This window comes from Paroedura picta, chromosome 10 (assembly GCF_049243985.1).
Source record: "Paroedura picta isolate Pp20150507F chromosome 10, Ppicta_v3.0, whole genome shotgun sequence".
In the NCBI taxonomy this organism is placed as follows: Eukaryota; Metazoa; Chordata; class Lepidosauria; order Squamata; family Gekkonidae; genus Paroedura; species Paroedura picta.
The window spans coordinates 69,808,559-69,952,737 of record NC_135378.1 but is presented as its reverse complement, the minus strand read 5'-3'; the positions used below and the strand labels follow the sequence as shown (position 1 = coordinate 69,952,737).

At 44.4% G+C, this 144,179-nt stretch overlaps 1 long non-coding RNA gene across 2 annotated transcripts; it reads left to right on the top strand.

Annotated features, from left to right (window-relative positions):
* The first annotated feature begins 38,264 nt into the window (after positions 1–38,264).
* Positions 38,265–109,435, top strand: LOC143819907 (uncharacterized). 2 transcript variants are annotated; one of them, XR_013225144.1, is made up of 4 exons: positions 38,265–38,384; positions 85,404–85,516; positions 85,968–86,099; positions 108,871–109,435. It is a non-coding gene; the product is annotated as an uncharacterized LOC143819907 (long non-coding RNA). The 2 variants fall into 2 exon arrangements; XR_013225145.1 differs by lacking the exon at positions 38,265–38,384 and adding an exon at positions 38,508–38,552.
* The last annotated feature ends 34,744 nt before the right edge of the window (positions 109,436–144,179 follow it).

Below are 144,179 nucleotides of genomic sequence, written 5' to 3'. Positions count from 1 at the left end.
CAAAATGCCTGCTGCTTTTTTTGTTATTGTTGCCTTACAATGACCCCATAGGGGTTTCAAGGAAAGCAGCTGACAGAGATGGTTGCCAGCTATTGCCTGCTTCTGTGTAATGACCCCAGACTTCCTTGACAGTCTCCCATCCAAGTACTAATCAGGCCCAGCCCGGTTTAACTCTCAAAGTCTGATGAGATTAGACTATCCTGGGCTGTCCAGTTTAGGGACCTGCTGCCTACATCTCATTTAAAGCTCTAGCTCAGTGGTAGTCAAACTGCGGCCCTCCAGATGTCCATGGACTACAATTCCCAGGAGCCCTTGCCAGCATTCGCCAGCGAATGCTGGCAAGGGCTCCTGGGAATTGTAGTCCATGGACATCTGGAGGGCCGCAGTTTGACTACCCCTGCTCTAGCTAATGGAACAACCTTGCAGCATGTCCTAAATGCCTACAGAGACACTGCCATCCCCCACCTCTTTAGGGAACACAGTCCACAGGTGGGAGCCAATAGAGGAGAAAAAGGATGTGTTCTGGTAAAAGGGGGCAACTAGAAGCCCATAACTGGCACTTAGACCGCTGGGAGGATGCAGTCCTTGACATGGGTGGATCAGAGGCCGTGAAAGGCTTTAAAGATCATCCCCAGATTCTTGAAATGAACTTGTAAACTCGTATCACTATTTTCAAATAGGCCACGTTTATTCCAACTTGGGTGTAAACTGCACGGAGCTTTTATTCCAATCCCAGGTCGATTCAGCCCCTGCCGTCTACACAGAATGTGATTTCCGTTTGGATTTGGGTCGATTTAAATTTTCCTCCTGCAGCAAGAAGGATTGATCCGGAGTGACCCTACCTTTGTTGTGCGATATCTTAGAGTGCTTTTATCACTCAATATTTTTCAAATCCGAATTGGGAAAGAAAACTCTGTGGTAGAGAACCTCTGATAGGCCACACCTAGTCATATGACAAGCTTGCCTTAAAGGAGAAGTCCCTAATTTCTCTCAACTTCTGTCGGTCCTGGATTTTTTCTCCCATCTCTGCCTTTTTCGATCTCTCCCTCCCCCCTCCAAGAAAAGAAAGAGGCTCCCTGCTTGGCTCCTCTCCCCCCTCCCCTCAAGAAAAGAAAGAAAGAGGCTTGGCTCCCCCGCCCTTCTGAACTACCCTAACCACGTGGAGAACACTATCCTGTTTCAATGGGGGGGGGGGAAGAGGAAGACCCGAGTTTAAATCGATCTGAATTCAACAGGATTGACAATGGAATAAACAAAGTAAGTGCAGACTCTGCCCTGGCCTCTGGACCAGTGGATCCCAACCTTTCTGAGGTTGGGGACCGGCAGGGCATTGGGGCGCGGCCCGCGACCCGCGCCCGCACGAGCCACGTCCCCGCATCGGCCGCGCCCGCGGGCCACGCCCCCACATCGGCCGCGCCCGTGGGCCACGCCCCCGCATCGGCCCGCGAGCCGCGCCCGCACATTGTGCCGCGCCCGCATGGGCACGGTCCGGCCCCGATTCCCTCTCCCTGCCCTCCCGCAGTAAGAAGCTTCCCGGGCCGCAAGCTTGCGGCCGGGGAAGTTTTTTACTGCGGGGGGGGGCGGGGAGAGGGAGCCGCGGCCCGGCGCCATGGCCTTCGCGGCCCGGCACCGGGCCGCGGCCCGCAGGTTGGGGACCACTGCTCTGGACCATAACCAGGCAGCTGCATCCTGACTCAGCTGCAGTTTCTCAGTTGTCCTCAAGGACCACCCAGTGTATTGCAGCAATCAAACGGCAAGGTTACAAAAGCGTGGATTAGCATGACCAGGTCAATCTAACAGAGGGGGAAAGTGGGTGAACTAAATACTGCTCTTAGAATACATTCTTGGTCACCACAGCAACGTGCTTCTCAATGACCAAGCTGGGTGCAATGACCAAGCTCCCTCCCTCCAATAGACCTAGTCCTTGTGAAGTTTCAGCCTCCCTATACAGCATTATTTCCACCTTGTCTGGATTCGGATTTAGCTTGTTCTGTTTAGCCCCTTCGCTGTTGACGCTTGGCCAATGAATGTGGGTGTCCTTTGGAAATCAATGCCATCTAACCCCAATGCTCCATCTAAGCAGTCTTGTGACCAGCATTGCTCTTCAGAATCCCACTAACTCCCTCAAGGGTGCTTTCTGGCATCAGAAGGGTTGCAGGAATGGGGAAGAATATGAGAAAATGCCTTCTGTCTTATGTGCAGGATTAGTTGGACGCAGGTTTCTTTTCTCTGCGGCTTTGCATTTTTCAATGCCAGCACAGTGCCGTTCACCATGATTTATGGGGGCATCAGATGTCATAAGGGCATGGGTCTGCATTTGTATGCATCTTTCATTTTGACTTGCCACATGCTCATGTCTTGCAGTGCTCTTTTCCATTTGGCAAGGGGGCTAATGGGAAGGTAAGAATTTCTGATTTCATTCTTAGATGATCATTTGTAAATGATCCCAACTCCCTACCCCCTCTGGCTGCCTTGCTTGAACAAGTTGTGCCTCTTATGATTTCCCCACATATTTGTCCTGTCAGCTCTCCATGACGTAGCTTTTCTATTGTAGGCAGTTTAAATTCCCTTCCTCCCAACCCTTCAGCTGAGTTTCAGGTTAGGGAGCTTGAAGAGGTGTCTCTTTTGACAGCTGTTTTGACAGACAAAAAAAAAAATCCTGCACACTAGGGGAGTATTGCTTTTTGGCTGCTCCAAATTCACAGCTTGCTCATCTACCTCTTTCACAAATATCCCTGTGATATCTTGTTTGTTATGCCAGCTTCCTTGTGCTACACTATTCTCTTGAGCTTGACTGTCTACCTGTGTTCTGAATTGCGATAATTTCCATTGTATTTATTTATGGAATAGCTCATGGAAACAGCTGGAGAACCCAGCATGGATGGTTCTTCTCTTGGGTTTGTCCTCATATGCTTAAACTCCCATTTCTCAGCCTAAATCTGTGCAACTCACATAACATTTGAGGGCTTTGTGAGAAGGAAAAGTAGACGTGAGCTGCAGGAGTGAGTTCCCAAGGATAAGGTGCATACTTTTTGCGTTGTGGTTGCAGTGATCTGTGCTATTCACCTGACATTGTGAACAGATTACAGCTTCCCTCCATCTCAGTCTGGGATTGCAACTCAGTGGTGGAACACATGCAAAAAGTCTGTACCTCCAGTTTCAAAGGAGCTCAGTTGTTCAGAAAGACCCTCCAATGCTTGTCACCCTAGAAAGCTTTTGCCAGTCTGAGTACAGAGTCCCAAACTGGGTGAGCCAAGAGTCTGATTCAATATAAGACAGTATCATTTTATTTTTAACAATACTTTTAACAATACTAAATGTATTTATTATTACTAATTTATTTATTGGGTTTATAAACTGCCCCTCTTGGCACAGCTGTCTCCGGGCAGTGTATTTATGTTATGGTATGTGTGCAATGTAACCAGGGCCCAATCCGCACACATAGGATAATGTACTTTCAATGTGCTTTGGCAGCTGGATTTTCCTGTGCGGAACAGAAAAATCTACTTCTAAAGTGCATTGAAGGTGCATTATCTATTGTGTGCAGAATAGGCCCAGGATAGTCTGGCTAGATAAGGGACTTTGGATGTGGTTTGGTATTGCCCACTCCTGTATCATGACTCCTAGTGTTCATTGGTGGAACTCCATCCAAACCTTTTGAGATTTCCCAACAAAATACTAGCCAGGGTTGGTCTGGCTTAGTGTCAGAGATCTGACAGGAACAGACTTGCCTGGGCTGTCCAGGTCAGGATTAGCAGCAAATGACTACAGGTCACAGCCAAAAACGGCTTTCTTTAGTTTAATTTTGCCCTACTCTGGACCTTGCAGGAGGAATCTTTTGTTCTTTTTCTTTTCTATAGTTTGCTTGAGTTTTAGAGAGAACAGATTGTGTTGTTCAAGGCACCTCTCTATCTATTTTGTTCACTGAGGTATTTTGGAAAAATGTGGGGGTTTGTTTTTTGGGGGAGGGGGGGAATATGGTAGGCTACAAATAAAAATTTTAAAAACGCACTATAGGCTGAGAGATAAACATCTGAGAGAAAAATCCAAGCATTTTTAAGTACCTGTGCTGCTTTGCTTTCGAAGGAGATGATGTGCCTTGCCACGAGGTCATTAACTTGCAAAGGACTTGAGGGGCCTCACAATATGTTTGCTGTTGATAGAACAAGCTCAGTTCTCTGTGCAGGCCAATATTATTATTGGGATAGCTCCAACGAGGGCGACACTGAGCAGGGAAAATGCAAAATTAAAATACTTCATAATTTACAGAAAGACAGAAGAAGAAAGAAAGAACAGTCCTAAATATTGATATTCAAAGGTTGCGAGAATTTTCCTCACAGTAAGAAATATTGATGGAAAAAGGGATTTATTTTTAAAAGAGGAGCTCGCCCTCCAGGAAATAAATGGCAGGCAGCTTTGTTTGGGCAGCTTACAGATAATTGTACTTAATATTTTGCCTTCCTATAGCCTACATAGTAGAGCCTCTAGTGGTGCAGAGTGGTAAGGCAGCAGACATGCAGTGTGAAAGCTCTGCACATAAGGCTGGGAGTTCGATCTCAGCAGCTGGCACAACGTTGACTCAGCCTTCCATCTTTCCGAGGTCGGTAAAATGAGTAACCAGCTTGCTGGGGGGTAAACGGTAATGACTGGGAGGTACTGGCAAACCACCTTGTATTGAGTCTGCCAAGAAAATGCTAGAAGATGTCACCTCAAGAGTCAGACATGACCCGGTCCTTGCACAGGGGATACCTTTACCTTTAGCCTACATAGTGGCCCCAGAAAAATTTCTGAGAACAATTCTAGACAGCAGCCTACAGATTACTACCCAGGAACCTGCAGTTTTGTAAGGAAGAGTAAGGATATCTTTTCTCATCTTACTGAATTTCCCAGAATTCTTTGGGGAAACCTATGACAGTAAAACTGGCTGTCTTGTGCCATAGGGAAAGGAAGGGTATACATATTTAACTGAATAAACAAACCCTGTGTAAATGTATTGCTTTTACCTCTTTCCTTTGCCTTTCCCTTTCTGTGTCTGATGGAGAGAGCTTTGACTCTCAAAAGCTTGTACCTCAAAAATTTAGTGGCTCTTGAAGACATTACTGGGCTTGAATCTAGCTGTTCTACTGCTGACCAGCCTGGCTACCCCCTGAAGTTCTCTTCCCTCCATCACACAGATTTTCACCTTAATAAGAGACCCTCTTACTTCAAGGGTAGCCAAGTGAAGTTTGTTCTTTCCTTTTTCCAAGCGTTCTTTGAGTACAGACAATTCATCCCAGGAAGCTTAACATAGGTCTGCAGTGACATGATTCCTGAAAGGAAATGCATGTCAAAAGAGCCTCTTGTGGCGCAGAGTGGTAAGGCAGCCGTCTGAAAGCTTTGCCCATGAGGCTGGGAGTTCAATCCCAGCAGCCGGTTCCAGGTTGACTCAGCCTTCCATCCTTCCGAGGTCGGTAAAATGAGTACCCAGCTTACTTGCTGGGGGGTAAAACAGGAATGCCTGGGGAAGGCACTGGCAAGGCCACCCTGTATTGAGTCTGCCATGAAAACGCTGGAGGGCATCACTCCAAGGGTCAGACATGACTCGGTGCTTGCACAGGGGATACCTTTACCTTTAAGCTGTTATAAAAGGTGGCATCCCTCCTGGGGTGCCGTCTGGTCTGGGTTCTGGGGCTATCCTCCATCCAGCCCCCTGCCCCTCTCCAAAGACTTGCTGCGTTTATGGACAACAATAGACCTAAGATGTTTGAAATATTCAGCAGAGTTGTCCGAATAGATAATTTCTTATGCCTTTCCCAACAACTTCAAATTGCTGAGCAGTTTGACCTACACTGGAATGGCCTGTGTGCCTCTTCCGACATCCTATCCCTATTGACTGGGTTGCCACTCAGCCTTGGAATGTAGGCTAAGCTGAAGTGCATTGTGGGTTTCATTAGATCCAAACTCCCGGCCTCCTCATAAAGGGAAGTGCTGCAGACATGTGCAGATGGTTACTGGTGGGCTGTGAGCCTAGGTTTACTGTTAAACACTGAAGAAAGCCCGCTTGCCGTGTTGCCAGCCATGTCGCCCTGCGGAAGCTCAAGAGCCTGGGCCAGCCTTTTTCAACCTTTTTACCCTGGAGGTTTTGCTGAAATATTTTTCAGACTTTGAGGTACCAGGAAGTGATGTCAACTGGCCACACCTTGGAGAAGTGAGAAAAGCCTCAGCTGGCAAAGGTTTAAATGGCCAGGACCCCTCCTCTTCCCATTCCCTCCAGGCCCATCGTTGGCAGCTTTGGGAGGGGGTGGGTCAATCTGACCAAATAAGGAGAGTATTTTTTTAAATTAACATTTTTTAAAATTTTCTGTTCGCCAGAAACTGCAGGTGCAAGGCGGGAGGGCTTTCCCAGCTGCCATTTTGAAAAAGCTGGTACCATATGGTATCACAGTACTATGGTTGTGAAACCCTGGGCTGGGCTATTGCGGATTCAGCTATGAACAAAAACTGTCCAAGATGCTTTTTTTTTTTTTGCTATTAAGTCATTATTTGACTCATCATGACCTTGTTGGGTTTTCAACGCAAGAGACATTCCGAGGTGGTCCGCCATTGGCCGTATCTTTGTAGCAACCCTTTTCCTCAGTTCGGGTTGCCTATCTACAGGTAGCACCTGGAGATGCCCCACTATTGCAACTTCTCTACAGAAGGATAGCCTTTCTCCTGGAGAAAGTGGCTGTCTTGGGAGGTGGATTTTATGGCTGAGGCTCCTCTGCTCCCTAAATCCCACCCTCCTCAGATTTGACTCCCAAAATCTTCAGGTACTTCCCAGCCCAGAACTGGCAACTCTGTCCTTGCTGGTTTCCTATTCAAATAGTAACCAGGGAAGACCCTGCTTAGGTTCCAAGATCTGAAGACTGGGCTATTATTATTATTGTTATTATTATTATTAATTGCACTTGTTCCCCACCATTCAGCAAGCTGGCTCATGGTGTATTACAGACTAAAACCCCATAATACAATAAAACTCCCATTAAAAACCCAATTAAATTGACATTAACAATACACAAGCATGACAGTAAAAACAAGCACCCCCACACACACACTAGGGAATCTAAGTCAAGGCAAGACACTGCATTTATAGAAATGAACATAATTAACAGCATAGTGTAGCAAGAGCTTGGGAGATTTGGGTCTGTATTCCTACTCAGTCATGAAGCTCCAGGGACCCTATTGAGATTGGTCACCTTAAGCAGAGGGTATGCTTGGTGAAGAGACCTTGGCAAGCAACAGTCTGGGGTCTAGATTTTGCCAGTGGCACCAGTGATGCTGTGCATCTGGCTCTGCATCTGTTCTCATTGCCATGGCCCAATTAATTTTAATTCTACCTGTACACAAAGTGATCATTAAAAAGGAGCTATAAAACTCCAGGGTTCTTGCCTACAAAGTTAATGTACCTCATTATGACTGCTGTGAATGTCCCAGCACTCAGGAATGATGAACATTTGGACCTTCAATAAAATTAAAGTTGTGCGACTTGAGTCCCATGGAAATCATTGATTGAAGTGGGAAGTAGACCTGATAAACTTCATGATACCTTGGAGACATCACCCTTCTTACTTTTTCCATCTTTTGTGTTCTGATTCTACCATGCCCATGCATGCCGTATGGTATTGTAGCAGTCAGAGGACCAGGGTTGCCATGCAAAAATGGCATCTGATATAGAGTTTTTGCTCAAATACCACAGCATGCCCGTGTCACCGATGATGCAATGAAATCACTTCTGATGGACACCGGAAGTGATGTCATTGCATCATGAGTGACTACCTCTGGACACCAGAAGTAGAGTTACCAGCTGTGGTTGGGAAATTCCTGGAGATTTTGGAGGCGGAGCCTGGGGAGGGTGGGATTTGTGGAAGGGAGAGATTGCAGAGAGACATATGGAGTCCACCTTCCAAGGCAGCCATTTTCTCTAGGGGGACTGATCTCTGTTGGCTGGAGACCAGTTGTGATTTCTGGAGATCTCCAGCCACTGTCTGCAGGATGGCAGTCCTAACCAGAAGTGACTGTTGGCTCTGTGGGTTCAGAGACTGGGACACTGGGGGTTCATTTGAGCTCTTTATTGAGATCCCAGCTCTAAGGTACAGAGGACCAAAACTGAACTGAGAAACCCACACAAGGCCACAACTTATATACACAAAATGAACAAAAGGATCTATCTTCTCACCAGCATGCGCTATTCATCAGTTTCACTTTAAACTGACTGTATCCGGCATATGGGATCTGACTGTGCTCTGGCTAATCGCGTGCTCAAGATTACGATCCTGCCTCAGACTTCAAGATCAGTCTTTAGCAGGCCTACAGACACAACAGTGACCTTGTCCCATTGCTGCCAAGATCACTGTGACTCTGGCCTGGGCCTCTCCCTTGCTGCCGGTAAGTCCCCCACCCTACTCCTTGCTGGTTGCTGGGCTCACACAGCCTCATGGAAGTTAAAGCCATGTCAGCTGAATTAAAGCAATACCTTAACCACTAAAGCACTCTCCAGAAGCCCCCACTGGTTGCTCCCAAAAACCCTGTGGGATTTGCCATACCTAATATGATCTGTTTTGATTTGATTGCTTGCACTATGGTGGCTACCATGTGGCAATGTTCGTTGTATTGTTCCATCCCCTTTTGTTTACAGTAAGCTGGCAGCTATTTAGTCCAGGGAATCCTACACATCCCTCACATCCCCTGGTCAGTTACTTGACCCTTGGCTGAGCCCCCTACACTCCACACCTTTTGTAATCCGTGTTGCCTCGGGCCAGCGTGGTACCTGGGCTAACCTACCACCTTCTGCTAAGTGACCAACCCCCACCACTGACATGCTGACTATCTGCATCTCAAGACAAAGCATTACCTTGTGGGGGGGGAGTGGGGGCTGATAATCAAAAAGCAATATAGGACCTGAACAGAGGGCCCCAACCCAGTTCAAGCAAAGAGTGTGTTTGCTGACACACCAATGCGACCTAATAAAGAAGTCTGATTTTACAATTACAAGTCTTGTTAGAGTCTACAGGCAGCGATCCTCACAGCTGGATCCAGAATAAGTTACCAAGTTCTACCAGTTTCCCTTCCTGCTGCAGATCCCCCCCCCCCGGTCATTTCGTGGGGTTCCCTGTATCCCAGGAGTGCTCTTTTGTGGAACTCCATGGACTGTAGTGGAAAGAGGCAATGAGGAAAATTCAGTTCTACTACTGGAAAATTTTATGTGAATCCAGTACTGGCCAAAAGTTTCAGACATTGCTGGGCCTAATTGGGGTGGATAATGGAGAGCGCGTTGCCCTGTTCTATCTTCCACATAAAATTATAAATACCTCCTGAGCAGAAACTAAAGCATCACAAAATTATTGTCCCTAAGGGTTCCTTGTTTTGCTTTGTCCAGAAAGGAATGCCTTTTCTTTGCAGATAGGGAACCCCTGCCAAGAGAATCCGCCATGGATTTCTGCCCTGACAGATTCAGTCTTTCAGTATCCTTGCTATAAGACATTTATTTTGAAGGTGAGTGGAAAAAGGACTCCCTCTAAGCACAGACATTTGGGTTAGAGCCCCCTCCCCCCTTTAAAGAAATTACAGGCAATCCAAACTCTGTGCCAAAAACAGCAGGATTCTGCACTAGGTACATGTTATGCCAATTGCCCATCTCTCTACCATTCTTGGGACGTATTTTGCACAATTTATTCTGCTTCTGCAAGTGTCAGGGAAGGACAAGGAGCTATGCAGATGATAGAAGCCCCAACCTTATTCAGTTGCCCTCTATTCCTGAGATTTCATCTGGCATTGCCCCCAAACTTTAATCATATTTTATAGCCACGAGGGCTCAAATGAAATTTGGATTTCTCCATCCATAACCAAATTTATGAGCTTTTTCTGTGTTGCTTTGTAAATGTGGCAAACACACAGTACTGGATATGTTTCTTATCTAGTAATATAAAGACCACCCAGTTAAACCTTTAGATCAGCTTTTCTCAACTTGTTAACAGTTGAGAAACCCCTGAAACATTCTTCAGGCATTGAGAAATCCCAGACGTGGTGCAATTGTGAAAAATATGGCTGGGAAGCATAGCTGTCAGTACCCCCACCAAGGGTCCTTCCCCTTCCTACCCCTCCAGGTCCATCATAGGCTACTTTGGGAGGGGTGAATGGGTAAATATGACCCCATATGGACTTATTAACAGATAAATGTCTAACAAAATTTTAAAAACATATAAAACTTAACTGACTCCTACCCATTCGGGAAACCCATCCAGAGCTATCAAAAAACCCCAGGGTTTTATGAAACTCTGGTTGAGAAAGCCTGCTTTAGACTACTATGATTTAAAAAAAATAGACATGAAGAAAATCAATTCTCAAAAGCCTATGGATGAACATTTAATCTCCCTTGTCATCCCATCAGAAATCTCCAAATAGCCAGATGGACATATGAAACAAACAGGAATTTATTTTAAAATGTTATTTTTGTGACTTAAGGCCTAAAAAGGGATAACAGTATCTTCCCACAATATAAGAACAAAGGGTGGCCTTTGTAACTCAATGTACATATGTATAATGTTTATTTGTGATTATGCAAGAACTCTTAAAGCAATAATCACTAATAAAATTATATTGATATCCCTGGATTGCAAATTACAGTCTCATTTGCATTCCATAAGAGTGTGTACAAAAGGCTATGTTGTGTAATAAAAAAAAATCAAAAATGTGCAATTGGATTTTGTTTTCCATAAAGGCACTTAACTATGCATTATGAAATGTTTCCAATCATTAACATTTGGTGGGTGTGAATTAAAGACCTCACTGTAGAGTACTGGTTAGAATGCTAGAATCCAAGAGGCCCAGGTTCAAATTGCCAGCCTGCCAGATCTTTCTCCATTCAGCCCAACCTACCTCACAGGGTTGTTGTGAGGGTAAAATAGAGGGGAACGTGGTAAGCTACTTTTGTCTCCCATTGGGGATTTATATTATTAATTTTAAGACAAGCGTAGGGTAGCCAAGAGATCTGAGGAGTGTCTGGCAGCCAAAGCAAGGGATGTTCGGAGATGGTTTGCCATTTCCTGTGTCTGAATCATGATCCCTGGTGTTCCTTGGAGGAACTCCTCCCCAAATCCTTGGAGGTTTCCCATACAAATACTGGCCAGGATTGGCCCTGACTAGCTTCTGAGTTCTGATGGAATCAAGCTTGCCTGGACTATCTAGGTCTGGGCTCCCACTTGGGAGAAATTAAGTAAAGTGACCACTGCAGCTGAACCCATCATACCAATATGCTGGTTTCCTGATGGTCGGTAAAGGTGATATAGAATGAATACCGATCTTATTATTTGAATTTTTTTTAAATTTATTTTTTATGCTATGATCTAAAAATGTCAAGAGTTGTCAGGGTCTCATGAACCCATAAAGCTGCCTTATAGCGAACCGGATTATTGGGCCCTCAGGTTCTGCCTGGTCTACACTGAATAGTAGCAGCTTTCCAGGGTCTACATCCCCTCCTACTTGATCCTTCTTGGGTGACCTTAGGATAACTGTGCCACTCTCAGCCTAGCCTAATTCACAGGGGTGTTCTGGGGATGAAATGGAGAGAAGAATGTTTTAAACTGCTTTGGGTCCCCCTATCAATGAAAAGAAATAAATCAGTAGTCATAGGCATTATGCACTACACTCCTCAAGAAACCCCCAAGTGTATGAGCTAACTGGTTTGGCCTGAGATTTTTGACTGAGGTCCTGAACATGAGCACCAAAAACCAGGGTTTCAGAACCAAGATCTAAGATCTGGCAACTTTATTCAATACTATCTTGCTCATTGTTTGGATGGCATGTCAATATTTTTATTTATTTACCTGGAATTTTGGCGAGTTAGGATAAGAACCACTGGTTTCTTACTGCTTTTTTATATTTTAGCTTCTTGTTGTGTGAAACATTATTGTCAATTGTTCCATGATTCATGAGCTGCCTTGAAAATCTACAAAACTAAAACTCTATCCCCCAAAAAACCTAAATAATAAAAAGACTGCAGAAATACCTTTAAAGGGGAGGAAAACCATTGTGCCAAGAGCTTCATGAATTACTGTGTATGGGTGTGTGTGTGGGTGTGTGGCTTGTCCCTATATATTAAAACTCAATTCTGCACACCCATCCACTCCACCTTTTCATGAGAAATGATATAATTTCACCAGTAAAGTAATTGCTCTCTGGTATGCACCCCCAAGCCTTAAGCAATGATCTCGTTTCTCTGTCATCTGACTAGATTTCAGTTCCGGATGACCAGCTTCTATTTTCTATCCTATCAAGCTGGAGTTGCAGGCTTTTTTTCTTTTCCCTTTTTGGCTTCAGGATTGAATGCCATGGCTTCAGTCTTGTTAATGTAGTTGTCAAAATAACACGCTGGATTTGGCAATCGCTACAGAAAAATGGCCGATACTTTGGAAAACTATCACTCACAGTGGAATGCTACTATTCTGGGAATGGCACCCACTAGATTAAGGTTTAGGAGATAAATTGGGGGGGGGCATATCAACGAGGGATGTATGGATTCCCCCATCTCTCTCTCTCTCTCCCCTCTTGAAAATTCACTTTGTTGATTGGCCATTGAATTTTGAGCAGCTTCCTGTACAAGAGCCCAGGCAGTTCCTATCTCCCTAGTGTCCACAGAGCATATGGATACTTGGATTTCTTTGAAATAAAAACCCTCCCATGGACATATGCTTGCACTTTTCTCTTTGAAGATCTTTTCAGGGGATAGCTGTGTTAGTCTGTAGTAAAAGAGCTAGATTCGAGTCTATACATCACCAAGTTATGCACCTTCTAGAGGTGTCTGACAAAGGAAGCTCTGATTCTCAAAAAGCTCATGTCTCCAAAATCTTGTTAGTCTCTCAGGGCTGCTGGACACAAATCTAACCTTTCCCCTTATAACTCTGCAATGAAAATGGCCATATACTTAATTACTCTTTAAAAGTGGTTAGGCGCTACTAGATTATATAGTGTTGTTATAGTGTTGTTGCACAATGGCAATCAATGAATGCTTTTGAAAAAAGCCCAAGAAAAGCATCTCTTGGACCGTTTATGCACTGGGAACTTCACTGCTCCAGCTCCTGCGCAGTAGCACAAATGGGGGGCAGATGAGGTGCACCAGGCCAAATGCTCCCCTGTGTGGGTGCAGGAAGAGGTGGGGCAACCTGCCACGACTAAAACTCCAGCCTGTAGCACAGCATGAAACCTTCAGTGCATAAACAGTCTTGGTGTGTGTGTGTGACCACTGCAAAAGGCCCAAGGCAAGGAAAACAGACCTGTTGTGATCTAAGTTGATCCTGCATAGAGTAGGGGGTTGGACTAGATGGCCTGTATGGCACCTTCCAACTCTATGATTCTATGAATCTAAGACCTACAAAAATGTGCATCTTTTCATCCACAGTGTCCAGAGGCTCTTGGACTACGATATTCACAAAACAATAGCACCAAATTAGATTTGGGATAGGTCTCTGACAATCAGGAACAAACATGGAAACTGTTCAGGCAGACAATGATGTCAGGTCCGTGTTCCTCAAAAAAGCACATCTGTGAGGAAGCCAGGGGGGAAGGGGAACAACCTGTGTGGAAATGGCCGTAGATGAGGATTTTGCCTTTCTAGCATTACTCTACCATCCCAAATATACCTAAGGTTTTTTAAACCAAGGCCGCTAGCTGAGGAAATCAAGATTGATAACTGTTAGTCCTCCTACCAGCCAAAAGCCTCTCTTGAAACACTCTGATACTTTCATTCATTTAATGATCACAGGTTTTTATCTAGCCATGTGCTTCTCTCCAGGCCAAGCAGGGGGTTGCTTCTTCAGAGCTGAGCCAGTACTGTGCAATTTAAATCTCCAGAGGGAGGTTACTTGGCTCTCCCCCTTTAATTTTTTTATCCGGACCCTCAGGAGGCTACCATACAGGTTTTACAAAACAACATCAATCATGCCATTATTATTTTTCAAACCCCAGTCTGTTCTGAGATCTGTGCTAGGCAGACATATCGATTACAAAAAGAAACCAAATATCGTGCATGGAATTGTCCATTAATTGCCACTGAGCCAAAAACAAAACAAAGCAAAAAACATAAACATTAGGTAGAAAAGCAAACAAGAGATAAGTCAAATGGTTTCAGAGTTTTTGAGTACCCATATTTCAATGTTCATCCTTTAGTCCTAGTTAGGAGGTAAGTAATATCCTATATCCTATAATCATGCCTCTTCCCACTTGTCCACAAAGCTGGGCCCCATTCCTCTGGCATTCAAGGGGGAGGGGGGGATCTGTTTCATCTCCCTCTGAGGACTCTGATTCAATTCTTCTTTATCCAATCAGCTTTAGCCCTTTTATTTCTTGAAACCTTAGAGTCTGGACTAGAATCTTCATTTTGCTATTATTAAGACCTTGGCTAGGGGGTAGGGAGCTCATATCTATGCTCTGATGACATCCATGGAAGATTAGAATCATAGAATCATAGAGTTGGAAGGGGCCATACAGGCCATCTAGTCTAATATACTATAATGTGCTTTATATGAGACTGCCTTTAAAATGGTCCAAAAACTTCATCTTGTCTCAAATGCAACAGCCAAGCTATTGTCAAGTGCATGATATGGAGACCTCTGCTGACTGCCCACTTGTTTTCAGGCTGGTTCTTACCTGTGGAACTCTAAATGGCCTGGGGCTTCCCTTATTGTCCAGCCAGTTGGTCAAGATCTGCCTCTCTCTAGCACTGCAGGCGAGGGTGTCAACCAGAGACAGGGTCTTTTCAGTAGTGGCCCCTCACTTGTAGAATGCCTTTCCCCTTGAGGCTTGACCTGCATTGATTTCTTTTAAGTGCCAGGAAAAACATTTCTGTTCACCTAGGCTTTTAATTAAGGCATTGATTTTTTTTTCAGCACTATTTAGTTAAGGGGTTGATTTTTGAAGATGCTATTTAAACCTGGAAACTGATTTTATGCTGTTGGTGACCTGTTTTTATTACCTGTGTTTTTAATACTAAAATGGGACTTTTTAATGCTGGATTTTAATTCATCCCATTTAATGTTTTGTTTTTATTTATTTTTATTTTGTAAGCCACCTTCAGCAGGTATCTGGAGAGGCAGAATGAAAATGTTCTAAATAAATATTTACACACCAGGTGCATTTCTTCCTGCTGACAACTAACTTGAAAAGCATGTTTTTGCTACATTGTCCTACCCAGGAAGATTGTTTTAGGGTAGTCTATGATTATTAGCTGAGTGCAATTAAACATCCCCCCTCCTCTAATTACTTTATACAAGTTACCTGTTGGGGTAAGGTGTCAGTTCACCACACAAAGGTGAGTGGAAAGGGCAACTAGATATTCATTGAAGTTGTCTGATGTGATACATAATACCCTATTAGAGAGTCAGAGTAAAAAAAAAAATCTCTAATGGGATATTAGAATCATGTGAGTGAAATCCTGAAGAATCACATTTTTCTTCCCATTGTCTAAACCTGGAAGTTGATGGGAAAACATTAGTCAGTCTTTGTTGGTCTTTTGTTCAAATGTCATAGGTTAGATTTTAACGTGGCTTCAGATAAAACAGATTCCATCATGAACTGAGATCTAGCAGATTCCAGTGGGCAGCCGTGTTGGTCTGAAGCAGCAGAACGAGTTCAAGTCCAGTGGCTGGATCTCAGAACAAAGTTTGAGCAAAGTGACACCTTTGCAACCAACAAAATCTTATTCAAGATACAAGCTTTTGTGTGCAAGCACACATCTCCTGTGCAAACGAACTTCTTCTGGTATCTTGCTTAAAGGTAAAGGTATCCCCTGTGCAAGCACCAATTCATGCCTGACCCTTGGGGTGACGCCCTCTAGCGTTTTCATGGCAGACTCAATACGGGGTGGTTTGCCAGTGCCTTCCCCAGTCATTACCGTTTACCCCCCAGCAATATGGGTACTCATTTTACCAACCTTGGAAGGATGGAAGGCTGAGTCAACCTTGAACCTTCTAGATGTTGAGACGGAATTTCTTTTGCATTAATTTCATCCCATTGGATCTGGTCCGTCCCTCCGGGGCAAGAGAGAACAACTCTGCTCCATCCTCTATATGGCACCCTTTTATATACTTAAACTATTAACTATTAAATTTAATTTTCTGTTAAGTATCTTTTGCTCTCTGCATCCTGATCTACAGTGTACTAGTTAAAAGCTTGTGGCATTATTTCCTTCCAATGGTCCTGATATGAATTTCCGATGCCTTAATCCGTGCCTGATTAAGTTGCTTCTTAAAGGTCACTGTAAATAAAAGAAATGATTTTCCAAGGGAGGTCCAGGGAATCTTTAAAACGTAATCAGTGGAGGAAGAACTCTTATGACCTTATGAATGAAATATAGTGGCCACAAAGATCACATTGTATTCTGAGACCTATTTCTCCTGTGTCCTGATCTCTCTCACTGCCGTTTGCCCTAAATTCCCTGTTCCACCCGTTTTTTGAGGAATCAAAACCTACTAGATCTCAGAACCAGGTTTGAGTCCAGTGGCACCCTTAAGGCCAACAAAGTCAAGATATAAGCAAGAGACTCTTGTGGCGCAGAGTGGTAAGGCAGCAGACATGCAGTCTGAAAGCTCTGCCCATGAGGCTGGGAATTCAATCCTAGCAGCCGGCTCAAGGTTGACTCAGCCTAGATCTATCCTGAATGGAAATCTATGCCTAACCCCAAACTTCCTTGGCAACTTCCTCCAGTTCTCCATCTATGTGAAACTGCTTTCAGCTAAGGCTGAAATCAGACTCAACTCAGTCAAGGCAGAAACCTGACTGACTGTCTCCTCTGCATGCAGCTCTCCCAAGACTTTCTATGCTCAGCTGATGTTAGCCAATTAGATTGTTTGGAGCAGCCTGTTAGTCAAGGCTCTCTGTTCCTGTGAAGAATGAACCTTTCACAGTCCTTCACTGCCTCTGAAGTCACAGCAAAATGTTGTCTTACAAGATCGCACTACTACTGATTCAGAATAAAATAGGATACCAGAAGCATGAATGCTGGGAGAAGAGTTCTATAAATATGTTCCCACCCCCAAACTCACCTGGGGGTGTGAACGACGTTGCTGGGTGGGCAAGGGCCCAAAAGTGCAGCAAGGGAGCTGGTCGGCTGGCCAGGTAGATGCCTGATCGCTTAGCATGGAGGGAGGTGTTTTGGGGGTGTGGCTAGCAGTGGGACCTCCTTTTAAGGAAGTGGACCCAGCGCCAGATGGGGCTTTCTTCTCTGGATGTTGGGCCTTTCTTGGACTCTGTGGGTGGGCCTGCCGGTGGGGTTCTTTCCCCTTCCCAGATGGATGGTTGGCATGAGGGGATTGAGCTAAGGGGATTGATCCACCCCCTGCACTGTATTAACAAATGCAGTACTCATTGTATTAATAAATGCTGTGGCCTCATTTATTCCAAATGAAACATTGTGTTTGTACTTCTTTGAGCTCTGGATTTGCTTCTTCCCTTCCACAGCAATTATGCTCTGAAAATCCTTTCCTACTTTGCTTACAGTTCCTGCAAGCATCTGCCACTTATTAATAGCTGACCTCCCTCCCATTTGTGACTAAATCTGACATGGAGGAAACAAATATTAGATAAATGCTTTCCCCCTTTGTATGTATGAAGCTGCTGCAGTAAGAAGGCTGCCCCATCTGTCTTGGTATTGTCAGCTGGCATCAGCTTTCAGGCTCTGCAAAGCCTCATGAATCAGAGATAGCGAGAGATGCCCAAGGAGGACTGAACCTGGGACCTTCTGCTTCAAAGCAGGTGCATGGCCAGCAGCAGCTTGTGGGGTGGGTCTCAGGGAACATCCTGCCCCCACCCTGCAGAATCACTGGGAGGAACAGAGAGGTGTCACATACTACTAGACATTGCCAGGGCCCCATGGCTGCAGCATCATGCAGATGCTCAGCTATTGATGAGCTAGAACACTTTGACACCATCATCACATGCTCAGAGTTGCAGAAAAGGTTTGCAGCTGCCTGTTGGTCAGAAGCTGACTCAGAGCTGGGAGCTGGCTTATGTTCTCCCCCCTTAACAAAACAGCTCCACAGTGAAGTTGCACAGGGGCTCTCCCAGGAGCTCATTTCTTCCCCCCCCCTCCAGCCTGGGTGGAAACAGAAAGGGAGCTTCTGAGCTCACAGCCGCAAAAAAAAAGAGCTCATTTCTCTCCTGGTTCTGTAGCCAAAACCAATGTCTTGGGGTGGAGGGAAGGGAAATCACCCAGGCTTCTCATCAACACCCCCTGCCCCCCAGTTTTATTGAATCTTTGAAAGTTTAGGAGTCAGCAGTTTCCAAGGTGGAAGATCAGAATTTGACTCCCAGCTGATCAGCTAGGAGCCAGCTCCAGATGTCTCCCTCTCACTTTTAAACTTCCCTGGATTCACAGCAAAATTTTCCCAGCAGGGGGTCAGAAGGTGACTCCAAGCCAACCTCTTATGGCTGCAAAAAGGCGCAAGTCAATTGCAAACAGCCAAGCATCGTCAGCTTTGATTAACCAGCAGCCTGATCAGTAGAAAGTCTGCCACCCTGGCAGGTGTTTCAGTCATCCTAGACTCCACCAAGTAGCACTCAGGAATTGAATACAGTGCTGGGACACTCTTACTCACTGGACAGGATGTCACCCACCCTTCAGCAGTGCTCATGGCAGAGGCTGAGACATTCCCTGCATCCCTTTCTGCCAATCGCCATTGTGCATTGCTGATAATCCAGCACTGGAGCTCAAAGCAGATTCACCATGGCTTTCACTTGTTGGATTTGGGGCCGACGAAAGGAAAGGAGACTGTTAGGCAGAACAAACCATTCTTAAAATAATTCCACTTGATCTGGACACAAAACAAAGATGGGCAGCATGACAACAGAAGTGATTGGGATTCATCAGCTAAATTGCTGTGACTTCCCATAGATCACTGCTCCTGGTAATCAGAGCAGCAGATTCATTAAAAAAAAAAAAACCCGGAAAGCAATGTACTCATATGGGCAGATGTTGCCATCTGCCTGTTATGTTGACATGATGGTGTGAGACTCTCTTTTATTGATGCTGTCCAAGTGAATGAAGAGGAAACATACTGTTCATTAAAAGCAGGGGATGTGGTGCGTTTGTCTTCTGAAATGGAGGAGGGAAACATTAGGAATAATTAAAACTGTGCGCTAAGTATCATGGAGATTAATACATGGTAAGGTTCTCCATTTGGAAGCCAGCTAATCCAAATCAGAACAAAATCCCATCTGATATGTAAAATCTTTATTGTAACTAATCCAGGATGTAATTGTCAGGGGGAAGGAGGAGACAGAGAAATCGTTGCATTTTAGTGTTTTATTTTTTAAATGGTTGGAGCAATTTCTTAAGAGGTAGGCTATTAATACTTTATTCAACATTTTAAATGAATCAAGGAGAATGCAGGCCCTGATTCCACCTCCTAGAGCACGTCACCCACCAGTGTAAATGATCTTGTCTCCATCTCAAAGCCCACCTAGAAAGATCCAGCCAACATGTTTGCATTTATGGCAGAAGTAAACAAATATAATATTTTTCATTCTTCAGTTAACATTTTCAGCTGTCCGCCCAACTCAGCGTAGAATGCATGGCAAATGGAACATTATAACTCTGAATCACCCAATTTTTCAAATATTGCCCAATAATGCTTCATCTAAAGCCCTGGCATAATTTAAAGTAATCAAGCAGCTTCCAGCTGCCTCGTTTCATTCAGAATATTTTTCACACCGTCAGTTGCTTTCAGACTAATCCTAGATTGATAGTCGAGTTCAGTCATCTGACTGCAGGATTCAGAAGAATGATTTGCAGACTTTGGGAAAAAAATAATTCACACAGGCAGTTTTCAAAGCCCAGGGAGCACAATCCAATGAAAATTAGTCTCCACTAAAATTCCATCCAAATCAATGGGATTGGTTTTAAATGGGCGCCTTAGGGTTCATTGATTGCAGTGGGTGTGAGTCACAATAAGTCTCCATCACAAATCGGGCTGGATTGTACCCAGGGTGTTTCCATGGCGATTTGGAGCCAGAGCCTGTGGAGCTCAGGGGGAACACACTGGCTGGCTTCCAAATACAGTTGATTGTGCATTTGAAGAACTTCCAGAGAGGAGTTCTACGCATACAGCTTAGAAGGTCTCAACAATGCAGCCCTAACAGGATGAATCTATCTAGTCTGGTAAAATTGTTCAGCAACTAAAAAAAGTACAATACACCTCTTTATTATACAGGGCATAGAATTTTAGGATTAAAAAACGACATATAAAGGCACCATTAAAAACATAAGCCATAGTATACAGCAGCAAGATGAAGTTGCATGTCCACATGAGCTGCAGCTTTGGCTAAGCTCAAAATAAGATTTCTGGGGGGGTTGGCACTGGACAGCTCCAAGAAGGCTGCTAGGGATTGTCAGCCTTGACCAGTTTTCACAGCAGCCCTAAGAGGTCAATTAACTGGGAGATTCATCAACCCCTGATTGGGAAAATGGATGTACTAAAGAGGAAGTCATGGAAAGCAGGAATTGGACTGAATATTAATTTATTCTGAGCACTGATGCCAGCTTCCCCTTGATTTCGATGTACCCTGGCTTATTAGAAATACGGTTTGAAAAATGTAGACAACCACTAACACCAAGTTCTGGAAGGCATGTTGTTTGATGCGTCCCTCTTAAGACACACAAAAATGGAACCATGAAATTTGTATTGACTGAATCTTTGCATATTCACTTTTAAGTGGAAGGGAAGTATTCCGTTAAGACTCCCACGGTTAGTGTTTATTTCCATCCCTCGAATGTCTGTTCTCCGACACCTTCCTCAGAGGATTCCTCTCTATGGTCCTCCTCCTTTGTTCTTTCCTCCAGAGCCCCATGGATTTAGGCTGCACGTCTGCATGTATACGTCTCCTCAATTCCCCCATCAAAGTAGGAAAGGAAAGGCCACATACCCCCCTCCAGAGCTCTTGCAGACCCCCAGAGGTACATGGGCTCCTGGTTGGGAATACCTGATCTAGCGTGATCTCTCAAGGCACTAACAGGCCTTGAGTGGGTGGCACATTGCTACAGTGGGTGGCACTGTTGAACATCTGAGAGCCTGGGTTGGTTCGAAGCTGCTGTTCTGTAATATGTGAAAATTGACTGTTGGAACTTGGCTGCAGGCTGCACCAAACCTTTTGTTAAAGACTGTCCCTTAAGGAGTGTGTCAGAGTTCATTATAAGTCTGTAAAAGGTAATCCATTTAGCTAAATTGTGCAGGTGGTTGACATGTTGAATCCCATCTTCTTTTCCCATATGGCCCTGATCCGATGTATGGTTGTGAGTGCTCATTTTATCTTTTAGAACTGATGGTGTCCCATTCCATTCATTTGTGTTCTTTAGCCCTAGTTCTTAATAAAGTGGGACATCTATACTTCAGCATGAGCCTGGTAATGGTTCATCTGTTGAGCTGTACACTGATGGTGGCCCATAAGACCAAACACTTTTCTTCTTGTAGAATCGGTACAAATTGGTTGTGCTTCTGTGAGGCAACTTACGTGTTCCAATAACTGCAGTGACATGTCATTAACAGCAACAAGAGCTTTAATGAGGTGAATAAACTGGGATGCTTGATCTAATTGGGTTGGGAAAATAGTCAGCTAAATAGGAGGAATGCCCTGGTTCTATCATCTTCTTCCCAGAGCTCACCTAACAGAGTAGAGATCAGTGTCGGCCTTGAGCTTCCATCTGATAGCAGGACTCCAACTTCTTTACTGCTGTCAAGGAGCTCCAAACTGAACCCTGTGGGCCCAAAGGGCAGAAGGGGGCAAATAGCCAGATGCTTTGTAAATATATATCAATTTATTTAGGAGAAATTTAGAAATATTAATTTAGCAAATATATTAGGTACAGCACAACAGCACAGAAAATAATAACAGCTAGCTTTCCACCTAATACTTAAAGGCCAGCATTATGAGGCACATTCTTACTTCCTTGCCGTTGCAGACTATCCCTATGCCAACTGGGAAGAAAAGGCTATATCAATAAAGTTGTTGTTATTAACAATAATAAGAGTACACCATGACTAAACTGCCCCGTACTTGTGAGCCAAAGGCCACATATATATTATTTAAATCCTGCCAAGAAGAATTGATCCTATTGAAGAACTTCATTAGCAAACATTAAGTTGAAAAACAACCACTGATGAAAACTCACTTGAAAAGGGTTATAATCTGGAGGCTGTTTTGGTTGTTCAATTAAAAGTGATTAGACACGTTTAGTTACATTCATTGTGAAATTGTTTATTACAGCCTAGAATAGGTGCTTTTCTTTCTGTTATGTTATTAACAATAATAGGCATCCAATAATTTAAGCATTCCTCCTATACTACTGCAGCAATTCACAGATGTGGGCCTCTATCTTTCTTTGATCCCCAGGCCAGATATAGTGTCTGGCTTACCTGAGTCAGATGATGACTCTAAATCAATTAGAATCCTCTAGAAAATTACCTCATCCCTCTAAATCAGGGGTAGTCAAACTGCGGCCCTCCAGATGTCCGTGGACTACAATTCCCAGGAGCCCCTGCCAGCATTCGCTGGCAGGGGCTCCTGGGAATTGTAGTCCACGGACATCTGGAGGGCCGCAGTTTGACTACCCCTGCTCTAAATCTTCCCCTCCCATCCTGAGACACTAAATTTTTCATATAAATGATTATATCAGGCAAGACCTTGTCCTTGAATATGGTAAGAAAAACGGACACAGCCAGGCGGCAGTTAGAAAAATGGAACCAACTCCACATAGCACACATTAACCCTTGAGAGGGCGGATTGGGGTTGTTGCAGGGGCTAAGAGTAGAGGTCTCTAATCTGGAGAACCGGGTTCGATTCCTCAGTCCTCCACATGTAGCCAGCTGGGTGACTATAGGCCAGTCACAGTTCTCTCAGAACTCTCTAGCCAGTTTATTTATTTATTTATTTACTAGAAATATAGCCCATTGCAGTCTGAAATGCAATGGGCGCTAGCAGCCCCCAGGAAAGGCGATCCACGCCTTTCCCTGGGCTCGGAGAGTTGTTTAAAGCAGCAGGGCAGTTTTAAGAAGCTCTCCGAGCTCGGAGAGCTTTTTAAGGAGGCAGCACAGTTTTAAGAAGCTCTCCGTGCTCCGGGGAAGGCGATCCACGCCTTCCCCAGGGCTCGGAGAGCTTTTTAAGGAGGCAGCACAGTTTTTAGAAGCTCTCTGTGCTCCGGGGAAGGCGATCCACGCCTTCCCCGGGACGCGGAGAGCTTTTTAAGGCGGCAGGGCAGTTTTAAGAAGCTCTCCGTGCTCCGGGGAAGACGATCCACGCCTTCCCCGGGGCGCGGAGAGCTTTTTAAGGCGGCAGGGCAGTTTTAAGAAGCTCTCCGTGCTCCGGGGAAGACGATCCACGCCTTCCCCGGGGTGCGGAGAGCTTTTTAAGGCGGCAGGGCAGTTTTAAGAAGCTCTCCGTGCTCCGGGGAAGGCGATCCACGCCTTCCCCGGGGCGCGGAGAGCTTTTTAAGGCGGCAGGGCAGTTTTAAGAAGCTCTCCGTGCTCCGGAGAAGGCGATCCACGCCTTCCCCGGGGCGCGGAGAGCTTTTTAAGGCGGCAGGGCAGTTTTAAGAAGCTCTCCGTGCTCCGGAGAAGGCGATCCACGCCTTCCCCGGGGCGCGGAGAGCTTTTTAAGGCGGCAGGGCAGTTTTAAGAAGCTCTCCGTGCTCCGGAGAAGGCGATCCACACCTTCCCCGGGGCGCGGAGAGCTTTTTAAGGCGGCAGGGCAGTTTTAAGAAGCTCTCCGTGCTCCGGAGAAGGCGATCCACGCCTTCCCTGGGACGCGGAGAGCTTTTTAAGGCGGCAGGGCAGTTTTAAGAAGCTCTCCGAGCCCCGGGGAAGGCGATCCACGCCTTCCCTGGGGCTTGGGGAGTGTTTTAAGGGCCGGGGGCCAGGGACCCTACCTTTGCTCTCGGTGGCCAGCCAAGTAATGGCCGCCGTGGAGCAAAGGAAAGCTCTGGTGGGGGGTGGGGCGGAAAATGGCGGCTGTGGGCGGGGGAGGCTGCTGCCGGACCTGGGCGCTCCTCCACGGCAGCGGAGGAGCGCCCGGGTCCGGCAGAAGCCGGGAAATGGCGGCGGTGGGCGGGGGAGGCTTCTGCCGGACCTGGGCGCTCCTCCACGGCAGCGGAGGAGCGCCCGGGTCCGGCAGAAGCCGGGAAATGGCGGCGGTGGGTGGGGGAGGCTTCTGCCGGACCTGGGCGCTCCTCCACGGCAGCGGAGGAGCGCCCGGGTCCGGCAGAAGCCGGGAAATGGCGGCGGTGGGCGGGGGAGGCTTCTGCCGGACCTGGGCGCTCCTCCACGGCAGCGGAGGAGCGCCCGGGTCCGGCAGAAGCCGGGAAATGGCGGCTGTGGGCGGGGGAGGCTTCTGCCGGACCTGGGCGCTCCTCGACGGCAGCGGAGGAGCGCCCGGGTCCGGCAGAAGCCGGGAAATGGCGGCGGTGGGCGGGGGAGGCTTCTGCCGGACCTGGGCACTCCTCCACGGCAGCGGAGGAGCGCCCGGGTCCGGCAGAAGCCGGGAAATGGCGGCGGTGGGCGGGGGAGGCTTCTGCCGGACCTGGGCGCTCCTCCACGGCAGCGGAGGAGCGCCCGGGTCCGGCAGAAGCCGGGAAATGGCGGCGGTGGGCGGGGGAGGCTTCTGCCGGGCCTGGGCGCTCCTCCACGGCAGCGGAGGAGCGCCCGGGTCCGGCAGAAGCTAGAAAATGGCGGCGGTGGGAAAGGAGCAGGGACGCCGCGTCTTCGACGCGGCGTCCCTGCTCCTTTCCCTAGTGGCAGGAGGGCGGCTGGAGGACTCACCGGGCAGGCAGCGTCTTCTGTCTGTCTGGTGACTCCCCAGCCAGGGCAAGCGAGGCTCTGGCAAGCGGCCAATGGGCAGCCGCGCTTCGCGCGGCTCCCCATTGGCTGCTTGGCCTTGGATGGGCACTCGGGGGGCCCAATCAGGAGCCGCTTCGCGGCTCCTGATTGGCCCCCCCGAGTTTTTATCCCGGACAGGGCCCGCCCTAACTCCTCCCCACATGCCCTTACTCTTTTATTCCTCCCGCTCCTCCGGAGCGGGGGGAGGGGTTTAAAGATAATTGGATTTATATACCGCCGTTCGCCAAAAGGTCTCACAGCGGTTCACAATAAAATATAAAATCAAAGTAAAATCACATAAAATCCCACAAAAACCCCGTTATTACAATAAAAGATGGCATTCTATTCATTTTATTTCATGTAAAATTTAGCCACACCAACTTCAGTATTCTTTTAAACAAAAGTATACTTTTAAGTAGGCAAGATAACCTAGGGCTCTGTTCCCGCATGCTTATTCCCCCTGACCCCTGACATTTCCCAAGATACGTTAAAACCCAGCAGTGAGCCCTCATCAGCACCAACAATTACAACCTCATTTTGGAAAAAAAAGGCATTGTTATTAAGATAATTAACTACTGATTATCTCATTTATCATCAGTCAGTGTCAATTATGTTTGCTATAATGCTTTCTCTTGAGATTCAAGATCTTCGTGACAAGACTTTCTGGAAACTGACAGTTGGGCATTATCAGCAGAATTAAGATATTCATTTTTTCTTTCATTCTTTCAAAAGTACCCTTATGTTCCAACTTATGTCTTCAGCATTGTAGAGCCACAGTATGCCTCACTGAACTTTAGCAAAGCGTGGGCATGACTTACCATGTGGCTGTCGTTGAAGTGGTGGTGGGCGGGCAAGGAGGAAGGCGCTCTGCAGTAGAGTATTGGGGGTGGGGGAGGACGGGCATGTGCGCCCAACGTCTGGAAGAGGGGGCATGGGGCGCCAAGATGTCACATGAAGCGAGGATGGACTCTTTTCCCGCAGTGGCCAAGCGAGGAGCTTCCCTCCCACCCGCCCTTTTGGTCAGTTGACCGTTAACAGCACTCCGTGGTTTTGGGAATGAGGAATTTTTCTTGTTGCATTATTGATGATGCTTTGCCTTTTTGTCACAATTGTGGGGGGGGGGGCAAGGGGAGGGAGACTATTGTAAAGGGGGAAATATGGAGAGGGGAGTAGAAATACTCCCCAGATAAGGAGACTTGTTAAAAGGCTGCAGAATGGGGGGAGAGACCCGGATGGGAAGGCCCCAGGACTGTACCAGTAGAGCCAGATGAAAGGGGGTGGGGTGACGGAAGTATATGCCTCCTGAAGCATTCTCTGGATGCTCTCTACTGGGAAGATGGTCAGTGGCAAGGGGACCCAAATATGGAGGTATGGGCTCATCTCCCCTTGCCAGCCAACACACGGGGTTGTTATTAAAGTTGTGGCCTGTTTGCCAAAAAGATTGTTTGCGAGACTTATTCCTAGCCCACATGCCCACCAGCAGGTCAATGGTCCAGATGCTCCAAAGCTCTCTCACTCAGGTTTTATTTCCACTTGGAATAGTTCTATATGTTCTTCTCTTTGTATACCTCTAGTGAAATGTGGAGAGGATAATGCAGAGCCTGGCTTCTGCTTATCCATATGTGACCATTTGTCCTGAAAAGCAGTAGGGCTAGTGACAGGTGAATAGTCCCCTGTTCAAATTGTAGGCAGGTATGTGTTTATTTATTGGATCCATCTTATGCTGCCTTTCCACCTAATCAGGTTCCACAGGGCGGTGAACACTAAAAACATCGTTTAAACAATGTAAAATGCAGTGTAATCCCAAATCTTCCACATTGCCTCAGAGCTTTTTGCATGCTCCCTGCATAACGATGGGACCTTTGGCGATTGCTGTACCTCTCCTGGTCTTGGGATTGCTCAGCCTTACAAGGCCATTGTGCTGGCCCTGCTTGCCAAGAAGCACTTTGCTACCCTTGGGAATTTCTGGGCTGTGACCCTGAAACTTGTGCATTACTGAATCAGACAGTCTATTCATTTCATCATTGTGTCATTTATTATGGCTAGACGGATGCCTCTGAAAAATCTCAAGTAGGGTTTGCTGTTCAGAGCCATTACTAGCTGCTGGGGCCTAGCATTTGATGTAATCAGCAAGAAATTGATACAGAAGTGGTCTGGCTATCTTCAGATCTGCACAGCTATGGTGTGTGTGTGACTGAACTTTAACATTACAATGACAAAAAAGTCTAACTGTATTGTTACCTTTTTCTCTCTTAAAGGGTTAGATGAGTAGTGAGGTTTTCAGAGGGATGCCAGCCTTCAGGTGGAACCTGGGGATCCTCTGGAATTACAGCTCCTCTCCAGACAACAGAAATCAATTCCCCTGGGAAAAACGGATGCTTTGGAGCAGGGGCAGTCAAACTGCGGCCCTCCAGATGTCCATGGACTACAATTCCCAGGAGCCCCTGCCAGCGAATGCTGGCAGCGGCTCCTGGGAATTGGAGTCCATGGACATCTGGAGGGCCGCAGTTTGACTACCCCTGCTTTGGAGGATGGACTCTATGACAGTGTGCTCCACTGAGGTCCCAGGCTCCATCTCTAGGAGTTTCCCAGCCTGGATATATGTTGATGGGGTCCGAACTGGCAGAAGATGATTAAAAAGGCAAATACTTTGCTAGGGATTATTAGGAAGGGGACTGAAAACAGCCCAGCTAAGATTTTATTTGTTAAGTCACCTTGGATCAACTTTGTCGGGAGAGGCAGGATATAAATCTAAAAATAAATAAATAATGCAGGGACGCAAAATAGTGACCACAGATGTCTCTGCTTGGATTGCACTGTGTCTTCAGATTGTGTTTCATTTTAATTGTTACCGCCCTTAAGGTATATAGGCTTCTTGTGTTCCATGCTGAGTCCTTTTGAAGGATAAACATAAATAGACTTCAAGGAGTCTGCAACAAGTACTTGGATGATAAGACTCCACAATCTATGGCCATAACCACCACCCCCTTTTAAAAATTGTGTGGCAATCTTAGTAAATAATTTAACAATGTGAAAAAGCATTAACTCTCAGTGCAAAACTAGCTCATGATATGAGCTTCCATGAATCTAAAAGTTAATCCGACACTGCGCTAATGGTTTGGGGGTTTTATGTAAATTTAGTTGGTCCATTTTCTTGTTTCCTAGAAACAGATGTTTTTACTACTTGTGTTTCACAGATTTCTGCGTTTTGGACTAGAAATATCCATTCCCAGTATCATATTTCTCCAGATTTTAAGCACTAGCTCATGTTAGCACTTGTATGATCTATTGTGTGATTAAGAAACTGAGCATCTATCTCCCTCTATTATCAAAGCAAGAAACTTCATATTATACCAGACAAATCGGCTCATTTGTAGTGCAATCTACGTACATGCACCAGCTGGTATGTACAGCAAGAAAATGGGCTCTTAGTTATAATCCTTGCTAGTGGAGGTTTTGTAGCCAGAAAATGGCATCTTCAAATAGTTTATTTTATGAATTATCCCCCCCCCCCCTTAGCTGCAGTCTGACCAACAGTCCCACAATTGTCATCTTTGGTGCTGATTTAATTCTTTGCTTTCTCATTCATCTTTCATTTCCCCAGATTGACTGAAGGCCTATCTCAGCAGCATTAAGAAATAGAAAGGCAGAGCAAGAAGCTACTGCTTTGTGCTTTGCACAAGTAGAAAGTGACAAAGAACAACGAAAGGATAGTCTTATTAGTGATTGTGCTATTCGGAACCGAAGAGGATTTCACCTTCGATGAAATGGTTACTGGAAGGACCATTCACATGAAGCACTGGATAAGTGCATATAATACACTGAACGTGTGTACAGTTAGTTTGTCTCTGGTGATTTTACATCCAGGAACTTGGTACATTCCCAGCTCAGACAGAACTATTGAATATTGAATATGGTGATCAGACAGAGTCGATTGCTGGCTATGGCTGCCATGCACCAGAGTCCAGTTGGGCTGAAGTGCCCTCCCTTGGACTCAGACCAGTGCTGCCTTGAGGGCTTTCCAGGCATTCAGCAGGCCTGTCCAAGTGCCTCCCCAGCCAGCAGGCCCAGGCTCCCCCTTGAGCCACCAACCAATCCAGGGAGCTTGGGGCTCACTTATCCACTGATGTGGTGGGAGAAGAGGGGGGGTGGGGAGAGGATTGCATCTGAAATGGGAAACGATGTCACTGGCAGGTGATGCTCTGGGAATCCCCAAAATCTCTATGTTAAATGCTCCTAGATTGCTGCCCTTCAGAAGTCCCTCCCCATTTTCTCCCACTGCACTGGCAGGCAAGTGAGGCCAAAGCCAGTCAGTCAGCAGACTGGGGCAGTGGCACTGAAGCTAGAGGTAGACAGTAGCCCAGATGCCCGTGCCTCTGATAAAGGGGCCGGTGGTTGAACACCACCCTATTTCACTATCTCGCTCCTGCTCTACTCCCTTCTGAGTGGAAGCCAGGCCCAGTCTGTCCTCACTGGCCTCTTCCCTCAGGTCCTTTCCAGGCCCTAGCCAGCCCTGGGGGCAAGCCCAGCAGCCTTTCTCTACCCTGAAGCTTTATGGGACCTTCACCAAGCCTGTGAAAGGCCAATAGAGCCTTCCAAGCAATCTCTTACTGTCACTCTTGTTCCCCACCCTCTGGGCGGAGCTTCCCAACTGCTGGCTGTCAGACAGGGGTCTGTTAAAGGGCCAGCTGCCAGTGACCAACTGGTTGGTGCTCAAAGCTGTTCTGGGAGCAACCATGGCCAGACTTGGCCTGGTGGATGCCAGACTTGACAACAGCGGTGCCAAGAAGGAGGGCACTCCAGCGTCATTGTCTCCACTGCCTGACAGTGGGCATATTTACCTCCACTTCGATACAGGAAATGCAAATGAGACACATGTACACTTGCAAAGCAATCCCATAGAGAGTTACTCCAGGCAAAGTTATTAGTTTCAGTTGCTGCTGGCCAGCCTAACTCGGCTTATAACTGCAATGGGCAGGGCTGTTGGGAGTTGGTAGCTTTTTTTCTGACGCACATGAGATACGCTCTCAGCACAAAATTATATAATAGTGAAGAGTGGTGACCCTGGGCACATATCATAGGAGGTAGTCTCCAAAAAGGATAACATTTACATATATTGGTTGGAGCCATAATTTACAGATCCCATTCAACCACTCAGCTACACTCATAAAGAGTTGAATACAGATATTTTATATAGAGTGTATTATCACAGTTCTGACCACTGAGGAACACCCAGTAGGGTCAAAACGCATTTGGTCTTATGTGCTGTTAGTTCTGTATATTTTTAATGAAGTTTTTATTCTGTTTTTAATTGTGCACTATAATAAATAATCAACAATACATTACTTTATTGTACAGCTCAACTTCTGAGTTCCTACCTGGTAAGGTTGGGTTGTGTTCCTGTTTTGGTTTCGCATTGTATGTCCTGGGAACCTAAGCAAGGCATTGCTGGTGTCCAGCTATCATTGCTTCTTTATTGAGGGTGCTGAAGGAGGACCTTGGGATAAACTGTTCTCTTGGACTGACATGTATGTGCCAGCATAGTTGTGAAAATAAAATGGGGGAACCATGTACAGTGAGTGGCCAGAACCCTTTGGAGGAACTGAGGGATGTAAACACGAGGGGTAAGTGTATGGCGCACAAAGAGAGAAGCAGTTCTTAGGCTACCAGTGAGTCATGTGATGTGTTTCCACATAATGTTCAAGTTGTGTGAAGATGGCACATGTCTTGGTCCAAGGGAATCTTTGTCAAGGGGCCCATGGTGGCTGAAAAGAGATAGTATCTTCCTCTTATTCCAGCTTTTTCTTAAGAATTAAACAACGCTCCTCACACAGTGCCTATAGCATGAAAGTGGGGAGGACCTGCCCATGTGAATGACCATCACTAGGGTTGCCAACCTCTGGGTGGGGCCTAGCAATCAGCTATTACAACTGAGATAATTTTCTCCTGGAGAAAATGGCTGCTGTGGGTGATGTACTGTGGCAGACTCTCCCCTCCCCAAACTCCACCCCTCAAATCTCCAGACACTCCCCAATCCAGAGCTAGCAACTCTAGCTCTCACAGAGGAAACTAGGATATTATCTCACAGCACTTCAGATGCTATACTTCCCAATAGGATCGGATCCCCCAGGGGTAGTCAAACACTGGCAGGGGCTCATGGGAATTGTAGTCCATGGACATCTGGAGGGCCGCAGTTTGACTATAATGTCCTGCAAGAGTGGAGTTAATAAATTGATATATACAAGCATTTGGGAACCAAGATTGTAAATAGTTGAAAGATTGCATAGTTTTTAGAAGGGAAGTTTAATTGATTTGTAGCCAATTCTGCATTCCCAGATGTTTTCCATGTACCAGTTCTCGGCAGCAATATCTTATTTCCATTTCTTGACGCATGCTTGCTCAGGAATAAAAGAGATGAATGATGAAGCCTGCTGTATCTTAGCTAGAGTGGGCTGTACAAAATAGAAAAAGAACCAACCATTTCTTTCACTCAAGCTGTTTTATGAGTATTAAACGGCTGATGATTCGTATTCTTCACTTTGTGACACGGACCTTGATTGTTTCCTGTGCCATTTTTCTCCTTTTTCTATCAAGGTTCTCAACTGACGGAGCCTGAGTGTCCATTAGACTGAATGTACCATAGAATGGGAGGGCCGCTTAACTGGTGGGTAATTGTGCAGGATCAATTCTGCATGCAGAGCAGGGAGGATGCTAGAGAAGAGGGGAAGCAAAGAAAGGATAACATCGGTTCTGGAGAGAGCACAAGGCGGGGGGAATATGCAAAATGCTTCCCAGCAGCTGCAGTTTTGTCCTGAGTTGCTGGCCCTACTGTCAATTATGCTTTGCAAAAAGAGGGCATAATGAGACATGATGGTTTACTTTTATTTTCCATTTGTACTTGGGGACAGGGACCATGCTAAGCAGGGATCATCTTTATGAGACACCGGGGACCAGCTCTTCCTTCCTATTTTGAACCAATACAAAAAGCACACAAAAGTGGCAAAATACACATGCTGCGCTACAAATTGTGAATAATACTTGTGAGTTACTAACCTGTTCTCAGCTGCTGTTTCTATTATTTACTTATTTGGGGGGGGGATATAGCTGTTTTAATGCATGCGTGCTATTCACCATTAATCACCTTCAGGTATGTACATTATTGGGTACCTTTTTGTATCCAAAATCAGAAAGGAAATTAGTTTACTTAATAACAAATCAAGGCCTTCTAAAAAGTGGACACGGGCCACTGTATTATTACACATTGTTTTATTTACGATAGTAGCCTTTTATGGTGTCTTTTAACTTTGCACTTAGCTTATATATTTGGATTGCTATTATCTCTATTAGGCCTAATTTGTTACTTTTGTATTTTATTGGTCTATGACCATGAATAAAGCAATGACTGCTAGATCCAGGCCACTGCTGAAGGAAAGATAACAAAAGAAGTAGTAATACACAGTGTAGAAAGCTCACATAAAGCAGAAATTAGACTGTGTAAAGTACAATAGAAAGTAAGACAAACAATTGTTGACTCAGTATTTTTCTTCGTCAATGATTATTCTAAAAATTATTCTAAATTGCTCTTCCTTTATTATCAAATATAGCATGATAACAGAAAGTGTGTAGCTATGTTTATGAGTTTTTAATTTTATTTTTCAGAGGCACACAATTGACTTTTTACCTCCAATAGAGAGCACGACTTGTTACTCTGTGGACTTAAACATATATATTTTTAAAAGCATTAAAAATATTTACATTAATCCAAAGTATTCTTTCTTTTGAACTTATTATGGAAATATAGTCTAGTGTCTCTCATACATGAGGATTCACCATTATATCTTCTGATGGCTCTTTATTGGTGAGCGTGTCCTTACTTATTTTTATATCAAGATTTCCCCCAATGATGTATAGACATATAACTTTGCTTATTGCAAGGAATTGCTTGATTTGAACTGAGGATGGTCCCCCCTCCCTGAAAGACTTTCAATACATCCTACAAGGCGTTTCATCATGAAAAATAAATACTTCATTGACAAAGAAAAATATTTAGTCAACAATTGTTTCAGACCATGCTGAAGGTTTACATTTCAGCACTGAAGTCATGTTAGACAGTGGTGTCCCATCACCCTCTAGAAGCTCAAATCAAAGGAATTTTCAGCACTTATTTATTTATTATATTTGTATAACGTCCTCCCCTGAGGCTGAGGGAGGCTCATGTGGAATGTAGACAGTACATGGAACTTTGTTTCTTCACAACATAGAAAATGGTCTGCAACAATAATAACAATGGCAGTAGCAACCATAATCAAAATAATGGTTTGAACATGGTTCAGTCGGGTATATGGATTCTTGGAAGGGGAGTTTAGGGGCCCTGTAGATGTTGCTGATTCTGGCCAACCTCAACCAAATGCCTGGCAGAAGAGCTCCCTGTTTTAGTTCCATCATGGTCCTGAACTCCTCCTCCTTGTTACAAGGCATGTGACCCCTTCGGCAAGTTCCCCCACTGTTACACCATGCTGCTGATACAAGAGCTAGCTTGTAAGGTGCCTGAAGTAGTTTTAAAAAATCCAAATTGTAGCCTGTTCCACAGGAAAAAAGTACAATAAAACTAGTGGCTAGACTGTTGATGGAACTGCAAGAAAGGAATGGTGCTCACACACATTAGAAATGACCTAGTGGCTTCTGTGCACAATTGAGCATGGTGTAGTAATGAAGAGGGATGACTTCTAATCTGACAAGCTAGGTTTGATTCCTGCCACACGCAGCTAGCTGAGTGCCCTCAGGCTCATCACAACCCTGATAGTGTTGTTCTCATAAACCAGTCATGTCAGATCTCTCTTAGCACCAACATGTTTTGGGGAGGGGAAGGGAAGGCAATTGTAAGCCTCTTTGAGACTCCTTTGGGCTGTGAAAAGAGCCCAAACTCTTTTCTTCTTCAGACTGCCAGCTTTAAAATTCCACGCTGCTTGGGATGAAGGTATCTGCTGCAGGAATACACTAGTCACAATCCACTGAACCAATATCCATTGAAATAAACTGGTAGAAGTTTTACCAGCTCTGTATTGAACTGCAGCCATGACATGATCTGGGTTATCACAGATGGTGGTGGTGAGAAATGCTGTCAAGTCACAGCTGACTTATAGCAGTCTTGTGGAGTTTCCAAAGCAAGAGATGTTCAGCAAGAGATGTTCAGAGGTGCTGGCCATTGCCTGCCTCTGCATAGTGACTCCGATATTCCTTGGAGGTCTCCCATCCAAATACTTGCCAGGGCTGACATTGCTTAGCTTCCAAGTTCTGATGAGATTGGACTAGCCTGGGCCATCATAGCTCATGCTAGTAGCAAACCTGCCATTTCCTGGATCACACTCAACTGTCCATTGCGGAAAGGCCAGGATAACCCACAAGATCCAGTAATGCACCATATTGTGAATTCTGCTTTCCCTTATCAAAACTTCTTTCCTCTCAGAATCGCCTACAACTCTGAATTTCCAGATCAACTAGCACAAAGAGGTCAATGTAAAGAGACAGGAGAACAGACAGACTTGAAAATGGGACTTCCTAAATGAATTTTTTGATTTATCAAGCCCACAAGGCATATCAAACAAAAACATGCCATGAACTTTCAAAGCAGAGCCTTCATGTCCTATAGCAGTGGGTACAAATAAGTACATGTTGTAACGTAAAGACAAGATGCACTTCAGCAGCAATGCTAAAGAACAATGTCAGAGGTTTCATTTGCACCATAATAAATACACACAGAGCCTTGCAAAGTGCCTTTTTTTTTATTGCTGCCTTAGTGATTGGACTTTCAATTAAACCTTCCCGATTGCTTCCAAGAGGATTTATTGGGTAGGGCTATGCTGAAACAACATGGATCAGACAAGCTTGGGGGTAAAAGGTTAGGGACTATAGACTATACCATTGTGTACTAGGGAGGGGTGACACTCAGCTGGGAAGCCACCAAGGAAAAAAATGGCCAACCATTGTAAGCCCCTTGCTGGAGTCACTGTAAGTTGGCTGAAACATGACATCACTTTACAGAAGCCAATCTGTTGCTGTAAGTAACAGCACAACTATGCACTTGTTTTTTGATTCAGGTGTCATGTTAATGCACAGGGTGTGCCTTTGATTGGTTTCCAGATCTCTGCAAGTGAGCTTCAATTCCACTGCCTGTTGGATGTCCCACTCTGTTGACTGGAGTGATGAATTCTGCATATCATGAGGGTGAAACTGCCCTCTAAGCCATCAAACTCAACTGGGATGTAGTAGGAAGCTGATAATGCAGGTGATACTTAGAGCAGTGGGTGGGCTACTATCAATCAAGTGTGAGATGGGCCACTTCTGTGTGCAGAAGTCTCTGCCCTCAATCCTTGAAATTTTTTCTCCCAGAACATAAAAAGAGCCCTGCTGGATCTGATCAATGCTCCATCTAGTCCAGGATTCTGTCTCACACAGTAGCCAGCTAGTTCCTCTGGAAGGCCAACAACAGGGCATAGAGGCCACGTCCTTCATAGGATGACAAGAACCCTGATAACCAGCCAGTGGCCCTTCTAGCCCTGCATCCTGTCTTACATAGAGGTCAACCAGTTCCTCTGGAGGGCCAACAACTGGGCATAAAGGCCTTGATGTTGCCTCCCAGATCTAGGATTCAGAGGTTTAGTGCCTCTGAATGTGGAGGTTTCCCTCAGTCACCATGATGAGTAGCCACTAGTCCTACTCTCCATTAATCTATCTAATCTCCTGTTAAAGCTGTTTATTTCTGTGGGCTATCACTACATCCTCTGGCAGCAAATTTTACATTTTATTCACTCTCGAGTTGGAGAACTGTGCAACACAGCACCAGAAAGGCAATTGTGCTCTGCTAAGGCTCATGAGACCACTTGCTCTGATCCAGATATGTTAGTCATAGCATCTGCTCTACAGCGAAGGGGGCCAAGGATGCTCTGTTCACCAACTATCAGAGGATCAAAGTGTATTTTGTTATATAATCTAACCCTGAGATAAGATACTTCTAGCTAACTCAAGTGCTTTGTGGCTACAGAACACATCTGTATACAGTGATATGCATTTATGCATTACACACATGTCACATACATACAAAATCCAAGTTAACAAATGAAAAAATAAATAATATAAAATGAGAACTACCGTATTTGCCGGCGTATAAGACGACCCCCCAACATTTCCACTCAAAATATAGTTTGTTACATTACATTATGGTACCTGTCACTGTCACCATTGTACGGCTGCAGCGTGAATGCAGGGCCTCTGGCCCGCCCCTGCATCTCCCTGTGACTGGCACTAGTGCGCAAGTGCGCATGTGCGAGCTCTGCGTAGACAAGGGGCGGGCCGGAGCGCCGCTGCTTCCCGCCCAGCAGAACAGGCCGGTCATGCCGAAAAGGCTGCTGATGCTCGCCACAGCCACGCAGATGACCCGCTGCCCTGGATACCACGCAATACTGGATGGTATGTAGAATGAGGTGGGCGGGCATCGGGAAGCCACTACGGACAGCTATGTCTATCCCAACTGAAGTGCACCCGGCGTATAGGACGACCCCCCCACTTGGAGGCATGTTTTTCAGGGGGGAAAGTAGTCTTATACGTCAGCAAATACTGTAAATCCAAATTAATGGGTGAAAAAAAAAACAATTTTTGCTACATCTTAATTAAAATTTAGCAAGGCCAGATAGAATAGCTTTGGAAGCCAGGCATGGCCCCGGGGTCTACAGTTTACCATTCTAGAGTGAGAGTAAATATAGCCAGCCCGTTATCCTATTGTTAGCAACTGTAATTTTCAGTTCTATTCCAAGCTATAAAAGCTTGGGTAAACTTCAACTTTGCACTGAGAGAAAATACATTTTAAAAAAATCAGATACAGAAGTTAGTTATTTTCTTCCAAAAGACATAAGGATTTGAAGCTTCAATGCTGATTCAGTAATATAGTTGTTATTGAACATAGCAAAAATCTAGCAAAAATGCCCAATCAACATTTCAGATATCAATAGTACTACAGTACAAACACTGTCTGAAGTAAGACTAGAATCCTACCAGTTTCCAAGATTTTAAGAAAAATACAAATAGAATGAATTGGTTCGTTCTAGCTGTATGTCCAACAATTAGTCCAGAAGGAGTTCAAGAACGATCTTAGAAAGGGAGAAGAACAAAAGTAAAGTAAAATAGAATAGACAGCTAGGAACATACATATTTTATTTACTTCATTTATACCCAATAGGGATTTAAATGGTTCACAAGCTTCTTCATTTTGTCCACACAATGACTGTTATGAGGGAGGTTAGGCTGAGAGTCTATGACTTGTCCATGTTTACCTATCAAGGTTCTATGGCAGAGCAGGGATTTGAACCCAGGACTCTCAAAGCCCAATCCTCTCCTCTAACTGCTACACCATGTAATGTCTTTTTAAAATGTTACTCATCTTTTATCCCTAAATTATAGTCTCTCTTTTGGCTTTTATTGGCTTATTAGGGTGAGCTGCTGAAACCCTTCAGTATACTCTAGAGGTTTCTAACCAACCTGGAGTTGTATCTTATTTTTTAGTCCATAATTGCAAATTTATCCATAATCTTGTTCATGTGACAAATACATGATCATAAGAACTTCCAGTGACTGGAAACCTGCTCTTTTCCAGCCCATACAGGTAGAGAAGAGCCCATCCAGCCCAAACTCCTTATAGAATCATAGAATAATATTCAGAAGGGACCTCATGGGTCATCTAGTCCAACCCCCTGCACTATATGCAGGACACTCACAACCCTATAGCTCATCCACTGTAACCTAAATAATCTAAATACATAAATAATAAATAAACCTGCCACCCCCTTAAGCTTTCATAGAATCAGCCTCTCCATCAGATGGCTATCCAGCCTCTGTTTAAAAATTTCCAAAGAGATGGGTTCAATCAACTCATGGCAAATTCTCCTTTTGGTTATAGAGCCTCATTTAATTATCAATCAACTAGTACTTTTTCATTTATTATATTAATATACCACCCTCCCCTGAGGTTCGCTATAGCCTGAACCTATTTACTGACCTTAGAGATTTTTTACAACCCAAAACAGTTGCCATACTTGTCAGCAAGAATATATACGCTCACACAATAACCAGGACTCACCTGCCTGACATCTCAGGCCCCAGGCTGTGAGCTGAAGAACCAAGAGCTCATTGGTTCCTCTGCATTGGCTTATGACTCACAGCTCTGACCCCGCCCACACTAAATAGCAGTAGGAAGAGGAGTGGGGAAAGTCAGCCTAAATGGACCTCAGGTGCTGGTTTAACATCACCAAACTACTAGAATGTTCCTTGTTTCTCTACTTTGCCAGTCTACTTAGCCACCTGATGTCCTTTAAGATTGACCCATCCCCCTTTAAAGTGAAAGTGCCGAGGACATGCTCTGCTGTTCAGTTAAGGCAGGGCTCCCCAGCCTTGTTGAACCTGTGGGCACTGCTGAAATTTTGAGAACTGATGGTGGGCTCTGCAGGAATATGGCTGACATGGGTAAGGAACCACTCACAAAATGGTTGCCGTGAGGGCTGGGTCCAATCATAACACATTTGCAGGTTCTAAGTGAAGCATGCTGCTGTGATGGAGGCAGATATTTCAGCATTGGTGCTGCCTACAGATGCCTCCTGGACTCTTAGGAAGCACATCCTGCTCCACTGAAGTGTGAGTCTGATTGGGAGGCTGGAGATAGAAGAGGGTAAAGTTGGGAATGATGTGATAACACTTCCAGGTGATGTTCTAGGCATTTCTCCTAGTCTCTGTGCTAAAGACCATAGCTACTAGGGGAAATTCTTACAGCATCACCGCTCCTCAATTTCTACAAAATGGAAGATTGGGGCTGGAGATTTCCCACTGGGCCTGAGCAATTGGGCAGCCTAGTGAAGTGGAGGAAAGCCAGGCTGCATTTTTGCTTTGGGGAAGGAATAAGTGAGCAGATGCCATAGTGCCAATGGGCAATGCTTTGGGGGACACTGATGCTACCGCAACTCCTCCTGAATGCACCTAGGATGAAGATTATATATGATTCAGCACACAACCTTAAGTAAGCTGTTTAAGTTTAATGCATTTGGCGCTTAGGGGAATTCCCTGTGGCCGAGTCTGAGAATTCTCTGATGTGAAATGTCTTCCTCATTGTACTTCAAACTGACCTTCAGCATCAGGTTACAGGTATGTCTTATCTACCTAAGCCAGGCATTATTATAAGCATTTTTCACTCCCTGTAAGCATTTTTTTTTTTTTACTCCTTCCTGTTCTGGGCTCCGACTTCTAGGAGGTACAGCTGGAATTAAAATGATCTCTGTCCTAACAATTTAGGCCAAAGCCAAGATCTTTACAAGCTGCCTGAACAAATTTTTTTTCTGTATTTGCCTGCAGCTGGAGACAACATGCTGAAAGCTTCTAAAATGTTTATGGGGAAATAACTGTATTTTGTCATGAGGAAGTAACAGCATCCAATAAAACCCAAATAGGAAGATAGTTTGCGTGACAAAGGACCGTGCAAGAAGCTAATAGCCCATGAGCCTTGGCCTGCATTATATAAGAGCTTATCCCTGCTCCATCTTTCATTGCCTTACCATTATGGCAGCAGGTACATTAAAAAACCCCAAACTTAGGCTTTATTTATTGGTTGGTGAAAACTAGCATAATTTCAATATGCCCTTCAGCGCTTTAGAATAGCGTTTATACATTGCTATTGCTATCTTTACATAAAGCCTATCAGAGTTTTAAATGGGAACGCTTTACCGCTTGCCTGCCAATTCTATTGCTGTCCTTGGGACTTGCCTACAAAGAACAGAAGACATATTCAGTAAATTCATCCATCTGATCTTGGTTCTAGGTCAAGCACCTCCAACTGGGAAATAAGATGAATCAATGGGAATTTCCAAACATGCCCCTTTAGTCAGCTCTGTGTTTTAGATGCAGAGGTGGAAAGACTGGCTATGAATGGTAGGCCAGTCCTCCTGTTTAAATAATATCAGTGTCGCAGTTACATCACTCATGCATAGAATCATAGAATCATAGAGTTGGAAGGGGCCATACAGGCCATCTAGTCCAACCCCCTGCTCAACGCAGGATTAGCCCTAAGCAAAATCACTTCCAAATCAACTGACAGGGTCTATACTACCTTACACGTTAGTATGATTATCTATGCATCCCTTGGGAGAATGTGTGGGGTACAACAGACAACTGAGTGTGCATAAGTGCTTGCTACACAGGGGAAGCTGTGCTGGAGCTCTTGAAACTGATATTAGATGTTGTTACTATGTATGCCTTAAGGCAGGGGTAGTCAACCTGTGGTCCTCCAGATGTTCATGGACTACCATTCCCGTGAGCCCCTGCCAGCGTTTGCTGGCAGGGGCTCACGGGAATGGTAGTCCATGAACATCTGGAGGACCACAGGTTGACTACCCCTGCCTTAAGGTATGACAACAGTTATGCTCTTGCATATGACTCAGTTGAAGTCTGATTGGACTTGGGGAACATGATGCAAGTTACTGGGAAGTTTTTCATGCTGAGTCAAATGCCAGTGCCTGTCTACGTGAGTTTTATTTCTACAGCACATAGTAAACCAGAAGCTTTCATCCAGCCAGATATCAAAGATAAATGTGTAGTACAATGGTCTTCTATATACCTTTTTTAGAAGTAAGAATACATTCCTGCGACTTCATGGGAATGGACATCTGCTTTTTTTTTTTTTAGGCAGTCCCAGGTTCAATCCCTGGCATTTCCAGTAAAATGTTGGTGATCTGAAGGACCTCTGCCTCTGCTGATCACAGAGGATGATATACCACACTGGTCAGATTGCCCCTGGAGTAGTGTGTTTACATCTGGAGGCCTCACTTCAGAAAGGATGCAGACAACACTGAGAGGGTGCTGAGGAGAGTGACAAGGATGATATGGGGTCAACCCCTATGTGGGAAAGCTGAGGGGACATGGCGATATTCAGCCTAGAGAAGAAGAGGTTGAAATGGGACATGATTGCTGTCTTTAAGTATTTCAAAGGCTGTAACTGTGAAATTGCTAATTTTTACTTTCCTGGTCTATGACTGTAATAAAGATATGTCTATGTCTAAAGGCTGTCACTTGGAGGATGGCAGGGAATGGTTCCAGTTGGCAGCAGAGGACAGGACCAGCAGTAATGGGTTTCAGCTACAAGTAGAACCTTAATGGCTGGTTGTCAGAGAATTTTTTTTTTCACAGCTGAAATAGTTCAGCAGTGAAATAGGCTGCCTAAGGAGGTGTTGAGCTTTCTCTCTTTGGGTTCTTTAAGCAGCAGGTGGACAGATGCTTATCATGGATACTTTAAGCTGATCCTGCATTGAGCAGGGGGTTGGACTAAATGGCGTGTCTTGCTCCTCCCAACTCTATGATTCCATGATATTTATCAATGCTCTGCCTCAGATAAGGCAACTAAAGTAAGGCGCTACAGCTCAGTGGTAGAGACCCTGCTTTGCATGAAGAAGCCCCAAGCTCAACCTGCATTTAAAAGGACCAGAGAGTAGGCAATGTCAACCAATATCCCTCAGACCTTGCAGAGCTACTGCCAATCAGAACAGACTATACTGTCCTGGACAGACCAGTGGTATGGCTCAAAACAGGACTGCTTCATGTTTTTGTTTCCCTGTTGGATGCTACCATATGGCACCTTTTCCACGCAACATTTTATCTGCTCAGCAAACATGTTGGAAAATGCAAGATCTGTAGCGGGCATGACTCAACAGCATATGAAGAATATTTTACAAGGGTCAGCAGAGGAGATGTGGATTTAGAGATATATATTTAGAATAAGAACTTTGTAGTACTTTCCAAATAATCTCCACCTGTGTCCTGATTGAATCAGTTGGAGACTTCCTGCTCCTTTGAGCATACCTCCTCCCTTCTTGCCTTTGGATGAAGAATGACAGTTTAATTAGACTCCTGGGGCTCTTTCTCTATGCAAATTTCTTTCAATGCTCAATAAAGCTACTTATTCTTTAAGCCGCTGGTGTTGTGCTCCTTTGCATATTTAAACTCTGCCAACATTTTAAAGAGCTGAAGGTTGTGCTTCTAAATTAGTAAACAAGATTATTGCATGTAGTTTGCAAGGTACAAGATGCAGATGTTACCCGGTTTAGAAACGATATTCTAAGAGGAGAAGCTGCCTCTCTAACAGCCCTGTAAGGAAGCAGGGAACCCTTCTTGTTATTTTCCACCACTCATGTTGCCATCGGCACACCAGAACTTGCAATCTTTTTTAAAAAAATACTCTTGAATCTTGAGAGAGCAATATTCAATTATACAATCAAGATGGTTCTTTGCTTTTGTTTGTCAGACAAGAGGCAGCCGAGGCAAATCAAGTTAATCAAGATGCTCAGTTTGATTGTTACCGATGGATTAAATGTGCGTGCTGTCTCAACATTCTCACTTGTTTGGAAGGCACATTCAACATTTCTGATTCCAAGCATCTCTGGGGTGAGGTGGGAGGAGGCTCTGGACTCCTAAAATGTTCCTGCTTGGTCAATGTCTGGACTTTGCACTGTGCTAGTGGAATTCTATTCATTCAGTTCCTCTCCTTCCATTGCTGCTGGAAACGTGCCAGCTGCCTTGTGGGTGGGTGTATTCCCCTCTCCTTCTTGTAACAATTGTGCTTCTGTGAAGGAAGGCCTCAGAAGTCTTCATTTTGCAGGGGACTTCAGCTTGGTTAGGAGTGCGGACTTCTAATCTGGTGAGCCAGGTTTGATTCCCTGCTCCTCCTCTTCCACATGCAGCCATCTGGGTGACCTTGGGCTCGCCACAGCACTGATAAAGCTATTCTGACCGAGCAGTAATATCAGGGCTCTCTCAGCCTCACCTCCTTCACAGGGTGTCTGTTGGCAGGAGAGGAAAGGGAAGGTGATTGTAAGCTGCTTTGAGACCTTCAGGGAGAGAAAAGTGGCATATAAGAACCAACTCTTCTTCTTCTATAGCAATTTGGCAAGTAAAGTAGGAAGGGACCATTTCCTGAGGACATTTGTAGTATCAGTAGAAACAGAGGCGTATTCCACAGGTCTGATGTACAACCAGAGCTTTGTTGCAATTAAGGGGCTTTACGCACCGGGATCTTTGTAGCAAATTGGTCACTGAATGAAAAATTGCCATTTAAAATAGTGGAATTCGTCGTTATGCATACCTGCCTTTGTAGTGGAATCCAGTTGCGTTTTGTAGCGTTTCCCACAGGCTTCTGGTCTCGGCAGAAATCGCTAGAAAGGAAGCGCTATTGCCGAGCTCGTCCCGCCCCTGGCCGTCAAGCAGCCAATGGGCAGCCGTTAGCATGCTCCCAAACAGTCCCTTTCCCTTTAAGAAAGGTTTTTTTAAAAAAAACAGACCCATTGCAACGAATCTGTGTTAATTCGTTGCAAGGAGAGACCCATCCAGCTGCCTGGTGTGTTTGAGCTGTCGTTTGATCGTTGCCACGCTCCCTCCGAGTGAAAAAAAAAATCCCCCCCCTCTCACGGGCCCGATTTTTGGCTGAATGAATGTGTAAAAAATAAAGGGAAAATACATCAGCAAACGGGCTTCTCTGTTCTTTGTGCTTACTGACTGAAGGGGAGGGACTGAAGCCGGGGAAGCCTCTAAACTGAAAGAGGCTCGCTGGTGCGTTTATCTCCGCTCGCTTGGAGAAAAAAAAAATGGCGATCGCTTCGCCGGAAGATCAGAGAAGAGAGCCAGGGGGAGGGACTTTGTAGAAACCGCAACAATGTTAACGCACAGGTCTTTTTCGCTAGTGTTGCAGATTGGTTGCAGGAGTGTATCGCTTTCCGGAGGGTGAATCCACTTTTGGGGATTTCCCTGAAAGCGCTACAAGGAAGCGCTTTTTGCAGATTGGTTTCAGGTGTGTGGCAGATTGTCAACGACGTTGTGCAAAACAGCAAATCAGTAGCGTTTTCAATTGGCAACCATTGTGCGATTTTGAAGGCGTGCAAAAAGCCCCTAGTTTTGGACTCAGGGCCATGGTGAAATCTTGACATAAGCAGAAGTCTCTGTCAATCTCTTGACCGCCCCTTATTTCTTGCCCCCTTGCTTTGCTGATGTTTTCTCATTGAGAAGTTTCTTTCTGTTGCGGAACTGTCAAGCCACTGTGTATTCCTGTCACTTCCCCCACATTCTGCTATTGTTGCACTTAAAACCATTTATTTTATAATGCCATGAAATCGAAAATGTACTTTATAGAGCTTTTCACTGAGAGGATGACCACCTTGTCTCAAAGAATCTGGAACAATTCAGAGGGGCATTGCTGACACTCCCCGAAGGAGGCCAAGGGTCCTTGCAGCCTCCGTTTCTCAATCTGTCATGGGAAAAGCTACACGCTCTGGTTCTCCCTTGAGAAAGGCCTTTGTTTCCATATCAATGGGGAAAGCACTTTTCAGTCACATTCTGAGGCTCAAAGGACTAGTTATAAAAGTCAGTCCTTCAGTTTTGCACATCTTTTCAGCTCTCTCAGGCATTGAGATTACATAGATGCATATCCCAGATCCACCCTGTTCTTGCATGGGAGGTGTTGTAGAGTATCATGTAGGCTGCACGTGCTCCTGCCAACACAAGAAGTCTGTACGAAAATAAGGCCAAACTCTACACATGATTACTTGGGTAAACAGGATTTACTCTAGAGTTGAATTCCCAATATTCCATCCCAAATCTCCAAATAATTCCCAACCAGGAGTTGGCAAACCTATAATAGTTCTTTATCCATCCAGTGTCCAGTGTGTCAGTAGGACTGACAGCTCTGACTTGGGGAATTCCTGGAGATTTGTGGGTGGCAAGGGGCAGGGGGCTCAGCAGGGCTCTGATACCACTGAATCTACCCTCCAATGCTATAATTTCCCCTAGGAGGTCTGATCTTTGTAGTCTGGAGTTCAGTTGAAATTCAAAGAGAAATCCAGGCCGCGTCTTGGATACAAAACCTCTAAAGATCTAGAAGATTCTGTGGCTATGAGATTTCTGGGCAGGTCATGTAAAGCAATCCTTCTCAACATTGTTTGTTTTGTTTTGGCTATGGCCCTTTTCAGGTTCCAGGGCCCCCTACAGTAGACTGACTACTTGCACATTGAGCAAGGCTAAAAAAGGCCTAAGCTAGAGTTAACTAGATTTCTAGGACATTTGACCAAAAGTAGCATATGCTTTCATATTTTTTTTTCCTTGAATGTTTTAATTCAAGCTCAGACAAAGGAATGGATTACATTATTACTTTTTCATTCCATTGAAAAAGGTTGACCTTTCTAGCAATTAATGACATCAAATGTATCAAAAAGTATATTTCATTGGTTTAGTATCAGGCCCCTCCTAAACCCTTTGGGCTCCCCTTCTCATATTTCTCAGTTTGCGGCCCCCTTCAGATGTGCCAGGGTCCCCCAGGGGGCATATGACCCCTGTGGAGAATGGCTGATGTAGGGGTGTTGACTCACACCAGGAGTGAGTGAAAACACTCTTTTGCTGTGTTTCTTGGCTTTGGACTGGCCCCTGCAGCAGCACTCATTTCTAGGAAGTTCAAAAAAATTGTTTGCCTACCCACATTGGGGCAAGCTGCTGGAAGGAGTTGAGAACCTTCTCCCTACCTTTCCTGCTGCCTCTTCAGTCTAAATTTCCTGGCAAAACTGCTGGGATCTTGGAGGATGAAAGAACCACTGAATGGCAGTCTAGAAGAGAGAAACTGAGTGTGGGGGAAAGGTTGAGTTCTCTAGTAGTTAGAGAAACTAAGAGATCCAGGTCTTAGACGCTCTCTGATGGTTTCCCAACAGTAACATCCTCAGTGTAATCTATCTCATAGTGCTGTGACTTGTGAAGATGAAATGGGGAAGGAAAAATAATATATGCCAACCTGAGCAGCTTGGAGAAACGGTGAAATAAAAATGCACTAGATATAGAGCTAGAAGATGTTATCGAATAAACCCTTGATTTATTATAAACTTTCCCCTTTGGAAGCTTGCCTTTTTCTGTGGCTTGAAGGTAAACAGCCCATAATTATAGTTTACTAACAGGGTTTAGATGCCACATTAAGCAGGTTAGTAGGTCTGTAATTCTTGTGATTTGTAAATTGGCATTATAACACTTGTGTTCTGGTCCCAAAGTGACTGGCAATAATCCAGACTTACTGGTTGAAAAAAAGGAAAAGTGTCCAGCCTGAAACCGCCAATGAAGGCTCAAATAAATCTGAAAGTAGAACAGCCTCCCTGAGTGCTTTGCCACTGGTTAAAAATGCAGAAACCAATTTTAAACCTCCATACAAAACACACACAAAACCCCCTCCCTGCACAGACAGAATTAAATGCTAAGGAGAAGAATTCTACCTGAGCCCTGTCTCTGACATTCCAGCAGATGTTTTTATTTTGCATGGAAAAGCTTTCATTGAGGCGAGCCCCTATTTGCAGTCTGAGTTGGTACAGTCGAGGCACAGCCATACCACTCGAATGGTTGGATGTGTGCTCTGCCCACAGATCTTTATGCACTACTGCCTACCTACAGGGGTCTGTGACTATTTTACGTGCTTGCCTGACAAAGAGATGGTTGTCATTAAAGGGGTCTTGGAAAAGTGACCAAAGCTAGAAAGACTCTGAGATCAAAATGCTTGAGAATCATTGGCCTGCCAAGATGCTTGTCTCTTGTTTGGAAATCTGTGTTTTGTTTTGGGCTCCCAATTTCAAAACTGTTGTTTTCAATGGAGAATGAATTCAAGGTCGGAGGTAGTTGTTTTTAACAACGACACTGAATTTGTACAGAACACACTCTTCTCTCTAATCTGCAAAAACATCTTACATTTCCAGGAGATTGGACAAAGGGGGGTTGATTTTACAGACCCCTGAAGCATGTGCTTTTCTGGGCAGGCGCCCTTGTTTCCATGGCTTTATACTTCCCATATAATTCTTCAGTGACTGACAATAAAATGATCTTTCCATTGAAAACTGCATTTGCCACCCTTCCTTGTTGTGCTCCATCTTCCCCTTTCATAAGCTAAAAAAGGCTTTCTTTGCAGAGAGCCTCCCCTTGCCTCATCTTACCCCATCCTTGTGACATCTGAAAACAGTTCATGTCAAGCATGCGCATGACTGCACGTAATGAAGCAGTCATGCAATTGCTGTGAAACAGGTCTTCACACTGAGCATCCACTCAATTAGTAACTATTAGGGCCATTCCGCACTCGTTGAAAATAGCACAATGGTTACAAATTGAAATCGCTACTGTTTTGCTGTTATGCACAACGTCGTTGACAATCTGCAACACTCCTGAAACCGATCCGCAAAAAGCGCTTCGTTGTAGCGCTTTCAGGGAAATCCCAAAAAGTGGATTCACCCTCCGGAAAGCGCTACACTCTTGCAACCAATCTGCAACACTAGCGGGAAAGTTCTGTGCGTTACCATTGTTGCGTTCACTGGCAGGGGCTCATGGGAATTGTAGTCCATGGGCATCTAGAGGGCCGCAGTTTGCCCACCCCTGGTTTAAAGAGTTCCAGGGGAAGGAAGAGGTCATGGTCAGGGGGGCTGGGGTGTAGGGGAGTCTAGAGATCAGTTGCCATTCCAGGAGATCTCCAGATTTTACCTGCTTTCTGGAAGCTTTGCAGGTATTTGTAATATCGTGAATCAGCAGAGGCAGGCTGGTTTCAGTTTCAACCCGTTTGCTACAATCTTTTACAGGATTCCCAATCATCCTAGGTCCTAAATCAAACTGGACTTGGGCAGGTGTTTGTTTTTCTTTACATCCTGGAACTTTTGCCTGGACTTCACGTTGTTTACTAAATATTTTGGAGTGAAGCACCAAAATGCCATTTGCTGTTCTCACAACAGAGGAGCTCAGGACTTCAAGTGATGAACTACATGTAAAGCTTTTTTTTAAAAAAGGCAGATATTGAAAAACAATCAAAATAAAAGAAATAGCAAAGTAGATATAAAAAGGAGAGTTGGCTGCACATAAAAACCGAAACATGGTCTATATAGCGAGCATCCATAGCAGGTTTACCAATGCCTGTAGTTTATGAGAAAGAAAATGAGAAGCTAAAGTCATAAAAGAGTCACCACATTGCTCCCATTCTATGCATTTCCCCCTCCTAAACTTTTTTGTCATTTTGGCAGCTTTTTATGGAATGGACTGAAGGAGGGAGGAAGGGAGGGAATCAATGAACTGCAGGGTATAACTTGTTAAACCACTGCTGTAGTGCAGTAACTCCCAAAGAGAACTACACCATTCTAAGCCCCTTGATTCCAAAGCTTTGGACTCAGCTCTGTTTAGGACTGGGCCCTTAGTGTATTTGTAAATTGGCAGTAGATTTGGGATGCGGAAGAAAAGACTTTTCCACACAGCACATCAATTGATTTGATGGCCTCCCGGTGACACCACCTTAAAGGTACCATTCCCCAGCAGGGGCAAAGGGTCCCCTGCACCCATCCTTATTGCGTGCCACTGCTCTGAGTAGCAGCAGGAGAGGAAAATAACTCAGCAACTTAATGTGGCACCATGTCACTTCTGGTAAAAACAACAACTATATTTTTCAATGGCTAATTTGGTGTAGTGGTTAGGAGTGCGGACTTCTAATCTGGCAAGCCAGGTTCGATTCTGCACTCCCCCACATGCAGCCAGCTGGGTGACCTTGGGCTCACCACGGCACTGAGAAAACTGTTCTGACCGAGCAGGAATATCAGGGCTCTCTCAGCCTCACCCACCTCACAGGGTGTCTGTTGTGGGGAGAGGAAAGGGAAGGCAATTGTAAGCCGCTTTGAGACTCCTTTGGGTCCAGAAAAGTGGCATATAAGAACCAACTCTTCTTCAGTAATATCAGGGCTCTCTCATTCTCACCTACCCCATAGGGCGTCTGCTGTGGGGTGAGGAAAGGGAAGGCGACTGTAAGCCACTTTGAGCCTCCTTCGGGTAGAGAAAAGCGGCATATAAGAACCAACTCTTCTTCTATCTATGAAGTATGCAGGCCCACGAAAACCTGGTGTAGTGGTTAGGAGTGTGGACTTCTAATCTGATGAGCCAGGTTCGATTCTGCTCTCCCTCACATGCAACCAGCTGGATGACCTTGAGCTCGCCACGGCACTGATAAAATTGTTTTGACCAAGAAGTGATATCAGGGCTCTCTCAGCCTCACCTTCCTCACAGGGTGTCTGTTGTGGGGAGAGGAAAGGGAAGGTGAATGTAAGCCACTTTGAGACTCCTTCTGGTGTCCCATGACCCCACAGTCAGAATAAACTGCTGGGGAGAGAGGAGGAAATCTGTAGCCTTACTGATGGATGCTACTTGGCCCTTTCCTGCTACAGCTGCCAGGTGATACCCATTGCTAAGATCATAAGCTGACAGACACGAAATACCTCACCACCATAAAGTACTGCTGTTCTGATAGCTATTACAACTTTGAACTACAGCCAATGGTTCAGTTCAGGCACTAGTTCTAACTATGATTGATTTAATTGTCCGTATTCAAGCCACTCTGCTAATTGTAGTTAGGATTCCTCAAAGCAGGATTTGATGGTGGTTTATTAGCCAGTTAACTGTAGTTTTGTGTGCAGGCCTTCTGACTTAACCCTGATTTATATGTAGCTTGATCCCAGCCTGTAGTTGTCAAGGTAAATTAGAATTTGAGTGTTAGCTGCGAGCTGATCCTCAGTTTCACAACATGAACAGGGTTTCACACAGTGTCTCAACTGAGCCTGTGTAGTTTCTTCTCCCTGTGCTAAAAAATTATGTCAGGGAATGGCTGTTGGAGAAAAAAAGAGTCTGTGACATTGGCATGTAATGATTTAACAAGACCATTTTATAAGTAGCAGGCTAAAGTGCTTGTTTCCTTCTTGTAAGCACAATTCCCATTAACCTGCCTCTTTTTCCAGCAAAGAGAAAATAAATGGAGCTCTCTAATTAAATACACGCTGTATGTACTACGTATGCAGGCTGAGAGCTCCATTTATTTACATTGTTTGCATGAGAATGATGATGTACTTTAGAACGCTTGCAATACGGACAAGATTTCCCTGCTATAACTTGCCAATCACAAGTATTTGCTCAATTGCAGCTAAAAAGGGTGATGTCTGTATTATATTTTTGACATTGTTGTGATGGGACCACATGGATAACTCTCTATGTCCGTTTATGCACTGGTTTCATGCTGGGCTGTAGGCTGGAGTTTCAGTTGTGGCAGGTTGCCCCACCTCTTCCTGCACCCACATGGGGGAGCGTTTGGCCTGGTGCACCTCATCCACCCTTGATTTGTACTCCTGCATGGGAGCTGGGGCAGTGAAGTTCCCAGTGTGTATATGGTCTATAGGGGAATTTTCCAGCTCCCTACTGGCTTGTGTAGAAAGTATTGTCAAGTTGCAGCTGACCTATGATGACCCCATAAAGTTTTCAAGGCAGGAGACAAACAGTGGTGGTTTGTCATTGCCCACCTCAGTATAACAACTCTGGACGTCCTTTGGTGGTTTCTCATTCAAGTGCCAACTAAGACTGACCTTGCTAAGCTTCCAAGATCCAACAAGATCAGGCAAGCCTGGGACATCTAGGTCAAGGCATTTGATTTACTTGAACAGATTTTGATTAAAAAAAGAAAGGGAATTTTGGTTGAACGTGTAATCATGTCAGAAAAATGGCTCCCCACTTGGAAAGATACCAGTGATATTTTCTTCTTGTGGCGCAGAGTGGTAAGGCAGCAGATATGCTGCCTGAAGCTCTGACCATGAGGCTGGGAGTTCAATCCCAGCAGCCGGCTCAAGGTTGACTCAGCCTTCCTGGTTTAGAATCCTGGTTATTAGGAAAGAAATCACACTGTTTGTTGAAACATCTACATTTGGATGTCACAACCAAGTGGATTTAGATCCATGATTTCCTAAACCAAACAGCACCCAATGATCAGCTCTGCATGTAAGACCAGGGAGTGTGCTCAACGAGCAATAATCCAGGTTTGAGTTCCTCATGAACAGACTGCAATTTGTCAAGGCGTTCGAGTGCAGCATGGAAGTTATGGGCAGTTCAGCCTTAAATGCTGGGTACCAACATGAACTGAAGGGGCTTAGAACACCAACAACCCCCCATACCCACTTTGGTATGCCCCTAGTGCCATTCATTTCTGGGCGTGGTTCTGGTTTAGCCATACCAGTTTATACACACCTTTCAGTGGTGGGTTGCTATCTTGGTGGGTTGCTATCTGCCAGCATGGGGGGAAATTGCGTTTTAAGCTGTTTATTGCTTAGCCTTAGGACAGGCCTAGGAATCTATTCCCCCCCCCCCCCACGCATCTAACAACTGCAGAAATCAAAAGTTCCCTGTGGGTTTTCCATATAGTGTATTTTCATAGTGGACTATATGTTTATTGGTTTTTGTAAAATTGCTAGGTCACTTTGTCAATAGACAAAAACTTAATATTCTTTTGATAATAAATGAGTAAACAAGTGTATATATCAAGTATCTGTTTTTCTAAACTTTTAAAAAGCATTGTTCACATTTAATGGCTTTGTTTAGTAGGAAATCTTCCCAGGATCATTGTTTCTCATTATTTCTGGATTTGGGTAAGGAATTAACCATGATGGTCCTAAGCAAGAGACAAAGAATATTAAAATTAGACTCCTACATTGTTTTTTTCCCCCAAAACAACAATCCCTTTCCCAATTAAACGGATTAAGTGTACAAGTACCAAAGTTCTGAAAGTGCAGGATCAATTTTCATTATGTTGGTTCATTCACAGGATTAGCGACTTAAAGTTTGCCTACACTGAAACAGAACATCAGAAAAGTATTCCATTCCAATGGAAATGTCCTACCTTGGAGAAAGTCAATGGCCTTGCATTCAACACATTCAACACATTAATTAATTACTTAGATTTTTTTAAATACCGCCCTTCCCTACGGCTCTGGGCAGTTTATATAAAACGTTTTGTAAGGTTGACTCAGCCTTCCATCCTTCCGAGGTCGGTAAAATGAGTACCCAGCTTGCTGGGGGATTAAATGGTAATGACTGGGGAAGGCACTGGCAAACCACCCCGTACTGAGTCTGCCATGAAAACGCTGGAGGGCGTCACTCCAAGGGTCAGACATGACTTGGTGCTTGCACAGGGGATACCTTTACCTTTTATATAGACTGTCAATATCAATAGGAAACATAAGAAAAACTACACTGGATCAGGCCATGGCCCATCCAGCCCAAAACTTTGTGGTGAAAACCCAGGTGCCATCAGGAGGTCCACCAGTGGGGCCAGAACTCCAGAAACCTTCCTACTGTTGCCCCCCTAGCACAAAGGATATGGAGCATCACTGCCCCAGATACTGTATTTAATTTATAACTTGTGGCCTATAGCCACCGAAGATTAAAGCTGCCCTGAGACTCCAGGGAATGGCAGCATAAAAATTAGATTATAAATAAATAATAAAATAATTATATGGACCCCTGATCCATATGTTTATCACATCCCTTCTTGAAGCTGTCTATGCTATGCCACCACTTCCTGTAGCAGTGAATTCCACTTGTTATTCATTCTTTGGCTGAAGAAGTACTTCCTTTTATCTATTCTAAACTTACTACTCATCATTTTCATTGAGTGCCCATGAGTTCTTATATGATGAGAAATGAAGAAAAGGACTACTTTACCTTGTCTATTGCAAACATAATTTCGTAAAACGTTCTCATGTTACCCCTGAAGTGTTGTTTCTCTAAGCTAAAGATCCCAAAACTCTTTGACCCTTCTTCACAGGGAAAGTGATCCATTCCCTTAATCCAGGGGTAGTCAAACTGCAGCCCTCTGGATGTCCATGAACTACAATTCCCATGAGCCCCTGCCAGCATTCGCAGGCAGGGGCTCATGGGAATTGTAGTCCATGGACATCTGGAGGGCCGCAGTTTGACTACCCCTGCATCATCTGCCCCATTTTGCACCTTTTTCAATGCTATAATACCTTTCTTAATCAGAACTGTACACAGTATTCCAAATGAGGCTGTAGAATAGATTTATGCAGGGGCATTGTGATACAGGCAGATTTGTTGTCAAACCCCTTCCTAATTATCCTCTGCATAGCATGTGCCTAATTCTGTTGCAGCTACACACTGAGTCGGCATTTTCAGTGAGTTATCTACTACGACTCCACTACCTGTCTCCTAGTTGGTTACTGCCAATTCAAGCTCCGTCAATGTGCATTTTTAAGTATTCTAAGCTTAGCTAGTAGTTTTTTCGCCTGCTGTCTTATTAACTTTAGTATTATAATGATGGTGTATTTATGGGTTTTATTGTGTTCTTATTCTTTTATTGTGTGAACCACCGTGAGCCCAATCGGGAAGAGCAGTCTATAAATTTAAATCTGTACACCGCCCGTGGCGCCGCGGGCGCCACGGACTAAATAAAATAGTAAGGGGTTCTGGGGCGGGATGTGTCCGGGATGAGGAAGGGTCCGGATTGGACCCTTCCTCATGACAGACAATCAGAGGGACCAATCGGCAGGCGCGAAGCGCCTGCCGATTGGTCCCTCTGATTCCCAGCCCCAGTAACTGCGAGCCGCGCGCAGCGCGGCTCGCAGTTGCTCCCGGCCTGACGTGTCAGGCCGGCCCCTGAGGGAGCCCCCGGCAAGACTCCAGCCGCCGAGAACCTCCAGCCGCCGAGACTCCAGCCGCCGAGAGGGAATCAGGGCCAGGCCGCGCCCACGCGGCCCGATCCGCGGGCGCGGCTCGCGGGTGCGGCCCGATCCGCGGGCGCGGCCCCGCGGGCGCGGCCGGGCGCGGCCCGATCCGCGGGCGTGGCCTCCTAGAAGGAGCAGAAAGAACCCACCCCCCCCCAGCCGCAGAAGATCAAATAAACGCACAGGAGCCGCCGCAGCCCAGCGCACCACGCCTGGGACTCCCCACCAAAAACCAGGAGACGCCGAGGAGCCGCCACCCGCCTCCTCTTTCAGGTAGCCTGTCCCTTGCTCTGTCCCTCGCCTGCCCCTCGCTCTGGTCCCTGCCTGCTAGCGCCCATTGTCTTCTGGATACAATGGGCTTTTTTACTAGTAATAAATAAATACATACATACATAATTGTCTCCAATGCGCATTACTTTGCACTTGTCCATGTTGACATTGCCCAGATGACTGGAAGAAATAAATGTCACACATGGAACAAAACACACTGTCAGACACTTGACAACAGTGGCAGAAACACATAAGGACAAGTCTGACTTCCACCCTAGCAGAGTGACATTCACTGCGCAGCCCCTCGAAAGGAAGGTGGTGTTGCTGCTTTAATTTCCATGCTTTTCCTTCATTTAACATGCTGCTGGGGATCTGAGAGTTCATTTGATAATATGGCAGCTGGAAGCCCTTGGGAACAAATGGGGGTTGGTCTCATAAACACTACAGCACGGGGAGCAGGTAGGAAAGAGCCTTTCAAAAAGGTAGTTACTGGGACCCCATTAAAGCAGACAGATAAATCAGGCAACGGGCTAGAAAACAAATGCACTGGAAGGACAACCCCCCTGAAAGTGCACACACACACACACACAAACAAAGCTAATGAGAACAGAGCGCTTGTAACATCTATGCACTAATAATAAAAGTCCTGGTGTCCTTTCACTTTATGATCCTCTGGTGAACAAGTGGAAGAATTGCTGCAGAAGGCTGGCAGGCTTTACAAATGTGGAAACACATTCCAATTAAAGTGGAAGATGAAATCCCAGGATCTCCCCGTTGGGAGCTTGCTCAGTGGCCACTGTTGCGAAAACAATCAAATGGCAACTTCAGAGAACCTTTTCCAAGCTAGCCCCCAGGAATTTGGAGAGCAACATTTGAGGGTCTTTGTGTTGTAAGACATTGCAAAATAGCAGGTCCTCAAAATAAGTGAGGTATGGTATGGAAAGTGATTTGATTTTTAAAATAATGCTAATCAAATCCAGGTGGTGGTGGAAAGTGCCATCAAATCACAGCTGACTTACAGCAACCCCTTTGGGGTTTCCAAAGCAAGAGATAGCCAGAAGGTTTGCCATTGCCTGCCTCTGTATACTAGCCCTGGTATTCCTTAGTGCAGGGGTAGTCAACCTGTGGTCCTCCAGATGTCCATGGACTACAATTCCCATGAGGCCCTGACAGCGAACGCGCCTGCCGATTGGGCCCTCCGAGTGTCAGTCCGGGGGAAGGGGCCTATGGGCACCCTTCCTCATCACGGACAGGGCCCACCCTTGGGGCCCTTAACCAATTATTTAATCCGCTCCGCTAGGAGCGGGTTAAATATGTTGTCACAGTGAAGGGAGGGCTAGTGAGTGAAGGAGATCAGGGGCAAAATCCCACAGACCCTTGATTTTCACGGAGCTTCATGGATTTCATTGTTTCCTTTCAAGGGATGCTTGGACTGGGTGGGTCTTATGATGTGTGATAAGTGTTGTTTGTGCATATGAAGTTTCTCTCAGCCTGGGATGAAGGTGAGGTAAACTCAAACTGCCACAGGGACAAGCAAAGCAAACCCATATTTTAGCTTTAGTACACTGTCTAGTGAGCTCACCACCTTCAGTAGTCAGAAAAAGGGGGATGTGGTGAAAGCCAGGGCTGTATACAGGGTAGAGTCTGTCTTCCTTCAAACAGTAATTTGCTCGCCTCCATAATAAGGTTTGTGTGTATGTGAAAATGTGATGTTACAGTTTCTAAGAGTCTTTGTTTTTAGAACTGGAATATCTCTTAGTTTTTTTTTTTAATAATGAATGATGGAATCAAAAGTGGTAGTCTTCCCAAATTTCACTTATCTCGCCTACCCAACAACACCCCCTCCCCAAGATTCCTTCTGGGGTGGAATTTTTAGGGTCACGATCACCTCTATCATGTTTAAGTCATCTAGGAAAACAATTGTGAGCAACACTCAGTGTTTAAAAGGAGGAACAATATAGAGAAGCTCTTATTTTATGAGAGTGTCATCAAAATGGGGGGGGGGGGAGTAATGCTTTTGAACTTCAAAATAGCTAATTTGAATAAATTAAGGGGGGGAACAATTTCCATATTCAACTAAACTGATCAAAGTTGCAACAGAGATAGTAAAGGTAAAGGTATCCCCTGTACAAGCACCGAGTCATGTCGACCCTTGGGGTAATGCCCTCAAGCGTTTTCATGGCAGACTCAGATAGACACTTGTCCAAATTCAGATTCAATACCTCTATTGGCATAGTTAAAACAATAAAGCTAGACTGTAAAACAAAGTAAAGCAGATAAAAAAATCTACCTCAGACAGTCAAGAGGGTTTATCATGATGTCTGAATAGGGAGAGGTACAGAGATCTGGCATTGATTTCAGTCATCTGAAGGTGACACTCTTGAAGAAACTAGCTAGTTATCTTCTTGGTATCAAGGGAGTCAGCTCTTCTCATTAATGGTAACAAGAGTCATTCTCTATGGAGGTTGTGTCAGTCACAGTAAAAGAAGACATGCTCAATGGATTCAGGTTGTTTATCTGAGCAAGTACAGATTCTCTTTGTAAGAGAATTTTAAATACTGGCCTTTAGTTAATGCTATTGTTAGTGAGTAAGTGTGCCAGCATAAAATATCTTCATACTTGTTCTTGGGGGCAAGATTCTATTGGATATGAGGAAACTACTTATTGTCCAACCATTGCTTTGAAGTCTTACTTGAAAATCTGATGGCTCCCCCTAGTAAGGAAGTCCATGGTTTCGGTGAAAGCTGTATGCTCCTAAGACTCCATTCACCCACTAGGCTTGCGAACAATGGCTTGGAGATGTGCAGATGATGCCTGAGAAGGGTGGCATTTGGGGAGGAGGGGAGGGATTCTGCAAAGACGTGATGTCACAGAGCCCGTCCTCCAAAGCTGCCATTTCCTCCGGAAGAACTGATCTCTGTAGACTGGAGCTTGTTTGTAATTCCAGATTCCACTTTGTGATTGGTGGTAACCCTACTCTGGGAACTTTCCCTTGTTCCCCTTCTGCAATGTTTTTCACTTCTGGGTAATTATGACAGCTTTTGACATTTGAATGGTTCATTTCCCCACACCTGTGCCAACAATCAAAGCCTCCCTGGCACTGACGTGAACAGCTTAAATAAACAAGACAGCAATTCACTCATCCTCCAGAGTCGTGAAATAATATAACATTTCCGTGTGTGTGCTGGCTTTCTCTTTAAGTATACTCGACTTGAGAGGTAGAGAATGGTAATAAGAGAAGTTCTAATTCAGGACACAGCACGAACTGACGTGACTTCAGCTTTTGGAAGAGCTGTTCACAATATACAGAGGAAAATTTAGAACCATGTAGCCTATCTCTCTTTCCCCGCATTTGCTACCATTTCTGTTCCATCTAAGTGTTGTAGTGGTGTCTTTCCGTTGTTTGAATAATAGGTGGCAACTAATTTTAAGGCCTGTCAACAGTCATACCACCCACTGGCTCACTCCTGGACAATTTGGGTTGCAATGGACTTGGAAGCAGTAATTCACTTATTCCCCTCAGCTGCCCAGAAATAGTAACTCTTCCTGAAATACATACTCACTCCATGTCAGTTCTTTTAAATATGTATATGAGGTTTTTTTTTAAATAATAGAAAATGCACGGTTAAAAACTAACAGTAGCAACCTTTCCCTGCTTCCCAAATTATCAGCTCTGGGTTGGGGAAGAGGGGGGACTTCAGTGGGGTCTACTGCCTTCCAAAGAAACTGATTTCTGTAACCAGCTGGCATTCCAGGCAATGTTCTTGAGTTACATATTTTTTTGATGCTAACAATTAATTAAACACAAAAATACACTTTGGCATGATGCAACAGAGAAATTCTTCTTGGTTATATCACTAGTTTTCCATTTATGTCTTTGGATTTTCTGCCTGAAAATACAACCATGCTACGGACAACACTTAGAAAATAAGGTTTTAAGTGATGAAAAAACAGCAGCAGTTAGTGAAGGGTTAAAAATCCTCACTAGACAGTGATCCACAGGCTGATCTGGTTGGCCAGCAACAGCTGTGTGGGAGTTGATACTGGCTCAATGCCAGTCCCAGTGGTGCCTAATTGGATGAGGAATCTGCCCTGGTACCTAGCTCACTGGTGAAGGGAAGATAGCCCAAGCAGCTGATTTATGGGCCAGCAGCCACCTCGGTGACTATGTGTTGGAGGGAAGGCAGATTCTGACAGATCCTGAGCTGATCTCCTACTTCAATGAAAAACTCTAGAAATTGAGTTTGCTACTGATAGCTGATCCACACAATGTCTGGACAACTAGGACAGTTATTTAGGCAGTAAGAATTTAGGCAGTGAAATTAGATAAGATTGTAAGGAGAAACCTTCTAAGGAAGAGGAGGAGGTTCCTTGCCTAGTGTGTAAGGGGAAATTAGGTATGTGTATTTCCTCAGTTTTGTGAGTGTGAGAAAGTGCTTCAGTTACCTCAGTAGGCAGTGGGATACTGGTTCATTCAAGAAGGGGAAAGTGGTGGTACAAACTTTTTAGGAGCCAGGGGAGTTCAGGGGAACTCAAAATGAAAGACAAAGGTAAAGGAAAAACATACATGTTTTGGGATAAACACAGTAAGAAAACCTCCCAGTTTAAAAGAATTCTGAACACTAAGACTCTTGGGGAAGGTATTCTTGGTTTTCTTGAGACTGGCTCTTGGGACAAAATACAGTTTACAAGTAAACACATGTCACTGTATACCAATGCCCCCTTTGACTAAAAATTTTGGAAAGCTAGGATAAGGGTAGCCAAACCTTTCAAATCTTTAATGAATGGGGATGCTCAGGTGTGTCTCCATTGTTTCTCCCCTTTACCCAGGTGACTGGTTTCAAGAAAAAAAATCAAAGCTATTGATTCACACCATTAGATCCAGAAGGCCTCAGCTGCTATTATGCTGGCACCAAAGTAACAGTAAAAATGAGAGTCCTGTGATCTTATAGGTATGTTATTAGGGAGAGGTCCATAACAACTCTTGTTCTATATTATCAACATTAAAACAGGGGGAGAGCTGTACAATACTTATTTTTTCTTCCTTCCAAATCAAGTTCCCACCTTAACAACCTATTGATTTATTTTATTATGTTTGGTTGAGGAGATATCCACAGTCCCCGAAGCTTCAGCCAATCATATTTTGAGAAAACATATAAAATATCTTCTCCTTTTCAAGTAATTTGGAGGCCCATTGGTGGAAATCACACAAATTTCAGGTTACAAGAAGTCTGTGGAAAACAGCTGTATATATTTTAACCCAAAATCCAATATTTAATTTTTTTCAAGAAGACTGTTAATGCCTATTACTAAACATTGCATGATATTATCTCTTTAACCATGAAAAACTATAATTAGGTAGATCTTGATAACTATTCATAAACATTTTGTAAGTTCTAAGATCTAGGCCCCTTCTTTTAATTAATATGAAAAAGAATACACAGATCGTCACTTCCAATAATATATGCACTCTGTCTATAATTAATTACTCCACGGGCTGTCAATTAAAATTATATGTCATGCCATGATGAATATGAATGTGTTCTGTTAAATGGAGATGGCTGATGCTGATTTCGCCAATTCTTGCTTACAGAACTGGTTGGATGAAGTTCACAGTGGGTCATCTCAGCCTCTTTCATTGTAAAATATAATTAATGTCACATTGGAGAAAAGAGGCATTGTCCATCAGAATAACCCGGCACTAACGATATTTGCAGTGAAATCAAAAGCAGAGTTATGCCCTTTTAACATCATTGAAGTCAATGTGCTTAGAAGGGTACAACACTGTTTAGGACTGCACTGTCCAATCTCCACTGAATAAATTGCTTCCTTTCTTGTTGTTTTAAATTTCAGTGTTTCTAGGAGGGCTAAAGAGAGACCTAGAACTTCAGCAGTGGGAGAATACAAACTCCAGATAGGAAAGCTTCATTCTCTCCAGCACTGAAGTGAAACCCTCTTAGGACCAGTTCTGAAAGAATGTGTACTTAGAAATTTCTGCCCATATTCCACCATGTTCATAGCAATTTCTGAACTGATTGTTATGAGAAACGGCTGTGGCTTTACATAGTTCCTGACATCTTTCTAACAGGGACTAAATGGAAAGCAGCCAAACCAAATCAAATCCCTGTGCATGCAATGAACATTCAAGAGTCTCATGTGCAGCAGCGTATTGTGACGTGCCAAATTTGCTTTAGGTGATGTGCATTAGGTGTCACATTACGTAATCTTGCATTAGGTAATGAGATTTTGCATTATATAATGTTGCATTAGGTGACGTGTAGCCACTATTTTAATTATTTAAAGCACTTATCTCCCTTACACCTTTCTTCCTTAGAGAGCTCAAGGCAGCTTACAACATAGATCAAATACATTAAAACTAAAAACCAAAATTTAAAATCTCAGTTCAAAAGTGAGGGGATCAGGTGCACCTTTCTGGGGAGGTTATTCCATAATCATGGGGCTGACACTGAAAGGGACCTATTTTGAACCAATGAGTATCCAATGAGCTGCTCTGATGGATGGGCTTTCCCCGGTGACAATTTTGGGGCAGGAACATAAGGGCTAAAATGATCCTTCAGATTCCCCAGTTCCAAGCCAAATAGGGCTTTAAAAGTCAAAACCAACACCTTGAATTGGACTCAAGAGTGGATTAGTATCTATTGTTATTTTCGGAATATTGGGCATCGCATGATCCAAAAATCTGACCCAGACTAACAATTTTGGCTGAAGCATTCTGCACTAGTAGCAGCCTCCAAACACTCTTCAAGGGTAAACTCAAGTAGAGTGCATTGAAATAATCCAGTCTAGTTGTGACTAAGGCAAGGATCACTGGCTAGATCTGACTGAACCAGGAACAGATGCCGCTGCTGCACCAGATGAAGTTAGGCAAAAGCATCCCAAACCACGTCAGCCATTTGGTTCTCTGTGCTGTGCTGAGTAGTACTCCCAAGCAGTAAACCTCTCTTTTCAAGGGACCTATAATCCCATCCAAGACAGGAGAGGTCTAAAGCAGGGGTAGTCAACCTGTGGTCCCCCAGATGTCCATGGACTACAATTCCCATGAGCCCCTGCCAGCAAACGTGGGAGAGGTCTAAAGCAGGGGTAGTCAACCTGTGGTCCCCCAGATGTTCATGGACTACAATTCCCATGAGCAAACGCTGGCAGGGGCTCGTGGGAATTGTAGTCCATGGACATCTGGAGGACCACAGGTTGACTACCCTTGTTCTAAAGTCCTTGGTCTGCCTTTCTACTAATTCAGAGAACCTCTATCTCGTCAGGATTAAATGTCACCTTGTTTACCCTTATCTAGTGCACTTCTGACCTCATGCACCCATTCAGAACAGCATCCTTCAAATTAAAGGGGAAGAAAGTTAGAGCTGAGTGTCATATGCATATTGATGACTCCGTGACTCAAACCTCCCAATGACATCTCTCAGCAGCTTCATATAGATATTAAATAGCATAGGAGTTAAGATCAAACCCTATGGAACCTCACTAGGGTTGGCAGTGCTGGGCTGAGAAATACCTGGGGCTGGAGCCAGGTGTAGGTGGGATTTTGGGGAACTGATCTCATTAGTCTGGAGATTACCTGTAGTACCAGGGGATTCTAGGTCGCACATGGGAACTGACGTGTCTAAACCTCACAAGCTATTGAATATGGGGCAGAGCAGGAATCCCCCAGGGGTTCATGGAAATTGTAGTTCATGGACATCTGGAGGACCACAGGTTGACTACCCCTGCCATAGAGCAACCCCCAGGTAGGACTTGGACCACCATAAAACGTGCCATTCTGTCTCAGTGCTGAGAGGTAGCTCAGCAGGATACTCAGTTCAATAGGATCAAAGGCTGCTGAGAGATTCAGGAGATCTAGCAGGGTCTAGCTCTTGGTAGAGGTCATCAGCCAAAGGGACCAAGGCAGTCTCTGTTCCAAAGTCTGGCATGAAAACAGAATGAAATGGCTCCAGAAAATAAGTGGATTCCAAGAGCTCCTCAAGCTATGAAGCAGCCAAGCACCTTGTCCAAGAAGGGAAGATTGGACACTGGCTAGAAGTGCCGTAACATAGTAGGGCTTAGGGAGCCCCCCCCCAAATCATTACTGCTTCCTTAATCATATAATCCCCACCATCAAGGAAGCATCTCCCACTCCCCTTCCCCATTGATACAGCCCCCTTTAGCAGCTTTTAGCAGCTAGCAAGGACAAGATTTGAGAGCACAGGCAGTTGGCTTCCCCTCTCCAAGGCTCTTGTCCACATCCTTGAGCTCCATGAGCTGAACGTTATCCATATTAATCAGTTGGGCAGGTGCCAAAGATACATTTTCTGAACATGCAGCCGTGTCAGCATCTAACCCAGAGTAGAGCCAGTTTGGTGTAGTGGTTAGGAGTGCGGACTTGTAATCTGGCATGCCAGGTTCGATTCTGCGCTCCCCCACATGCAACCAGCTGGGTGACCTTGGGCTCGCCACGGCACTGATAAAACTGTTCTGACTGGGCAGTGGTATCAGGGCTCTCTCAGCCTCACCCACCCCACAGGGTGTCTGTTGTGGGGGGAGAAATGGGAAGGCGACTGTAAGCCGCTTTGAGCCTCCTTCGGGTAGGGAAAAGCGGCATATAAGAACCAACTCTTCTTCTTCTTCTTCTAGATCTGGGCAATTTTGTGCGCAATATAGGTGGAAAATTGTGGGGTGTTGCAGGGTCAGAATCCAATTCCCTGGTTTATACTTGCTCTCTCTATCAGTCTTGCACTGTGGCTTATTTGACAAAACATCATGCTTAGGATATAGCAGACTGCACAGTGACTCTGTTGCAAAGGACTGAGTAAATCGTCTAGCTATTGGCATTGTAACTCACAGGACACATCCTTTAAACATCCCTTTTTTCTGGGAAGAGGTTATTACTCATAACAACATCGTATTAGAAGGTTTGTTGATTTTTGAGAATGCTTATGGACTTTATCATCCAGCATGGTGTGGTGGCCAAGAATGGTGGCCTCTAATCTGGAGAGTCAGCCTTGATTCGCTGCTCCTCCAGTGCTGGGTGACCTTGGTCTAGTTACAGTACTGTTAGAGCTATTCTCACCAAGCACTGTCACTCAGGTTCACCTGAGTGTCTGTTGGGGGGAGAGGAAAGGAAGGCAATTATAAGTATTTTGAGACCTTTTTGGGTAGTGAAAAGCAGGGCATAAAAACCAATTCTTAACTTTCTACCTATCTCTTGGAAGCAAACAAATGGTTAACAAAAATAGACTCTTCATACCCTTGCTACAGATAAAGCACTGGAGAGAACTTCCTCAGTGGACTGAGGAGAACTTCATCAGTATTTGAACACATGGCATATAGACAACAATAGTGTATAGATTCATTTTGAGAAACTTTTGTGTAGCTCTGCCTCCACTGCTGTTATAGTTTTGTCCTTCTCTGCATTCTTTTCCTTTTCTTAAAAATTCTATTTAATTGCTGGATTTTGAGGTTTCCTCCTTGTTCTTTTTTTTTAAGAAATATTTTTTAAATCTAATTCCCTGATTTATGGCTACATGAAACAACTCAGCTCTGTGATCATGTGCAGTTGCAATTGTGGGGGAGAAATATTACCTTTTCCCCATGGAATAAACCCTTATGTGTTTGATCGGTCTTACTCTGACTTTTCTACCAGCATTATTCTAGCCATTTTGCTTCCTTGATTTATCACCATCCATTCCCTAGTAAACCAGGGAGACTGCTTGGCTCGGTCTGGGGGAAGAGGGCACTTAGGGGCAATGGTGTCAACAGCCCTGGCCATTTTTCCATTCCAGAGAGTGGTCAGAGACCTGACAGAATCATCATCAGCAGAGATGGGAAAATCTCCAAGTGCTGACAGAAAACCATCAGGATCCATCAGGCACCATCTTAATGGTTCTGCTACCACTGCAGGGGAAGGGGGAAGCAATACGTCCAGACTGCTATCAGATAATGGTCTATCTATGACAAGTGATCAGGCTTCACACACACACCCCTCCTCCAGATCACCCATCAGTATAATGGATTGGATCCAGGTAGTTAATTGCATGGGACCAGTAGATGCTTGGACAGGTCCACAGTTGTCACAGAGACCATGAAGTCCTGAGCTACCTCTGACAGCTTACCCTTGGCATGGATGTTAAAGTTACTTGGGGTCTTCACTAGGATGCCTGAGACCAGTTCAGTTAGCTTGGCAGTAGGGTGGACAGTACACCAGCAGAATTCACACCTTGTCCCAGTTGCACATGTTCAGGGACATATACCCCAAACTTGCGGACTATTGGAGAAGTCACCGTGATGGATGGAAACACGAGAAAACACAGAACCCCACCTCCAAATCAGGTTCTTTAGGCCAGTGGTCCCCAACCTTTATTAGGCTGGGGACCGGCAGGGCATCAGGCCGTGCCCGCGGGGACCGCGCCCACGTTTCTGACCGCGCCCGCGCATCGAGCCGCGCCCGGCCGCGCCCGCGAGCTGCGCCCGCGGATCGGGCCGCGCCCGGAAGCCACGCCCGCGGATCGGGCCGCGCCCGCAAGTTGCGCCCGCGGATCGGGCCGTGCGGGCACGGCCCGCACGGGTGCAGCCCGGCCATGATTCCCTCTTCCCGCCCTCCCGCAGTAAGTAGCTTCCCGGGCCGCAAGCTTGCGGCCTGGGAAGTTTTTTACTGCGGGGGGGGGGGCGGGGAGAGGGAGTTGCGGCCCGGCGCCATGGCCTTCGTGGCCCGGCGCCGGGCCGCGGCCCGCATGTTGGGGACCACTGCTTTAGGCCATGGGGGGCCAAGCTGTGGTGCAACCAGGTCCCTGATGGCTGGGAGGCAGACTGAAGGAAGAATGGCCACCAGAGGCCATGTCACCTTCTCCTGCAATGGCCAGTTTGTGTCCTGCCATCCTACCTCACTCTGCCCAAGACTGGGAGAATAGCAGTCGCCCCCAGTACATACCCACCAATTATCCTCCTAGTAAGGAATCAGCTGAAGACTAGTAGTTTCACTCTTCCTTTAGTTCTCCCACCACCAATTTCTACCAACAGGGTAACAGAACCTTGTGTCCCCCAAAGTGGCCAATCCCCTTTGCTGCCACTCTTTTGGTGGCAATCCTGCCTCTTCCAGGGTCCAGGCTTTATCCCAGAAGCCCAGGGAGTGATGATGGCATAAGCCTGGGCAGGAGATGTAGGGCCTTGCTCCAGCAGAAGCACAGACATCAAGCAAGAGTCCCACTGATGAGATCTTGGGCAACAAAAGGGGCAGTTGGGCGGTCTAGCTTTGCCCAACAGGCAGGCAGTTTCTGGACTCCTTCTTTTGGCTGAGGTGTAGAGCAACACTGTCATAAAGTTCTTGTTAAGTAGGCAGGCGATTAGGAAAGATGCTTCCCCAATGAACAAGACAATGGCATGAGGAAGAAGAAGCACTGTTCCTCACAGGATACAGAGACTGATCTATAGTGACTGGGAATCAGGGCCTTCCTGTTATTTTGATGAAGAAGTGAGCCATCCTGTGCATGTCTTTTCGGAAGCCCACTCAGCAATTCAGTGGGGTTTAATTCCCAGGGAAGTGTTCTTAAGGCAGCACTGGAAAGGTGGAGGATTCCAACAAGCTTAATGCAACAGAGATCGAGCCTCAGAGGTCTCCTTCCACCCTCCTCAGGTGCTTCTACATTCCAGTTAGAGAAACCATTGCCATTTGTGTTATAAGATTTTTCAGATGTGTTTGGTATACAATGCCAAAAAGAAAATCATTGCTGACAGAAAGCTTCTTTGCATTTCTCAATCGTTTGCTCAAGGGAAGCAATTGTTAGGTATTGAGTTTATCTGAATTACAGCTCCAGGATATCCTTCCCCCGTATTTCTTTTCTGCTTGATCCATAGCTGTGTTGGTGTTCCCGCTCATCAGAAGAAGCCTGAGCATGGGAAACCAATGAAAAAGGGTCTGTTTGGGAGGAAAACAGATATGAGAGGCTCAATTTTTTCTTTTTCCCACCATAAGTAAAACCAGTAGAGTGAGTTAAAGGGAGACTGGTCTTCTGGTTTATAGAGTGCCTTCGTAGCCATTCAACTTCCATCCTTTCAGACACCAATAAAAAAAAATAATTACTTCCATTGTTTGTATAAGGATAGAGCGGTTTCTTAATGGAACAGGCTTCCTTGGGAGGTGGGTGGGTTCTCCATCTTTGGAAAATTTTAGGCAGAGCCTGGATAGACATCTGACGGAGAGGCTGATTCTGTGAATGCTCAAGGGGGTGGCAGGTGACAGTAGATGAGCGATAGGGTTGTGAGTGTCCTGCATAGTGCAGGGGGTTGGACTAGATGACCCAGGAGGGTCATCTTCCAACTTTGTTATTCTATGATTTTAACTTTTTTTCAGTGATTGGTATAATTTAAAACAAAGCACAGGGGCCCTGCACCAAGAATACTCACTGATATCGGTAACTGCACAGGGTAGAATAAACTCAAGCAATGGACATAGCACCTGAATGAATAGGCTATCTTTTCCATCCTGTTCTCTGAGAGAGGACTTCTGTGTCCAACACGGGCAACATCTTGTCTACTCATTCTGTGACTTGTACCCACTTGATGCACAAAACCTTAGCAGGAAGAGATATCCTCTAACGTGGGCTGTAGTGCTGACTCACACAATCGCCATGGCAGACAGATTTGATGAGTGTCAGTGCTATTTAAACCAGCATGCAATTCTCATATGCTCTGTAGAATGTGAAACCTTGTGTGACATCTGTCAATGCCTCCTTCTCTTTTTGAGGTGGACGGGATTGATAATTGTAGAATAGTTCCAGGATACTGAGTTCTATTTATATTGCAGTGGAACTGGTCTTGTATGAAATTTACTAAAAAAAAAAGAAAAGAAAAAAAAGTGCTTTGATGAGTTTAGAAAGATTATTCTGCAACAGAAAGTAATCACCAATAATTTAAATCATAAGTTTCTCAATTTTGGAAATTGAGAATTTTGGCGAGGCTCTATTCCAATATTTTCATGTTGTTAAATCTATCAAAATCTTGGTTATTAACTGACTTTGTCTGGTAGGCATCAACTAGAGTAGCATGCAAAATTATCAGTTTCCTTTTAACCTTCTATCTCTTCTTGTTGGCAGAAGCCAGTCCCATTAAATCTGAAACTCAAACTTCAGTATCTTTACTGTTGACTTGATTCCATTCCCCTGCCCCTTGTTCTTTTATTGCTTCTGCAGATAAGCCATGCTCTCCATCCATGCAGTAGTACATAAATGTTCTGAATGAATAGGAACTTTTGAGGAGCAGGTGTTGGATCATTTTGATTTGAAGAAGAGTTGGTTTTTATATGCTGCTTTTCTCTACCCAAAGGAGTCTCAAAGCAGCTTACATTCGCCTTCCCTTTCTTCTCCCCACAACAGACACCCTGTGAGGTGGGTGAGGCTGAGAGAGCCCTGATAATACTGCTTGGTCAGAACAGCACTATCAGTGCTACAGCAAAACCAAGGTCACCCAACTGGCTGCATGTGGGGGAGCAGGGAATAACACCTGACTTGCCAGATTAGAATTCGGTGCTCCTAAGCACTACACCAAGCTGGCTCCCCATTGGTCATGCTGGTTATGTGTTGTTGTTTTTTCTGTTTGATTCCATAATATTTGGCATTGCATGGCGTCCTGTATTACAGTGCGGGCTTTAACATAATTCTCAGTACCTCATCAAATTCTAGGTCTTAGGCAGGAGTAGTTTAAGGATTTGTGGGGCCCATAGCATCAGAGCCCATTTAAGGATTCAAAGGACCCTATTACAATTTTAGTAGGAGCAGCAATATTAGGGGCAAAGGGAACCCCCCCCACACACACACACACAGTGGAAAGGGGTGTCACTCCAAGTGTCCTTAAAGAGGGGGGGAAGAGTGAGGCTATGGCCCTGATCCATGGGGGAAGGCATTGTGCAGGGCCCCTGGAAGTGCAGGGTCCGTAGCATGTGCTACATAGATAAACCGGCCCTGGTCTGGGGATTTTGTCAGGGAAGCCATGTCAATTGAAATCTTATAAACCTGACGTTGTTAGTGTCAACTACCCTCTGATGCCTGCAATACCACCAGAAATAACCCTCATCTCTACAGCTACAAGGCACTTGGGGTTACTGGATTATGAATATTGCATCAGGTGCCAAATATAAATTTGCACAGCAGGAACATTCAGCACAGAAAAATACAGGCCCACAAGAGAGTCATCCATCTTTCCATGTAAGAAGAGTCACAGTTTTTGAAAAACAGTGAAATAAGGGAATTGATTCTTGTCAGAAATATGACAAATGTTCTGTGGGATGTAGGACCACAAAGGAAAAAGGAAAAGCCTTGCAGTCAGTTCCCCAGACTTGAGCAGGTACGCGTGCTGGATTATGGTAACCTGAACCGTCAAGTGATGGTGACCTAAACCAGGCTGTATGGCCCCCTTCACCCACATCTATGTGCCTTAGCCGATCTCACCTTTCAAGCTGCATCATGTCATGTTTGGGTGTGTATCACTGACTGCTAAACATAATGCATTTGTTGGCTTGCTAATGAGTCCCCGGCCATTTGTTCAGGTGGGCTGCCAATGTCGTTGCCAACACGAAACCAAATAATCCATGCAGGGTATTAAGAAAACGGAGGGGGCTCACTTCACAGGAGCCATAATGAGAATTAAATACTGGACCGGCAATCCAGTCCCTGCTGAAGTTAATTAGAATGTCTGCATGGACTACAGTGTCTCTATGCATTCAGCATATAATTTTTCAATCTCTGAAAATTCGTTGTTTTCTTTTCAGGTATACACAAATTTGGAAATACATATATTTAAGGTGACTGAAAATACATGAGAGCCCAGGCTGCCCTGATCTCATTAGATTTTGCAAACTAAGTGGGGTTAGCCCTGGATAATACTTGGATGGGAGACCACCAAGAAAGTCCTGGGTTGCTTTCTATTTCAAACTTGTTAAGACCAAAAAAGATTTATTCAAGGTGAGAGCTTTTGCGTGCATGTACGCTTCCTCAGACTAAATCAACAACCATCATAACTGTGAAGATATAAGGCAAAAGCAAATTATGGCAAATTAGTAAACTGTGTCATAATGTCCAAATTAAGCCATATGATGCCATATGATAATTCTTTGCTAAAACAGCTAATCGGTCCTTTTGAGTTCAGTTGTGGTTCACAAACATCCTTCTCCATCCATTGTTCCTCTTAATATTTGTGAAACAGCCCTGGGTGTGGAGAGTGTCCTGGCTGTTCGAGATGGAATAGGGCTAATCAGGGTGCAGCCAGCAAAACCTCTGCCCTCTTTCCCTGGACGCTAGCTACTTTGCTCTCAGACACCTGAGAGAGACACACAGAGACATAGAGAGCCCTGCCAAACCACAAACGACCCCTGATTACCTCCTATGGCTCCTGCTGCGAGAGAGTTGCCGGTGTCCCCTGGGTCCTAGCACCCATTGAATTCCTAGTTGCAATGGGCTTTCTTGCTAGTTGTAGAAATAACATTTTCCCAATTGCTGCTTGCCAAGTAATCTAGCTTAACTAAACTGGCTACTTGTTTACTTCTTGACCCAATTCATAATACTTGAGTTTGCCTTTAAAATTATCCATGGCCTAGGCCAGCAGGTTGCAGAGAACATCTCCTTCCATATGTATCACCTTGTTCTCCAAGATCCATAGGGAAGACTGTGCAAGTATTTCTTGAATGACAGAGATTATGGGGTTAGGTTTTCTCCATATATAATGATGGGCTTTGGGGAATAGGTTTGCCATTCCAGCAGGTTGTGAAACTCCTGGCGATTTGGGGGTGGAGCCTGGGGAAGACAGGGACCTCAGTTGGGGTACTATGCCACAGAGTCCACCCTCCAGAGCAGCCATTTCCTGATATTTATAGTTTAGAGATGAACTATAATTCTAGGAGATCCCCAGTTCCCATCTGGAGGCTGGCATCCATGGGGGGGGGGAGGGGGGTAATCAGGCATTTCCTGCTAGTTAGCAGGAAACTCTGACTGTTTTAACTTGTGAGTAGATTTTTCTTTCACAACATCAGCTCTTCCTCCTGTGCTCAGTGGATTGATTTTTGATTACTGTTTAGTCGATGTTGTTTTGGAGTCTTACATTGGTCTGATTTGTTTAAATCCTTGGTTTTAGGGCCTACATTTTTGTGCAATTATTTCAGGTGCTATTTTCCTTTCTGTGAAAGACAGTTTGGGAGTGTTAAACAAATGATTGGATATATTTAAGGGGGAAAACCTGAAAAGTGAAAGTATCCTCAGATGTGCATTTAAACATTCAGCACCGTGCATTACAGAGGACATCAGAACCGAGCCAGAGTGCTTCTGGTGACATGGCAAAAGAATGCATTAAGTGCATATCATCTGACACATCCCCGGCCCTGCCAACTTCAAATTCTTCTGTAAGGTTGCTTGAAGGATGTAGTTTCCTGGGATTTTGTACAGATAACTGGAGCTGGCTCGCAACAATTCCACTAAACGATAAATGTTAACTATTCAACCCTAGTAGATTCTGATCTCTTTACTCCTAGGTGTAAACTGCACGGAGCTTTTATTCCAACCCCAGATCGATTCAGTCCCTGCCCTCTACACAGAATGCGATTTCCGTTTGGATTTTGGGCGATTTAAATTTTCCTTCTGCAGCAAGAAGGATTGATCCGGAGTGACCCTACCTTTATTGTGGGATATCTCAGACTGCTGCTGATCCTGAATATATTCAGAAAATCACATTGTTTTGAATCTGGGCTCTCCTCCGTGGTAGAGGACCCCTGATTGGCTACAGGTGGTCATGTGACATGCTTGCCTCAAAGGAGAAGCCCCTAATTTCTCTCAATTTCTGTAGGCCTTGGATTTTTTTTTGTGCCTTCTTCGTTTCCCCCCCCCCTTCAAGAAAAGAAAGGATTTTTTCCTCCCTCCTCTTGACTTCTTGGATCCTCTCCCCCCCCCCTTCAAGAAAACAGAGAAAGAGTCTCCATTTGCCTCCCCCCCTCTTCTGAGCCTCCCTAGCCACGTGCAGAAGACTTTCCTGTTTCAATGGGGGGGGGGGAGAGGAAGACCCGAGTTCAAAGCGATCTGAATTCAACAGGATTGACAATGGAATAAAAAAAGTAAGTGCAGACTCTGCCCTAGCAAGTTATTTAGTCAGGATTATGGAATAAAGCGGCTGATTCTTAGTCCTTGGACTTTGAACGGCAGATATCCAGCCCTAGCCCTAGGTCTGCTGGGCATCTAAGCTTGTTCTTGCATGGGATGGTAGTGTCCATCTTCACAGGCCTTCAGGGGTTAACGTCATCCTCGCTCTCCTCACACGAGTTTGGCTTCATAGTACTTTTATAAAGCATCTCCTCCGTCCCCTGCCATCCTCCCTATGTGCCTTGTTCTGCAATATTTCCAGATTTATTTTATTTATTTATTCGATTTATAAACCTGCCACTCCCACACAGTGGCTTGTGGTGGGTAACAGCGTACATACCCACAATAAAATCCCTTTAAAATAGTATAAACAGTTTAAACCCACCCGCTGCGGTGACAATACCCCACCCCACAGGCTTTGATCTAGTGCAGGGGTAGTCAAACTGCGGCCCTCCAGATGTCCATGGAATACAATTCCCACGAGCCCCCTGCCAGCATTTGCTGGCAGGGGCTCCTGGGAATTGTAGTCCATGGACATCTGGAGGGCCGCAGTTTGACTACCCCTGATCTAGTGCCTCAGGCCAATGCCTACCCCAGAAATATCACCTCACACAAGTCCCTTCTTCCTTTACCAATTAGCAATTAGAATGTAATGCATGGAAATTAGCCATGAAGCCCACTGTGCTGCCATCGCCATGTTTGAATGGGACATGAAAAATGAAGCACAGAAGCTTTAGTCCTTTTTGAAGCTTGTTTCATGAGCCTAACCCAGCCACTATCAGCCTCACGTCGTTTCCCTTTCATGAGGGAGCATTGCTTCCAAATATGTAGGGGGAAAGGAAAGCGCCAGGACTCAAAGTCTTTCATTTCAATAATATTTGATCAAGTGCCTGCAAAGCACTCAGTGGCGTTTAATGCCATCAATTTAGGGGAAGGGAGATGAGGAACAAAAGGCAATTCTTGAGCAGCAGGCAAACAACAATATTTGTAGAGAAAAAAAACCACTGCATTTAGTAACACAGAAAGGATCTTAGGCAGCATCCTGTGGCTGTTTCCTTGTAGCGCTATTGGGTAGTTCATTCAGGCAGCGGTCATAAATCTCTGTTCATGTGCTTACAATCAAATTAAAGCTCGACAGTATCTCTTGACAATTTGTCCAAGAGCACAGCCATACAAACTGCTGTGCTGGCAAACAGATACACAAGATTAGGCACAAGGACTGCTAGGCCAGCGCTGTATCACCACTTGGCATGTTGCACAGGGCTTGCACGGTTCGTTTGAGAGAGTTACATTTGCCATGAAACTGACTGATTGTACCGATGCCACATGAATCAATGTCACAACATCAGGAACAGCCAGGGCTCCTGGCACAGTGCAGGCCTGGAAATAGGCATGCCAGTCCTCAGGTGGGACCTGGGGATCCCCTGGAATTGGAGCTCTCATCCAGGTGTCAGAGATCAGTTCCCCATGGAGAAAATGAATGCCTTGTAAGGGGAACTCCATGCATTATACTCCATTTAGGTCTCTCCCCACTCCAAATCCCACCCACTTCCAACTCCCATACCCAAAGTCTCAGGGCATTTCCCAACCCAGAGCTGGCAACCCTATGTGCCAACCTTCAGCTAGCACAAGAACGGGCAGAATAGGAACATTGTGGGACGGGACTGGTATGGATATTGCAGAGCTTGCCAATCAGGGTAGTGTGGATAGAAATGCCCAAAGGAACATTTAGCAAGCACTTGTCAATTTGGAAGTATCACTATTAAGTGAGATGTTTAGAGCTACTCTTCCCACTTGCTTTGCTTACAATGATATTCTTTGTGTATCAATCAAATCAGCAAAGATGTTTTTTTTTTAATTTCTGGGGTGGTAGGGCCAAGAGTCACAGCAAGGATCTATCCATCCATCCATCCATCCATCCATCCATCCATCCATCCCATTTACATACCGCCCTCCCCTAAGGCTCAGGTTCAGTTTCTTTGAGTAGATTTAAGATGAAGCAGAGAGGAAGCATGTGCTGTGACCATGTTTTCTATGCTTCATGATAATAACGACAGCATGGTTATAAATGCAGCTCAAACTCTTTATAAGAAAGGAAATTTGTGCCTTTGACATGCCTACCTCATGTATTTAGGTCCATTGAATGTTGGCTATAATACTCAGCGTGTTAAACCAGTGAATGTGCTGACTAGATAGCAGCAGAGAAACAGCAGTGTTCCTGCTAGAGGTTCCATGCAGATTTCCCCACCCATTTCATTAGATATAGACACAGCATGCATGTAAATTCTTCATACCATCTAGTGATGCAGCGGTAAAGAAGGCAAGTGTAGTCTTGGAATCACATCAAAATTGCAAGGTGTCATAGTCCCGCTGTTAACCTCATTGGTCAGAACATACCTTGAGTTCTGTGTGCAGTTCTGGAGGCCTCAATTCAAAAAGGACATGGACAAAATTGAGAGGGTGCAGAGGAGAGTGATGAGGGTGATCCGGGGCCTGAGGACCAAGCCCTATGAGGAAAGGCTGAGGGGCCTGGGGATGTTCAGCCTGGAGAAGAGGAGGTTGAGAGGGGATATGAGTATTTTAAAGGTTGCCACTTGGAGGAGAGCAGGGAAAGGTTCCTGTTGGCAGCACAAGACTGGACCTGCAGTTTGGGATTTAAACTATGTGTAGAATGATATCAGCTAGATATCAGGGGGGAAAATTCATAGTCAGAGTAGTTGAGCAGTGGAATAGGCTGCCTAAGGAGGTGGTGAGCTCCCCCTCACTGGCAGTCTTCAAGCAGTGGCTGGGCAGATACTTATCCTGGATGCTTTAGGTTGATCCTGCATGGCCTGTATAACCCCTTCCAATTCTATGATTCTGTGATTAGTTTCCCTGAAGAAAATGGCTGCTTTGGAGGGTGGACTCCATACCATTATACTCTATAGAGGTCCCTTCCCACCCCAAATCCCACCCAGTCCCAGTTCCACTTCCAAAACCTGAAGGTCTTTCTGAGCCCAGAGCTGGCAACCCTAGTTCATTCGGCCCACTATCTGTCAGTCTTCTGGTTTAATTTAGAGAATTTCTGCAATTCATTTCAGAACAAGCCCATTTTGCATTAGTTCTCATAGCCTCTATCCTTATTCACCAAACCATGGTAGAAAAATATCTTGATTTGATCAGGAAACCCGTGCTGCGTTTTAATCAGTGAATGTATGCACCGCTGCACATGGGTCGCCTATGATTTGAAAGAGACAAGAACTGAAAAGCGTGGCACATTTGCATACACAGGGCTCTGATGAATGGCCAATGTTTTAGTGCTTCTCCAAAAGCAAGACCGGGTAATTCAAAATTCTGAAAGTTGAGGAGAGATTTTGATGCCTTCTTTATTGCTCTTTGGCTGTTCTAATTCTTGGTTAAATGGGTTCAGCGAATGACAGAAATGATTCACAGAGCAGAGGTTTATGATAAGATAGTTTTTATGCCAATAAAAGGTTACTGACTGACTGACTGATAAGATAGTTTGAGATGGCCTCAGTTGTAAGATGCAAGCTAAATAGAAATGCTGCGGAATATTCTTCAGGCATATTTAACACTCTTAAGCTGCATACGAGTGGGAAGACAGACAGGAAAATTTATTATATTATATCAATCTAGACAGGAAACACTGAATTGGGATAGCACTGAATGAGAAGGACCCTTCTAAGATGCATGTGATAGCACTGATCTTAGTCCAGATTTCAGTTGCCAGCTTGGAACGGATGAATGCTACAACTGTAACCGAACCTGATTGTCTGTAATTGTTTTGTTTTGCAAACCTGGTTCACACCATGTTTGTACTGTGGTTTATTTATATTTATTCTTTCATTCTGTTATGCCAATAAAGGCTTTGTTGTTGTTGGAAAATTTAATCTGGATTGAATCCTGTCTATGGTGGAGTTAAACCTTCTGTGATGCTTTTGAACAATATTCTGGCCCTCAGGAATTCCAAGTCCCTTACAAAAATAAGACATCCTTATTAATAATGGCAATGGAATGCAAATAATAAGCTGACAGCATCTGGGAAACAAACCAAGAATTGAAAAACATCCACAAATCCTCTTAAATTCAACTGCAAGTCTCATATTCAGTTCAATTGTTCTTGAGCGCGAGGCTTGAGGTTACTAATGGTACAGGGTTTTATTTTTAAATCCATTTGCACATTAGAAGCCATTTGCTGGGAGGAAAAAACACACATTTTATTGATCTGACAGCCACCAGGAATGGGGTTGTATATTGTAATGTGCAATATATTGGCAGCTTAGCTATTAGCTAACAATATGCATATAAGGACACGGTGCTTTTAAAAATCCGTAGCCATTAAAAAAGTAAGCAGGAACCTTCCAATCCTACATTATTTTGATTTTATTTTTAGCACGAGCTACAAGTTCAGATTACTTAGCTAAATGAAACAGCTTTTGAATAGCTCTGCCTTTGCAGAAAGGTACAGAGTACAGGTGCCAACAACCTGGAGGAAGAAATATCCTGTCCCTTTAATAGAGATTTAATAAGATGCTACTCAGGCCATGAAAAATGTCACCTGCTCAGTTCCAAACATTAAGCCTTCGTTAAAGAGGCAGGAAAGCCCAAACTCATCAGATCCTGGAGCTAAGCAGGGTTAGTACTTGGATGGGAGACCACCAAAGAATTCTAGGGTTGCTTGGCAGGAGTGTCTCTTCCCTTGAAAACACTATAGAGTTACCATAAATCAGCTGGGACTTCACAGAAGGGGAAAAAGAGAGGAGGACATTTTTTCCCTTCCTGATTACAGGCCATCTTGACAGAAAGGGAAGTGCTGGTACAGAATGTGGCCTGGCCTTCCAACTGCAACTATTTCTATGATCTAGTAACAGTTTGTCATAGCTAAGGTGAGCACAATGGCTAGGCCATCCCTTAAAATACCAGGCATGCCATTGGAGCATGAGAAAGGACAACTCTTGGAGAGAAAGCGCTGGACTTTTGTTGTTTCTAATAACTTTCTTCTATGGTCAGAACAGCAAGCTGGACCAAATGGTTGGACCAATTGTTTTGGGCTCCCCTACTCCGGAGGATGGCAGGAAGTATTAATAGTTAGTTTCCTTTCGTTAAGAGACTTAAGGGGTCTTTGTTGCATCCAAGTGGATCAATCTAGAAACAAGTAGGCACTTTTGCAGCTGGCTGGAAATCCTCTCCTCCTGCAATAAATTCCGAGGTAGCAATTTGCGCCGTCTCCCAACAAGGCTACGCTCCACTTTCTGCTCATTACAGATAGAAACTCCGAGTTTGTCTCTGAAATTCAGGCGGCAAACTCACTTGGGACTCTTTCACAATCCCTTTTTCTAGCACTGACAGGTGTCTCCTGAAAGCTACATTCCAGCATTAGCAAAATAATCCTTAGTGAGTTTGAGGACCTTCTAGGCCCTTAGATTAGTGACATTGACCACTGATTTATAACAAATAAAATTGTTGAACTTCTGGGGTTTCCACATGGGGATGGCCTTGCGTGGTTTCCCCTTTGTTGCTGTGGCTGCTGATACAGCGTAGTTGCAATGGATTTTCCACATGGTGGTTTCCTTCCTGTCATTTCCTCCCCCCATTCCCTTAGCAGTGTCCCTCCCCCATGCCTGAAGACCTTTTAAGTTTTTTACAAATCAGAAATAGATTTCAGAACACCTGAAATTGTGATCATGCTGTAACAACCTGTTTATGAGGCTCTGTTTTTCCAGCTTTTATTAAAAAAAAACTACCAATTTCATTACATAGATCTATCTTTCCCCTTATATCTCAGCAGCGACAACAAAAAAACCCTACTAGGCTTACTTTCTTTTCTTTTAATTTATTTATTTCATTTTCTTGAATTTTAAAGTTAAAAAAAAATCTCAGCCCCTTTAAAAAGAAAGCTGGGAATTCAGAAAACATGATGCACAGCTTCTTATAACATGATCGTAATCTCAGTTGCTGGTTTTAACTCCCTCCCCTCCCCTGCTGCAGGAGGGGAAATGGCTTCCACAGAAGTTGGGCAAGGAAAATGGCTGCCATGTTTGTGGGGCTGAGAAAATCCAAATTTTCCCACAGGCTTTGCTGCAATTTCCCCAAAATTTCACAGCAAAACAGGTTTGAGACCAATTGGAGAAACACCAGGGAAGCCTTGGGAAGTCTACAAATTACCAGGTTGCTGTGGGGAAAGAGAAAAACAAACATTATCTGACAGCTTCGGACCCGAGATAAATACCCTGTGTGGAAATGGCCTTGTTTTAAAAAAACAGCCTTTGTTTCTAATTCAAAAACCTGTCCTAAATTTTCAGGATTTTGCCTTTAATACAGTTCACTATGATTGGTATATGTGTGAATATTTCATTGAAATGACTGATAGCTGGATCACAGCAAAATAGTGTCCTTAGGAGAGGTTACATTCAGTTTGATGGGGCAGGAGACGTTCCCAGTGGTGTTCCTTGATATTTTTCTAAAATAACTGGATGCCCCAACTCCTACCTTGATGTAAAGGCCAAAGAAAATAACATGAGGTTCTCTCTATGCCTACAAGACTACACTCCTCTTCTCCACACCTGAGGGACTGAAAAGAAAACAGCATTGCTTGAGCCCCTTTTGGTCCCATGAAAGGCCACTGAAATAAAGCTTAATAAAGCTCTTTATACATCTTGGGGTTTTTAAATAGATTCTGGTGCAGAAATTCTTTTTTCCCTAGTTGAATAAGATAAACTATGGGGTGGGCGAAGGGGTGTAAGTGCGGTGGCAATTACTACCTTGACATGGCAACAAATTTATGGAACTGTCTTTTTTTGAGTAGAGACGCTTCTAATTTTAGATATGGTTTAAAAATGCAATTAGCTGTTTGCATCCAATTAATAGGAGCTGGAACAACCAGACTCTTCCAACCCTGCAATTTATGAAGTGCATTGATTTGAATGTAAACCAAAGGCATTTCATTTAAGTATCAGGGCCTACATCTGAGAAGGGGCATTTAGTGCTCCACTAAAATTAAAGAAACTGTTAGCGGTCCAAAACTGTAGGCATGGAATTATACCCCTCCCTCTGGAAACCAATCAAGATAAAACAATTTTCAAAATGGGAGTATCACAACTCAGGAAAGTGCATCTCTACAATCTGTATCATCAGCTTGAATTCAGTATATGTGACGCAGAATGCTGGACTCTTTCCCACCCCCCTTCTCCTGTGAAATAACTGAGTGGGGAATGAAGGGGGCATCTGGATTGGTGCCTCCCTGTCTTCTGTACTCTGTGGAGCAGCAAAAGGGAAACGCTGCAGACTTTCCCTATCTTTGCATGTCCCAAAGCAGAAGGAAGAAAGAGCTTAAAAGAGCCTAGGGCATTAAGAAGACCCAGGACCTACTTTCTGAAAATATTAGTTATCTTAGTTATCAAGTCCTTGTTGAAAACAGGCTCTAGAAAGAGTTTATAGGCAGCTGAAGATATATATATATAAACAATTCCACATGAAAGCAGTGCATTTCTAGGCAAAATGAGGTCAACTGAAAACCCACCTTAAGAGTCTGATGATTTCAAGGTCAGCTTCATAGCTTTAAATGTCGGAATCATGACTGGGGGAATCAACTAGTGTGAAAAATACCTGTAGCCTTTGTGTTGACCTTGTGCCAGGGTCTCTATTATGGCCCTATGTTTATGCATGGAAAAGCACAGTTCAGCAAGGCTGCTAGATTGCTTGTTCTCCCTGCTGGACACAAGAGGCTTCACCTTTTCTGTAGGCATATAAACACTATGTAGAGAAACAAAGAATAAAGAATCAGCCTTTGGTAATTAATAGCATCAGGCTGAAAGAATTATCTCGCCAGCTAGTTAGATCATTTTCTCTGCACACTGTCCCTAGGTACCTCAAGTGGTAGCCCAATACTAAGAGCTGCTTTCATTAAAGTGATATAAATTGTACTTCCTGCTGCAGCAAGCAAAGTTATCACCTAACTTTGCTCTATAGGGTATGAAATGAAGCTCTTCCGCCAGGTCTTTGGTTGAGGCCAGGGTCCGGAACAACTGCCCCCCCCCTCCATCCAATGCTGGAACATCACTCAAAGCCCCACTCTGGCCCATTATGCACGGCCGCCAAAACAGCGATTTCGAGTCACATGGAAAATGCGGAGGGGGAAGAAGCGAAGCAAACCGCTTATGCACGGGACGGGACACAACGGCAGCAAAACCCAGAGTAACCGATTATGCACGCGGCGACCTTGGCGGCGCTTCTGATTGCACCCCGATCACCCAGAAGCTGCGCTTTCTTCTGCGTTTCGCTAACGCGGCTTTTTCGGCAGCATGCACCGAATCTGCGGCCGATTGCAGCCGGCTCCGTGCGTTATCAGTCATTTTAGTTGCTGCCATTCCACCCTGAATGTGCGCTATTCCCCCCGTGCATAATGGGCCTCAGTGGTGATTGGCTGAAGATGGGAGAGGATAGATTGAGACTATGCTGCCTTTTTGTGTTCTTATGCTTTTTTAAGGGGTTTTGGTTGGTTTTATTGGGGATTGTATCTGTTTTAGGTAGTCTGCCACGAGTCTACGGAAAGTGATGGGATAGAAATCAAAAGAATAAATAAATGAATAGCTAAGCGTAGCTTCAGTATGTCCCACTAAAAATGGGCACATAATTATGAAATAAATATGTACTAGGGGCAAAGCCCATTGTATCCAGGTATACAACGGGTGCTAGAGATTGGGGGTGGGAAGAGGAAGGAGAGGAGTTGTCCAGTCTGTAAGGGCATGGGGTTGAATGTGTGTGTTGTGTGGGAGGTTGTGGTGGCATTGTGGCAACTGAGGGCATGGGTGTGGAGATATGGGTGTCAAGAAGCTGTGGTGTGGAATGTTCGTTGAGTGTGGGAGAAGACTGACCTTTGGGAATTGTGGCATAGTGGTTACAGATGAGCTTTCCAGAGCTATGTCTTCAGATATGTGAAGGGAAAATCAGACTGGAGACTCTTCTTAGGGGGAGATTCTCCAAACCGCTAGGAATATTTCCAACCCATCCCCGTTTGCAAGTTCCTTTTATTTTCAGCCGAAAATCACGCTCGTTTGGGGGGGGAGATTTTTCTTTTCACTCGGGGGAGCGTGGTAATGATGACTCGCCAGCTCGCACACCAGCTAGATGGGTCTCTATGTTAGCAAAATCAAGGCATATTCGTTGCAACGTGTGTTTTTCTTTTTTCTTTTTTAACTTTGCTTAAAGGGAAAGGGGCTTTTCGGGAGCATGATAACAACCGCCCATTGGCTGTTCGTTTGATTGATGGCCAGGGTGGGACAAAGCACAGAAAAAATCGCTTCCTTTCTAGCAATTTTTGCGAGACCGGAAACCTGTGGGAAACAATTGAAACGCTACTGGATTCCACTACAATGGCAGGTATGCGTAACACCGAGATTGCACTTTTAAAAGTGTTTCCGCTTTCTGGAACCAATTGGCAACATTGGTCCTTGTGCGGAAACAGACCTACTATCAGCTGAGAGTTGGCTCCCGATTCCCTAAAAACTGTGCAGAGTGAAGAGTTGGAGAATGGAAGCCAATTTGTCTTTCAATAACTGGCAGTTGGCTTCTGATCTCCTGTTTTTGGTGGCCGTAAGGAACCTGTATCTGCAAATAGCTGGAAGCTGGTTGTGAACAGTTGACTAGCCCATTGATTAAAGTAAAGGTAAAGGTATCCCCTGTGCAAGCACCGAGTCATGTCTGACCCTTGGGGTGACGCCCTCTAGCGTTTTCTTGGCAGACTCAATACGGGGTGGTTTGCCAGTGCCTTCCCCAGTCATTACGGTTTACCCCCCAGCAAGCTGGGTACTCATTTTACCGACCTCGGAAGGATGGAAGGCTGAGTCAACCTTGAGCCGGCTGCTGGGATTGAACTCCCAGCCTCATGGGCAAAGCTGTCAGACGGCTGCCTTACCACTCTGCGCCACAAGAGGCTCTTAGCCCATTGATTACCTGGCTGCAAAATTGCCACTGGTGAACAGGATGTGAACCCAACTGGCTGATGGCTGAGCCTCCCTACTGTGTGCCACTCTGAGAATGGGATTGCTCAGGAAATGATTCTCTAAAGCAGGGGTAGTCAAACTGCGGCCCTCCAGATGTCCATGGACTACAATTACCATGAGCTCCTGCCAGCGTTTGCTGGCAGGAGCTCATGGGAATTGTCCATGGACACCTGGAGGGCCACAGTTTGCCTGCCCGTGCTCTAAAGGATACTACCAGGTTGCATTAGCTTGTCTTTGAAAGCTCTTCATGACTCACTGGATGGGAAAGCAAACTAGGGTTTAAAAATTCAAACCAACACCGGGCTTCATATCACGATACGCTGCTTCACTGTGTGTCTGGCTGAATGTGCTTTTCTGTCTTTTTCTCACCAGAGTAACATGTGCCCTCATTACAGCAGCAACACACAAAGAATAATAGGGGGCTAAAATGACCCCAACTCTTGCCAAGCATCAGAACTATGATTACTGGGTGTAGGCTGAGCTCCATAAATCAGCTATCTAAGCAAACTCAATTGAAATAGGAAACATCAAGCACATTCTGTTCATACTGACAAAGGAGAACACTACATGTATTTATAAAGGGAGCCTATGGAAGATATCTTTTAATTTGTTAACATTTATTTCTTGCATTAGACAAGGAACAGAATGAACTCATCCTGACTCAGACATTATAGGTTGTAATAAGCTGCTGGGTACATGAGCTGTCATAGCCATGCTGTGGGTTAGCACAGAAACACAATATTCTTGATATTAAATCTGATGTAAAAAAGCCCATCTTCTTATCACCTGGCAAATGGCGACATTAGCGGTATGAGAATGCTGGCACAAGAGGTGGAACTGCTGGGTCAGTCAACAGAGGCTCTGAGATTAGTAAGGACCATTTCAGGTTTCTGCCATAGTGACTGGAAGCTGCTAGAGCAAGCAGTCCCAGCCCAGTTGAATAGCTAACAAGCCACCTGTTCACCATAACACATCCTAATGGCCCAGAAAGAAAGGCAAGTGCATTTGTTAGAGGCTTGAAGGAAACTAATGGATTGTGGGGAACATGACACTGGTTTGCCCATTCACAAATGCATGAGCTCATGCTGCATTTTGACCCAATAACATCTTTTCTTCTTTCCCCATCATTGGAAGCCTTTCTCCAGCAGAGGAAGAGTCTCTGGTTGCAGAAAGGCATAGTAGCAGGGAATCATTAGCTCCAACTTGTTGGTTGTTGGATCCAACTTTTTGTTTGATTGTGTTGGGTAGTGTGAAGGTTCCATCAGTGGCCATTTAACATCACCATAGAGTACCACATCAAGCTGGAGGTCTGCCCTTGTCCATATCTGCGAATCTTCTTGAAGGTGTCATTCTATCATTCAGTCTGTTGCTTCAGAAAGAAATTATATTTCAGATTCATTTCTGAAGGTAGCAGCTTTTCTTTCTATAGATCATAGAATCATAGAATCATAGAGTTCGAAGGGGCCATACAGGCCATCTAGTCCAACCCCCTGCTCAACGCAGGATCAACCCAAAGCATCCTAAAGGATCCAAGAAAAGTGTGTATCCAACTTTTGCTTGAAGACTGCCAGTGAGGGGGAGCTCACCACCTCCTTAGGCAGCCTATTCCACTGCTGAACTACTCTGACTGTGAATTTTTTTTTCCTGATATCTAGCCTATATCGTTGTACTTGTAGTTTAAACCCAATACTGCGTGTCCTTTCCTCTGCAGCCATCGGAAACAGCATCCTGCCCTCCTCCAAGTGACAACCTTTCAAATACTTAAAGAGGGCTATCATGTCCCCTCTCAACCTCCTTTTCTCCAGGCTGAACATTCCCAAGTCCCTCAACCTATCTTCATAGGGCTTGGTCCCTTGGCCCCAGATCATCCTCGTTGCTCTCCTCTGTACCCTTTCAATTTTATCTACGTCCTTCTTGAAGTGAGGCCTCCAGAACTGCACACAGTACTCCAGGTGTGGTCTGACCAGTGCCGTATACAATGACTATGACATCTTGTGATTTTGATGTGATGCCCCTGTTGATAGTTGGCCACGGATTCAGGAGGCCGGTGGGCCACAGGATCAAGGTTGTCAGGATCAGAGCTGCACACTCCAGATAGGAGTTTTACTCATTTGATAATCCTGTACCGTAGATGGTTTTCGAAAAGGAACTTTTATGAAATTCAATTTTTAAAAATTGAACTTGAAGTTTTTGGAACAGATTATCATACATGAATAATTCACAGACCTTTTCATTCATTAAAAATGGTGACCCTTCATGACCATTGATTTGCTGAGCCAGAAAGAACCATCAAAATAAAGTAATTTGGTCTTCCCAGTGACATAGGCTAATGAAACTCACCTAGCTAATCTTGTATTAGTCCCGTCGCTGTTAGCTTTAGAACACTTCTTCAATGGGATTTGCACTATTGACTGGAAGAATTGAAGTGGTAGATAAGGCGTTTTTTGCTGTCACCAGCTACTTCAATAGCTAAATATATGCCTCCCATGCCAACTCTCCTTGTTGTTGCAACCCCTCTAGCTGCCTCTTCCTTAACATGATTTGTGGGCAAATTTATAGATCCTTTAAGTTGCTGTGTCAAGTGACTGATTAAAGAAAAGAGAAGAGACTGTGGAATACTGGGATGTTGTTTCCCAGGAAGAACTGAATGGCTGCTGGACTGGGGCTCTAGGAAGTTAAGCACGTGAAGAGCTGCAGGAACACATCTGGTGGCATCAGGAGAAGAAATCAGTGCTCAAGTGGGGCATTGAATTTATGCTCCCTCCCCCGGCTACAGCTCTGTTTGTAATGCTCCTGAGTATAACAAGTGAGAGAATCCATATTGTGAGCCAGGGAAATACAGATATCAGTCACATCACTATATTATAGGCCAGGGTCTAAATTAAGCAGGCTCAGAAACAGTAAAGCAGGTTCACTGAACGTCAGGCAGACTCTGAGGAACAGGCTGGCTGATAGGCAGATACATGAACCACACATTGGCTTGGGTAATTTCCATGTGAGCAAGCAGGGGATCGATAGTTGCTAATTGCTTCTTCCAGGGGTGGACCTCTGGCAGAGGTTCCTAGGCGTTCCTTAAGCTCCTAGGAGGTCCTCTATTCCTGATAGTGACACTTTGGAGTCATTATGGAGTACCAGGCATTATGGCATTATGGAGTACCAGGGTGGTGGGGGCAGGGGGAAGAAAGCCATGCTCTGTGGATTGAAATCCTTTCCTTCTTTGGAAACATTTCAGTAGATATAGGCCATTGCCTAGCAGAATTTTATATGCTAGGAAGAACAATGACTGATGAAAGGAAGTGTTCTACAGTTCCCTCGGTGAAAACGAAAATGATGAGATTATGGTAGTGAACTCTAACCTGGCTAGAAAGTTTAGATTGCAAAGAAATTAGACTCATATACAAAAGAAAACATATGTGCATGAGTTAGAATCATGCACTAAATGATTATAGAAGAGAAAAATATCAAAGAAGACTCATTGCCAATGCTCTGCCACTAATGGAAGTTGTGCCTACTGGAAAGGGGACAAATTGTTGACTATCACAGCTTCCTAATGATAGCCTTTCATTTAGGGGGGAAAAATCAGTGGGGTTTCATGTCCTACTTCGTCTTGTGAAATAATAACTCCAGTTTATGCAAAATTAGAATTGCAGGGCTGTGGAGTAATCAAGTGATGCTAATGAGCAGGACTAATTATAACTAAATTACTTCTGGTAGATAGTCATCCAAGTTACTTTTAAATAAATATGGCTCTGGGGATTCCATTGCCTCTCTGGGGCTATTATAGCCGAGCCGAGCCAAGTTTCCACAATATTTTAACCATTCAAAGACATCAGGATGTTTGAACTGTTCCCCTGCCTACAACAGTCTTTTCTACACTTCAGAACTGATGCCAGCTTCTCTTGGTTATAATGGAATGTCATGAGGATGTGGATTTGGGGTTTCTTCCTTTGGACTGATCTTGTGAATGCTCCAAGGGGTCCACTAGGCATTCCCCATCTCTCATGTAAAATTATCTTCCATAGAACATGGTGGGCCACAGTCAAAGCATGCATTCAAAAGATCACAACCACGCACCCAAGTCAAGTCATAGTGGCTGTGTCTTTTACCCATTATGTTTTTTTTTAAGTGAATTGACCTTCTTGGTCTTATTCAGAAGGGTGATATTTATATTGTGACAGAAGAGTGGGATCATGGAAGCAAACTCCAAACTCAATCTACGGGTATTTTTTCAAATGAAAGTTTTAAGCATATGCTTGCACAGTACGAGCACATAGGCCACACTGCATAGTTGGGAACCCAGAAAAATGCAGGGTTTGATTACACTGTGAGAGGCTTTGTATTAATTCCTAATGCATACATGTAGATAGGTAAGGGGTAGAACTGGCTGCTGCCTGTTGGAATATACATGACCTGGTACATGCATAATTGAGCAGAATATCAAAGGTGTCCTGCAGGGGGGATCAGAGCAGATGCATATTTAGCATAGATAGGAAATTAACTTTCTGATGACTTTCTAATTATCTCCTCCAGATTCCTGACTGGCCTAACAGGAGACGTACTGCTTTTTGAGCGCACTTCCCCCTGCTTGCCTCCAGAACAGCAGTTGAACTGAAGAATGACTGCAAACAATAGCTATCTAGATGGTTAGGTCTCTATCTCTTGCTATACATGGTTGACCCTCCCTTAAATAAAAAAGTCTTTTATTCTTTAAGCAGACTGATGCTCTACTCTTTCTGCATATTCAGTCTCACCCAACACGGCTTGGTGGAAAACTGGAGTACAAAGTTATCAACTGTTTTGGCACATGATTTCACTAAGGGGAAGGCAGGGTACAAAATCAACCCATGAATCAGGTCTCCCTCAGATTCAAGTATGCTTCAGTAATATTTTAGATAAATTCATCCTTTAAATGTTCAAAAGATTTAACTAACCAGGAATGGCTGAAAGGGTTGGAACTGCAAATGCACACACTAAATAAGAACGACTTCTCCAAGTGTATCCCCAACCTTGGATATTATGTGTGTGGGCGCACGCCAAATAAATCAAATGTGCTGCAAGCCTAGCTTTGCCTTTCGTTTATTTCCATTTTCACAGGCGTTGCCTTGATGAGAGCTTGCATACGAAGGCGATTCATTTCTTTGAAATATGTTCCATCCCCTACATCAAGTTTACCTGGGAAGATTGATGGGGAACCAGCAACGACTTGATAGGGAATTATTAGGAAATGTAAGTATTTCATTTCCTCCGGTGCAAACAAGTTGGTAGTGAAATGGCAAGAGAAACTCCCTTGGCTGTACACCTAATTATTTTTCTTTCTTTTTAATTTACTGTTTCTCTTCCTCATTAACATGTGTTTCTTGCGAAGATACAAAGGGAAGGATGACATACTGGCTAATGGAAGTCCGTGCCTTGTGGACTCAGTCTTACTTCTTGTGTGTGTGTGTGTGTGTATGGATGTGCAGCAAGTGTATGTATTTCTAAGGGACCAGGTGTGAGAGAACAGCACTGTGTATTTGGCAACTCACATATGTGGTGCAATGGTTAGACAGTTAGACTAAGACCTGGGAGTCCCAGTTCAAATCGCCACTTTGGCCATGGAAGCTTGTTGGGTGACCTTTGGCCAATCACACACTTTCAATCTAATCCCTCTTGCAGGGTGGTTATGATGAGGATACAACAAGCTGCTTTGGATTCCAGTCGGGGATAAAAGTGGGGCTCATGTATCCATTCCCACTCCCATACCTGTAGTAGTGTGTTCATTTGTCGACTGACTCCGTTACTGATGGAAAGTGTGGTTTGATTCCCCATTCTTCAACGTGAAACCTGTTAGATCATCTTGGGTCAGTCACAGTTCTCTGAGGACTCTCAACCTCACAAGGTGCCTCTTGTGGGGAGAGAAGGGGAGGTGATTGTAAGCCACTTTGAGACTCCTTCAGGTAGAGAAAAATGGGGTGTAAATCCATCCCTTCTTCTTCCTGGAGTCTCAGAATGAAAACCTATTACATGATACCTTGAGACACGCCTGATATCATCCCTTTTGATCTTTAGGAAAATGATGGAAAACATTTCTTTTTCATCAGGCCTTTGATTTAAATTAATTGATGCTGATTATTCTGAATGCTGAACTGATATTAGGTTTTATTTCTGTTATTATTCGGCTGATATGGGATTGGGGGTGGTGGCTTTGAAGGATTTCGAATGTATTTTATGCTTCTTTATCCCATGTTTATGTTTCTCTGAGTGTTGCTGTCCTTGACCTTCTAATGTTTTTCTCCTGTTCTATTTCTATTGTTATACTAGATTCAAAGCCCGTTCCTAAGAACAGGCTTTGAAAGTCCCCGTGTGCCGAGCACAGCCAGTGGCCCAGGGAGGCCACGGGTATGCTCTGGGGGTGCAGGGAAGCCTTTCCCGGCCCCCTCGGTCGCCTCTGCCAAAGCCACGTGCTTCCCTGGCCCCCTCCCACCGCCGAAGCCGCATACTTCCCCAGGTGCGCTCAAGGGGGCCAGGGAATCCCTCCCCGGCCCTCTCCCTTCCGAACACATCCTGATTGGGCCCTCATCCGTATTGGCCACATCCACTTTTCGCCCACTAAATCCTTACCCTTTAATGTAAACAGCGAATGCGTTCTTTGTAATTTTAGGGCTTGTTCTCTTTATAAATCAGATTTTTAAAAGCAGCTTACAATTTTTAAACAAATAAATGGCTTTTTTTTTTAGGTTAAAGTTCCTTCTTGCCCTAAATACAGTGAAAACAGTCCCTCTGCAAAATGTATGCACCTTAACTGTACATTAAAGAAAAAAAGCATTCTCTTTCTTGAATTGTGGAATGAGGCTTGGAAAATGGACACACACAATTCTCCTTCTCCATCCAGAAAGCGGAAGCTTAATTATCTGACAAAAGAAGCCCCTTCAGCAATCAATAAAAAGGTGGCATCAAGGAGGAATCTGCTGGGCAATTTCCATATTAGAATAAACAATAAAACCTTCCCTGGAGCAATTTCCCCAAGAGATTCAAAGGTTCTGCGGCTCACTTAAGATATCATCTATATTCACTGGTTTCGGCCGCAGATTTCCCTCTGAGCAGTGTACTAGATAGATAGCTATGGCCTGTTTGCCTATTTAGGCTCATTCGATTACCATACACAATTCCTTGCCAATAAAAACACAGTTTCAAAGAAGTCAAGAGCCACAAACTGGAAATATGTGCAGGTTACACTGTAATGTCTCCCCATCCAACTATTGCAGAGTAACAGGTTACTACTGGTCAAACAAAGTCCCTGTCTGGACATTGTAGAACCTCGATCCAGCAGGTCAGTGGTACGAACGTAGGGATTTGAACTCTTTTCCAGGAGCAACAGCTTCATAGCTCCCTGTACATGCTTTGCTTTATCTACTATCAGAAGCCTGCATGGAGATCCCTAAACAAAACTAACAATTGCACAGTGGAGACTGATCCATCTTGTAGTTGGTGGACTTAGAATCATAGAGCTGGAAGGGGCCACACAGGCCATCTAGTCCAACCCCCTGCTCAATGCAGGATCAGCCCTAAGCATCCTAAAGCATCCAAGAAAAGTGTGTAACCAACCTTTGCTTGAAGACTGCCAGTGAGGGGGAGCTCACCACCTCCTAAGGCAGCCTATTCCACTGCTGAACTACTCTGACTGTGAAATTTTACATTCTCGGGTTCCTTTTCAGGCAGGAATGTATTCCTGAACTAAGCTGTAGTTCATCTTTCCTTCATCACAATAGAATAACCAGATCTGTGCTCCGAGGATGAGAGCGGCAGGGTGCCCAGGTCCAAGTGTTACGCGTTATATTATTATGAGAACAAAACATAAATAACGTAGCTGTTTTGAAACATAATTATTGAATGCAGAAATGTAATTTCAAGTTTTGTTTCTATTTGCCTATTGATACAGAACTGCACAAAGATAATTTAGAACTGTGCTTCGTGAACCTGGAAAATATTCAATGTAGATTCCTAACTTGAATTAAGGAAACTGGAAAACACGGTGGATTTTTTTTTTTTGAAGGTGGGGGGGGGGGGTGGCTTGGAAATGTTGATATGACAATCCACATTTCTGTTCTCATGTTGACATTGCCATGCTGTAAATATTTGTATTCATAATGGCAGGAAACATTTGACTGCCAGTTCTGAGTTGGGCGTAGAGACATTAGTTTAGACTGCATTTCAAGGCCTTGTAACCCTGCCATTTGCATTTCCCCCCTGTGCATGCTGTATGCATGTGAAACTGAGAATTCATTATGTGCACCTAGCCTATGAGAATTTATGGTGAAATCAGTTTTCCAGTGAGGTTGCAAGATTCCTTTTTTAAACCAGGGAGGAAAAAAAGCTACAACATGCATATCCCACAAGAACCTATCAGGAGGTCAAATGTTGACCCCCTTCCTTTAGGAATAATGTGGCAAGTGCAGCCTCTCTTTCGCAGCATGGCAGAGAACATCCCTTCACTTCATTGCACTCTGTCGCTCAGTTTTGTTTCTCTATATCCCCCACTTTAAAAAAAGAGGGAGAGATCCTTCCCCCACCTGTTTTCATCAGGCTGAAATGTGACATTTTTGAAAGACACACCTGTTTCGTTCCTGCTGAGTATCAGCAAAGGAGAGGGAATGCTGCATTTGAAATAAAAGCTCCTGATTTCTCTCTGCTCTTAAGATAAACCATACATCTAGCTGAGCGGCTTCAACTGATTGCATTGAGAACTTATTGTTCTTTGGCAGCAGCCACTGAAACTCTGACCTTGTATTTCTCCCTACACATTTGTGTAGTGAAGTTGTTACGGATCACGTTGTTACACGGGACTTTAGGTTATGCTCCAACCAGGGCTGATGCCCCAAACATATTCTTTTCCTGAATAGCGTGGCTGGTGTAGCTGGATTTACAACTTTAAACACCTCCCTGTCGCTGCCCCTAAAGTACCAGTTTGAGCTGTAGCAAGTATCGAATGATGCTATTTATCTCCGTGCAACAAAAAACTTCAACTGACCATTTCCATACTTGAGAGCCAGCCTAGTGTAGAGTTAGGAGTGTGGACTTCTAATATGGCAAGCCGGGTTTGATTCCCCACTCCCCCACATGCAGCCAGCTGCGTGACCTTGGGCTCCACAGCACTGATCGAGCTGTTCTGACCGAGCAGTAATATCAGGACTTTCTCAGCCTCACCTACCTCACAGGGTGCCTGTGGTGGGGAAAGGAAAGGGCAGGTGATTGTACGCTGCTTTGAGACTCCTTGGGGAGAGAAAAGCGGCATATAAGAACCAACTCCTCCTCCTCCTCTTCCTCCTCCTCCTTTTTCATCATTTATTAAAGAAATGGGACATCTTTTTTCCTGGCTTATTGGGAACCTGATTCTCTTTCTCTCCCTTAACATTTACGAACAATTGTCCTAACATTTATTTATTTACTTACTTCATTTGTACTTTGCCTTTCTCCCCAGTGTAGACTGAAAGTGGTTTGCATCATTCTTTCACCTGTCATTTTATCCCCACAACAACCCTGTGAGGTAGGTTAGGCTGAGAGTATGTGACTGGCCCAAAGTCATTCAGCAAACTACCATGGCATTACACGATTTCAACTAAAGTGGGGGATTCTTGAATATCTGAGCTGAAAATATACACAAAAACTGTTACCAAGATTTTCGGAAGTGGATACACAAATCCGGAAATGTTAGGCGTTATGAAAGGGAAAAAAAGCATGCACCCAAAAAGTCCATGTAGCTCCTTATACTCCAGCGCTTATCGTCACCATGGCCAACCATCTTGTATTTCTTTGACTCTCTAAAATTTCCAGGCAGTGGCCTAGAGTGGGCAGCTGCTGGCTGGCACAAGGCAGATGCAGGGCCCAGCAGACATGCTATTCTCAGTTCCTCCTTCTTCCCTCCCCTTGTGAGGTAGGAACCCTTTTTTCTGCCTATACAATGCCTGGAAGAACCTGGCTCAGGGTCCAATTCATTGACACTTGCATGGATATGGAGCAATTTTACTATACAACTGGTGTAACTGATTGAAAATGACACCCTGCCCCCAATACTCCATAGTAATAGCAGAATTCCAGTTATTTTTGCCTTGGGGGGGTCATTCTTTCTTCCCTTTTGTGGGCAGAACCCTTATTTTCCTCTTCAAGTTAGAATGGGGCACCTTGTCCAGCGGTCCATAGAAGTGGACCCCTTGGTCCATTTCATTTGAAACCTGGCTAGTCTTTAGTGAACAAGCAGCACTAGCTTCCCTGCAATTTGGGTGTCACTTGGTTGAAGCACAGCCATTCCAGTGCATTCCTCCCAAAAGACCCCCATAGGCAACCATACCAGAACTGCCATTCTCCTTCACTCCCTTGTGAAAGGAAACAAATTGACAAGTGGGCCTCTTGGGTGTAATGTGGCAGCTTACTGTTAAAAGTGATTGATATAATTAAGCAAGCAGTTCTGCCATCCCTCTGGTATCTGAATGTCTGTAGTGATGCTGGCATATGGCAGAATATCTTGGTGGCGAAGCTGGTCTTGGCCTTTCGGGGTTTTACAGTGTCATGAAGTGCCATAGGGAGAACTCTGAATCCGCAAAGAACGCTGGTTGTGATTTTTAAAAACAACCAAGTAGAAAATAACATGTAATTGAAGCTGATAGATCAGTCAGATTGTCAGTGTTGGCATAGCTTAAATATGCAAGAGGGCAAAGCACCAAGCTGCTTAAAAGAATAAAATAGTTCTATTCAAAAGAGAAACAACTTTGTATAGAAAGAGGAGAGAGAGAGAGAGAGAGAGACCTAACTAACTGTCTAACTCAGCCTTTTCCAACCTTTTGACCATGGAGGAGCCCCTGAAATATTTTTCAGGCTTCAAGGAACCCCGGAAGTCACTTCTGAGAAGTGGGAGTGGAAGTAAGATGCAGGAGCCAATCAATCGATCAATCATTTACCATTTCCATTGTGGAGAAAGAGACCAGTCCTGTACAGCAACAGGGGAAGTGGGCTCTGGTGATGTCTAGCAATGTTAGTGGCCACCTAAACTTCCCTGCTCTAAGTGTTCTGTTGTTTACCTGTTGGCTCTGTAATTTAATCCACCATATTGCTAACTCCTTGACACTCATAGGAGCCTTTGATTACCTCTTGATTACCTCTGTGCAGTGCTGTGAAGGAAACCAGCCTCTTTAGTCCCCCAGCTCTTTTCTACTGAATTTATGGTCTCTGGTCTCTTTATAGGCCACTGGGGAATACCTTTGACAGCAAAGCCAAATGCCAGCTTATGGCATCAGAGACAAAGCAGGTGTGCGCCTAAAGCCTCTGTGCCCCGCACTTGATTAGTCATGGCGCTCCTAAGCACTACACCAAGCTGGCTCTCTGGAGAGAAAGCAAGGTGTGAATATCTAAACTAGTAGTTGATCAGGGTGAACTCAGTGGCCCTTAGCAGCTCATTTGATTCTGTATGTAATCACTGACATCAGTGTATTTCCTTTCCATTGCTCTTATTTTTTTTTACTTGACATTTTAATGGCATTTCTTAATAGATTTATATGAGTCAGCACAGTTTAGTGGCTGAAATGTCTAGCTTTGACTTAGGAGACATGGATTCAAACCCTTACTTAGATGAGAAGCTGCCCTGGGTGACCTCAGCCAATTCCTTTCTCCCAGCCCTACGAGGGTGGATGGGGAAAAGATGCAGGAGAATCATATGTCATGCTCTGAGTTCCTTTCAGGGAAGGTGGAATGGAAGCGGTATTCATGCAGCATTTTTATACAGGTACCTTTTCTATGCAGTCTCACGAGTAACATGAAAACAGTGTACATTTTTACAAGGGAAATTGCTATAAGGAGATCAAATGTGCTGTAAAATATCAATGGAAGGCCACATTAAGGTGCCTTATAGAAGAAGACTTGGTTTTTATATCTGCATTTCACTGCCCAGAGGAGTCTCAGTGGCTTGCCATCACCTTCCCATCCTCTCCCCACAACAGACACCCTGTGAGGTAGGTGGGGCTGAGAGAGCTTTGACAGAACTGCTCCGTAAGAACAGTTCTAAGAGGACTGTGACCAGGCCAAGATCACCCAGCTGGCTGCATGTGGAGGAGTGGGGACTCAAACTCAGCTTGTTAGATTAGAGGCTGCCGCTCTTACACCAAGCTGCCAAACTGCCATTAGTTATACTGAATTATTATACTGATTGAGACCACTGGTCTATCAAAGTCTGCATGCAGATTGTATAGTCTGACTGACAGCATCTCTCCAGGAACTCAAGTAGAGATTTTTTTTTTAACATGACTTACTACCAACCCTTTTGAAATGGTGATGCTGGAAATAGAACCTGGGAATTTCCCAGCTGTGAATTTCCTGCATTCCTGCATTCTGCAGGGGGTTGGATTAGATGGCCCTAGAAGTCCCCTCCAGCTCTAGGATTCTGTGATCATCTACATCAAAAGTAGATGCTCTACCACCAAACCATTATTTGGGAAATGGAATCATGAGGGGCTTACTTTAATCAGCAGTAAACTTGAGACAGTTATTTCCACCCCTAATAATTACAATGATGTCCAGGAGATCCTTTTCAAATGGCAGCAGTTTTGATTTACAGGTGTTAGCCAATTTTGATCATCTGCTCTTAAAAACCCATGTCATCCAATCTATCTGTTCTTGGCAATTTCATACAATTGGAAAGTCCCACCAGCACCGAAGTGGGTGAGAAGTACTGCAAAGGGCAGAGAAACCATAGATTCACATTTGAAATCAGGGGTGAACAGAACAAATTCAGAACAGGCTATTGTTGAAATGTGTACATGAGGTTAGAAGCAAACCTACTGAGAACCCATAGATAATAGAGCCAAACATTTTACATTCTGCAAGGAAAAGAATAGTGTGTGTATTTTTTATCAGCCGAGAGCTGATGCGATTCTGGCACCAGCTGAGTTTCCTTTTTTTTAACATGTCAATCTTGCCTTGCCTCTTAGACTCCCTGCACACCAGCAGTCAGGAATTTTTTAATAAGACACCACCCATTTCTGCCTTTTCAACTGAAATATAAACTTGCAGATCAATGATAATAGTTTCATTAAGATGACCAGATTGTCCCACTTTTGGAGGGACATCTGGGGGCACCTGGCAAATTGTACTTATGTTGAAAGTAAAAAAATATATATTACAATACTATTTTTGCGTTCTATGAAAAATTTTGTTGCTCCGTATAGACCAAATTTTAATCAAGAACTCCCCCCTCCCCAAGTCAATGGTGTCCTGCTTTACCAATGTTGAAATCTGGTCTGTGTTAAGAACATAGAATTACGTTTCAGCTGTCAATGTTCCTCCCATACAGGAAGGTAGACAAATGGGGTGGGTGGGGTGGAGAGGCTGTTGCCAAGAGTGAGAGCAGGTTTGTCATGCAGATTGAACAAAGGGGGGTTGATTTAACAGAACACCAAAATAGGTGACTTCCTATGCTGCTACGCTTCTCTCCACTGATTTCTAACATGGCAGCAAAGAGGCAGCCTAGCATGAGACCCCCGACTAGCCATGACATTAAAAACAAACAAACATAAAATCCTGTTTTCATTTTTCTACTCTTGCAGTGATTGATTGCCCAATAATATTTCATACCTTTCCAGTGAAAAATGAATTTTTCATCCTTCCTTTAATGGCCCATGTGTTTCTTCTCACAAAGTGAAAGTGGCTTACTTCACAAAACTCCCTCCCTTCCTGTTGATCTACCATTATTTTTCAGGAGGGCTGGTTGTTTTTCAACCAAATGACAGCAGGATTGTGGCATAGAATCAGAATCATAGGGCCATTCCGCACAACTTAAATGCAGCCGAAGTCTTACCTTTTGTAAACACTATTAATGTAATGTTCCACATGATGTCGTAAACAAACCGCAAAACTCCCGCCAAACTTGAAGAACGTGTAAACGATTAAGCGCCAGCTCCTACACCAGTGAAAAAGGTCTTTCTGAGACATTGAATGAACAAATATTCATTGCTACTGGTGTTTTCGGGTTTTTAAAAAACAGTTTTTAAAGGGAAAGGGGCTTTTCATGAGCATGAACACAACAGTTCATTGGCTGTTCTGTTTGACTGGCGGCCAGGGGCAGGAAGAAGCACAGAAAAATATCACCTCCTTTGTTGTGATTCTGGCGAGACCGGAAGCCTGTGGGGAATGAATAGACTGGGACTTCAATATTCCGCTAGAATTGAAGATGTGCGGAATGATAAAATTCCAGTATTAAATATAGCGTTTAGCAACATTGGTCCTTGTGCGGAATAGCCCATAGAGTTGGAAGAGACCTCTAGGGTCATTCAGTCCAACCTCCTACAGAATGCAGGAAATTCACAGCTACCTGCCTACCCACAGTGACCCCTATTCAATGCCCTGAGGAGGACCCCTCCCACCAAAAAAACAGAATCTCTGGTCAGTCTGGCCTGGAGGAAATTCACCTCTTGATGAACACAGGCAGAGTGATTATGGCTTGCTTGTAAAGAACCATCATGTTTCAAGCAAATTGAGGTCTGGGGAACAATTCTATGAGGTGTTCCTCCCTCTCCCCACTCTCTGTTTTCTCAGCCATAGGAAGCTGGGAAGAACAAAAGGGCTCCATCTCCCCAAATAGAACAGAGGGAAAGAACACTGCAGCTCTCAGAGGGTGGAAGCACTCTGTGTTCCTCCATTGCAAAGATCCAACTGGAAAAGAGAAATGCCATTGCTTGGGAAATCAGCAAAATCAAAGAACTATGTGAGCACATGCTATAGCTACCTAGCAGTATTTGAAGATGAAAACAACATGGATTGTTTTGGGAGGGAGTTTTCATTAGATTTCTTTTATCATTCTGGAAAAGCATGGGGCATTTCCACACATTAGTAAAAATAGTGTCATGCTTGCAGAATGGCAAAGCTCAACATTATATCACACTTACACATACACACACACCCCGGCCCTCCTCACTTTTTTGCTGTCTCGCCTTAGGCTTCTTTTTGCACATCTTACCCTCCTCACCTGCTGCTGGAAGAGGTGGAAGAGAGCAACGCACCTTATACATGTTGCATTTCTGCCTGTCAAATAATCCCCTCCCTCCATATTCAGACGCAGTTTTAAGGTCCCATGATGCCCGCTATTTTTTTGAAAATCATATTTGTCCGTTGCAATGCCTATGCATGTAATCACAGATGCATAGTGCTTTTGGACACCACCCATTATGGGATCACGAGTAGGCTTGTGCACGAAGGGCCCAATTTAGCCGCTTTTGATTCAGCACCCATAGAAGTCAATGGCGCCATAGACTATAATGGAAATGTCAGTGTTCCTGCCTTTCCTAGGGCCTCGGGGGGTGGGGGTTTGAGGTACAGCCTCCAAACTTTCAGGGTAGCTCTGGGTGGCTCTTCCCTGACTCCCCTCCGAATGTCAAAATGATTGGTCCAAGGGGTCCATGTCTAGGGGCTCCCGACGAGGGTGCCCCCATCCCTCCATTATATCCAATGGAGACAACTCAAAAAGAATGGAGAAGATCTCAATTGGACAAGCCTACTTGCGCTTTGGGAACCATGGCCATGGATGGAGCTTAGATCATGAGAGCCGATGAAAATGTCCATGGAATGTGTAATGTCCCTGATTTCCTCATTTTTTTGCATTGGTGTATGTGTGTGGATTAGGACTGAGTGGGATAAGAAATATTTTCTCTCATGCTAGCTTCTCTGGTTCCCTGAAAGAATACAGTATTTTCCAACAGATTCTTGTTAAATTGATACGCACAATGTATAAGTTTAAATAATAGCTTTCAACAAAGGCATGTTGAAAAGCTGCCATGATTAATTAGCATTGATGGAGAGAACGCTCCTTGACATTTGTAGCCAGAAAATGCATTTGGTTATTATATAAAGGTATTTACTTAAATTTGCTAAATATCACTAAAGCAGCAACCATGAAAAGGAGGATTCCAGGTGGGGTCTTTGAAGTGTCTCCTTTTCCGTAACATCATTAAAAGGCTCCCTTGAAGAGTGCTCCTATCATTATCATCCACACTGTAATTAATTATTATTCATTACTTAAACAATTTCACATCACACTGAAAGACAGGATTTTTTTAAATGCCTTTCAACGAGACATGAGTATGTGTTTTGTTGCTTCAAGTACCCTGGTTTATTCTGAACTTGTTTAATGAAAGAAATGTAAACAAGAGGAAAGACTGTTTTTCGTGTGGAATTGTGATGAGTGGGGAAAGCAGCCAGTAGAAGAAATCAGCCAACAGGCATTAGAAATGGGTCTCATCCAGGGCAGAGTCTGCACTTACTTTTTTTATTCCATTGTCAATCCTGTTGAATTCAGATCGCTTTGAACTCGATTCTTCCTTCCCCCCCTCCCCATTGAAACAGGAAAGTCTTCTGCACGTGGTTAAGGAGGCTCAGAAGATGGGGGGGGGAGGCAAATGGAGACTCTTTCTTTGTTTTCTTGAAGGGGGGAGAGGATCCAAGAAGTCAGAGGAGGGAGGAAAAAAATCCTTTCTTTTCTTGAAGGGAGGGGGGAACGAAGAAGGCACAAAAAAAAAATCCAAGGCCGACAGAAGTTGAGAGAAATTAGGGGCTTCTCCTTTGAGGCAGGCTTGTCACATGACCACCTGTAGCCAATCACGGGTCCTCTACCACGGAGGAGAGCCCAGATTCAAAACAATGCGATTTTCTGAATATATTCAGGATTAAAAGCAGTCTCAGATATGGCACAATAAAGGTAGGGTCACTCCGGATCAATCCTTCTTGCTGCAGAAGGAAAATTTAAATCGCCCCAAATCCAAACGGAAATCGCATTCTGTGTAGAGGGCAGGGACTGAATCGATCTGGGGTTGGAATAAAAGCTCCGTGCAGTTTACACCCAGGTTCACAGATCCTCATAGGCCATAGTGACCTTGTGCCAGATCCTGTCTCTGCCCCCCCCCCCGGTTGGTTCTTTGGGACAGGCTTCTAGAAAAACCCTCCCCTCTCGATGGCCGAAAAGCCAGGAAGTAAGAAGCAAGTGGGGCTGGCATATATTGTGGAATTACTGGAAATGTTAGTTAACATACCTGTGTGATTTAGGAAAAAGAAAGGAGGGGGGAAGCAAAGAGCTTGAAGGAGTCCCAGTGTGGCTAACAAACCCCTTTCCCTTCCTTTCCCCACAGCACTGTGAGGTAGGTAGGACTGAGAGAGCCCTAACAGAATTGCTCTGTGAGAACAGCTTTAACAGGACTGGTCACCCACCCAAGGTCACCCAGCTGGCTGCATGTGAAGGAATGGGGAATGAAACTCGAGATTGAAATCCGCTGGTTTTGATCCACTACAAAATGCTGGTCTAGGATTCAGTTATCCTTCACTGAGCAGAGAGTCGAACTAGATGGCCCGTATGACCCCTTCCAACTCTAGGATACTATGAATTTTTATTGGCTTGGAGGGTGAAAATATGACTAAATCAAGGTGATCCTCATACTCATTGAGTTAGCAAAAATACTGACAAGTGGGCACAAAAGTCATATAAATAAGTCCATACCCGTTGGGAATTATTATTATTATTTTAAAAGCCTTTACAATTAAAAAAAAAACTTTAAAAGAATAAACATGCCTTGGGTTTGAAAACTCATGACTGAATGATTTTCTTTCCCCTCTTTTTAGGGAAAAGTGATCTTTATTCAATCTGTCTGCTCCAGTCTCCCACAGGAACTGGTGGGCTGGGCCTAGAAACCCTGCCTCTTAAGGTGAGATGGGCTACTGACATTAAATAGCAAGAAGGCATGGCCAACCTGTCAGGTTCCTAAGAAGTCAGCCCACAGGAAAATCCCTCTTGGAGACAGAACCGTGTTGACTCTATTTGTTCCAAAAGCAGTACAGTTGTCCTTAGATCAAGTCTTTCGTAGAATTGCTTCAGTGTGTGAGGCAGCACCTCACCAGTATCCTCTGTTCCTTGCCAGTCTGAGGCCGATGCAATCAACAGCTTTCTGATCCATGAATGAGGTCTCTGGAAGAGCAGTTCCCTCTCCCCCATATCCTACTTTCAATGGTACTTCTATACATCCTCTTTCTCACTGGTTGTGAACTTTAAGACTGCTTATGGCATTGTCGTGATTGACTATAATCACTCTCCAGACTTGCCAGTTAATTAGAATACTCCTGAATACTCTAAATCAGGGGTAGTCAACCTCTGGTCCTCCAGATGTCCATGGACTACAATTCCCATGAGCCCTTGCCAGCGTTTGCTGGCAGGGGCTCATGGAAATTGTAGTCCATGATCATCTGGAAGACCACAGGTTGACTACCCCTGCTCTAAAGTTTCTGCTCTGTAGTTCAGACTACCCTAGTGTCTGAACAAGATGGCCAGCGATGCCAGGGAAATACTGGCATTGTATGCTGTTGTTCCCTTTGTCTGCTTCATCTACAATGCCATTTGAGCTTTTAAGCGGGGTCAGGAAATTTGCGCTGTGAGTCACTCCAAACTTTTCTTAGCCTTGTGGCAGCCGCCAAGGTTTATATAATGTTGAGGTAGCTGATGATGAAAATAACAAGGAAATATTTACCAGAGGCAGATTTCTTTTCTTCACGTTGCTCGGAAGCATGCCAGCTGTTTGTAGCATGACATTTTTTTAGGCACCGCTTTCCACCCAAACATGAACACTAAAATCTGTCAGGTTTCTCCTCTAGCCAAAGCATAGTTTAACAGACAGAAATGGAAGATGATTAGAAAGAAGAGAAATAAGTAAAAGAGATGTGTAATTATATATGCCTCACATACATATATAGACCTGAGAGAACCAGCTTGGTGTAGTGGTTAGGAGTGCGGATTTCTAACCGAGGGAGCCGGGTTTGATTCCCCGCTCCTCCTCCACCTGCAGCCAGCTGGGTGACCTTGGGCTCGCCACAGCACTGATAAAGCTGTTCTGACCGGCCAGTGATATCAGGGCTCTCTCAGCTTCACCCACCTCACAGGGTGTCTGTTGTGGGGAGAGGAAAGGGAAGATGACTGTAAGCCCCTTTGAGACTCCTTTGGGTAGAGAAAAGCGGCATATAAGAACTAGCTCTTCTTCTTCTTCTTCTTCTTCTTCTTCTTCTTCTTCTTCTTCTTCTTCTTCTTCTTCTTCTTCTTCTTCTTCTTCTTCTTCTTCTTCTTCTTCTTCTTCTTCTACACTGAAACAAAGTACTTATCAAACTGATAAGGGTGTATAATCACCCATTTAGAACGATTCCCTTGTAGAAGAAGTCTGAGTTTCCATTGCATGGCAACCGTTTTCTGTTTGTTTTCCTGCTTTTTATTGCATATAAGAGGTTAGACTATTGTCTCTTTTTATGATACCATCTGTTAAGTACGAGTAAGCTTTAAAAAATAATCAGGCAACAAACATTTTTCTATCATAACATTCCAAAAATGTTTCCAAAAATTAGGAAAAAATTGCAAAGATATCCTTCGGGGTGTTGCTATAAATATAATTGCTTCATTTCCCTGCTACCTTGGTCCGTGTTCCTTCTGTTTAGTAATATCTAAGCCACTGATATCAGCTCCACGTTGTTCTGGCATTGTTTCACCTGATGCATCTTCTTGGGCATTGCTACAGGAAGCCACCTATGCATGATTCTCAGGCACCAGCTGAGTAACCAATGGCCTGAGGATTTTAAGCAATCCATACACAAGACAGTGTAAGACAGTGTAAAATGAAGGCCTATGTTTCCTTTGTTTTTAGCAGCTAGCCCCTGCCAATACTTGTATTTTGGATCAGTTGTAGTTACTTGGTTGTCTTCAAGGTCAGCCCCACGTGCAGAATATTGCAGTAATCCAATTGTGAGACGGCAGAAGTATGGGTGAGTGTGGCCAGATTGGCTGAGTTTAGGCAATGAGAGAGATGGTGAGCCAGATGCAGCTGAAGAAAATACTGACATCCATGCCAATTGGCTTTCCAAAGAGCAAGGCAAGCTCCGTGAGCATTATTCATCACTGTGCTCCCCCTCCTCTTAATTTAGGACTGAAAAGTAGATACGTGCACTGAGAAAAAAAAATGGTCTGTATTTGGAAGCTGACTTTTGGATTTGGAACTCTGTCTTTCTGTGGTTTGTCCTCAAAGTTGATTGTTTGGAAGCACTCTGTGCAAATATCCAGTTGGAAGGGAGAAATGCAATTGCCTGAGGAAACAGCAGAATCAAAGAAAAACATGAGTGTATGCTATAACCAGCTAGCAGCATTTGAAGGCAAGACACAACATGGGTTGTTCAGGGAGGGGGCCTTCATAATGCCTAATAATTCTAGATTTCTGTTATTTTGGGAAATCATGTAATGCAGGGGTAGTCAAACTGCGGCCTTCCAGATATCAATGGACTACAATTCCCATGAGCCCCTGACGGCAAATGCTGGCAGGGGCTCATGGGAATTGTAGTCCATGACATCTGGAGGGCCACAGTTTGACTACCTCTGATGTAATACATACCCCTCCAGAAAAGCAACAACACACAACTTCATTGCCCATTGTTATTGAACATTAGCAATTTAAGAAGTGTGAGTGTAGCGGAGCTTGATTAAAACATGCTAAAACTCTAAGCCAGGGGTAGTCAAACTGCGGCCCTCCAGATGTCCATGGACTACAATTCCCAGAAGCCCCTGCCAGCATTTGACTACCCCTGCTCTAAGCTGTGAGAAGTTGGCTCCACTGCATTTCTATAGAAGTGGTAATCTTAGTCATTTTTGAAAAATTAGAAGTATCTCATAATCTGAGGTGCCAAGTTCTAGCTTAATTAGTTTGTGCATAAATCTACCTCAGAGGTATGGGAAGATATTCAAGGGCACCTCTGTGAGAGAAAAACATGCTAAATAAAGCAAGCCAATTTTTCCTAAAATACACTTCAAACGCCATAAAAATTGTGAAGCTGAAATGAGCAAGGAAGCCCAAATGATCAGCAATCTTAGAATGACCCTGTGCTAATTAATTAAAATCAGCTGAAAGACAGGTAGGCAAACCACATGGAACAATGAAAGGTAAAATGAATAATAATCACACAAAAGCTTCTCTGAACAAACAAATATATCATCACCTAGTACCAGAAATAGAAGAAGCTGCTAGGAATCAGTGGATGGTAACAGATTCTATAGGTGCTGATGCAATAGGCACAAGAAGCTACATTACTTTGAATGAGACCATTGGCTGAGTAAGGTCAGATTTGTCTTGTCTGCCTTTCAATAGCTGTTTAGGGCCCTGGGTATAAATCACCAGCTTTCAGATTCTGTTAACTGGAGATGCCAGGGATTAAACCACAGATTTTCTATATGCAAAGCAGATGTTGTATCACTGACTTAGTCAAGCTGCCATTATCCTATAGCACAGTGGTCCCCAACCTTTTTATCGCTGGGGACCACTCACCGGGGACCACTCAACGCCTTTTACTGAGGCCCGGTGGGGGGGGGTAGTTTACTCCTCTACTCTCAACCACTGCCCTAACGCTCTCTGATTGCTATGGTAATGTTTAAACATCCCTTCAAAATAAAATACAGACACACCACAACAATGAACATAAGGAACATTTTATTTTCATGGACATTTTAACTCATGACAATGACAAATCAATGGGAACCCTGAGCTTGTTTCTCTGCAACGAGATAGTCCCATCTGGGAGTGGTGGGAGACAATGACACCCGAAGTGTGTTGTAAAGGGCTTGGGGGGATGAAATAAAGGGCCAAGGGGGGGGGAGAAGGCATCCTTTGGGGCCCACCTCCAATTAGTCGAAGGACCACATGTGGTCCGCGGCACACAGGTTGGGGATCGCTACTATAGCATAGCGGTCCCCAACCTTCTTGTGGTCGGGGACCGCCTCTGGGGGTGGGGGAGAGCCGGCGGCCCAGCTGCCGCAGCTGCATGTAAACGCGCATGCACAGTTGCCGCATATGCACGGAGTTGCAGCGCGTGCACGTTTTTGCCAGCAGGGGCGCAAACACGCATGTGTGGCAGCTCCGCACGTGCGTGTTTGCGTCGCTGCCGTGCCGGCGGCCGCGCCTGCCTCTTCCCCCCCCTCTCGCTGCAGGGTGGGGGGAGGCAGGTGCGGCCGCTGGCAGCCCAGTACTATGACCTTCACGGCCTGGGACCGGGGGTTGAGGACCCGTATAGCAGTTTCCTTCAATGACATACTACCAACAAGGCCTAATAGTGGGCATTATATGAGAAACATCTGGACCCCTTTTGATTTTTTAAAAACTGAACTAGAACTTAAGTGCTTGCTTCCTTGTTGTAAATTTTCAGTTCACTATTACAGAAATCTTGTTTACTGTTCTTGGCTGAGCATTTTTTTTAACTGGCCCTGCAGGCCCACCTGTGTTTTTGTCTAGAAATTGATGATCCTGATCTTCATTCCATATCCTGTTGTTCCCCCCCCCCCCAGAGAATGAATGACATAGACTGAGATAGTCACTGCTTAGTTCTCCTTTACCCCATGAGGTTGCCTGAGGGACTTGACTACCAATTATAGTTACAAGGTGGAAGGAAGCATGGAAGCATTTTGAGTCTTATAAATATTAGCTTCAAATGGCCAGCCTCACTAGAAATGCGGGAATAAGAATTACCACCTGGAGCAACACTAATCTTTTTTGGCTCTTGATGTGGAACCTTTTGCGGGGGGGATTGTATTAATGTTTGATACCATTGTATGCTATGATATGGGGACCTATATTTTTCAATGCTTCAGATGGAAACGTGTATGGTTAAGGCCTGTATATATGATGAAGAGTTGATGGAAAGTCTGAGCTAAGCATTATGGTGGGCGGTGTGCTACTTACAGCAGAGCTGTGGGGAAATGATAGCGTTAAGCCACAGGAAATGCTGGAGTCCTCGTGCCTGAAGTGACTTCACATTGAATGTAGTGTTGATATAATTTTGGATTATAGTGTGGTAATGAGTTGCTTTGGAACTAATAACGGAGACTTCTTAGAAGTTCAGCTGTCATATTTTCCTGTGGCTGTATGGGAGAGGTAGATAGTTTTTTTACTGTGAGAGCCAGAGAGTTTCTAATGCTTCTGACAATCAAACAGTCACCATTATATTACTATGCTATCACAGAAGCAGACAATAAGGTGGAAGTACATCCTATAATAAAGAGATTAAAGAACAACAGCCCGGCAAACATATATTGATACGTCTGGTTTTGCTATACTCAGCTATTGGCAGGCAGCAGGTTGGAACCTACCAATCGTTTTAGCTCTCCTCTTGGTCCAATCCACTGATGTTACAGAGAGCTCCCTGTGGAGTAATCCATGGGAACATCTAAGATGAAAATCAGAGGTCTGCAGGGGAAGGAGGGAATTGACAAGAATAATTCCTTCTGGTCTGGAGGTGTTGGGAAGGAAGGGGCCTTGGGTGGGCACACACAACTATGCTTTCCAACCATATTCTGCACAATTGAACCACTTCTGGGCTTTCTTGAAGCCTAAAGAATATTTCAGGGGTTTCTGTATGTTGAAAAAAGTTGGAACAGGCTTATTTCTACTGATAAACTGCATAGAATTTGGCCTTTTATTTTTCTTTCTATTTTTTATATATGGAAAGGAAACAGATTTGTGTGTGTGTGTGTGGGGGTGTTTCTTTAATTAAAGCTAATAATTCAGAGTAGGAAGGAACCTGGAATCTCCTTCAATATAGATGTGGTCAGATTATGAGACATCCTCTGCAGATCAAAGATACTCACAAATATTCAACATTGCCTATTGTTAGATGAGGATTTAATTCCATAACATTTCCCCAGAATACTGAAAGCCTTGAAAAGTTGGAATTGTTCCAGGTGTATGTTTATTCCCAAGTTAAAATCAGGCAATTTAGAGTGAAACCTGAAGTTGTGTAGACAAGCAGCACTTTCTGGTAAAAGAAATGGAAGTGAGAGGAATGGTTTTGGCCGTACAGTCATTCTTGATTAATAGACATCAACCATTAATATACCGTGGAGAGAACAGACAATAATAAACCTGCTGGAATTCTTTCTTTTTTAATCCCTTAACCAATTCACCATGTCATTGCACTAAGAAATCAGGAAATGTGCACAGATGGAATCTCAGTCATGGTTTATGTTGCCAGTGTAAAATTTACAGATATTGAAGCCTATGTTTATAGTTGTTTTTTTTTTAACACCAGCTACCAAGCAAAAAATGATATTCTATATCTTTGTGGGTTAGATTTTTGACAATATCAACATCATCAGAGGAGATGTTTCCTGCTGGGGCCATATTGACAAACTACCCTGTGTTCCAAAATATATATCTTGTAGTATATAATTGTGATCCTCTTTTGGTTTCAATGGTAAAAACCCTTGGCAAATAAGGGGGAGGTGGAAGTTCAAAGCATACCTGGCATGCTTGGGCTGCTAGGGGTATTCATTACAAGATTTAGCATGAGTTAACAAGAACATCTCTGATTAGAAACTTTGGAAGTCTTTATTTTTAATGTTGAAAATTCAGGCTTGGAATATCCATTGAGGTGGCCAGAGACCTGATCTGATGACAAGTCTTGTGTTGGTCATTGATGTCAACAAGCCTTGATCAATTAAATCCTTTTGTCAAGCCGATGTTTAGGCCCTTGACTGCATTTGTGTGCTTAAAAGAAAGGTGTGCACAACTTTCTCACCTGGTGGGAGAACTGAAGAGATCTCACAGGAGAGGAGATTAAAAAGTATCTTTTGGCACCTTAAACAGAATAACCAATTAAATGTGGCCTGGGCTTTCATAGGGTGATGCCTACTTCATCAGATGCATGGAGTAAAGGGTCGGCTTGCCTATAATAATAAATTGGAACAATGTAAGTGGTATAGTTGAACAGTGATGAAGTGCAAAAAAGGACAGCTGATGACCTTTCTATGCAAAACTCAAAAGTAGACCTAGTTGCATGCTTGGAGAACTGAGCTACTGGTTTTATCCTACCTTAGCCTAAAAATGGCATGCCTCAGGGAAACTAGAGCTATGAAAAAAGAACTCACATATTTTGTTACAGTTGAAGAATGTGAAGCAATGGCTCTGTCCAAGCAAGCATTAAGACTTGGAAGAGATGAACCCCGTTACAAGCAGATAAAAGGAGGGAACAGATGTATGTATATGTGTGAAAAAGCAGCTGTTTAGATGCCAGGACAAGAGAAAGAGACATACAGAGAGAAGCAGATGGAGCATAAATGTGATATGGATGAAGTTCTTTGAGGGCTCTTCAGGGAGCCATTGAGAAGTAGCCTATTTGCTGCCCTATTGGAATGCCTCTTTGTCTTCCCTTATGCTCTACTTGTAAATATAAAGCAAATATTTCCAGAACCACTGCAAGTCTCCATGGCTCCCTCTTCCAGAAGTGAGCCAGTCCAGACAAGACTTGCCCTGAAACTTCTCACTGTTCACAGAAGCAGGGAACATGTTTATACAAGGTAATCACGGTAACCATTCACAACTGCTGTATTTGGATTCATGTGGGTCCTCTTTTGGTATTTGTAACCACATAAACCTTGTGGACCAAACTTGTATGTATGTGGAGCAAATTTGTATGTTATGTGAAATACTGTGTTGGACGTTAACCTCAAGGCGGGGGAAGACCCTTTGGCCATCTGGTCCTACTTAGGACCAGTCCTCCCTCCTTGGCCGGTGTGGACAATGCTCTAGCACTTGTCTGGCTGACCATGTGTTCCGCAGATAGTGAAAATCCTGTTCTTGATGGGGTCCAATTGACACCAGTGATTTCTGCCAGGAGCTTGGGCATGATAGTGGGTTCCTCCTTGTCGCCCACCTGGCATTTTTCTATCTATGCCAGGCACAACAATTAGCACCTTACCTCTCAGTTCCTGACCTAGCCAGGGTGATCCAAGCAATGGTCAACTCCAGGCTAGACTCTTGCAATTTGCTGTATGCAGAGCTTCCTTTGAAACTGAGTTAGTGACTCCAGCTGGTTCGATACACAGCAGCACGGGTCCTTATAGAGGGTGCAGGTGACACTGGTGTTTGCCCAGCTGCATTGGATCCAGGTTGGAGACTAGATGAGTCTCAAGGCCTTGGCATTGACCTTTAATGCCCTAAATGGTCTGGGACCATTATACCTTAAGGACCGCTTCTTCCTCAAATGGCACAATAGTCTATGGACCAAAACCTACTCAAGGTCCTTGGCTCCAGAAAGGTGAGACTGGTCTCAACAAGGGCCAAGGCTTTTCTGGCCCTAGTCCTTCCCTGGTAGAATGCTCTGTCAGCTGAGATCAGGGCCCTGACCCTTGGGGTAACGCCCTCTAGCATTTTCATGGCAGACTCAATACGGGGTGGTTTGCCAGTGCCTTCCCCAGTCATTATCATTTACCCCCCAGCAAGCTGGATACTCATTTTACCGACCTTGGAAGGATGGAAGGCTGAGTCAACCTTGAGCCGGCTGCTGGGATCGAACCCCCAGCCTCGTGGGCAGAGCTTCAGACTGCATGTCTGCTCCCTTACCACTCTGCGCCACAAGAGGCTGACTACACTACACATGCCATATATGATAAATAATTATACAAACTGTTTCTTCTGGATATTACAACAGCAAGCTGTAAAACAATATAAGGCTTTCTAGGACAGAATATAAGCATATATTTTTAAAAAGACTTTAATAGACATTAATCTATAGAAGACTTTAAATCTTCAAGCATGAGCAACTATGTCAAGAGCTCCTGTCAGTATTTGCAGCACTGGGGTTAACATATTAAACATTTATCGTCCAGGTGTTTATAAGAAAGAATGCTTTTCTATTGGCCATGTATTTAACCCAATCATTTAGCCGATAAACTATTTTGTTCCACAAAGCTATGTTAGTCCATGCAGAAGAAACCGACTAGACATCTCCATCCTACCGTGTCCTGATGGAATGCTCAGGACGATTTGAGAGACCAGTTGGAAAGCCCCCCTTCAAAAATCTGCTCCTCCAGGAATTCCTCCAATCTTGGGCATTTGAGCAGATGGATTTTCCATTCTTTGTTTCTTCTTTTTCTCCACTGAACTTACCCTCAACAACATTCTGTGCCCCTGAGCATATTCAGTTTTCCAGGCTGGTTGCTTCCTTCCCCCCTTTTCTTTTGATCATTTTTGAAAGTCAGATTTCTCATTGTACCTGGGGTGTCTCCTGGGTATTGAATTTGAAGGCAGGAGCATTACAGCCTGGGGCTGGATGGTTTACCCAGAAGTGAAGGGGTAAATCTGCAATAACAGAAGCATGGCAAGCACCATTCCCTCAATCGAGTTCAGAGCATATGGACATGGGACCAAGCTTCTGAATGCATTCTAAATAGTATGAAGAACGACATGCAGAACGGCTAGATTCAAGTTCAGTAGCGAGTACAAACACATCGGAAACAGCCTCCTACTGAATCAGACCTTTGGTCCATCAAAGCCAATGTTGTCTCCTCATCCTGGCAGCAGCTCTTCAGGGTCTCCATCAGAGAAGTCTCTCCCATCACCTACTGCCGAGTCCTTTGAACTGGAGATGCTGGAGAGAGAACCTGGGAGCTTCTGCATGCAAAGCAGATGCTCTGCCACGGTGACACAGCCCCATTGCACCTTAGAGACACCTTAGAGATTTTGGAGAAATAAGCTTGTGAGAGTCACAGCTCCCTTTGTCAGGCTAGTCTTTGAAACTACCCACATGCAGAACTATGTCTCCATATGCACAAGTGTGTGCTTATTTTGCTCCAGCAGCCAGAGCAGTGTGTATGTTACTTCATTGAGAACATCAGCAATATTGCCAGCTGTTCAAGAGGGGGGAGCAGGCTGTATTTTCTTTCTCCACTCCAGATTCTTGGAGACCCTGGCAATGTTGTGATGCATAACAATGTACTGCAAGGTATGGCAATGAAAACTCAAGTGGGTGAAGCACAACAGGTTGGGTGCCTGGGATATTTGCCTGATACAAATGATGCAAGGTGGCACTGTGTCATATCATTAATCCAACTTTGGTATTAATTCTGCAATTCCATGAAACTGAAGAGCAATGCAGAATTGAGTACAGAATTCAGCTCCTCAAGAATCTCTTTCTCTCTTTTTAAAAGGGGCAACATTGTGGATGACCCTTGAGCAGATAAATCAGCAGTGATAGAAGCCGGAAGCTGCATTTGGGCTCTAGGAGAGAAGCAGTGTGCTGTCAGGACCTTTGCCACTTCCATGACAAGCAGAAGCTGGAGCAATTAGGCATAGTGGAGCTGCTCATGTGGAGATGAAGAGGAGCAGCCAGCTGGATCTACATGTGGGAAGTATGCACTGATGCCCATAGCAAGTCATGGCTGTGTGCATTACTAGCTGCTCATGACTAGGCAAAGGTCAAAGGAGAAGGAGCTGTCCGTTGGACAATCTCCTTTGCAGAAGCAGAATTGAACTTATCCTCAAATCAGGCGATTTATGCATTCAGTTCATAAATTAGTTATCTTAATATACATTGCTGGTTTCATTTAGGCGGAGTACAGAGCTCTGGCTATTGCATTTTTCTTTCCATCTCCCCAAATTAGTGAGTATGTGCATGGATATATCCCATGAAAAGAAGTTGTGCTGATCTAAAAAAAAAATAGTATATTGATGTGATTTTCATACGTGTTCCCTCATGTGAACTGTGTGGGTCCTGTAGCAATTGATTATGCATTTGTATGAACAGGTTGTGAAAATGTTTCGATCACAGCTCTTTCCCAGTGACCCCTTCACTCCGAATTGGCTTTGTGACATTGCTGTGATTTTGTGGCTTTGACATGAAACAAATGTGGACTGACAGCAGAAAGCATCCCCCCCTTTGAATTGTAATGCAACCTGACTGGGGGGGGGGGGATGATGTAGTGTTACCTGGGTGATCCACATCATGGTCTGCATGGGCATCATGGTCCTTGCCAGGGTGCTTCTACATGCCGCCTTGTTTCTTCTACAAGTATATTTTTTCCCAAAAGAAAAGAACAATCCTAAGGATCTTTGGCTTCTGAGTAGAAGGTGCTTCAGAAAAGCCCAAGAAGCATTCCCTTTGTGTCTACAGGGAGCAACTACTTGGCAACAGTTTCATTCTTCACTGTTGACTGCTTGACACCATATCTCCACCTTGACAATCATATTGTTTTGGCAACCATTACCTGTTCTTAGCCCCCAAAGTCCCCATAGATTCAACAGGGTCGAGATTCCCTATGCCAGTGGTCCCCAACCCTCGGTCCGGGGACCGGTGCCGGTCCGTAGATCAGTTGCTACCGGGTCGCGGCTCCTCCTCCTCCTCCTCCTCCTCCTCCCCGGCCGCTGCCTCAGGGGCTGCCCTGCCACTCTGCTGCCAGCTCACCTTTGGTGCTCTCCAGCGACTGCCATGTTAGGGGCTCCCCCTTGTCGTGGCACTGTGCAGCTACGGTAGCGTAGCTACTGGTAGCGACACCCAGCGGATGGTGGGAAGTACAGGGCGCTGGCGGGAAAGCAAGTGGAGCAGGGGCTCAGGCAGCAGCGGCGACATTCCTCGGCAAAAGACTACCCTGCCGGGCCTCAGTAAAATTGTCAAGCGTTGACTGGTCCCCAGTGATAAAAAGGTTGGGGACCACTGCCCTATGCTACCTGATCCTCTTTTGCCTGGATTCAGCTTAAGTACAGCAACCCTGTGCCACAAAAAAAAAAAAACTAGGATAAACAGCAAAACAGGTGAGTTCTGCCCTTCCTAGTGACATTTTCCTAACAAAGTTGTGAAATTCAGTGGTACACTAGTGGAAGTGATCTCCAAACTCACCTGAGTGCTGCGGTGTCCTCAGTAAGGCTCACAGATCTCGTAAACGGTGAAGACAGTGAATGGATGCCATAACACAGAATGCCTCTCAGGGCTGTGAGTGTTTCATCAGTTTTCTTCCATTTTTGAATGGTTTAGAGCTACGTCTAAATTGGCATACTGGGGTTAGCAATCATGTACAGATGGGAACAACTTTTCAAGAAAAGAAACAAGTTGCTTGAACTGGATCAGGGGTAGTCAAGCTGCAGCCCTCCAGATGTCCATGGACTACAATTCCCATGAGCCCCTACAATTCATGGGAATTGTAGTCCATGGACATCTGGAGGGCCACAGTTTGACTACCCCTGAACCGGATAGTTTTAAGAGAGCAGGGATTTCAGTTTTGTTGTCAACTGCATGTGTATGTGTAGATCACAGCTAGTTCAGCTCCCCATCCATACACCCGCTTTAGAGGCCTGAAAGACAATAGGAAACATGGAATTTCCCTCTTAGAACTGGACAGCCTTTAGGCTGTCCCAAAGCAAAGACTGTGTCTTCTGATTCATTTTCTTCTCTCTCTTCATCTTTGGCAGCCCAAGTTCGCGATTTGCAGTAATTTAAGAAAGTTTAAGGGGCATGTTGAGTATCGGAGGAGAACACCTGTTGAGGGAAAAGACACGAAGTAGAAAAGGTATTTAATGCCAGAAGGGGGATTAATGAAAAGAGCAAGATGCTGAGAGGAAAGCTACCGAGGATGTGGTTTGCTGGATCATTCTTGATATTTCCTAGCAAGACAGTTGCTCCTGTCTTCTTTTTCCTCCTCTAATTCCTCTAAGCCAGGTCCCTAATGCCTCAGACCTTGTTTCCAATGCTTGATTTCACATACACCTTCACAACATATGGCAGGAAACTGAAGCTATAATAATCAGTTGTTTTTCTCTAGCCAAGCAAGTCTGAAGATCTAGAGGCATAGGTTTTCTGAAAGGTGTGGGACAAATTCTGCTCATTCTCCTGTTCCATTGTACTCTTTTGCTCCCTCTGAACTTCTTCCCCTAGGGCAGTAGGTGTAAATCACTAGCCCCTCTTAAGAAAATGTAAGTCCATTTTAGTACTTATGGGCCATGGTTGGATACACAGTACCACTGTGAGATATTTTCTGTGAATTCACACATACACAGAATTTGGTACTGAATTTCAATAACTCTGTTCCCTGAGAATCTGAGTTTTCTTAAAAGAGCTTCTAGTCCTCTCAGATACAAAGAAAGATTGTTTAAATGTCAGCAATGCCTGATAACCTTGGAGCAAAGGGTTGGTGGATAATCATTGGGAAAGCCATTGGACTCGTTTTGTAGCATATAGTGGCTAAGAGTGGTGGTTTCTAATCTGGTGAGCTGGGTTTGATTCCCCACTCCTTCACAGGCAGCCAACTGGGTGACCTTGGGCTTGACACAGTTCTTTCTTTCTTTCTTTCTTTCTTTCTTTCTTTCTTTCTTTCTTTCTTTCTTTCTTTCTTTCTTTCTTTCTTTCTTTCTTTCTTTCTTTCTTTCTTTCTTTCTTTCTTTCTTTCTTTCTTTCTTCCATTTTCTAGACCAACCCTTCCAATGGTGGGTTCGGGCTGATTTACAATTAAAGGTAAAGGTAAAGGTATCCCCTATGGAAGCACCGAGTCATGTCTGACCCTTGGGGTGACACCCTCTAGCGTTTTTATGGCAGACTCAATTCCCTTCCCCCTGTCATTACTGTTTTACCCCCCAGCAAGCTGGGTACTCATTTACCGACATCAGAAGCGTGGAAGGCTGAGTCAACCTTGAGCCAGCTGCTGGGATCGAACTCCCAGCCTCATGATCAGAGCTTCAGACAGCATGTCGGCTGCTTACAATTATATACATTTAAAACTATAAAAACATAATAAAATCCAGTAATTTCATAATACCCACAGTTTAGCTGGTGATTTTCAATCATTATGATGATGAAGTGTTCCCTATAAATGGAAGGTTTTGTGTGGGGGAGAGAAACAAGAGAGGAAAGGGAGAGGAAGAGGAAGAGGAGAGGAAGAGAAGGTGGCCCATAGCAATTCCTAGGTGGGCCTGGCCTCAACTGTAGGCCAAACAGAAGAGTGCTGTTTTACAGGCCCTGTGGAACTTTGACAGCGCCATCAGGGCCCAGCCAGTTTTCTCTGTTCATTACTAATTAGTTATACAGGTTGTAGAACAACTCTTTTTAAATGAGCCTGGTGGCCTTCTGTGTGGAAAAGCTCATGTTGCTGCACTACTGAGTTCTCATTTTTATGCTGTCAGCTTGTGAAATCCCTGTTAGGTTGAAAAGTGGGCAACATATATCTCAGGGACTTCCTAAAGACTCACTGAAAATACAGAGCTTATGCTTCCTTTGATCTCCTGATATTCTTGATCGTATGTGGGCCTATGATCATGGAGGATATGTCGGCGGCTTAATGCTAGAATTAACTCAGAAGCAAGGAGGGTAGATTTGCTTCAGGATTCTGGATTTTCATCTAAATCCCCCATCTAGACAAACCATCATGGGGTGCTAAAGGCACATTTAGCATCTCAGATTCCTAAGAGAATAAACCAAAACAGAGGAGTAATGGCAACCAGCAGGAGTAATGGCAAATCAGTTTCATTGATTCTGTGATCTTTGCAAATGGCATACTCAAAAGTAAACATAATCCCTGCTTGTAACAGCTGTTTTCTCTTGAATCAAGCACCTACCCATACACTTGCCTTGAGGAAGTCCTTACAACTATAAAAGAATCAAAAGTGCTTTTTACATCTGTGCACTGGGTGACATTTAGCATGCCACCTGGCTGTTTTGGGATGTTCTCACAATTTATTGTGTTGCTGGGATCATTCATGCTGTCGATTCATCATAAGTAAGTTAAGCGTAACTTGAAAATGGTGGCATTTGGAGTGTGTGCACTGCTTTTGAGCCTGTGCAGCAAATGGCATTTATCATGTTGTTACATGCTCAGAACTTATTGCATTCTACTGCAATTTCCAAACATTAGTTCCTAGATACACCAAATGTTTTCAATCCAGATCACCCGATAAATATGCTGATTTGGGAATGAGACAAGTGGACGAACCCAGGTGGAATTCTAGAGACACAAAACACACAAGAGACAAACTTCTAGAGAGACCATCCACTTCTCAGCAAGACAGAGACAATTAAAGATTGCTTTCAAAAATGATATTTGTCTCTGCTGAGTGGGTTAGGCAGACTGCACTCAGGGGATGAGGGGGCAAAGACAGCCATGGAGGGTGGGAGATGTGTATATGCCAAGTCTTTGCATTATATCATAAAGAATTTTGAATGCTCCATAAAAAAGATTCTTAAAATCATTCCAGGGTGCTGCTTGCAATTTGTGATCAAGTTGTGCTTCAAGCAAGGTAGTGACCACACGTTACTAATCACTTTTTAAAAAACCAACACACTTTTATGGATTGCATAATTCAACATTAGAGCTGCAAAAGAGAAGTCTGGGAAGAACATGCTGTTCTTCTTCCTGCTGAGAAACAGCTTGCTCTCTCAGATTGAAAACTATTTGCTTATCTGAAGAATCACAAATGTATTCTGTTTTTCTGCGGTCGGATAATCGTGGGAAGGAAGAAGAGCACTTCTTTTGAGGACAAAATCAAATGGCTGCCTGGAAGATTTGGGTGGACGCCTGTGATGGTGCATCTCTGGGCATCATCCTACTTGCTTTCCTTTTGTGGACCCTCTACCTAGGAGAGCAAACACTCCTCTGTGTGAGAAATCTCTACTGGAGGGATAGTATTCCAGCTCAAACATGGAATGCTGCCTTTGTATCTATTCATCACCCTGCAGAATTCTGCAGAACAGAGCAGAATTCACATGGCTTGAATCATAGAATCATAGAGTTGGAAGGGGCCATACAGGCCATCTAGTCCAACCCCCTGCTCAACGCAGGATCAGCCCTAACCATCCTAAAGCATCCAAGAAAAGTGTGTATCCAACCTTTGCTTGAAGACTGCCAGTGAGGGGGAGCTCACCACCTCCTTAGGCAGCCTATTCCACTGCTGAATTACTCTTTTTCCTGATATCTAGCCTATATTGTTGTACTTGAAGTTTAAACCCATTACTTGCTAATGGCTTTCCTTTAACAGCCTAAAAGGATGGCCTCATTCTAGCAACAGAAGCCTTTTATAGGATAACATTGAATTCACAGTGCGTTTTTTTTTTTAAATCCTTTAAGGGCAACAACTCCTAGTCCCTCAAATGCATGATGTTTCTCCCAGACAGTTTTAGGTTAATTTAATAGCTTCCGTGGGAACAGTGATCTCAGTTATCCAAAGGGCTGGGATCGCCTCTGCTGGTATTTCAGATAATAAATGGGGCTCTTTGTGTTACCTGTCGCTGTCCGCTTTCGTCAGTACCCTGGTCAGCTCCTTCAGTCCCCATGCAATAATAGCAGGCACCTCCACATAAAGTAAGGCTCCCCGCCCCTAAGAAGCAGACCAGAATGATGACTTGCAAGCCTTGTTTTCAGTAACTATCCAGGGACCTACACAAAGAAGTTGGCTAGTACTAATGGCTTCTTAAAGGTCAAATCAAACTAGGAGGAAGCTCCAAAGAGACATCTACTGAAGGTCAGGTATTTCAGATCCTTGATATATGCCACTACCTTTTCTTATTCAAAGAAAATAAATTCGGAGATTGCCCAGGTTCAGAAGAACACTTTTCTAAAGATCTACTTTGTATTTGCATTTCTGTTTCTGTATTGTCTTACCATTTTCACCCAAATGGAAATAGCATCATCTGAAGGACAAGGCCAAGCTTTCAGATCTGGAGATGTTGGCAGTGGTTAACACCATCCATCTTAATTCACTGTAATGATGTACAACATGGAGGTCATAACCACAGCGAGAGGGGGAAGAAAAAGAAGAACATTTAAAGCTATAAATCTTTTTGCCGTTGACAAACCGCACAGGAGAATTCCAGAGTACTTTTTTTCAATTTAAAGGCGAGTTGGAGAAGAAGAATTTTATACAATTCCAGGACTCCAACAGTGCAATTATGGGCAGAATTCTTCCAGCCTAAGTGCAGTAGCTTAATCTAGAGTAACTGCACAACATCACTCTTCAATTTATCTTTGTTTCTGCATAGAACATCTCCGTAATATGTATTCGGTACAAAATCATCTATGTAATCAGCTTAATTGGGAATTCACACAGATAAATAGCAACTTACAAACATCAGCTTGCCATATAGTGTATGTGTGTGTGTGTGCGTGCACGTGCGAGGGGGGATTGTGTGGATGGGGGAGCAGGGAAAGAATTAACAGAGATACCTTGAGCCACAAGGGGAACGTGAGGAATAAATATTTTAATACACTCACAGATAAATTCCTGTAATAATGGCATGATGAACATCATCCAGTTGTAGGCGATGGTAGGTGTGCATGTGCATATAGGGTACCATGAAGTCATCTGACAATGCAACCCTGTAGGGCTTCCAAGGCAAGAAACATTCAGGAGCATTTTACCAGGGCCTGCCTCCTCAAGGTGATTCTGACTCCTTGGTGATTTCCCATCTAAATAACTAACCAGGAAAACTCTGCTTACCTTCTGAGACCTGACAGTGTCGGGCTTCCCTGCACCATCCATGTCAGGTCAATATTCTTGTAGGAACTGTAAAAATTGCTTCATGGACCCAGGTGCTGTGGAATGATGCCAGTGAATTTTTGCCTTTTAATGTCCGCAAAGGAACACTAGTTTGGCCAAGCCGGGTTTGAATCTGCGCTCCCCCACATGCAACCAGCTGGGTGACCTTGGGCTCGCCACAGCACTAAGAAAACTGTTCTGACCGGGCAGGAATATCAGGGCTCTCTCAGCCTCACCCACCTCACAGGGTGTCTGTTGTGGGGAGAGGAATGGGAAGGCGATGGTAAGCCAGTTAGAGAAAAGCGGCATATAAGAACCAACTCTTCTTCTACACTGAAACAAAGTACTTATCAAACTGATAAGGGTGTATAATCACCCATTTAGAATGATTCCCTTGCAGAAGAAGGCTGAGTTTCCATTGCATGGGAACCGTTTTCTGTTAGTTTTCTTGCTTTTAATTGCATATAAGACATTAGACCAAAAGACATTAGAGCGTTCTTATTTTTCTCCCTCATTAAATTATCTCTTGGTTGTGCATACAGATCTAGCCGTCAAATGTGTAAAAGGCTTGCAAAAACCCATAGCTGTTTATTGGGAGAAATGTGGAGGATTTGAAGTTGCCGAGATTCTGTTGAAAGGAAAGGGAGGTGGAGACCGAGCAATTGAATGGGGATGAAAAAGCATGTGATGTCTAGAACGGAGCAAGTATAAATTTTAATGAGCGGTTTTGTGCTCAAATTTCTTTTCCTTTATATAAAAAAAATATATTTTGACATCTGAGCATGTTCAGATTATGACTGATTCCTTTAATGTGCTTTCTAATTATGCTCTGATCCCCCAGCAGTGCTGCCATGAATGAAAGCATTAATAAGTTCTCAAAGTGAGTAATGACATTTTTATAGAACAATTACATTTTTTTTGCACTCTAGTTTCACAGAATCCCTGCAGATCATTGCCTCCTTGTACCCACTGACCTGTGACTCCAGCTACCACCTGGGAGTTGGCAAATCTGTGCCCAATTTCATCAGATCTCAAAAACTACACAGGCTTGGTTCTTGGATGGGAGACCTTCCTGGAAGAGTGTGCAGAGAAAAGCAATGGCAGACCACCTCTGATTCTCACTTGCTGGAGCCACCATAAGCCAGTCACAACTTTGTGCCACTTGATGCACACACACAGCACTTTAAACTGCCGGGTGGGTATCACAGGACTGTATGATCCCTCACACAAAATATTCCCCCTGCATACAAAGCAGATGTCAGGGAAATGGGATCTTTTCTACACGTTGGAGTATTTCTCTTGTTTTCCCAAAAGGACCCATTCCATCACATGAATCTGAACCTGCTGCATTAAGCAGTACACTCAAGCAATAGATTTGTCACCTCAGTGTCAACTAGACCTCCAGTGGAGAAATTGGAATTGGAGGACCTGGAAGCTGTGTGGGGTTTCCTGAGTTCATTGTCAGAAGTGACAGGATAAGCAACGAGAGACGCATCAGCACTGGCTGACATGGCCAGTTATTGGACCATTGTGGACAGAGATGTCAATCAAAGCAGAAGAAAACATTTCAAACATGTAAAATAGGCTTTGTGAACAGAGTATGGAAACAAACAGCGAGTTTAATTAAAGTGATGTGTCTTTTTTTAAGGCAATCTTCTGCACCGGATGTTGCATTTCCCAGTTTAACACTATTACAGATGTGTGATTATATTATTATTATTAATAATAATAATAATAATTCAGTTTCTAATTCTAAATTCTGCTCGGTGGTAAATGCTACATTTCTTTTGGAAAGGAAACCACAAATGCGGGTACTGGGGGCCATGTGGAGCTATGAACAGATCTGAATCACAAGCTGACATTAACTTGCACAAATGTACAAATCCGTAACTCTCTACATGAAGATCAAAGTGCGCCTAAGGTGCAATGCTCGGGAAACAAGATAACAGGTTCTGCTGCTACACAACTCACGCTCCATGATTTGCTGGTGAGAATTAGATGAGTCACAGGCAAATTTAGCTGGAGGTGAGTTCTTTTGGAATGGTTTCATTTTGAAAGGTCAGCAGAGGAGACCCCAGAGAACAGAAGGTAAGCAGCCAATGTGCTCTTCAAATGGCATGGTTGGATCTGCAGAATAAAAATAAAACTCAAAACAACAACTACAGCTACCTTATCTGCCCACATTTCCTCATCATTTTCTGAACGAGGAGGGTTTGCTGTTGTTTCAGCTGCAGGTAGGGTTGCCACCCTCCAGGTGGGGCCTGGAGATCTCTCTGCTTTCCATCTGATCTCCAGACTACAGAGATTAGTTCCCCTAGAGAAAATGGCTGGTTTGTATGGTGTACTTAGTGTAGTAGTTATGTGTGGTTGTGTAGTGATTAGGAGAGCCAGCTTAGTGTAGTGATTAGGAGTGCCGGCTTCTAATATGGCGAGCCGGGTTTGATTCCCGCTCCTTCTCCACACGTAGCCAGCTGGGTGACTTTGGGCTCATCATGGCACTGATAACGCTGTTCTAACAAGCAGTAATATCAGGGCTCTCTCAGCTTCGCCTACCTAACAGGGTGTCTGTTGTGGGGAGAGTAAAGGGAAGGCGAATCTAAGTCACTTTGAGACTCCTTCGGGTAGAGATAAGTGGTATATAAGAACAAACTCTTCTTCCTGTGGCATTATACCACACTGCAATCTCTCCCCACCCCAACCTGTGGCTTTCCCAGCTTCCATTCAAAATGTCCAGGAATTTCCCAGACTGAAAAATCAACAATTGAAGGTGCCTAAGCATGGCCACCATGACAGAAAGAGATGGAGGAGAGGGATCACAGAACCATGTCTGCTTAACCGTGCACGGACATGATTTTTGGTTGCAAATAAAGGGAACTTGCAAACGGGGCTGTGTTGTGCTTGGTGACTTAGGAGAGCTTTAAAGCAGCTCTGTGGAGGGACTGCAGCCGGAGAAGCCTCGCTGGGTGAATGAAGGCTCGCCGGTTCGTTGCTCTCCGCTCGCTCCGAAAAAAAAAATGGTGATCGCTTCGCCGGAAGTTCAGAAGAGAGAGCCAGGGGGAGGGACTTGGCTGTAACTGCAACAATGGTAACGCACAGAACTTTTCCGAAACTGTTGCAGATTGTTTGCAAGAGTGTAGCACTTTCCAGAGGGTGAATCCACTTTTTGGGATTTCCCTGGAAGCGCTACAATAAAGCGCTTTTAGCGGGACTGTTTCAGGAGTGTGGCAGATTGTGTACAACGTTGTGCATAACTGCATATTAGTAGCGATTACAATTTGCCACACTCCTGCTACATTAAACTTGTGTGGAATGGACCATTGGGTTCCCCTTGAAGAGCAAAGCATGGCACAAGTATCAAACAAATAAAAATTGCTCAGGATTTGTGTGTGTGTGTGTAAAGTGCCAAGAAGTTGCATCTGATTTATGGCTCACCTAAATGGTTTTCAAGCCAAGAGACTCTTAGAGATAGTTGCAAACTTGGAATTCCTTGGTGATCTCCCATTACCAACCCTAACCAGGACCAGCTCTGCTGAGCTTCTAAGATCTGACATGATTGGGACAGTCAGGCTATCTAAATCAGGTTAGGAAAGCTAATCTCTGCCCTGAGTCCATACTATGGGTGTGAAGCAATAGTAGCAAATAATTCGTAACTCAGAAACACTGCTGTTCCCTTAACTATGGCTCCCTCTGCTAAATCATGACAGGCTTGCTCCTATACCTCCAGGAAAAATAAATACACTGTACTTGCTTAAGCTTCATTATATATGTCATTATGGATATCCCTGTTAAATATTAAGCATAAAGTTTCAATACAACAAGATTATCACTCACTGCCTGCTCATTAACTCCCACTCAATGGAGCTCACAGCCTGCCTGCTTAAGAAGCCTTACTGCCAAACACATTAATTTTACTCCTAAACACATTAATTTTTCAATTACTTCCTTGAATGCTTAGATTGCTAGGAAGTATTCAGCTTATTAAATCAAAACATTCTTTAAGAAGAAGAAGAATGTCATTCAAACACTACTTATACGTGAACTATGCTGAGGACTTTTAACAAAACTGAACAACAATATCAGGCACCTTCCTTCTACGTAATCTGGGCCAGGCTTCCTTAGAACAGCAGCTCCCAAACTGGGCAGTACCACCGCCTGGGGGTCTATCAGATTACCTAAGTGGTGCTAAGAGACAAGGGAGCAGTGGACAATGGAGGGGGGGTCCACACATTTGCCTCTGCATAGTGCTGAAACCTGGTGGAAACTATGCAGACTTTACTAAATACACAGCTGAGGGTCTAGCAGGACCAGAATATTTATTTTGAGAAATTGTAATTACCCCTGTGGTTTTTTTTGTCTCTTTGTCATTTTTCAAGTTTTTGCTGGTAAATCCTTAATATAATAGTTTCAGTGTGTTCTTGGGTACTGATTATGAAGTGCCCTTTTAAACTATATGAGCAATTTTTGCTATGGCCCACCAAATATTAAATATGCTAGGCTAGATAAGAATGACCCCGTGGGTTTGGCCCTCGGAGTCTGGGGAGAAAGGGTATTTTGTCCCTGAAAGAGAGCTGTAGGAAAGTTATGAGGGAAATGAGACTTCAGAAGTAAAAGACGATTCTGAGGAGAAAGAAAGAAGCCATTTGCAGTTGGAGGGAAATGAGGTAGATCTTATGAAGGCCAAATCTGCAGTATAGGCAATATTTGTTTGTTTGTTTATTATTTAAATTTGTATACCGCCATTCCCGATTGGGCTCACAGCGGTTCACATAATAAAAGAATAAAAACACAATAAAACCCGTAAATACTCCATAATTATAATTACTAAAATTAATAATATTGGGAGCTATACCCGGGTCTGAGCCTTTCTGAGCTAAAAGAGAAAGGTGACATACAGTGGCTATCACTGGAACGTCCATCGATTTTATTGAATAAATTAAACTTTAAAAGTTCTAATTGGATTTTAAATAAATGTGCAATTAACTGTTACCATTTCAAATGTTATTATCATCTCCTTCCTTAGTGAGTCATGCAGGCTGCCTTTGATAAGGCCGATTAGTTTCTGGAACAAAGGGAGCAGTGGTCCCCAAAAGTTATGGAACCCTACTGTCCAGTATGGATCTGCCTCTACTCCAAACCGTCCAGTGACCATATGGACTAAGGGAGGTTTATGAAAGGAGGCTGGCTGCAGTTTTATCCAGAGGAATCAGCCAACTTTTAAAACGTGGTCCTGTTGAAGATTCTCAGGGATGGGCACCCTTCCCAGAGCCTTGAAAACTGCCTCTTTGGGTTTCCCTGTACTGTATAGTGTTATGTGAGCAGAATTTTGTGTTTAGGACTTGGATGAAAAATAGAGAATAACAATAAGAGAATTTTGAATGCTGGAAATTCTGCATTTCTCTTATCAAGTCGGCAGTTCCCTTATCAAGAAATGGACATTTCAATCCTCAAATCAATGCTCATGGAAATTCATCATGGTTTGCTGGTGGTTTATTGAGATAACCAAATGGGCAGCTCTTCCTAGATGACAGCCTCCACTGTAAACACTAGCAAACCCTAATCTTCTTTACTGAGATGTGGATGATCAAAGGATGTTGTAATTTCCCAGAAAAAAATCTGTGACTCTAGCTACTCATTCCTTCTATCCTAAAAACACACACCAAACTCCTGCTGAAAAGCAATTCCCCACTCTCTCAGCTTTAGCTGTGCTTCCAATGGCAGGTGCAGATAGACAATCAGGGAAGCGTGCAGGCTCACCGATGAAATAGCTTCTGCCGATTGCTTGCCGAAGCTCTTAATTGCACCCTCAAAGAGAATGGGAGAAAATTGCATTTGAAAGGCCTTTGATATAGGAGCAATTTCCAGGTAATAAGGGGAACAGGCTATTATTTATTTATCACTGGGTTGACTTAACAGCTGAGATGCATAATGGAAGGCTCCAGCTTTCCAGGCCAACAAAGGCATTAAAATATCAGAAATAGTTAAATGATATTTAACCCAAATTCAAAGGGCCAGGCTTTTTTTTTTAATTTTATATTGCAATTTTGTATCCCAGTTGGTCATTCAGGGGCAGAGTGTGGTGGGGCTTCTAAATGCCTTTCCCTTCCTCTCCCTACAACAGATACCCAGTGAGGTAGGTGGGACTGAGTGAGCTCTAAAAGAACTGTTTTTGAGAACAGCCCTAAGAGAACTGTGGCTAGCTCAAGGTCACCCAGCTGGCTGCATGTGGGGGAGTGGGGAATCAAACCCAGTTATCCATCCTAGAGTCCATTGCTCTTAAACACTACACCACATTGGCTCTCTACTAGCTTTCTCCTATAGCAGGGCAAGGTCTTCAAGTGAAAAAGTATGCCCAGCAAAGAAAGTGACTCAGTTTCATTCTGGTGGTGAAATTCCTAGAGATTTCAGGATGGAGCTTGGAGAGAACGGGACTTCAGTAGTGTACAAGGCTCCAGAGTCCGCCTTCCAAAGCACCCATTATCTGCGGGGGAAATGAGCTGTCATTCTGGAGGATCCCCAGATCCCTCTCCCAAAAACATGAATATATGAATGAGATACACGCATGAAAAAGAGTGCATACATGCCACCCGTGGCCTTCAGTGTTTCAAGAATCCATGATTTGTCTACTTCATATAAATAATTTTTAGCAATAGTTCCAAAGAACTTGTCTTATTCTTTTTTAGTCTAACTGAATGGCTAAGATGATAATAAGGAAACCATTTAGAACTCTCCTCCCAGGTAATTTTCCTGGCTGAAAATACCACTCAGAACTGCTTATTTGCTCGGAAAGGCAAGTTTCTCCTGAAGTGTATGACTTCAGGGAGGAAACTTGAGAGCACAAAACTCACACAGGGAAAAGGGTTAGACCCATCCCAGTCCTGTGGCCCCAGGTTACATTGCAGCTAAAGAAAAAAAAAACTTTGGTGAGTCTAAGCAGATCTACTCAGAAGTAAATCCCATGTTATTCTTTGTGGGCTTTTTTTTGTTAAGGAAAGTATCTTTATAATAGCAGCTCTGAATATCTAGTTTGGTCCTAAGGTAAAGGTAAAGGTATCCCCTGTGCAAGCACCGAGTCATGTCTGACCCTTGGGGTGACGCCCTCTAGCGTTTTCATGGCAGACTCAATATGGGGTAGTTTGCCATTCCCTTCCCCAGTCATTACCATTTACCCCCCAGCAGCAAGCTGGGTACTCATTTTACCAACCCCGGAAGGATGGAAGGCTGAGTCAACCTTGAGCTGGCTGCTGGGATCGAACTCCCAGCCTCATGTCCATACAGCTTCAGACAGCATTTCGGCTGCCTTACCACTCTGCGCCACAAGAGGCTCTTGGTCCTAAGAATAAACTATAAATTAATATATTGCCAGTTCACACTTTTGCTTCTTCTCTGAATTCACTAGCACAAACCCTTGGCTTAAGTCACCATGTGTAATGGAAGGAAATAGCACCCCTTTCAGGATTGTTGTAAGGAATACATGAAAGGGCTTCCAATATTCCAAGGTTCTAAGCACAGCTATTATCTTTCATACTTCTGTGTTAGGTCATGTGCAAAGTTGCCTTTTACTGAGTCAGCCCATTGATCTATCATGGTTAGTGTTGTCTGCTTTGGCTGGCAGCAGATCTCCACAATCTCAGGCAGGGTTCATTCATATCGACCTGTCATTTCAACTGGGGCAGATGCTCCATCATAGTCTCCCCTCCCCCCAAGTCTTTATCAGGTTCTTGAGTAGTCATTTCGCATTTGGTGGCCTTTATGCGCAAACAGGTGTACATTATTTCACATATACCTAGATCCCATTTAAGTTAGTAACGTTTTGAAAGTGGAAAGGAAATAATCACTGGGGAGAAAGAAGTCAGATGTTGCACAATATTTATTTTTTTTCTCTCTGCTTGCAATAAAAAAAAATTACTTCTGAGTTGCATCACTATTGTTGGAGATTTCCTAAGGTACCTTCAAATTAGTAAGACAGACTTAGAGGAGAAACTTAATTTGTGGTTACATTATGGAAGCTCTCTCACATTAAAAGCTTTTATAGACTTCTGGCGAAAGGGATAATTTATGTCAACTTTGCATGAAAGCTTTTATTTCAAAGATTTGATGGACCCTTCCAGTTGCTTCCTCCCCTCCTATAAAATTACCTCGCTGACCACGCTGTGATGAGCACAAAAGAGAAAACAATGGTTCTTCTTTGTCAACTAAAAATGCTTTCACAGTGACAGGCAGCATAATTCAAGGCTTCTCCATAATCATCCTCTCCACATAAGTAATATTCTAGCATTGTCAATAAATAGACACAGGCAGTTACTGTGAAGGGCTACACTTGGACCACCCCACCAAGGCTTGGGACAGACAATCATTTCAAAGAGAGCAGAAGGTGTGATGAAAAAGACATCTTTCCTCCAAGAAAAAAGACTCATTTTATTTGAGAGGCAGCTTGGTGTAGTGGTTAGGAGTGCAGATTTCTAATCTGGCAAACCAGATTTTATTCCCCACTCCCCACATGCAACCAGCTGGATGACCTTGGGTTTGCCACAGCACTGATGAAGCTGTTCTGACCAAGCAGTGATATCAGGGCTCTCTCAGCCTCACCTCCCTCACAGGGTGTCTGTTGTGGGGAGAGGAAATGGAAGGTGATTGTAATCCACTTTGAAACTCCTTCGGGTAGAGAAAAGCATAATAATAATAATAATAATAATAATAATAATAATAATAATAATAATAATAATAATAATAATAATAATATAAGAACCAACTCTTCTTCTTCAGTAATATCAGGGCTTTTACAGCCTCAGCTACCTCACAGGGTGTCTGTTGTGGGGAGAGGAAAGGGAAGGTGATTGTAATCCACTTTGAAACTCCTTTGCATCGAGAAAAAGTGGCATATAAGAACCAACTCTTCTTTGTTGATTCTGGTCAAGCCAAATATTGCAGGTGTTTGAGCACTACAAAATCTTATGAGCAAAAACAATACTGATCTGGATGTGGTTTCACAGAGTAGCTGTGCTGGTTGAACAGCGAAATTTAAGTCCAGTACCACTCTAGCAACCTATAGGATTTTGGAGGGTATGAGAGTCAACGCTTCCTTCCTCAGATATTGGGTTGGATGTGTACACCATGGGCACTTGGACACAGATGCTTCAATCCTACCTTCCACTCTCTGGGGAAGAATCCCACAATCTGTCCCTACCATCTCTTCTCAGACCAAACAAGCAGGGCTTGTGCATACACATTCCCATTGGCCACTGGTCACTCATGACTGTACTCTTTGGATGGCCAGTTTTATTACCATCTCAGCAACCTAAAACATACATTAGTTCACTGTTAAGGCTCCAGGCCTTTCACAGCAGAGATTCTAGCAATGCCTTGTTCTGTGGGCCTCCATGACAGCTTACTAGAGGAACCAGTTGCTAGCCTACACTGCACAGCACAGCAGCAGAATCATAAACAGTTGCCACTTGCCAGAAGGAGCTAAAAGGTAAAGGTATCCCTTGTGCAAGCACCGGGTCATGTCTGACCCTTGGGGTGACGCCCTCCAGCGTTTTCATGGCAGACTCAGTACGGGGTGGTTTGCCAGTGCCTTCCCCAGTCATTACCGTTTACCCCCCAGCAAGCTGGGTACTCATTTTACCGACCTCGGAAGGATGGAAGGCTGAGTCAACCTTGAGCCGGCTGCTGGGATTGAACTCCCAGCCTCGTGGGCAGAGGTTCAGACAGCATGTCTGCTGCTTTACCACTCTGCGCCACAAGAGGCTCTTCAGAAGGAGCTACTGCATCCATTCAGCAGAGACTGGGTGACATAAAAGGCCAATAGGGTCCTGCCTGGTTGTACGTAGCCTTAGGACTGAGCTCCTCAGCCTCCATTCTTGTAGAACAGAAACCCTGTTTATATCCTCTTGAGTGTATCAGCTGGTCCTGTAAACATTCTTAAAAGGAACACATTTTGGACTAAGGCTGGCCTTCTCCCACTTGAGTATGCCCTACTGGTTGAGATCATCTTCAGAGGCCCCCAACTGTGTTTCCCAGAAGCAGAACCTTGTGGACAAGATTTTCTCTGCTGTGTCCCTGAAACTCTGGCTCTTCTTCCCTAGAGAGATTCACTCATTTTGTTATACCGCTTGGTTTTTACTTCATTGGACGTTGTAAGCTGTTTTAGGAATATTTTTAAAAATTAAAAATGGGTTTTAAAAATGGCATGATCTTCAAGCCTCTTGCACAGCTGGGATTTGACAATGAAAAAGAGGAGTAAGAATTGTACGAGACAATCGGTTCCAGCACCAGAAATATATTTTATGGCTTCTCTGTGCTGCTGCAATTAATTGCATTGTATGGAGTTTTCTAAGGCACTTTGTGCACTTGAAGAAACAGGGTAAAAATATTTTGAATGAAATGATACATTTTGCATGGCAACATGCCTGTCTTGGGGCGATTCTCTGTGTGGTGGGAGTGCCAAAGTCTCAGTGCCATGACAGAGCACCTGTCCTTGGTGCTCATCATTCACCTTGCTTCAGGGAGTGGGGCATGTCGAGAAAGTCCTCTGGGGATGGTCTAATTTGCCAGGCAGGATTGGAGGAAAGGATGTGCTCTTTCAAATATCCTTGTAAGAGACTGCTTAGACCACTGCAGATAATAACCAATACCTTGAATTGTGTTGAAGAAATCAATGGCCCACTAGTGAAGATCTTTTAAAGCCGGTTGCAGAATGAACCTTAAGCACAGCAGCAGACTTGCTATACATTTTGGGACTGGGTGAGTCTTCTGAAAATGGCCCAAAGGCAGCTCTATCTTGCGAGCATCCCAGCAGTCTGAAGTAACCAGTGCATGGATAATCATGGCTAAAGCAGTCCTCTCAAGAAAAGCCCACAGCTGGCACATCAGTCAAAACTGCCTAGGACCGTTTATGCACTGGGAATTTCACTGCCCCCCCCACCCCCCTGTCAGGAGCACAGAACAGGGGTGGATGAGGTGCACTGGGCCAAATACTCCCTCATGTGGGTGCAGGAAGAGGTGGGGCAACCTGCCACGACTAAAACTCCAGCCTGCAGCCTGGCATGAAACCTCCAGTGCATAAAGAGTCTAGCAGTTCAATCCTAAGAATGTTTTCCTGGGAGTAAGCCCCACTGAGTAGACCTGAGAAGGCTTCTGAGTTGGCCTGCTTCGGATTGGCCTTAAAAGTCACTACATGTCATAGAGGTGATCTGACACTTCCATCTTCTCAGTCCAGGTAAAGGGGGAACAGTTTTGGAAATCCAGTACAGTCATGAAATTGTCATTTCTGAAGCCTAGAAGAGTAATTAGACCATCAAACAAAGGGCCTCCCCAGAAGGCAGCCACTTCTCCGCTGAGGACAATTGTATCTCTGTTACTGAAACCGCTGCCAATATTCCTATTCATTCACAGCCATGAATTCAAATAGCAAACTCCCTTTGGACAGCAGTGATACCCGGATTTAATTCTGCCAAATCTCAGAGCAGCTGCTAGTAGGGCTAGAGGGCATCATCCTATTAATTCCTGAGCAGAACAGATGTCTGTCGCTTTCTAGACTAGGTGAGAAATGACAGCTTGTCTCTGGCTGCTACAGGGAGCAATTGCTTCCCCCCATTTTAACCCAGCAGGTAACCTTTCAAAAAAGAGAAAACTCTAGTTTGGCCTTTCCTCCCTATATTCTCAGCTGCCTATGCCAAAGTCGCCACATCTGTTTTTTGAATCTCAGTTCTGCGATGTTTTAGACAGCCTCCTTGGCCTTTGTTGGCTGCAGATGATCAGAACATCTGTCCCATCCCAGTATTGGAGAGTCTTCATGGTGTAGAGGCTAGGGGGTTGGGATAAGATCTGGTTCAAATCCTCACTCTGCTGTGGAGGCTTACTGGGTGGCCTTGGGCCAACTATTTTCTCTCAGTCTAACCTACTTCCAAGGGTCATGGTTCTTGTGAGGATAAAATGGAGGAGGGGGAAATCATCTTGTAGGATGCTAATGACACGGAATCCCACAATGCTAAGATATTGTAGGGAATGCCCAACAAATGGGGGGGAAGCAAGAAGAAGAGTGTATCTCAGGCTGCAACCAAAGCATGTTGACCCCATCCATGGGGCATTCCAGGCAACAGAGGTAATTTGCCATTGCCTTCTTATATGCAGCAACTCTAGCCTTCCACAACAGTTTTCTATTCAAATACTAACCTGCTTATTTTGGAAATTCAGGCTAATCTGACTCTTATTGGGAAGAAAAATAGCATATAAATCAATAGAGCTACAGCTGGTTGCTTATTGCAAAGTTCCAATTAAAAATGAACTTTGAGAAACTCTATGACTTGGCAGCCACTTCCTATCACCTGACTCGCCTGAATTTGTTTTAGATTCCATTCATGACCCTTCCCATGCTCACACTTACAGTTTGTAGATCTGGACTTCTTCTCCAGGTAAAAGAACCACTCTGATGAGCCACCTACTTTTCATTGCTCAGTGCTCATGTGGGAACACAATTTGGAATGCCCCGCCAACACAGATGTACCTGCAGGGTCAGTAGTATTTGCCTAGGAACTGAGTTTGCCAGCCCCTGCAGAAGACCAGTGAGAGAACAATAATATTTTTTCTTGGGCTAATGAGCTCAGCTGATCTCAGGAGACTCTCATGTTTCCCAAAAGAAATGTCATCAATGACTTCCCAGGAAAACCTGGAAATGGATCACAAGCCCAAACAAAACAACTTGAATATTATTATTTAAAAAAAAAAACAAGTTTTTCCAAACATTGACAACCAGGTTCTAATTTTTTTTTTTTAATGTTGAGAACTATCTACCAAATGGTGACATACAATATTTTCTTAGTAGGGTTTTACACAAAAATATTTTCATTTTCATTTGTTTGTTTGTTTTAAGAGCAGAGTGACCCACATTCGGTCATTTAAAAAATTCGTTTCTCACTTGGCATTTTTAAATTGGTTATGTGTAATGTCATCACAAGAGCCTCTTGTGGCGCAGAGTGGTAAGGCAGCTGTCTGAAAGCTTTGCCCATGAGGCTGGGAGTTCAATCCCAGCAGCCGGCTCAAGGTTGACTCAGCCTTCCATCCTTTCGAGGTCGGTAAAATGAGTACCCAGCTTGCTTGCTGGGGGGTAAACGGTAATGACTGGGGAAGGCACTGGCAAACCACCCCGTATTGAGTCTGCCATGAAAACGCTAGAGGGCGTCACCCCAAGGGTCAGACATGACTCGGTGCTTGCACAGGGGAAACCTTTACCTTTACCTTTTTTAATATCATCACCTTCCATTTCAGCTTTACTGGCCACATTCAGATGCCGTGACCAAGCTCTGTTTGTCGATGCAGGACATGAACACTACTGGTTTGCTGGCCTCCATGTCTTTTCCAACCGCACATGAAGCTCTCTTGAAAGCTTTCTGGTTTGTGAAGCCTCCCATTGAATGTTTAATTGCCGGCGTATCTGTCTGCCTGTTCCCAAATGGCCTTCCATAGCAGGTGAGTTTGAGCATCTACCTTGCTTGCACATAGCCAATGTCATAGCACTGTTTTATTCAAGAGGGCACTGGATGTGGGCTAACTAACTCCTTGGGGGTAATATCACTCTAGGGTTAAAATTCTGCAAGCCCTTTATTGTTTTCGGGATGAATTTAGTGTAATTATTGACTGAAGTATTTCTCCACCTTGGACTTGGGCAATTATGGAAGAAACATTGTTTTATAATATTTCAAAAGAACAAAAAAGGTCTATGGTGGGCCAGGGAAGATCTGTAAGATTTCCACATGATTCTTACATTTATTATTTATTCAATCATAGTTCAAGTAGAATGAGATGGGGGAGAATCAAGTGTATCGATCAGTGACATGGAGCAATGAACTTAAGCAGTCCTTTTCCTTGATACAGAAAATGCCTTTTCTAAGGCAGGGCCTGCAGTAATATGTGCAGCGATGATCTAAAAAAACAAAAACAAATTGTTTGTTTTAAAGCCACTGTATCCAGATATTCAAATGGTTAAACCTCATATATAAAAGAATTTTTAAACAAAGGGCATTTCCGCACATCTAAAAAATAGCATTACACCAGTGTAATGCTGTAGCGCTAAAAATTATCGCACCTCCAGCCATTCCCCACCTTCAATTCTCCCGCTTTCATCTACTGCCTTCTCGTGCTTCTTATACTACACATGCCTGCTTGAAATGGCGGAAGAGAGCAACACACTTTACACGTGAGTCTCTCCCCCCTGTCAATCAAACCAGACAACCAATCCCTTTCTCAATCTTTTAAATCAGTGGTCCCCAACCCGCGGGCCGCGGCCCAGTGCCAGGCCGCGAAGGCCTTGGCGCCGGGCCACGGCTCCCTCTCCTCGCCTCCCCCGCAGTAAAAAACTTCCCAGGCCGCAAGCTTGTGGCTCCGGAAGCTTCTTACTGTGGGAGGGGGGGGGAGAGGGAATCAGGGCTGCGCCTGCGCCATGCGCGGCCGAAATCACGCATGCATGGCACTTTTGCGCATGTGCACATGCATGCACGTGCGAAAGTGCCACGCATGCGCGATTTCGGCCGTGCGGGCGCGCATGCTCGGCATGTGCGGGCGGGCAGTTGCCCTGCCCGCCCCAGCCTCAAAAAGGTTGGGGACCACTGTTTTATAAATGACTATTTGTCTTGTTTTTTTTAATCATTGCAATGTATAGTATTTATTTGACTTGGTTTTTATTGTTTCTAGCCATCTTGAGGCTTTTAAAGTCTATAGTAGAAAATGAATGAATGAATCACTCAATCAACCAATCAATCAATTAATTAACTAATCTGATCTGACAGATTCTTACCCAACACTCTGACAATGACACCACACTTGGCTGTTCTGAACAGTTATTGAGCTCTTGGAGAACAATCCAGGTTGACAGTTAGGGAGGCACCCTAAAAATAACAATAATAATGCCTTTGCTTGACAAGAAATATAAATAGCTTGGATGTGACCAGATAAATAAAGCCTTTCAAGTAAAAGGAATCCAATCTGTTTGTTTATTTGGGTCACCCTGATGCCATCTGAGGCCAATTTCCAGGAAACCTGAAGCCAAGCCAGGTCAAATTTAAGTCTTTGCATTTTGCTGTCTTCAGAGAACAATTATTCAGCTCAAATGTAATTTTGTCAATGCATTTTTGCATAAATGCCAAATTTAAATGCATGGAGTGGGTCTAATCTTACCGTCAATGCTTCTGCAGAAGCCCAGCTGAAAATTATTCTTTCACTGAAGAACTTCTAACAACTTGGTGGAAGAAATGTCTTCTGTTCATTAAAAAAATATTCTGGTGATTTTATTTTTTGGGGTTCAGAATGAAGAACATTTAACCTACGTCTGCAATATCTTGTGGCGCAGAGTGGTAAGCAGCAGAAATGCTGTGTGAAGCTTTGCCCATGAGGTTGGGAGTTCAATCCCAGCAGCCGGCTCAAGGTTGACTCAGCCTTCCATCCTTCCGAGGTTGGTAAAATGAGTACCCAGCTTGCTGGGGGGTAAACGGTAATGACTGGGAATGGCAAACCACCCTGTATTGAGTCTGCCATGAAAACGCTGGAGGGCATCACCCCAAGGGTCAGACATGACTCGGTGCTTGCACAGGGGATACCTTTACCTTTACCTTGCAATATCCACTGAGGAAGTGACAATGCATAGTTCAGAACAGAAGAAGATAAAGCCCTTCAGAAGACAGAGCATTCCCCCATGTGCAAACCTCTTTGAACATTCCATGTACAAACCTTGCGTGCAAGAAGATAACATATTAGGAAAAAGAGTTCTAACTTAACTCACCCTAATATTCAGGTTTTCTAGTGCAATTTTCCTAAATACAATAATGCATTTAGTCATGCACAGTGCAATCTGACACAGTTTTATATCCTTCGAAGGTCATTGACTTCAACAGATGTAGAAGCATATAACTGGCAACCCTGAGCTAGCAACCCTGCCGCTGAAATGCTACAACTCTCAAGAGGACTGTTCCCCTGGTAGAGATGATTTACCTGCTTCATGTGCTTTCAAGGGTCAGGTGAGAAAGGCCACAAAGCTGAAGGCAAAAGACAATCATCCTGGGAAATGGAAGAGACCTCAGCACTGGTAATGGATTTCCAAGTTCAAACTCAACAAGCAAACTCTGCCCAGATCTCCAGCAGTATAAAATGACAAGCAGTTCATTTTCTTTGGATTGATCCACCATAACGCTGATGTCAAATGCCTGGATTCATGTTACTGTTCCTCTGTGAGCATATGTTTCCCATGAACGTGGGATTTATCAGTTAGTCTTACCCAGTTCTCCTCTTTATTATATTACATGCATCCCAGATGGCTTTTGTTCATGCAGGTGCTTGCACAGGGGATACCTTTACCTTTACCTTGCAATATCCATAGTTTTGCCTTTCTGGGTGGTCAAAGTGGATACCCTCCTTCGTTTTTCACCAGTCAAAAAGCAGGTCAGATTCAATCCAACATTCTGAAATCTGCCCTTGTTGAGTATTATGATAATGGTATGCAGGCTTTTGTCAACAAACAAGCAAACCAGAAACACTGGCGTTGAATGACACCACACTAGTCTTACTATTATTACTTTGTCTGGGTTAGGAGTCCCCAGCCATTTTGATCCTGCAGGCCCCTTTTGAAATCTGACACAGGGGTGCAACCACAAAACAGGTGTTGCTGGAGCCAGTGGGAGTGCGGTTATGCATAACTGTGATTGTAGCACTTCAGCATTTCAGGCAGAGGTTCTCTTAAACAGGGTGCCTTTTACAATGAACCTGTTGCTTAGAATATTTCCCTGCATGTATGCAGGTATTCATATTGAGTAAGCTAAGAAACACTCATCATGCGCTATCTTTCAGATCTCCAGTGGCTATTGAAAAGCTCTGTTGAAATCCACCCTCTTTCTAAAACACTTGGTGAGCACCAGGAAACATGTCAGTGTGTGCAATGGTGCCCATGAGCACTGCATTGGGGAACCGTGTTCTAGGTACTCTGCAGAGTGCTTAACTTTGCTGGAGCTAAACAGGTCTAGGAAATACGTGGAGTCCTGGGTAGATTCTGCACACAATAGATAATGTACTTTCAATGCACTTTAGAAGTAGATTTTCCTGTTCTGCATAGGAAAATCTGACTGCCAAAGCACATTGAAAGTGCCTTTTCCTATGTATGCAGACTCTGCCCTGGACAACAGCAGCTGTGCTAGTCAGAGGAAACACCTCTGGGACAGATGAAGCAGTTTCTTATTGCTTCCCTTGCCCAAGCCATTCACACACAGCCTCAATAAAACTCCCAATACCTAACAAGAAACAGAGCCAAACACCCTTTCCAAACTCTGGTTTTAAATATTAGTATCCCAATTAAAACAATACTTGGATCAAGGGGGCATGCCAGAGCGCCAACAAAGGTCTGGCAGACATCATTAACAAATGACACATCAGCTGCCTAAAAAGCTGTCAGCCCCAAGTCGTAATTATTAAATTAACGCCACAATCGTACATTTCCGTGGGTTACTTTCGACTGCAGGATGAAAAAGTGATGACAAGGGGCACCCCTACATAATAGAAGGCTTCAGTCTGATAAATAGATGTTGACTGCCGAAATGGTCCAACTCAGGGCTGAACAAGCATTACACAAAGCACCGCCTTTCTAAGAAAGAAAAGTTTAATTGAAAGGTTTAAATAGCAAAAGAAACCGAGTGAGCTACCATGGCAGGCGAGCTTTCCATCAAAATATACAATACCAAGACATGTTCAAATGAATGAAAAGACTGGATTGAATTTCTTAGAGCAGCGGCTGGATGGGAGGCAGATAAAAGTCTGCCTTGGAGGAGATAATGATGTGTGTGCATGATGGCCCATAAACTAGAGCTCAATCCTGACCAGGGCTATTGGCCCATAGCAAAACTTCTTGAGCAGTGAGGAATCAGTCTGACCTGGAAGTGGTTGTACCCTCTTTAAAAGTCGATCTGCAAGGGTGCAATATTCCAAAGTTTCTCTGAAGAGCCCTGTGGTGCTGGAACATTGATGGTGTGTTGTTGTTGTTGTCATTGTCATTGTCATTGTTGTTAGTTGCAAAGTCGTGTCCGACCCATCGCAACCCCATGGACAATGATCCTCCAGGCCTTCCTGTCCTCTACCATTCCCCGGAGTCCATTTAAGCTCGATGGTGTGTTAGCCTCAAGCAATTTCCCTGTTGTTTCCATGCAGCTATAGTAGGGTTGCTAAGCTCCAGGTGGTGCCTGGAGATCTCCTAGTATTAAGTTTGATTTCTAGAGATCAATTACCCCGGAGGTGACTGCACTGGAGGATGAACTCTATGGCATTGTAAGCTACTGAAGAAGAAGAGTTGGCTTTTATACCCCAATATTCACTACCTGAAGGAGTCTCAAAGCGGCTTACAATCGCCTTCCCTCCCTCCCCCCAAAGCAGACACCCTGTGAGGGAGGTGAGGCTGAGAGGGCTCTGACTAGACTGCTCTGTGAGAACAGCTCTATCTGGAGTGTGACTGGCCCAAGGTCACCCAACTGGCTGCATGTGGAGGAGCGGGGAATGAAACCGAGTTCACCAGATTAGAAGCTGCCATTCTTGACCACTACATCAAGCCAATGTCCTTCACCTCCCGAAACCCATCCTCCAATGGCACCCCCCCCCCTAACTCTCTCGGTATTTTTATTTTATTTATTTAGATGTTTAGGCCACACCTCTCCAAGTGGCCTGTTGCCTGACCACAGTTGGCTACTATAAACATTAATTTTAAAAATCCATAGCTGAGATTGGTTGACAGTCAGGAGCAAAGCTGCAACCACTTATGGAAAAAAAAAAGGAAAAGGAAAAAAAAGCCATTTGCTTACAAATCAGATGTCTCCAAAGAGTTGCTTTCTGTTCTCCCAAATTGGCACTACCTATATAGCCTAGATCTGACCCGTCCCCACTAGAGAGATGTACATGGATTTGGGGAGGAATGCAAGGAAAGGAGACCCAACTTCCAAGTACATCCCACAAAGCATCAGGCACCTTCCTTATTCTCCAAATAGTACGAGGCTGTTAAAGCCAAGATGACTTATATAAGCTGCGGAATTGTAATAATAGATATATTAAAGCTAACTTTCCCATGCATCTTCCATCTCTCTACCTAGTGTGATAATACAATGGGAGGCGAGGAAGGTGAATGCAAGCCAATTAATATGGATTCGGTTTTCTCAGCAGTTCCTTTATGGGATTCTTAGTCTCTCTTCTCATCCGGGCTCATCAATAACGGAAAGAGATTTGGAGACATGCCAATAGTATGAAAACAGATCAATGAAGACTGAAAAATGTTGGTAGAGATTGCAGACTGAGATTCTAATGAAGGCTGGGGATACCGGGGATCTTCCATACTGAGGTGGAAGGTAAACTGGCAGCTGACGGCAACAAACAATCCCATTTTTAAAAATGAAGCAGAACTGGCTTCTGTCATTCATCTAAGTTTTACCAGTGGCTTTAATACTTTGTGTGTGTGTGTGTGTGTGTGTGTGTGTGTGTGTGTGTGTGTGTGTGTGTGTGTGGGCGGGCGGGCGGGCGGGCGGGCGGGAGGGGGTTGGCAGCAAAATATAACCTGATAGAGAATTGAAGATGGATTCTCTTGCATTAGTTGTAAAACCATATTTGATCATAGACCAGAATTCTAACCTGAGGGAAAATGAAAATGCAAATCCAGTAGTGGAAGGAAATGAGGCTGTAGTCAGGTAGAAGAAGATACCCTGTCTCAGGACTGTGGTGTCTGGACAGGGGCAATGCGCTGCTGATCTCTTCCTGCAGGGGTAGGTATTGGTCATGACGGCTGGTCACCTGGGCCCAGTCTTCTACAAAGATGATTGTGATCAGGACTCTCCTCTGGGACAAGGGTCAGTGAACCAGTATTCATATCTTTGGGAATGATTTCTGCAGTTGCTTTCTGTTGGATTTAAATAAATAGGATTTACCTTTTGAGTTTATGAACATTCCTTTAAACCAGGAATTCCCTCCTGCCTCACTGGGCTTGGTGAAAGAACTGGCCCCTTTCATTGTGTCCCAGGTGTGAGAGTTCTCTCTTGGTTTCTGTTCTGGGGAGGGGGTGGAGCCTTCAACCCTACTCCTGCCTTACACTGCCCTTCCTCCTGCTTTTCATCCCCCCTCTCCTCGGAATCATAAAGGCATCACAAATACTTTCAGGTTTGCATTATTGGGTATTGCCCAAAAAAGAAATAAAGGCTGGGCATATTTGGGGTCAAGTTTTTGTTTGTTTGTTTACCACATGGTCGTTGGATCTCTGTTCCACACACGTTTCATTAATTTTTCTTTGGCAGGAAGCTCAAATCTTACATGTGTTTAATTACCCTGTTATTATTTGGCAGTGAGTCAACAATTTTCTACTGAGTGTCAGTTCTATTAATGTCATCCCGCTGATTTTTTTTTAAAGGAATTTCACAATCATTGCACTCAATCTGTTCCCTGGGAGATCATTCCTGCAAAACAATGGTCCCATCTGAAAACACATCTCTTTTATTTATTAGATGTTTATCTTAACCTGCCTCTAAGGAACAAGAGCAACAGGCATAGTAGCTCATTCCTATTTGGTCTTCACCACGGCCCTGCGAGGGAGACTGACTAAAGTCTCTTTGTGAGTTGCAGAGTGGAAATCTGGACCTAGGCTTCCATGTTCCCAGAATGGCACTCTAACCATTACACCTCTTGCCCCTGCCACACTGGCATTCAGAACACTCCACCATTAAACTTACCTAAATGAATGGTGTGAACACCTTTCCATTGCCTCGTCATATGCTGGTGCTGGTGGGTTGGGTCCAGGCTATTCTGCTAAGAGAATAATAATATAACAAGAAGAAGAAGAAGAAGAAGAAGAAGAAGAAGAAGAAGAAGAAGAGAGTTGGTTCTTATATACTGCTTTTCTCTATCCGAAGGAGGCTCAAAGCGGCTTGTAATAGCCTTCCCTTTCCTCTCCCCACAACAGACACCCTGTGAGGTGGGTGAGGCTGAGAGAGCCCTGATATCACTGCTTAATCAAAACAGCTTTATCAGTGCTGTGGCAAGCCCAAGGTCACCCAGCAGGCTCCATATGGGGGAGTGCAGAATCGAACCCGGCTCACCAGATTAGAAGTCCACACTCCTAACCACTACATCAAGCTGGCTGTGTCCTGTTTCTCCTCCATTTCTACTGGCCATGTGTCAGGTGTGGATGCGGCTGAGCCCCTGAACGTGCATGATGTCCAAGCACTCACACCCCTCTGAGTTTTTAGGGGGGGGGGGTTTAACCTCCCCTCTGTGTTTTAACCCTTCAGATTTTCCTGCAAAGTTGGATTTCCTTTAAATAATTTTTAAAGAACAAGCTCCTTCCGTTTCCCTACAAATGGCCAGATGCAAACAGAAACCCTCACTGCAGGCACGGTGTCATGCAAAGTAAGCCCTGCATCACTAACATAAACGTAATCACAGCAACTCCTCAGCAAAAGAGGGCTGAGGGTGCACTGAATGCAAAGTTCACAGCTTGCCTTTAATCTTTCTCCCCTGAAAGAGTTTTCAGTACTTAATATATGCGAGAGTGTTACAATCACATCAATAACAATGGCCTTTTAGTTGGCTGGTAAGGAACCCACTGTGCAATCTTAAGCAGGGGTCCGTTCTCAGCCTCTTGAAGTCCATGGGCTTAGAGAGGTGGTGTAACTCCGTGTAAGGCTACACTATAGTAGTTGCGCTACAATTTTCAGTGCCTGGGATTAGATCAAGTGTTACCCCAACTGGCCTCACGCTGTCAAGAAACGTTGCAATTCTTTGAAAACAAGAGCCATGGTTTGCCAGCACGTTGGTGGGATTTGAGCCCACGTCTCCGTTTCATTTATATCCTATATTTTATTTAAAGTGGCTCTGTTGCTCACATGGGAGCCCCGGTGCTTCAGTCTCACGTCTGCTGTAAAGTTTATCAGAGCTCTGGCATGAAAAAACTGTCCGTCTGTTGGAGGCAGAAGCTCCCATCAGCCATTCGGTGCTGCAAAAGCAGGGGTGAGAGAGAGAATGAAAAAGGGCAGCTGCCGTGTGGGGCGGGATGACTGTTTCTGCTAGATTCCCACACAGGAAGGGATCTGCAGCACTGTGACAGGGGAAGGCAGGCCTCTTGGCTATTTCTTCCCTGGGGCCCCTAAGCCGAGTTGTGCGATTCGGCCGCCAAATTGGCTGTTCCAGCCCGAAGCAGCCAGTGCCATGGTGCACGGAGGGGGGGGGGTGGATGGTACCAGTGGCAGCGCTCCATTCTGCTGCTTCAGGCTGGAATGGCCTCCACAGGTAGAGAACTAGAGTTGTCAGGTCCGGTTTGGGGAGTTCCTGGATATTTGTAGGTAGAGCCCCTGGAGAGGGTAGCATTTGGGAAGAAGAAGCAGAGTTGGTTCTTATATGCCGCTTTTCCCTGCCCGAAGGAGGCTCAAAGCGGCTTACAGTCGCCTTCCCTTTCCTCTCCCCACAACAGACACCCTGTGGGGTGGGTGAGGCTGAGAGAGCCCTGATATCACTGCTCGGTCAGAACAGTTTTATCAGTGCCGTGGTGAGCCCGAGGCCACCCAGCTGGTTGCATGTGGGGGAGTGCAGAATCGAACCCGGCTTGCCAGATTAGAAGTGACCTCAGCAGGGTATAATGCCATGAAGTCCACCCTCCAAAGCTGCCATTCCTCTGTAGCCCAGAGATCAGTTGCAACTCCAGGAGATCTCCAGGACCACCTTGTAAGAGAACAAGTTGTTTCAGATAGATTCAAATGGGTAGCCGTGTTGGTCTGAAGTAGCACGACTCTGCAATGTGGGGATAATAATGCTGACGGATCTCGTAGGGCTGTTGTAAGGATTCAAGCAAGAAAGTGTGTGTAAAATACTCGGAATGCTGAAAGTGCGGCTTCAGTGCTGTGCATTCTTGTGGTTCTTTCTTCTGACAACCTTTGTTTCATAGTTGGAAAAACCATCATTCAGCACTGAAAGTTGGCGGCTGTACCCTGCAGGTTGGTTTATATAAATACTCCTTCTCTTTGTGTGACAATATGCAATCTTGTCTCCAGACATCTCATCAATGATTTTACAGATGATTGTATTCTTCTCAGCTGCCTTTGTTCCCTCAGAACCATCTAAAGCTTCTAAGAATATGAATCTACAACCAGCTCCCTCAACAATTTGACCCTTTCTTCACCTCCAAAATGCTCTCCTCGGAGGAAAACAGGCAGGGGAATGGAATGTCCACTTATAGTGTGACGACATACCTGCCTACACAGGTGCTCTCGAGATGGATGACCTGTACATGACATCCCTTAATGACATTTTTCATGTTCTCAGGACTGATAAAGAGTAGTTCCTACAGGTTGCTAAGAAAGGACTGACAACAGGGTCAGTATTGTGGTGGTCTGGGTCACCGGGGTATGTACGTGTGCGTTCAGGAATCATATGAGTTACTTTCATTTAATGAGTGAATAGATCCTGAGTGGCATGAAGGGGAGAGAAAGAGGAAATGATTTTCCAGTGGCTTTTGGTCAGACTTTCTCTTTATGCTTGGACACCTTGGTTCCCTCTATTATTCTGCCAAAGGGCAAAGGAACGTTCTTGCCTGGGATCCCCTGGAGAAAGTACATATGGGCAAGGAGGGGCCAGTTTTCACCCATTTTCCTTTCTGCAGCACACTTTCAGTTCTCCCTTCCCAATGTTTCTTGAAGGTCCCTTCTCCCCATTACCATTTCGTGGAGCATTTTGGACTGCAACAAGGGGAAAGTGAGATACAAATGGGTAGCCGTGTTGGTCTGAAGTAGCACAATAAAACCAGAGTCCAGTAGCAACCTTTAAAACCAGCAAAGAAGGGGAAAGTGAGGAAGTCACACTTTGTGGATGGAAATCCCACCTGTATCTTCCATATGGGCTCCATCTCAGCTCAGAGCCAGGATGCAATAAAGCTCTTGATCCCTGAACTCGGAATGCTACACGTTTCTCAGCAAATCTGTTCAGCAGTTGATCTTATCTTATTCAATCTCACTATCAGACTGAGCCAAATCAGGGATGTGTTCAGATTACATTGCAAAACTAAACAGGTACCAGTCATATTTGTAGCCGCCTGTTCAGCAGAAGCTGGCTTCTAGCTAATCAGGGGATCAGCTGGGAGTCAGGCTCAGATACCACACACACAAACACCCATCCTCTAGCAAAATAGCTACACAGTGGTATTGCAAAAGGGAGAGGAGAAAGAGCTTATTTTGCTTCCTTTGCCAAATTGGGCAGGACAGAAGCAATGCTTTTGATCTCTGTATTGCAAAGCCAGAAACAGATCCCATTTCTCTTTGCACTCCTCGAGGCTGGGCAGGGACAGAAACAATACTTTTAATCTCTGCATTACAAGAAGAAAGGGAGAAAGATCAGTTTTCTCTTAACTGCAGCCAAAGCTGACAGCTTGAGATGGGGAGAAGGGAAAATCACGTGGGCTTCTGAACCCCCCTTGCAGACACAAGAAATTTCTTGCATCTCAGCAAAGCAGCATAGTTCCTGGGATGGCAGATTAGAAGATCCAAGCTTCCAGAAGGTCAGCTGGAAGTCCCCCTCCAGAATTTCCCTAGCAGAAGATAAATTCTGATGGCTGCAAGTAGCCTGTTCTGGCAAATTTTCAAAACAGGTTGGCAACAGCAGAACACCACATGAACAGGAAACATGATAATATGGAAGGCATCTGGTACCTTGGTGTACTGGGGAGAGGAAAGGGAAGGCAAATGTAAGCCGCTTTGAAACTCCTTCGGCAAGAGAAAAGCGGCATATAAGAACCAACTTCTTCTCCTTCTTCTCCCTCTACCCTATACTAGACACCAAATGGCTTTTATAGGAGACATCTTGAATTCCATGGTAATCTTACTACCTTTTTGTTATAGAACAAAGTTTGTCCAGTGGCACTTTTAACAAAGTTTAATTCTGGCCGTAAGCTTTCATGTGCCCACACACTTTCATAGTCCTAAAGGTGCCTCTGGACTCAAACTTCGTTCTGTTGCTTCAGACTAATATGGCTACCCGCCTGAATCTATCTTTTTCTTATGTATTTATTCTTTCCCTTCTCCTAGGCCCTTGAGCACACGGTGAAATATTACTTCCCAAGAACCCAGAAATCCTAGATTCTTGCTCTTTTAAGCATTATGACAAATCCAAAAGTTGCCCAAAGCAAATCTAGAGAATTCAGAAGTCTGGCCTTCTATCTCCCTCCTTTTCCTCTGGGAGACTTGTCAAAGTCATGATCTATGCTTTTGCCATATCTTGCAACCTACCACTTGAGTGTTGCTGTCTTTCCTGTAATCCCCTTTGATCTTAGAGTTAGCCACCCTGCTTTAGGTTTCAGGTGTGAATCTAATGGGTCTGTTCTTCCTGCCTGCTGGGCTGCCCCTGGGAAATGTTATCATCTCAGAAATCTTGAGCACCAGAGAGTCTGTTTTATCAACAAAGAGGTAGCAAAGAGGTTTAGTGCCCAAACCGTTTGGTGCTGGGAGGGGTTGTGAGCAAAGAGCAGATAAGGCTTAGAATCCCCAGTCTTACTAAGGCCCCTGTGATGATGGACTCACTCTCAAAGGCTTTCTCTCCTCAAATGTAGCCTGTTTGTTGAGAGTTATCAGAGACTACTCTCACAATATTTAAAATCCACAGCTCTACTGGAAAAAAGTGCACAGGACCACACACACTAATGAATTTTGGGTCTCACTGAAACCCACTTCTGCATGCACAGATCACAAAACGCCATAAACTCAACAGATTAGCCACATCCCCAAAACACAGAAGCACCAAGAAACTGCCTATTCATCATTGTCATTATTGTCATCATCATCATCTTCTCCTTCTTCTGTCTCTCTCTCTCTGTCTCTCTCTCTCTTCGCAACACAAAGTCCTTTGCTTTTTCCCTTTCCCTCTCACCTGCCCTGAACCTCTATGGCCAATTCTGCTTGATTTTCCTCTTCTGTCCTTTCCATGCCCTGGCTCAAAGTTGTCAGGTGAGCTGCCATGGCCCAAAAGAATGCTTTGCTCCCAACATTAATAAGCCAATTGCAGTGAAGATCTGCAACTTGCCAGACTTCTCACGCATCCTGTACCTACTGCAACATTTCAATTTATCACTCCTTCTTTCCTTCCAAGGAAAGTCCTTTCCCATCTAGACAGGCTTGGCTTGAATGCCTTTAATGCCATCTCCCAATTCCAGCATCTTGCCCAAGAGTGCCTTACAGATATCTTTAGACATCAGGAGCATCATTTCTGAATTGCAAGACCCCACCTCTGGCCTACTACCTCAGCCTCAAAGCAGACTCCACCTCCAGTTTACAAATCTATTCCTACAGAGGGCGCAGGGGAGGTGGGAGGTTCCTCCGACATTTTAGCCTGTTGGAATATTAATACAAAGCCAAGTTCTCAAGATTAAAACCAACCTAATCATGTTATTTGTACTGTTTCTCCTCCAGTTCCATATAAACCGCCCTGAGCCTCAGGGGAGGGCGGTATATAGATTGAATGAATGAATGAATGAAGGAATGAAGGAAGGAAGGAAGGAAGGAAGGAAGGAAGGAAGGAAGGAAGGAAGGAAGGAAGGAAGGAAGGAAGGAAGGAAGGAAGGAAGGAAGGTAGGTCTTGGTGCATGCCATGGACAGATGAATTGGTAGATAGACGTTTAGATTGGTAGTCCAGTATCACATAATGCCAATCTAATGTCCTCCCTCAGCAACAAATTGCCAAGCATTTTCAACAGATCTGGAAGCTTGATAACAGATTGTGGCATGGGATTGCCCTCTTGTGTCATCTGACCACCAAGTTAGGAGGTTTCTATGTCCCAGTGCTACACTCTTCCTTGATTTGCTATTCTATTTTCCAGCCAGAAGGTTCTTGATCCTAGAATAGAAAATGCTTCCCAGTTACAGTCAATTTATTGTGACCCTATAGAGTTTTCAAGACTAGAGAATCATTTAGGTGGTTTGCCACTGCCTTCCTGTGCATAGTAACCTTGGAGTATTTGGAGGGTTTCCCATCCAAATAATAACCACGGATGATCCCAAATAGCCTCCTAGATCTAATGAGACCAGGTCAGTCTGGTGCCAGGTGTTTGTGTGGTTTCTTTTTATCATACATCTCCCATTTTTAAAAAAGTAAGCAGCCGTTCATAAACAGATGAGTTGTTGTTGTTGTTAGTTGCGAAGTCGTGTCCGACCCATCGCGACCCCATGGACAATGATCCTCCAGGCCTTCCTGTCCTCTACCATTCCCCAGAGTCCATTTAAATTTGCACCTACTGCTTCAGTGACTCCATCCAGCCACCTCATTCTCTGTCGTCCCCTTCTTTTGCCCTCGCTCGCTCCCAGCATTAGGCTCTTCTCCAGGGAGTCCTTCCTTCTCATGAGGTGGCCAAAGGTTTTGAGTTTCATCTTCAAGATCTGGCCTTCTAAGGAGCAGTCAGGGCTGATCTCCTCTAGGACTGACCAGTTTGTTCACCTTGCAGTCCAAGGGACTTGCAAGAGTCTAAAACAGATGAGTAGCAATCAGCTTATTCCCCAAATACTTCAACCTTCTCCTTATCAGGATAAAACAGTCAAGATCAGTAGCAAAACCCACCTGCCCATCTCCTTCGTATTCCAACTAGGTGGCCATGACTACTCACAGCGCTTTGTCCACAGCGACATGCCCAAGGAATATTGATGCTAAAATTCATTTCCTACCAAGGAGTGAAGCTGGGATAGCGTTACCAGAGCCAGACAACCCTATTATCTCCCAGGCGAGTTGATGCCATTGTTGGTAATGATAGCAGTTTCCCCCCGACTGCATGACCTTATTACAAATGATTCTATTAACTCCCGACCACCTGTAAAAATGTGCTGGAAGCATTTCTAATTATGAATTATTTCCATTGCTGTGATTGCCAGGGGACAGAAGCCAAGCTGCCTGTCTTCCAGGCCGTGGGTTTCATTGGCAACTAGGAGGATCTCTGATGAAAAGCCCTTTGACTCTTGAAAGCTGATACCCCCCCCCAAAACCT